This window comes from Nylanderia fulva, unplaced genomic scaffold (assembly GCF_048542155.1).
Source record: "Nylanderia fulva isolate GAGA-0341 unplaced genomic scaffold, ASM4854215v1 Scaffold41, whole genome shotgun sequence".
Taxonomy (NCBI): Eukaryota; Metazoa; Arthropoda; class Insecta; order Hymenoptera; family Formicidae; genus Nylanderia; species Nylanderia fulva.
In genome coordinates this window covers 195,151-339,329 of record NW_028190488.1, presented here as the reverse complement: position 1 = coordinate 339,329, position 144,179 = coordinate 195,151, and the positions used below count along the sequence as shown (strand labels likewise).

Below are 144,179 nucleotides of genomic sequence, written 5' to 3'. Positions count from 1 at the left end.
TTCGTTTCTTTCTCGAGTGTGAAATTATTAAGGATGGCGCGTCCGACGCCAAGTTCTCGCCATTCCTTTTCTCATCATCGCGTCGTGTATTACCGCGAGTATTACCAAGTGGGAATACTTCGTGTTTCGTTGTTGTTATAATTTGCTTTTAGTTGCAACTGTCGCGTGTTTATCATACGTAACATTGCGCGTAAGACGGATCCTTTTTCGTGTTTACAAAAATCTCTCTTTTATTTTTTCGGAAAAAACATTTTATTTCTACAGTAATTTACGATAATATACGCGAGATTAGCCGGATAATTACTTCTAATTATCCCCAATTAATTAATGAAAAATTTAAAAATTCGAAAAAGAGAATACGATGTGTGTTTAATGAAATATTATAAAAGTATCGTGTAATTCATAGGTATAATATATCGTACGTCGAAACGTAAATAATGTATATATAAACTATTCCGAGTAAAAGATTAATTTATAGATTCATTCTAATTGATTCAATTTCATGTATGATTTTATTTCAGTATATATATATATGTATTTTTTTTTTTTAGTAAAGAGATTTATATAGCGTTTCTCATTAACAACGTCAGGCCAAGCATTTCATAGGATATCTTGACACCTGAACGGGTAGTTGAAAAAGAAACGAAAATGAATGAAGGAACGGAAAACCTGGAGTCGATGTCGCAGTGTCGCGAGCTGGGACTAACAAGAATCTCAAGTGGGAAAACTTCTTCGCGTTCATCGAGAAACGCCGGATATTATAGCAAGGATTAAAGAAGTCGCGCGTGGAAAGCGGGTGGGCACGGTAAATGTTTTAAAGTATGGATTACACCCGTTAGAAAACTGCGAGAGTTTTCAAACTCTCGCGTCTTATCGGAGCGAGATTTAAATAGTTGCATTCCCCGTCGAACTGACAAAAACTTTGCGTGATAATTCAGAGACCCATCCTATATAATTTATACAGTTTATTTATTTATCTACAAAAACGGAAATTGTATTATGAAATTGTTTGTAAAATACAAAATGTATCTGAAAAAGGTAGACAAAATTTATAAAATTTATTTTGATTAAATTGACTGTAAATTGGTCAAAGAGTAGCTCGTAAATTTTGTATCCGCCCCCTTCTCTCTTTATATATATATATATATATATATATATATATATATACAATACAATTTCGAATAATCATACTCAAATAAATTAAAATTTACATTTATATTTTGCCAACAGTTTTCAAATCAATCGTATATTTTGCGACTGAAAAATCAGCGATTTCGTAAATTGTGTTAATCTAGCCCAAATCAATTAATTTCGCGCGTGCACATGTATTATATTATTATATACGCACACGGTTCGTCGTTACATCTTCATGAATGTATACGTGTGTGTGAAATTCGCAAGGTTTACAAGTAGGAAAGATAGATTTGAGAATTGCGGACGGGAAGAGATGTGCGTAGCAAAGTCGGGGATGGATCTAAGGCTTGGCGTAAACACGCTACATCCAGCCATAAATACGCGGAACGAGGTGGCAAACGGTACAAGGGTCGTTCCTTCCTTTCCAGAGCGTGTTTCAGCGACAGCCTTAAATATCAAGCGCGCACACGTGTACGTGGTTTCAGCTAGCGGAGAGCATTCGTGAAATTAGGACGAAGGGTCGCGGCTGACGGAATTAAAATCACCCCGCTTATTATCCGGCGTGCGGCTTTCCGGCCGTTGTTGCGAGATCCACTGATATATACGATATAAAAGAAAGGAGGGAGGAACCTATTTGTTGTGTATGGGCACCTAATAATTTTAGAGGGGTTGCTGGCCTTGCGTGGTCTGTAAAAGTGAATGCCGCCAATTTGGTTCGCGTTTATTGTGGCGCGGCGGCATGCCATGTTTTGTTAAATATAATTTTTTACGAAGTAACATAGTTTTTCTATCGTAATTATACTTCTTTTACACGTCGACGTGTGAAAGACGAGGAAAAAGAGATAAAGGTATTAATTTAAATACAAATTAGAGTAAATATAGTTTAAAAAAATCGAAATATTTATTAAAAGTTTGGACTTGATTTGATTAATTGGAATAATTTCTTTTTATTTTAAAATCCGTAATTTATATCCGCGCATTTCTTTCATAGTGCATAGACAAGCGTGGTAACAAAATTCGGACGAAAGTAATGAGTCAAGCAGCAATTTATAATTTTGGATAACATTGAAACAAATATACACGTTGCATTATTTATGAATTCCCATTCGGTATGGGGGAGCACATACTCCAATTCTAGCAAATCGATGCGACTTATACGATGGAATCGCGTAAGAGTTCAATTCGTAAGATGACTTTCCGCAAGGGCAGAAAACTATCGCGGCATGGCCGAAAACAACATAGTACAATCCCTGGTCATCGAATCCAACTTCTTCGGGGAAGAGGAAGGAGTATCGGTTTTCCCCTCAAATCACATTCTGCCTAGGTCAGCCGTGTTCCTGATTCCTCTCGCTTTTTCTCGCAGCATAACTTTCCACCTTTGGAAAACATCCCCTATGTAAGAATCGATATGTTCGTGATGGAGAACTACGAAGAGAGAGTTTTGGTGTGTGCGTTAAAAGTAGCAGCGTTCCCTCGGCGATGCTTCTCAAGCGCCGGAAACATCCCTTATCCTCGAGACGGTGCTGGGAGATCTTTCCTGCCGTTCGACTGCACCCTCGACTTCCATCTCTACTCCTTTAACTCTGTTTCTGTCTCTCTCTCTCTCTACCCTTTCTTCATCGGGGTTTTCCCCCGTCTCTCGCAAGGAGGAAGACCGAGTAGATCGTCTCCGAGAGACGACCTACACGTCCCGTGACGTGCACGTGGAGACGTGCTTTGCAGGATGCTCGAAGGTTGGCCCAGGGTAGAAAGTGTGGGCGGCGGAGAGCGAAGGCGGTGGGGAGGGCGAGGATGAGGGAAAACGACGTCGGTGGTACGACGTCGTAGCGGAGCCGGGCGAGGATGTTTGTTCGGGACGATAGTGTAAGACGGTGACGTGCACATCCCCTGCCAGCCAGCCTGCCAGTCTGCCAGGCAGAGGAGAGTCTGCTCGCTTCTGCCTTCGCTACCACTGGAAATGGGGTGGTTTCAACCCTTAGGTCGGGAGCTTCAGTGTGAGTGTGCTTGCAGGGGATCGGGGAATGAGAAGGGTGAGAAGAGGGTGGTTTGAGGTGGCGAGGCCGAGAAGGAACGATGGTACGAGGACGACGGTGGGTGGGCGGAAAGGGCGGACTGCGGTGAGAGAGGGTGGGTAACGAATAGAACGAGGGGGAGAAAGAGAGTAACGGACTCACTCGCCACCCTGTACGCCACGTAGTAGTAGCCAGGGGCCGAGGAGACTTTCGAGGTCGCTCGGCAGGGCCGCCTTAATTATCCTTCGAGCTCGCTGAAAACTTTCCCGCGTCCACCCCTGGTCGTTGAAAGACTTCTTCTTCGGGGTCGCTTCGTCGTTCTTACGTCCCGTTGGCTTTGTTACCGCAAAAAGGTGTAGCGATCTCATCGTCGAGTTTGCCGATCGATGACGAGAAAGACGACCGCTTCGGTTCAAACGCGGGTAATGTCGCCGCCGTCCTTATGCTCGTAGAATTATTTTGCGGTGAACGTCGGTCTCGATAATGGACGGTGATTATGCGCCCGGATACGAGGATGGAGATTAATGCAGCGGGCCGCTTAGGCGAGACGCTCCGCCGGTTGGCCTATTGTCGTAGTTTGCCTAAAATAGATAGGAACGAACCACTCCCGCGCGAATACCACCGCCGCATTGTAGAGATAATGTTACATTGCGACGATAGAATTAACTTTGCACGCGTTTGCATTGTGTGTTTACGGGGAAAGACGTGCAAATTCCAAGCAAATTAGTTTCGAAGATCAAACAATGTAACTATTAGTTTATGCGTGTCGACACATTTCTTCGACGAGACCGCATGTTTTTCAATTTTTCGAGTTACGTGAATAATGGTTAAAGTAATTTTTCAATTTTTCAATATTTTAACGATTCTCATCTCTTTCGCACAAATTTACAAACCTGATAAATGTAATAAAATATCTATTATCGCGATAACGTTGAGCGCGCGAAGGACAGTAATTGGTAACAGCAACAAGATCGATTCCTAATTTTCATTTCCGAGCTTTAACTAGCTCGAAGCTCGAATAAAACAGTGCAAAGCGATCCGGAGAACTAAACGATAAAGAAAAGAGAAACGAACGAAGAACAAGTCTCGGTGTCGCAGCGCAATATTTCACTGCGCGTTAACGAGGGCATGCCGAAGAAACGTCCATCCCGAGAGAAACGTAAGAGACCACCCTCGATGGCGTTGGTGTTACGTTTCTACGGTCGCAAAATTATTAATATCTCAAGTAATTGCCCCGGTAGTTCTATTCACGTTATTCCTTCCTCCTCTCACCGGGTTCTCAAAGATTCCTGGAATTTTCAGGAAAGGACGCTTAACCTTCGGGACTTTGGTAGAAAAGTTGCGCCAACCCCTCATTGCCGCTCGCTGCAGAAGGAGCGTGGGCAGGATGAAGGAAACTGAGAGAGGTGGGGTGGGGGAGGGGAGGGATACCGGAGATGGTAGCGCTGTTGGAAGCGTACAACCTTCCTTGGATTTTGGAATTTTACAGCGACGTCGTGCGTCCCTGAAGCCAAGCGAGAGAGCGTTGGAAGGTACGATGTTGGCGACGAGGGCGGTAGGATGGGATTGCGCTCGTAAGGCTGGAATGAAAGAAGGAGGGAGAGAGAGTGAAAGGGAGGGCGAGAGGGAGAAAGAGGCAAACCGAGCTTTCGAGGGAGCGAGCGAGAAGGCGGACCGGAGTTCTGGCGATGCTCTCTACGTTGGAGGGTGAGTTACCGAGGACTCGGGGACCCAACCCTCTTTTCTGGACTCACACCCTCGCTCATCTTTCGCTTGCCCCCGACCACCTGCAACCCACCCTGCAACCTCCCCCGCGTACACCCTCGTCGTACCTACTGCCGCCTTTCCTGCCTTCTACGGCACTCCAACTCCTTCTCCAACCCATCCCCAACGGCAGACACGGCACATTGCCCGGAGTGTTGCGTTGTTGCCTCGTCGGGCGTCCTCCTGCCTCTCCTCCCTCTCGCCCTTTCTGTCCGTCCTCCACGTTCAATTTTGTATAACTATCCGGCGTACATTACGAAAGTTGCCGCGAAACTTTTCCCTCCCCCGCGCGAGACCGCCCCTTTCAGCCCCCTGCTGGCCAACTCAGAGCCGGTTCGATTAACTCTCTTTCTCTCTTCGCGCGCGCGAATGCGATTCATCGGAGTTGTTTTTCGTCCTTGTCGTTTCGACACCGGTATGCCAGGCTCTTCAAGAGTATAGCGTTTTCGCATCGAGCACCGCGCGTCATCATGCACTTTTATTAACTTTCGAATACATATGTAAATCTACGATGAATCTAAAAAAAGTTTATTTACAAAAAAAAAAAAAAAATAATTTATCAGAAAGAAGATGCTGTGGAATAAAATGTGTGCATGTGGGTATGCGCGTGTTCGTATTTATGTTCGTGCGTATACACACGGAGAAAATTTTACAGTACAAATTACATGAAATATTCCCTTTTACAACATTTATTGTAAAGCTCGAATATAACGACATTAATAAAATATTTATTACTATAAAAATTATAAATGATGTATTTGTCGTATTGTTTGTTAATGATTATGCATTTGTTTGTTCTCCAAATATTTGAATACTCAATACTCCTTTGAAAAATATAATACGTATATATAATATTATTGAATAAAAATATCTCGTGATTTTTCTTATATGTTATTAATATACTTCATGATTGTGAAAAATATAATTTTTACTCAAATATTTTCTCGTGTATACGAATAATTCTAATCCTATTAAAAAAAAATAGTTTTCAATTTTTAAAGAATTCAAAATATGATTTTCAAATCTTGGGCAATAAATTTTGAGGTGTGTCATTATTCATGTCAGAATCTGAAGTATCTTTCAGGTACGAGATATCGTACCAAGGTTGAGTAAATTATCCAGCTTGCGTATGCGATATCTTGTATGTATTATCTAAATTACGCATCTGATGTGTCGGGTATACTAACTGCATTAGGTTGCTTGATATCTGAGTCACCTGATGTGCTTTGCTGTTCAACCTATGTCAAGTCGTTTATAGCAAAATCTGACCTGCCGAACATCAGCGAATTATGTGATATTGTCATTTATGCATCTGTCACATTGATGCCATTACGCACGCGTCGTGAATATCTCTCAATTTCTCTTATGAATTATCTATTTAGCAATTAAAGCCTACAAATCAAGATAGAATCTTGAGATAAATTAGAAATATTCACAGAGAATTAAAAGAAATACTTTTTATTTCGAATACCTTTCTTTGCGTTATATCTAGTGAAAACTTAATCAACTAATTATTGTAATAAACCAATTTAAATTAATTTCCTAAATTTATAAATTTTTAAGAAGATTAAGAATAAATGTGATGAATATATTATCATTTATGCAATTGATTTAATAAAATAAGTTGCGCGTTGAAAAATCAGATCCATATAAATTATATTAAAGAAAGTTGGGCAAGACATTAAAATCCAATCAATTTCACTTATCGACTTGATTATTCTCCGAGGGACTGAAACGAAACCGCGAGACTTTACCGAGTACGTGACGCTCCTATGTCCATCCCACGCGTTCCAAGAATGCACCGATGTACTGTACGCCCGAGAATTCATCCGCAAAAAATTCTCAGCTGCATCATTTCTCTCTCTCTCTCTCTCTCTCTCTCTCTCTCTCTCTCTTTCTTTCTTTTTCTCCTCCTCTTTCCTGATAGAGTATATATGTACATATAAGCGTACTATATAAACCGTGCGCGGCTACATACACCAAGAGGGGTTGCCTCGGTGGTGTGCACGGCCGATCATCGTTGCAAGTTCGCGCGATGATGCACGCGAGGGTATAGTCCAACTCCACCGTAATCCCCTTTCAATCTAGCGAGAAAGCGAGAGGAGAAAGGGGTAGAGGGAAGAAGAGGGAGGGAGAGAGAGAGAACGCTACCTTTGGAGGGTAGCGCCTCCGCCCTTCGTAACAGGCCTCGTATCCGTGACAAACCCTTTCCCTCGCGGACGCATGTCAACCTTATGCACGCGCGCGCACAGGCGCACTGTGCGCTTGTATGCGTGCTACTCGAGCGTCCGTTCGACTAAATGCACCCTAGCAAGCCGCAGAGCAGCACCAGCACTACCAGCAGCAGCAGCAGCAGCAGCAGCAACGGTACTAACGGGGTAGCAATAGCAACAGCAGCAACGGCAGCATGAGTTTCCTCGCAGTAGTAGTAGTAGTAGTAGTGGCAGCGGAGGGTCTCCTCTGACAGCAAATCGATTGAACGGTATAATTTATACCACCCCCTGGCTCGTTTCCCTTTGGGTGCCCACCTACGTGTGGCATACACACACCCCTCCCTCCCTCCCTTCCTCCGCCTGTCCCCCATCGTCCTCGCTTCTGGGGGTGCCTGACGTATATACCCTCCACCCTCGCGAAATCATCCCGTCGCCGCGGACTCCCCACGAATAGTCATCATCATTCCGCCTCATCAGTCGACGAGCGAGTGGGCGACAGCGGCGGATAACCACCGAATATGTGTCACTGTGTGCACGTGGCCGCACGTGGGAGGCTACCTGGTAAGTGTTTACCTTGTCCGTGACTGTGTCGCGCGACTGATGTCGAACGAGCTCGCTCTCTATCTTTACGTGTCCGCATATGAGTCCACGCGGACAGGGTGTGTGTACACGAGGGTACACACGTGTGTCTGCTAGGTGAACTGCGGCGGTTAGAACCGCGCCGTGGATGTGGCACCGGCCGTCACACTTGGCCAACGGCACGAACTGAATCCGGCTTCGCTACAGAGATAGGGTGCGTGCGTGTGTATACGTGTGCGTGCGCGCGTGCGTGCACACACGTACGCGCAAGGCCGCCTACTTGGCCGCCGGAACTGTTGATTGCGGTCGGCCGCGAATACGAGGAAAAGCGCACCCACTCTCTAGCCCAACCACCCCATCCGCGACCAAGTCCACCCTTCCCGCGCGAATTCACGCGCGCGAAAATGCGCCCCCTCCTCCGACCCTTCGGCCCGATTTAAAGTGACTTTCGAACGCGGTACCTATTTTCGAGAGTTGAGATAGATTTGCGCGGTAGTTGAATAATGTATATTACATTTGCTAATGAATGAAATAAACGCATAACAATGTTGATAAATATCTTTTAGAGACACATTAATTTTCTCGGAATAGAAAAACATATTAATTTGTATAGGCGTTTACATTATATGGAATATATATCTTTTAAGTTATAATTAATATGTTATAATTAAATGTTATTTATATATATATTTTCTCGTAAATTACAGTTCAAAGGATTATAGTCGTATCGCTATTTTTCGAATACTGCGTATTAAGTTTAGCTAAAAAGTGCGCTATTTAAAATTATTGCAAGGATTAGCATTTGCAACACATTTACATTAGCATTTATATTACGTCGCGGATGATATTATAGCTTTTAGTTTTCGATGACATAGCCTTGGAAAAAATTCTAGATAGCTCGGAATACTGTATATCTGAAAAAATAATACATGTCGTATACACTGTACGTATTAAATGTGTTGAAATGTTCTTAATTAAATAAATTTAAGTAGATATCATTTTAGTACATTTTACTAACATATTTTTGTTGCAGATGATTTCACGCCGCATTACTTGTAATGCAATCCTTAATGTGTCCATCTGCACACACGAATGAAGCAATTCATAACGATGAGATGCTGACATAACAATACTCGTACAAGTTTTATTAATTAACAAAAATTCGGGACCTCTGTCAGATGTTTTTTAAATATTTTAGCGCAAGTTTCTTATCGCGACACTAACACGCAGTGTATAATATGTTAAAACATAGGAAGTGGGTCACGAGGAATCGATATACCATATGAACGAAATAATTTAGATTTCTAATTTTACCATATGTATGCCTAACGTTTATTCGTGTCACTTTTGTGACTTTTATTTTTGATTAATTCTTGAAATTATTCTATTGAAATTCATATTAATAATCGTATTAATAATATTTTGCTGAACAACAAGTAAAACACATGCTCAGATATGTAACGTAGAAAGTTGTTCTTTCGAAAAATAAGCTTCACCGTGATCTTAGCTTTGCTGGTTGAAAAATGAATTTTTTTGTTCTGAAAATCCGCTGCTTGATTATCTCGCGAATGAACGATAATGTGACTATTGCACGTTCTAGATTTATTTTCACATATATCCAGATTAGTCGGTCGCACGTTCGTCCGCGGCTTCATTGTTTGTAATGCCCGGAGCAATGCGTTATCACGCGCCGGCGCTTGACATAGAATCAACCTGGAAAAAGCTGCCGCAACAAAATTGCGCAATGTCGATACCTCGCTTGTATTTTATTACCCGGACTACGCCGCGTCGATGTGTGATGATGGCTTGACGCATCGGCCGATAATCGATGGCAACCAGAAAAAAAGATGTCCAACAAGAATCAACGGTAAACGACTCTCGCGCCGTGTTTACATGCGAATTTTTTTTTTTAATTTTTGTTCGGGAAATTTTTTATTCGCGTATATACGCGCGCATCAGTCAGCCTGGTAGGAAAATATTACAATGACTCGTTAACAGTGCAAAATTCTCATGACACGCCCCGTTGATGCACGACGGCTCGTTACAGCGAGAACACCAGGCTGACCTGAAATATTTTGATGACGCTCGATAATAGTGTCTCACAGCCAGAAGCTCGTCCATCGATCTAGTTATCGCATGCACGTGTAATTTAAAAACTGCAGGCGACCGGTTTAATGGTTTTTAATGATGGAACTGCGACATCGCGCGGCGCAATGGATTTCCTGCTGTCAAATCGATCGCGGAACAAGAAAATACAATTAATAAAAGCGGACTGTGTATAACGATCATTAAATGCGTCGCAAATATTCCGGGAATGATGGATTTCCAAATTTTGTGGATTTGCAGTATATATGTAATGTATATGTATATATATATATATATATATCAATTGCTATTTCGCGATTTGCGCAAATATATGTAAAACAGTTCATATCTTCCATTTCTGTAATAATGGTATCAAAGTTGATGGGGGAGATGAGCGGACGGAAATTCATGAATTGAATTTAAAAACAAGACAATATTTATCGGCGACTGCGATGCGTCACGATTGCATATTGCAAGCATAAACAATCCGACCGCATCACGTGATGCGTTTCGACGATTCGCAGTCGGTTTCAGGAATTTTGGTTCGTAATGGAACTATAGGATCATCGGCGCCCGTGACGTCAGCGCGAAACCGTCGGGAGCCCTTTTTGCGAAATCGAACCAGCAGTTCGCCCCAGTTGGTCCCGTACACCCGGTACGCCCGATGAACGTGGATAGATTTGCAGGCGCGCGAGTCGGTGTAATTCAGATCATTTCTGTGAGTGTGCGCGACATGCACACGTGCATGTGCACGATACGCATATGTGCATGTGCGCGCGAGGCGCGCGCCGCAATATCAGAACCAAAAGATAGATTCGCCCCGCGAACAGCCGCTTAAAATAGCTCCCAACATGAACAAAGTCTTGTACGAGAAAAATAGAAATGACCTTACAGCGTGTTTTTCATCGCGTCTAATTATTTGCGGAATAAAATGCAAAGACGTGCTCTGTGTGTCATTATTTATTTAGAATCTCTCTCTCTCTCTCTCTCTCTATATATATATATATATATATGTATGTATGTATCTAAATATATAATATATATTTCGATACGCACGTGTTTTGAAATTAGGAAACATTATTTTATTTTAATTTTAACTCTTAGGAACAATTTTTATTCTATGATTGTTCTCGTTAATCAATCATTTTATCCCACCACTTCTGGAAATCCATCGACATTTAGCCAACTACGACAGACCCGATTACAGATTCATTCGACTCGGCTGATACAATTGGCACGGAGATCGTGGTCTTTATCGACCCTTCTGTCGCCTGAACATTGCAGTGAGGATGCCACGATTAAAACGGAAATTTATCGCCCATTAATAATTAAAGGATAGCGAAGGGAAGAAGAGGTTGCCTCAGCGCCTTCGATGTATGCGATATGTATAAATTTGTGTGCGTACAACACACTTATACAGGCCGTCGTAACAATCTAACAGTCGTAACTCTGCTTTCATCACCTCGTTTTATAACGTCGGCACCGTTATCATAAAGTGACAGTAAAATCTCGCGCGCGTAGCTATGTGCGCCATTCTTTCTGATGCAATTTATTATATTCATACTTCGATACTTTTCGTCTGCTTTAAACGGCAAATAAATCTTACGTGCAACTTGTTAAATGCATATACGCTTTGATTGAATCGAGAAGGTTTATGCTATGAATGCATTCAAAAAAATACAATGACAATTTTTTAAATAATAAGAGAAGAATTTTCATTTAAAAATTATGCAGTTTTTGTATATATCCTTTTTTCGAAATCATATTTGTGAGTAAAACAATCCGAACAATTTTTTTTGTATTACATTTGTTTTCAAAGGTGAAATAATATTCATCCAAAGAATATATATTGCGTTTCTATTTAAGTCCTCCGGTACGAATACGTGACAAAATTTGCAACATCGGAGATAATCTTTAGAAGTACAATAACGTCACAGAATTATGATTAGGGTTTAAAGGGCGCTTGTAACGGCAGACGCAGTACATTGCGCGACTTTCCCTACCATTTTGATTCCATCGTCAGCTAATAATCTCTTCCACGTTCAGCCACCGTGGGGTGCCAGGTGAAACTGGAGGGTGTGGGAAGCGCACCGTAATTATGAATATAAATCGGCGAATGATGGCGGGTGGTGGTTTGGGTGGAGGACAGGACGACGATCAGGGTGGGAATGGGCGGCGAACGAAAGGGCGGAATGGAAGTGGTGGTCCTGAAGAGCGACGGGGGTGGAGGATGAAAATGACGCCGGGAATCCGGCGTTTGCCGTCTTTTAATTTTAATTAAAGGAAGGTTGGGACGCGCGAACCTGGCGGGGCTTCGCCAATGGTAGGTAGTGGCTCGCGGTGGAAAAACAGATGTCTGCCATTAAGGTAAAGGGGTGACTATTGGGGCTTTCGTGCTTCTCCGCCGTTGGCCGCGTTACATTTTTTTTTATCTTTCACTCTTTTTATAATCCTTTCCTACCAATAATTAGTGCCACATTTTTTATTGTTACTAAGAGATCAATATGCTTTACGTTAAAGAATTTTTTATGAAAATTAAAATAGGATCGGGAAAACTTTAAATTCAACACTGAATATTAGTTTGAAAATTAAATTGGAAAATACGTGTGATATAATTTAAATTAATTTAAAATTAATTTTTAAATCTTGGAAATTTAAAGTTTCTAGTTTCTTTTAATTTTAAATATAATTTTCAATTATTTTATCAAATTTTTATTATTTTCATACACACACACACATCAAATCTTTGCAATATAAAAATCGAATCCAAATTTGTTAAAGAGTATACGGTTGAAATGTAATATATACGATGGCCGTAGGTAGTCCTATATAGCGATCTCCGTTGGGAGTAGTACGTGTCGCATGATCCTGTTCGCATCCGTTAGCGTGGGTGAACGTTTAATAATACAGCGAATTTATCGCGTGCGCGCGTCTGTGCTCCGATATTTTTAAATCGAACAGGATGCCGCTTCTCACTTTCCACGCGTGCTGCGTGGAAATTCAATTGACCGGCGCTCTAGTTTTTTTCTTTTTTCCTTTTATTTTTTTTCATTCCCACTTCGCGGGAAATTGTTCGAATCGAGAGATAAATTTCTAGCGGCACAATAGCTACCGGCAGCCTCTCGACATTAAGCCTCATTCACAACGGCCATTATCACTAACGTGATTGCAGCGTTGTACGCTGTGTAGAATGCAATGCGTTTGTAGCCGATGGCCATTGCCACCCCTCGGAGGAAGGACTCGTTCGCATCTCTCCCTAGTAACGCACCCTTCGTTGGATAGGTCGATACAAGTACAAGAGCGCGAAAGTTCACAGTACTCGTGTAATGAAAGCGAAATGTTTCATACAAACAAACTCGATTCTTAATACTAATTAGTATGTGATATAAAAGCAGGAAAAAGCGCAGAAAATTTGAAAGCTTTGAAAATATATTTAGAAAAAATTAATTATCTACATACATCACGTTTTCCGCTGTAAAAGATTATTTTTGTTTTTTCAAAGAGCGAAAGGAGAGAAAGAAAGAGAAAAAAAAATAAAGTTGGATAAGACTATGCGCAACGATAGAATACAGCAATCTTGGAAGATTTTAAACGTTCAACGAAGTATAGAAATGGTATATCAGATTTGGGATGTCGTAAAATGTATATACACACTCGCGCGCAACTTGTCGAGTGTCTATGATTCGAAATGCGATAGCAGCAAAGATAGATCGAATATTCAAAAATGCATCGCGCAACGCCCACTCTTATTCTCCACTCTCGTAAAACCGCAAAGTATTCTGCGCTATAAATCCCTCCGAAGTACAGCCCGCCTTCGCGCGTCGACGTAGTCAATTTCATTCTGTTATTCCTCTTCCGGCATTCCTCTTCACAGAGAGACATTCCGGCGTACACATGAAAGATACGTAATGATTTTTTTTTTCGAAACTGTACACTCTCTTTAGCACTTCATTTTCTACTTGTAAGTATAATAAATATGCGTAGAATACACAATATACTTTCTGCGTTATTTTTAATCAAAGAAATATAGATTGAGAAATAATTTTTGAACGGAGATTTAAAAGTAAAAAAATTTGTGAAATTTTTACTAACTTATCAATTACAACAATTATTTTCTTGTTATTAATGGCTTGTCGTTATTGTACCAATTAGTATAATTAACATCCAAAAAAAAAAAGAATATCGCTTAATATAAAGAAGTGTTGTAATGCGACGATACCGATTGTCGGAAATATTTATCGATCGCCAGCGGTTTTACTCGTATATTTTCAAAGCACGGCATTTCTATCTTTGACTATCCTTATCGGCGAGTTCTTCCTTTTAAAAAAAGAAGCCGAACGCGGGCGTCGTCGTCCTTTGACATTCCGCCGTTGTTGCTTGCCGGTGGAGTTTCGCTTAACGATCCGGCCGAACACCACCACGAAGGGTGAATCTAGCGCGTCAAGCTTCCGGCTGAAGAAGGAAGAGAGAGAGAGAGAGCCTTCTCTGTCTCGCGCGATTCTCGAAGGAGCGAGGACGAGAAGAAGCAAGGAAGCGAGGAAGTAAGGAAGAGTTAGCACACGTCGCAGGAAGGGCGAGATGGAGTTCCGCGTCTCACTCACTCACCCCCTCCCCCTCTTTTCCTCCCCCATCATCATCGCGGGGAGCGTTTAATCCGTAACTTTGGCGCTCGCGTCCCCCGAGGGAACGTTCTCTTTGGTTTTCCGCGCGCAACAATAAGTTTTCCCCCGATGCAGGCCTGTCAACGACGCACAATTGGCGGCGGCGGCGGCGGCAGCGGTGGCGGCGACGGGAATCGGGGGGTGGTTCGCTCGGCTCCGGTTGCACCCGCCACCCCTTGCGCCCCCTTCCGCCTCTTCGTCATGCCGCACTATCCGACCACCCAACCCATCCTCTTCGGATGGGACTCATCCCATTCTCTGTACGCCCGTGATTGCACGGCCCGGGGGCGATATTGGGGTGCGTATGGATCGGCGAGGGGATGCACCACTCGCTCTCTCTCTCTCTCTCCATCTATCCCTTTCCTCCCCCCTTCTCGTACCTACCGCTCTATCGTTCGTACGTGCGCATCCCGTCTGTTTCTGCCTTTCCCGTTCCATCGGCTCAAGCTCTTCATCGCCCACGTTCTCTCTCTCTCTCTCTCTCTCGCTCTTTCTCTTCTCCATCACCCACTCTCCCCTGATCCTTCGTTCCGAGTATGGAGAGATTAGAGGCGCACGCTTTATGTGAACCAGGGTGACCTGAGAAACTCCGATGTTGAGGAATTACCGATATCGGATATGCGAGCGAGCGCGTATACACTAGTATCCAGAATGCATCTCGGGATCTGTGCGTTTGCACGAGGGATAATTCGATGGTGGTGTAAAAAAAGATCCGACACTTTCGAGAAATAAATATAGAATGTGGCGAAACTACTGGAGCGTTTTTTTTTTTTTTTTTTTTTTTTTAATGAATCGATCATAAATTCTTTAGACAATTTAATATTGAATAGTTTCAAGAAAGGAAGCTTTTTTCAAGGAAATTCATCTTTTATACAACAACTTGCGAATTTTTAACGCTACTTTATACTGGTTATAGAATTTCCAATGATTTGCGATATTCTCTTTTTTCTTTTTTTTTTTTTTTAAATATTTATATTTCATTTTTTTTTGAAAAATATAACTGCGTCCCACGCATCGAGCATCAGGGATTCACATTTTTTTCGGAAGCGAAAATATGTGGCGGCACGTATCAGTTTGTAAATTCGTGCCGGCCGTTTTAGGGTACACACAATGGGCGAGGCCAAAAACGCAACTTGCTGCGGCGAAATGAAATATATGATGTTCAAAATTGAAGCGCGTAATTTGCGCGGCCGGGCGCGGTGTGTATTTTTATTTTCTCTGTGGCGAAATTACAATTTTACCGTGCACGCGATTTATTCCCCGCGGTGCGCCGCGCCCATCGGAACCGCTGTAAATGATTTTCCGCAGTCATCGTTTTTGTGCGCCCGCGCCCGCGCCCCTCCACCCCTCCAGCCCGGGTAAAGTCATTGATATTTAGACAACGCGGTTAATCATCGAATTCGGACGGACCAATCCAGTTACCATCCAATAGTGGCGCGGATTGAAACGCATTCGACCGACTGTGTTCCCGGGCGAAATGCGCGGGGGTAGGAGGCTAAACGAAAAACGGGGGTTGTGTATCTCGCCCGGGAACCCTTCTCGACTTTTACCCGTAATCCCCTCGCACGCAAGCCCGACTACTGCGCAGCCGGAAACGAGGGAACCGACCAAGGACGATTAGATCTTTCTCCGGCGATGACGGATGCATCCTCGGAATTGCTGATATTGGATACTTGTGGACTCGTCAACGTCATCTCGAGACAAGAGCGAAACGAAATATCCTATACACCCAAGATCCGCATCTTTGAGATGGACGTTTGGGAAGGGATTAACGAAGCTTTGAAAATGATATCGGCTCGTGTCAAAAAATAAGGGAAAAAAGTTAGAACATAATTATGTTTTGTTAAAGAATATTATAGAGTTATATTTTCGCTGCTGTGTTTTCACGTTTTTATGACAAATTCTGTATCAGGGCGTTTAATTTTGAGCGAAATTGTCGATTGTTTTATTATTTATAAATCGCTGAATAATATATTATATTGTATTAAACGAGATAATAGTAATTGAATGTATGTATATTCACAGCGAGTACACAACCGTTTCATGTTATTGTATTTCTTTATCCCCTTTTTCTTCTTTTCAATCTCTTTGTGTTTATTTTAGATAGTCGTTGTTGAATAAAGATAAATTATATCAGACGGTAATCCGCCGTAAAATTCAAATCACTAAGGGCTAAGAATCTTCGCTGATCATTCGATGGGAAATGCGTGGGACTCCATATGATATCAGATAATTGCGACTACGGATGAATCAATATAGCTTTGAAATAAAATATTACATCAAAATGACATAGCTAGGATGTTATAAACATTTGCAATGTAACTTTCTCAAATTTTCATACTCGAAACAAAGAGAACTGTTCATTATATGTAAACAAGATAATTTTATTAGAATCAAGAAACTATAATCGTTATAAAGTAAATAATTGTCATATCAAATATATATATATATAAATTCGAAAAAATATATATGTGCGTATTTATAATCCAGTCAAAGACTAATATTTTGTTTAGATAATAGTGAGCGACTTTGCACAAATGAATTCGATGGTTCGACTCGAGGCAGCCGAAGCGTAATTAATAATTTCACAATGTGTCCTAAATTATAATTATACTCGTTGACTGTGAGTGTCCTGCCGTAAAAATCGCCGCAACGCGCAAGATCAAAGCGGTTTACGGTCGCAATAAGTGTCCCGCCATAACTAACGGTCGCGCCATTATATAACACATTATATAACAGCGACCACCAATCTTCTATGTACGCGAGCCTTCCTCATTATTCCCATACAGGATGCGCCGGACATTAGTAATATTGTACATCAGCAGGCTCTCCAACAGTAGGACGTACAATTTAGTCGTTTACCAGTGACAAAGGGTACCTTCGCTACGCATTCATGGTTACATTTACACCACGCATCGGTAGGTACAGGATCATTGCCCAACATAGGAAACTTGTGCTCGTGCACACATACACTCGTGCGCGCAAAAGCTCGTACACATCGGTATTCGTAAACTCGTGGTCCGTTTCCATCCTCTGACCCAACCACCTACCCCCCTCAAACCGTCAGCCCCTAACCGTCCGCACTTTGTGCGGCGTCCAAGGGGTGAGAAAGAGGCCAGGGGTGTGTAGGGGCAGACAACCCTCCTAACTCTCTGGCCCCCGGGGGTGAACGTGGGCTGGCTCGCTACGAGTAAATGGGGCTACGGGAGAGTGGGTGGATAGGGTGAGTCGGGTGGAAGCAGGAGGACTAGGGATATTACGAACAGGACGCCCGAGATATCCGACCCTCTCCGCCGCTCTCTCTCTCTCTCTCTCTCCCCTCGAACGACCATCTCGAGGGGCTCGACTACTATTCGGGGGAGGAAAGGCGCCCGAGAGGCGGCTAAGGGTAGCGACAGATATAACCGTAACGCACACACACGCGTTCAAGAAGCAGAATTCTGAGTGGAATTTCGTGCGAGCCGAATAGACGGCGATCTCTGCCGAGACGTCGCTGTTGGTTGAAAAGAGAGAAGGGCGAGGCACGCGGAGGTTCTGTAAAGGCGCGAAGGGTGCGCGAGCGAGACGGAGAGATTAGCTTCCTTGGTTATTAATAAACGCTTCGCGCGGACCTTGATAGCGCGCGTAATGGAACGAGAGTAGTTTACCCTTATTACCTCCCACACCGCTTTTTGACTACCACACCGGCCCACTTCCTATCCCTTTGGCCTACCCAAACTGACACCTACGCCGCCAAGAAGCTTACCGTTTTCCACTACATCCTCCTCTTCCTTCTCTCTCCTCTCGTAACGGTCGGAGTTATTTACTTTTCCATCACGCGGATGAGGTAACCCATCCTGTTTCGCCGGCCATCCGTCCTATTGTCGAACTACGGTAATCCGAGAATTCGTGTGAGATCGAATTGACGGCTCGCAAACGTCCGCTTCAAGTGCTTGCGATAGACACGAGGAACTGTGCGAAGTACACGACAAGTCCTGTGACCATGAAGAAGGATGTGTATACAAAATTGTATGTAGTACCATTTCGACAAAGTCGAAACAACGTCATTTGTTATTTTATTATCAAGTACTCGAGAAATTGAAAGACAATTACACATTATTTTAATTAGATCATAATAAAATATTAAGATCTTTTTATAAAAATTATTGCTTAACGTAATTTAAAAATACATATATTCGCTTCTTATTAAAGCTATATCTACGAAGAAAACAATTTGTAGTATTTGTTCAATATATGTGCAATTTGTAAAATAGCATAACGCTGGGTTTTGTATTCTTTACACGAGCATTAGCAATGTTTTTTACTTGGGATGTACATTTCCCTTTATAACGAAAGCTTCACGCTTGTTATTACACAGGGTTCTAATTGGCCGCTACTAGTATTACGACTTATATACACTTTCCTCGGCCAGTAGTAGCAAGTCAGGACGATGCGGTGTTTCGAAACTCTGTTGGTGCTCTTTGTCATCCAAACACCCCGTCGTTATGGTCCTACACCCCAGCTAACCCCCTTCGAGGTTCGTTATGGTTTTAGTTTGAGATGAGATGTTCTCATAGTCCTTCTACTTCTCCGCTGGTTTCTCTGAGAAATATCTACGTCGCTGGTTAAAACGATCTATACAAAGTTCGCCTTCAAAATCATATTGATTATTGCAATATAAAAAAATTATGCATTGCTTTTTGATATATGATACTAAGTAAGTTTAAATTATATTCAGAATAATCGAAATTCTTATTCTTGCTCCCAAGCTTATTATCGATTTTTAATATAATATTACACATTGTGAAACATGATAAATTTATATTTTTTTCATATTTTAATCACAAATATCTATATTATAGTTTTCTTCGTCTTTTGTATATACATGAGATGCGAATAATAGAATCATTTATCATAATAAATTCAATACGTTGTTATTAATTTCCTAATTAAAAGCACAGACAAAATTTTTGCCGTATAATTGCTTTGTTTTGCATTTCTCTCTTGCTCGTTTTGCAAGAGTCTTGCCGTACTAAAGTCGGTCCTAATCGGTTCTTAACATTTCAGTTTGACGTTAATTACTGGAAGGAAGAAGGGAAAGGGGATGATGCGAAAGTAAGGCGATTAAAAAATTGATAGTGGCGATCCGTGCGAATTTCCACCGCAAACGTCAGCGATCTAATTAAGCATTTCTTTCTTCAACTTACATACGATGTATTCGTGATCCTTCGAATCGACCCTGCATGACGATAATCGATTCCCACGCCTAAGGAAACGTCGGAATGATAAGTGTGCGATTCGAGAAAAATGGCGCATTGTTACCGCCAACGGCGATTGGTGTCCTTATTAATTTCGACACTTTCGGTGTCTATCGCCCCATCTCTCTTTACTCTTCCCGTTCAATTCCCCAGGCGTTTCGTTTCTCTCGTTATCGACGGCGGCTTCGGTTCGCCCATCTCCGTGCTGTTCCATCTTCATCCTCCTGCCCGCTCTTTGTACGGCCCCGGCGTGGACGAAGAAAAGAGCCGTAAGAGTCTAAGAGAGCGAGACGTCGCGAAAATACATCGGTGTTGTATATCTTCCTTGACCGTCCGGGGCATAACTCCGGGGATGAATCAGTGCTTCTTGGACCGCACCGTACCCACACCCTCGTAGACTGTCTTCCTACCTCCGTAGCTGCTTCTCTCTCTCTCTCTCTCTCTTCTCTTCTTCTCCTTTCTCTCCTCTCTCCCTCCACTCCACCCCCGTTGTCGGTTCGCCCGCCTTGGAACCATCAGGGTAGAAGAGCGGAGAGTAACCCTCTTGCCTGAACCTTCATCAACGGATCTACCAACCCCACCTTTATCAAGAGCCCCCAGTGCTACGAAACCCCTTCACCCGCTACCCCGCGAGCGTCCCTCATCTCATCCGCAGCCGTTCGTCCCTTTTCCACTCCGCCCGCTCTTTCTCCCCCGGCCATCTTCTCGGCTCTACCCTCGTAGTCTCTTTTGGTCCTTCCAGTTCCCTCGTCGTTCTGTCCGCCCCTCCGTCAACCTTCCCGCCCCCGCGTGCACCATCCGTTCCGCCCCACGGATCGTAGATTAACGGAACCCTTGCCGTCGCCGGGAGAAGGAAGCTGGGTCGACTCTCACCTAGTGCAAAGGTGTCATCGAGATGGCGAGATATAGCACGTATCGTGATAAAAGTAGGACGAATTTCCGATTATTTTCGCCCGAGCGCGATCGAACCGCAAAAGTTCTTCATTAATCCTTGCCGCTCTATCAAGATTTTTTATAACTTTTAATTAAACATTACGAGAGAGAGGGGGAAGGGGGGGGGGGTAGAATTCTAACATAGAGTAATTTAATTACTTTCAATAGTAGAATCAGGCTATTTCCAACAACTGGTTAATCGCTATACGAGTAAAGTAGCCATGTTAAATGCCCGACTTAATTAAATTTAAACGTTAAAATTCCATTCGCGATGTAATCATTAAATTTACGGAATAATAAAATATTGGATTTACTGTTTTTGCGATGGATATATATATTTCATATATATATATATGTATATACATGCGACTGCACGCCGCCTGTTGTAATCGATTATTCTGCACAATGCCGCGTTGCAGCGTCGTATCCGAATTCACATGAAATTACATCTCTCGGCCTCGGCATTACATTTAAATTAAACTTTAATCGTCCTCTTCTTGCAAAACGTAAGAAATTTCGGATTTATCGTATCGCGTCCTCACTCGCGTCGCACGAGATGTAAATGCAAAGTTTGAAAACGGACGACGCTGTGCGGTCCGTTACTCATACAATAACGATATTGGTAATTAGTTACGTTTTACATAGAATGTGTGCGGTCTCGCGTGGGGAGGGAAGGGGGTGAGTAGGGGGTAGAGAAAGCGCTGTATCGGTTTATCGTATGTATGGGAATGCAAGAGGGAGAGAGAGAGAGAGAGAGAGAGCGGGATGGGGATCGCGGGAGCAAAGGGAATTTCCAGCAGACCGCCGGATCGATTGGCTCGAAATTGGAAAAGAATATTAGGTTTCTGATTGAAACGACTCTTCCGAAAATTTCGCCATCCCCGGACGTCCGCCGCTGCGCTTTTGTTCCCCCGTAAGCGCGAAGAGGGTGTCCCATCGTCGGCGATAGCCGACCCCCGGATACCAACCCGATCCCGCGATTGTTTTAACGCTCCATTGAGAGCCGATTAATTACCACCCGGGTGGACCTTTAAATATTTACGAAAGTATCCGGCCGGAACGGCCGGCTTGGCACGATACACGCTCGACGACCGTCAATATTTGCGGGACCTGTATTGACGGTCGCGCCGGTGAAATATGAATGGTCGAAATTTTAAATAACATTGTGCAGTATCTGCGGCCGCGCTCACGCATGCACGCGCGCGTGCACGCATCTATGCATCCGCGGATCTATGCATGTACGTACGTACATACACACACGTGCGCGCGCGCGCGCGTGTTACGTATACAGAGAGGCCAGGGAGAAGAATCGCGCGACGCGGCACGACTCGCGCGAATATTTCCAAATAAATCCGCGCAACGACATGGCCCGGCCGGGCCGCGAATATTTAATGTTTGCGCGGACGAAAAATTCGAGGGTTGCGTTACGGGCCGAGTTGCAGCGAGCGAGAGCTACCGCAATGCGTTACAGGCTCCGAGAGATCCCGGTGATTGCGATCAAGGGGATAAATCGCTCGAAACTCGCTAGAATCCGCTTGATTTTATCCGAAAGATTACTTATTACGAAATATCAATTCGCTCGTAAATTCGCTTGTTAACATAAAAAAAAAAAAAGAAAAGCAGAAGATGCTTCGAGTATTTTTTTCAACAAGTTGTCGGTGTAAGTACAACGAGATAGAAAGTTATTTCCGACACGAAAGTTATTTCAGTCTCGAAAAATTCCTGCATAATTCATTCAGGGTATGAAATCGATATAATTACAGTGATTTCATTCTTCGATGATGGAATGCATTTCACTAATCGTTGCATTTCTATAGCAATGTTATTCTAGCCGTAATGTTAGAATCTAAATTCTAATTCTGAAATTTATATTTTAGAATTTGACAAGAATATATTAAAATACACACTTCTACAAAAGACATTCTGTACGCGTTACGAAAATATTATATCTATTTTAATTTCTAAATGCTAATTTAATCGCCGTATTCTATATTCCGTTACATTTATCAATTGTCATTAAGTAATCATCATCGTTACGTTATCAATCGACTTGGCTATTTTATTTATATCGCTCATGAACCGACTATCATTTTTCTCCGATGTCTTATAAATCTAAGATGAAGCAAAATCGTTCATTAATAAGTATCATGATACGCGTGACGGATTACGTTTGGCGAACGACGAACGATACGGACCAAGCTATGTGGTACCGGGTTGTATCGGCTGTTCAACCAGCCGTGACCATATCTCAAAGTCCCTTTAGGGCGACCCATGTCTCGGACAGAGCGAACGGGGGCCGATGAATCGCTACCTGTGATTATCGGCGCATAGCCGTGTTCCCGTGTAGCCGAGGCCCAATTCCGCACAAGTCCACAATCAGCCGAGGCCGGCGATACGCAACCCCGCGTGTGTATGCTCGCGTTTGAATCTGTCGTCTACGACGACAACGATGATGATTCCTGTACATAAGATACATGCAAAGACCAAGATGCGTAACACACGCAAGTATTCGTGCTACTCGCCGTGTGACGAAGCTATTATATAATTAATCGCACGTGTGTGTGTGTGTGTGTGTATATGTTTATATATATATATATATATATATATATATGTAAATGGACGTACATGTGTGAGAATGTGGTTTGTCGTAGCCGCGTGAACACGCGTATACGTACGTGTGGATGCGAGTGCGTCCGTATCTAGCGCGGTGCCCACTGGCGTAGGTTGCGTCCATTTTGATACCATACCTCGGTCTATGTACCAGATGTATGTAAACGAGGTACATGGGGCACATAGAGAGCGTATATACGAGCGAGCGCGGCTACGTACGTACAGATAGGGTCGACCGGTAGAGTGGTTAGAGGGTTCGGCGGGACGGAGAGATCGACGAGAGAGAGAGAGAGAGAGAGAGAGAGAGAGAGGGCGAGAGAGGGTGGCGTAGGTCGGAGGTGGGTCGAGAGGGTAAAATAGAGAGGGGAAGGTAGTGAACGCAAGGGTGGATAGAGGTGTGGTTGCTTTAGAGGTGCGTTGAACCCAACCAACGCAGGTAGGTTGACATCAACGTGCCTTGTTCCATTGAAACGTGCGAAATCCATGCGGAATCCACCCCTTCTCCACTCCCTTCTCCCTCGCCTCTCGGTCGTGTCACTCGCATCCTCTTTCCCTTCCCCGGTTCTGTCCCCTGCTACCGGTGGGTGGGGTGCTCCGGGGGAGGGTGGAGGAGGGGTGGAGTGATGGTGGCTGGATTTCCACGATGCGAGGCTGATTTCATAGTGGAGAGGAATACCCAGTGCACGTATCGCGCGATTCTCCGTTTCTCTCTTTCTCATTCTCCCTCTTTCTCCCTTCCCTCTGTAATTCGCCTCTCTGAATCAGGCGGCGGAGTCTTGATGAAAAAAGGTCGGTCATGTGCGGTAGATATAAAATCGACAAGACCGGGCCGGGGCAGCATTGCCACGGATAGCACATAGAATGACTTTCCTCTATAGAGAGATTGGCTGGCGCGCCACGAGTAAAATTTCCGTCGTACTCCACACCGTACCGTTACCATACGATGCGAATCCATTAGGCTGCTTTCCGCAAAAGGTGCTGATAACTATTTATGTCCGTCGCGTGTACGGCTTATACGCCGTCCTTGCCTTCGCGCGGTTATTCGGCGCCCATGTGCGCGCTTTGTCGCTTGTAGCTTTTTGCGGTAACAATCCCTGCGATCCGGGACCAGAAATGTTTTGCCATGCTCTCGCTTTACCTCGTTCCATGTTATGTAATAGTAAAAAAAAAAAAAAAAGAATTTTCAAAAAAGCTCCAAATCGTCTACTTTCTTTCGGCCATTTACGTAGAAAAATTTCGTAAACGTATATTTGGAATAGTTCTGAATCCTGAATAATTAAGATATTCTCGTAGATGCGACAGTACAATTAACCTAAGGGAAAACTTAATTACGCACGACTGTAATATAGTGTTGTTTCGTGTTTGTAGGTAGAGATTGAATATAAAGGATATGCGTTTTCTCCTACTTGTATACCGATAAACGTTTCATAGCCCATTTTTCTTTCGTCGATAACTATTTTCATTTGTCGATAGATTATATCGATTTAATTATACAATTTTATTCAAGCGCAACTTTTTTATTAATTTTTATTTTAATATTAAATCAGTAGGTATATTATTATTCTTTGTGCGGTCTTTCGAAGAAAACTTACAAGTTTTATCTTAGACGTTGCATATATCGATCACTATCAAAAATCAACGATCAATATCTTCAAGGTTATTCCACAAAAATGGGGATCCTGAAAACTTAACTCGTAAGTTCAACGTGTTTTATATTATACCGGTATCAATAGTCGATTCGCGTACCACTCACGTGTGTCCGATTTTTCCCCCGACGCACGTGAAACGCGCAACCTCGAGACGCGCAAAACTTTTTCTCCTTTTTTTTTTTTTTAGTTTCCCTCCTACGCGTCACGTGTATCACAAGGGAGAGGAGGGGGAGGCGAATTCGGGTCATCTCATCCCAGTATTTGAATTTACAGGATGTAAAATTTCATTGAATCGCTATTGACGCGAAAAGGTGGAGAAATTGACTCGCTTCCCCACAATTTTTGCATGCTTATCGGCGTGTATTTTTTTTATCGTTTTTTCGTTCGCGGCAATTTTTGCGCATTTCGAACGCACCCCGCGGGCATCGGACGGAATTTGCAGGATGCAGGACGCGGTTGGGTCCGGCGCGTCGCGACGAAAGACGGAAAATGTTGGCTCATTTTCCCATAATTTTCCGCGCTCGCTCGTCGGTGCGCGTTTGCCCGTTGGTTCCGCATTCGCATCGGAGTGCGTAATTCAGCTGTACCTAACGCTGGTTAAGGGTGGCTCCGGGCGGTCGGTCGGTGGGTGGGTGGCGATGGGTTGGTTGCGCGAGAGAGAGAGAGAGAGAGAGTGTGGGCAGGGGTGGACAGGCGTTGGGGTGGCCGACGGGCTGGCTGGTTGCTAGTGCGGGGGTGGACGGGTGGGTGGATAGAGATCCGGGGGGACGGTCGCGGGGGTCGGAGGGAAGAGGTGGCTCGGTTGTTTGTGTGTCAGCCGCGTTGGGACCCTCTGCCCATCCACTCTCCCCCTCCCCCATTCCTCGCTACCTCGGCCACCGCACCCGCTCGACCCGCGCGCTCTTCTCGTTCAACTACCCCCCGCAGAACGCTCCGCACAGGGACGACGTCTGCGGATGTGTTCGCAGAGTTTGCTCTATATGTGTATGTATGTTTATATATATATATGTGTGTGTGTGTGTGTGTGTGAGTACGCGTGTGAGCGCTCGCGCGCTCTTATATACGTCGCGCCTATGTGTTACACCTTACAAACATCACCTCCATGTACTCGGGGGCTACTCTATGTGCCGGATATGTAGCTAATACATAGAGAATATTGTACCTCTCTCCCCCGCTTTCTCTCTCTCTCTGTTCTCTCAACCGCTCGCTCACGGTCCCCTCTGACACACGCACGACGAGGGTCGGTGCGATTTCGCACGCGTGTGTATGCGCGTGGGTGTATACGTGCATACTTGGTGAGACGGGGTAAGGTAGAGAAAGGGGGAGAGAGAGAAAGAGAAAGGACGGTATAAACTCTCTCTCGCTCTCCCTATCTCTATCTTACACGGTCTCTGCGGGGGTGACTCGCAAGGTGGGGCTTCGGGGGGTGGTGGGGAAAGGTAGGTAGGGACATATATACGGAATACCCGCTTTACGGAGACAGGTATTCTCGGAGACATGCACATGGTATCGGGTACCAGTTGCATAAGTATGTGTGAAACAGAGAGAGAGAGAGAGCAGTCTCAGGGGGTGATACAAAGGGGGTGGTGACTAGTCGCGCATATGTTCGCCTGACCGCTTTGGCCAAACGCGTTTCTACGCACGTAGGTTTTAGAGGATAATTGAGAACGCGAGACGTACACACGCGACGATCGATGCGTTCTGCGTTAAATGTCAGCTTAATCTTGGGATTAATTACTTAACTCGCTTGTTGATGAAAAATTCAGCCTCTAAAGGAATAATATTGGTGAAAAAAATATTTGGCGCCACGTCGTATAATAATTATATATAGTATTTAACGAGATGAATCGCAACAACTGTTAATACTCTTTCGTTTGAATATTTAATTTTAAATACTCTACATTTATTAATTTTAGATACTAAAAAGTTGATATTTACTTCTGATTGTGAAATTTGTTTCATATTTGTTTCGCTATAAAATTGCCCTGCGTTATCTATATTACATTCTATTATATGGTAGACTCTATGTGTCATTTAAATTCATGCATTTTTCATAAATTAATATATTCACGCATAGAAAATTTCTATTTCTGTTACGAGAGAGGAAAAAGTAAATTCCTAATTTATCTTGTTTTTATAAGAAAGTACAGATAACACGCTTGGTCGGCTGCTACACAGGCTTTAGGATGGTCGAGAACGTCAGGTGTATATCGACGCATCGATCGCGTGTATCCTAAGCTAAGCACGTGTTTAACGTTACAGCCAGTTGGATTAATTGTTTATTAATTGATCACTAATACCTTTCACGCAACGGTAATATCGGAAGATCGTTGGAATACTGCAAGCTCTTCTGCATGGAATTAACAAACTGAAATTCGAAGCGATACCGTACGAACGAAACGCGAATTCTATCGGATAATTTAAAAATATCGCCCGATTGTGCGCGAATTAATTGTTTCAGTGACAAAGGGATACAAAACAAAATGTCGGCTTATTAATGAATCGCTCGAATACGCGAACAAAGAGCGGAAGGAAATAAATGGACTAATCATTCGAGTGCGCGATTATGTAAAGAATTGCATTTCTACGTTGTACGGTACATTCATTACGTATGCATGTAGGAAATAAGTCACGGAAACGATAATCGTGAACCGCGAGAAGTCCAATACGAAACACGAAATCAAAGTGTCGATATCTTGAAAAGAGAACAATCAATTCTGTTCTGTGAGTTAGTTGGAGAAAAGGCAAATATATGCTTTACACGTATGCAAACACATATAACGTTTCATATTTCCTTTCTTTATTTTAATTATAGAACCTGTAAGAATTTTAAGAAATTGAACAATTTTATTACACAGAAAGAAGAAAGTTATTCTCTTTGATTTTAAATATCATATCGTAATACATCCGTGTTTCGTATACGTTGTTCTCGGAAGCTTAAGTTTTTTTAAAATTATTAGACTTTACGATTCGATTAATTAAGATTATAATTAATTAATTAATTAACGAATTAATTAATAACGTGTAATTGGGCTTATATCGTCAGAGACGCGTGTAAGGCTGAACCCGCGAATGCAATTACCTCGCGAACGAAACGCGGACACAACAAACGACGAAAGAGGCACTAACCATCGAAATAAACGCCACTTGGGAGCGGCGGGTGAGTTATACGCTGTGTAACGTTGTGTCTGCATACGGTCGGACTTGTTTCTCGGCTAGGGGACACACGGTAAGAGGAAAGAGGAGCAACAGCGCGCGACACGAGACCGTTACGGAGGATGTACTCGCTAAAATATTCGCGGACTGAGTTGCTGTGTTTGCGGTGGACGAATATTCACCCACGTATATACGTTCGTTGGTTATTACGAAGACGATAATCAGCGGAAAAGTGAAAACGTACCGTGAAGCACCGGTACGTGATATATCGCGTAGTATTTTTAATTATTTTTATCAGCTGTGTATTGTATTACGTATCGTACGAGGAGAGTAAGAGCCGAGACGTCAACGGCAGAAGGAAGGTCGAGAAACGAGGAACGAAAAGGAGACAGGACGGCGGAAAGGAGGCAAACGGGGGAGGGGGAGTGGAATGGGGAATGTGAAGCGGGCGGAAGGTGGGTGCGCGGAGAGCGAAGCAAGACACTCTTCCCTCTGAAAGGTGGAAGGCATTTCAGCCCGAGAGCACGTTGGCTCAGCTGTGTTTTCTGTTCGGGGGTGGTTGCGGCGTAGCAGGCAGGGCTGGTGCGCGCCAAGAGGATGGGTTGAAAGGGGGGTACAGAGTGTGGGTGGTTGGTAGTAGCGTAGTCGGGAGAGAGTGTGGGTGGTTGAGTTAGGTGGATGGCTGGCAGGCAGGCAGGCAGGCAAGCAGGCAGGCAGGCAGGCAGGCAGGCTGGCAGGCAGGCAGGCAGGCAAGCACGCAAGGGTACGTCGAGCTACTGCTAGAGGGTGGCGGGTAGATGGGTGGCTAGAGAGCGAGTGGGTGAGGGAGCGGTAAAGGGGCGGAGGGAGGGAGAGAGAGAGAGTCGGGTGAGGGTGGCGGGTTGCTGGGCTGCTTTGAACTAAGCCGGGCTGGAGGTGGAGTACACTCGGTGGTTGGCGAAGGGCAAAGGGGATAGGAGAGGCTGGATGGTTGGCTGGCACGGGGGCAGAAGGGCGGCCGGGGGGTTGGAGGCAGGGGGGAGTAGGGGGGAAGGGTGAGTAGGGTGGTTGAACATCGGGGTCCGCTCGTGGTGTGGGACGGCAAAGGTAGGGTGGATATAGGGTGGTAGTCCTGGACACCGCAGCCAACCTAACTACAACGTGGCTACTATCCACTGTTCTAAATAATTCCATGGTACGATTGCTGAGGGCTTCGGTTGCCTCCACCTGCTTGGTAAATCCGAAATCCACATACTCGCGCGACGGTTCAAGGGAACGGCAAAGAGGGAAAAATAAAAAAAATAAAAAAAAAGACGATGAAGAAAATATGACGCGAGCGCGGTGAAACTTCGGCGATGACGGAGCTACGCCTGAACCGGTTTTTAACTATTGGGATCTACGGAGTTCGTGCGGATTACTTGATACAGAAGAGATGAAGGGGGTTGGCGGCACCGCGGCGGCGTGAGAAGGTGTACTTTGCATCAGCGGGCGCGTGAGAAGAATGATGAGGGAGCTTATGCGAGGCTTAATCTTTTTAATGTCGAAACTTGAAGGCTTGTCGTTGAATGTCCCGAAATTGTTAAAGCAATTTGATCCTAAAACTTTACACTGACACATAAAAATTTATCACAAATAAAACCCTTGTTCTATTTTCAAAATCACATATATATATGTATGTGTTTTTTATTTAAAATTTTTATTATAATAATTGTTTAATTTAATTAAATCAATGTAAAATCTGAAAAATAACGTTAATTTGTTAAGTTCACGTATGTAAAATGAAATATGATTCTAGGTATAATTGATAATAAAATAATATCTATGATCAAAGATTTCGTCATCCGCGAATGTGTCGTGTTAATCATTACGATAAAGAACGACTATGAAAATAACAGTGCCAGCCACATGCGGAAAAGTCAATATCCTCGTTGCGAAAATCCTTGAAGCACCTATTGACCTGCGACGCGCGCGGAAAGTCCTTTGAGTGCGGCGCGAAAGAAAAATCCGACTGTGTCTATATAGAGGAGACGCGCGGGTGTATCTCCGCGTAATAAACGAATCGTAGAGGACTATTATGCGCGTACACAAAGCCGCCGGTGGTGCACTCGTACGTGCACAAAGAATGGAACAAACGATTTCGCCAACTTTACACGGCCGTACACGTACGAATACTTCGTCATGCGCCAATGTGTGTGCGAGTGCGAAGTTACTGCAGCGGCAGGAATGGCTGGGTAACGTATGTAACATTCGCAAGTGGTTCGCGTATATCTGTATGTGTGTGTGTGTGTGTGTGCGTCCCTTATACCAATGAAAGGTATGTATGCTGCAGACAGCCTTGGTCCAGAGGATATTTCGCAGAAGGGTCGTCGTCGGTCCAGGTCGAATCCTGAGGGTTGCTCGTTCTCTCAACCCTCCGGATCTCTTAACTCCCTTCCTCTCTCCTTCTCCTCTTCCCTCCCCCTCCCGCCCTTACCCGTTGGGGTCGAAGGCGAAAGCTTCTCCTTTGCTCCACCTTCGCAGGGAACGACCCTGCAACTCGAATGAGACCCTCCCTGTTCCCGTTTATCCTGGTTCCCGTCTCAGGCGAGAGGTAAGATCCTATTCCAAACGCGTACAAGAGAGGAGCTCGGCGGAGGAGCTCCGCGTTGCCCGGGAAGAGCCCTCGAAAATAAGATGTTCTAATTTACTATAGAAGCGTTATTTAAGAAAAAAAACATTCTCAAAAACAATTTTAATATAATAAACCAATATTCAGATTAATAGAAAATGTATAGAGACGATATACATTTTTAATTTAATTAGTGACAAAATATTTGAATAAATATTTCTAGATTGTAAATAATTATCGGATTAAAAATGTTTGGATCAGCTGATATCGATATCTGTAAAGTTTTCATATATCTTTCGACATAAAATTGTATAAATCCCAAATTGTTTTTCAATATATATTTCTAAACGTAGCTAACAATATAGTTATATATTAAGGATTTTATTATTTTGAAAACTACAATTTTATCCAACTATTGCAGAAATAGATCGCCATGCTTGCAGTCTATACGTCAATCGCAACGCCACCGATTGAACCAGGATACGCCAGGACGAAGGTAGACGAACTAGGACGGGCTCCGGAAATTTAATGATATCTTCCCGAAAGGTTCGTAGCCATCGCTATCTTCGTGTAGCCCGGGTATCTTCCGCCGACAATTTCTTCTCGCAAAGCTCTCCCTTTACCGTCAGTTTCTACCGGAGACGGAAAGTACCTATCTTCAAGTCTGCAAGTCCAAATACTCACTCACTAACTATTCTACGACGCCTACCAATCTTATATGTTACTGTCGACATGTGTGCATCTGTGTGTGGGTGTGTATTTATGTGTACCTCGGTGTCGAGTGCTTCTACTTATAAGAGCGCATGGTAGTCGCAGATAGTTCTAACTCTCTATTAGAATCTCATGCCTCCAGCATTTCTTTGTATACAAAGTGCTTTTACTTCGACAAAAGGTGAAGCGCACGATTTATATTTTTCTATTCACTGGAATATGTAATTTTTGAATATCGTTTTTCCATCGCATAAACGTTTTCCTCACTTAACGCAATAATTTCAAAAGACAATTTTTAAAAATCACTATTTTACATATTGCAAATATATTGCGGATCCAAATATTTCGAATGTTTGATGTTTTTTTTTTTTTTTTTTTTTTCAATCACAAATTGAGGATTTGAAATTCTATTCTCCATCATAAGATAGTACATAGTCGTAACTTTCTTTGTGAACTTTGAAATTTTCATATGTGACTTTCATCTCTCTAAAAAAAGGGAAAAAAATGATTATCCAGAAGTCCTTTCTTCTCATTTCTGTACTTATTATTTAGATAACGAGTAGGTTGCACCGTCGAGCGTTTGCTTCAACAAAACGCCTCGCCGCTCTGGCTTTTTATTAATTTCTTCATTATTAAGCACTCGAAGGCATACATCGTGCTACGAAGGGCCGTGTTATTATGACCGCGCTGTCACACCCACGTATGGCGTGCGCTGCACACATTAGCCGGCTCTTTCTCTTCCCCTCTTTCACTTACGAAAGGACACGTATATTGCCGCGCACGCTTCGCGTATACACACGTGAAATACCTTCGCATTGCCGCGCCGCTCTCCGGTCGGATTAAAAAGGGCGCGCGCTTTGTCAGAGCGCGAATTGGGTCATCGCAATTCAACTTTTCGATCTTAATCGGATTGCTGGCGCGAACGAGAATGGACCCACTGGGAGAGCTCGCGGTGGCTAATATGTTCACGTGACGCGAAATAAAATTATAATTAATATAACCGTGTATCCGTTGCCATGAAATCGATATATCGATGTCCTTCTGCGCCGCGGCCTCGACATAGCGGAGGGGTAACGAGCGCGATTTTGAAATCGTTTTCGCACGGTATCTCTATAAACGCGACAGATCGAAATCGTGAATGATGAAATAAAAATTTCAATCGAATACTGTAATTGTATCACTAGAAAAATGAAGAAACACCGCGCACAACTGACACGAATAGTTTTTCTTTCATCGAATTTTTAGTTAAACGGATTTTATTTATTTCGGCCATTTTAAAGTGAACGATGCGATAGCACTTCTTGTCAATAGCGCCGAAACTGACGTGGGAAAATTGTGTAATGCTTGGAGAACGGAAGAGGAACCGGCGCGGCGCGACCTCCACGTCACCGCTGATCTTCTGGTGACGGTGACACGTTGTTCTTCGAGCGTACCTTTAACATCCGAAATACAATAGTGATGGTAGGCGATGCATATGCATCCAGGTTCCGCTTTAACCATTGCATACGACTAGCAAAGTTCGCGTTGTCGTCGCGGCGCCGACAAAGCGAACAAACCCGTCCGGAAAATATGAGCACCGCTGGATTCGCCATGCTGGCTACCATAGCTGGTGGTTGGTGGAGTTCGGGACGGAGCTGTTTCCGGTACTGGAGGGCAGAGAGCAGATATCTATATACTATATAGATATCTATATATACTATATATATATATATATATATATATAAAGGTACCCACACACATACATTCTATAGCTGTATGCCTTCGTTGCCCCGTTTAGCTCACCTCAAACACCCCCGTATCCATCCCTCGTACCATCCCTATGCTGCGGGAGTGCGGGTTGGAGAACCCAAAGAGAGAGAGAGAAAGAGAGATAGATAGATAACGGGAATGAGAGAGAGAGAGAGGCAAAATGGCCGCTTCCAACCTGACGGTGGTTCAAGGTATCATGGATCTGCCATCTCTATCTCTCTCTCATTCTCTCTCTTATTTACCCGCGAGCCAACTTCCGCCTAAGGTATCTTCAAGGACATTGATTCGTGCGATGAGACCGGATAACCGGAGAGTGTGGTCGACAGCATCGAGAACTCGGTTATACCGTATAGTCGATATACGTAGCTCGATCTTTAAGAATCCGCAACTTCCGATGAGAAATTTCCACTCAGTGTGGATAAGATATTAATCTTAAGAAGGTTGAAAGGCATTATAACTTTAGGACAGTGTCTTGTTTTGGAGATAATAAATTAAAAGCATACAAAATAGAACCTTTAATAAATTGAAAACATAATACATAATTCTCATATGTTACTTTCCAAACTGACTGTATATAAATATAAATGACATTATATATATAATTTTATAAATATGTCGGCTGTAGGAGCCTAACGCGATGTTTTATGCGACGGTTATTGCAAAAATTAATTTTTTCGCTAATCAGGAATAGTATCTATGGTTTAGATCTCTAATTCCTGTGTTCCCCTTTATATATATATATATATATATATATTTAATTAAAATATTTAATATATTTAATATTTATAAAATGCAATTATTGATTATTTGTATATTTAATATACTCTAATTCAGATGTGTGATGATTTTATTAGTAATACGTATTTTTTATATCTGTCTATCTATTTCATTGAAAAACTCTTTAATTATGTGTCACTATTCATTCTTCAATGAAACCATTTTTATTTATTTATTATATTATATACATAAATTTCCTTAACAAACATTTTATATGACATTAGCCATGTTTGCAAAAAGAATACTTTTTATTATCCTTTACAATAGAGTCATGTATCATTAATTTTTAAATAAAATTTTCGCGTAACAATATTCTTTCATTCTCTTTAAATCCGTAAGAGGGTCAGTAACGCAAAGGGATCTGGAATTGATATGGGGTTGAAGGAACGATAGGATTCGCGATATGTATGTTTCGGTTCTCCTCTCTAATTTCCATAAGGACCGACTGGCGCTATCTGATGAATGGCGACCGCGCGCTTCGTGGTAATTAGGTATTCGGCGGTATCGAGAGAGATCCTATCGGCGAGGGTTCGAGCACACTCTCTCCCTCTCTCAATCTGTCTCTCTCTCTCTTTCTCTCCCTCTCTCGATGCTGCAAAACAATTATGAATCCGGCACGGGGATGGGCGGTCCACCCACCCTCCTAGCTTTCTCTCCCGTCACCTCCATCCTCCACCTCTACTAGGTAGCGTGGAGATGTTAAATAACCAATAATTGAGCGGCGCTCATAAAATCTTCATTACACGCCGACGCTCTAATAAAATCGTCCACGCACTAATTTCCCGGCCCTTATCTCGATTTACCCCATTTTCGCTCAAGGAGCATCTCTCTTTCTCTCTTTCCCTCCCTTCCTCCCCACTTCTCTCTCTCTCTCTCTCTCTCGTACTTACTCTGGTTGCAGCAACGCTTTACAAGCCGGCAGCGCGGCAGTCAGGCATACGGAAGAACGGGATGGAAAGAGGGTTGGTAGGCTGAAGAGCGCCACGGGGTGGCATCGCTGAACGAGACAATCATGTTATCGTATTATTTATCCACAGCATCGTGAGTTGATATACATGTTATCGCGTGATTTTTTTATGACGAAGACCGCGGTTGAAGTGGCGGGCATACGGCTAACGCGCCGGTGAATAATCGCATCGCCGACCCTTCATTGATCCCCGTGAATTAAAAGTGCCGTATATTTATTTCCTCTTTTTATGTGTATAACGGGGAAAAGAAAGAAAAAGCGAGTTTGATTGCGAATCAGTCCAAAAAATATATAACGCGTTCTCGCGATTGCGCTTTTAATATTTAGCAAGTTTTAATCTTATATATGTATACAAGACAGATGATCATTTTACGAATGACGAGACGTTCTTTCGTTGAATCTCTTCTCGAAATTCGGGCGCATAGAAAACTAGATGAAACGCGTTTCCTTAGACCGAGAACATCACTTTTGCGCGTTCTAGCTCTTTTCTTTTCTTTTCAGACCGGCTTTTCCGGCGCCGGTAATTGGACGCGGCTAAAGCTCCACCGCCGTTTCCGAGTTACAGTGATCTGTACGGACGCTCCTCGACTCTGGTCCGCATACTCGACTCGTTAGCCGAGCTACCTGCTAGTTAAATAATTAACATTTTGGTTAGAGTGTACTCTCCCTCTCCCTTTGTTCCCATCCCCTCCCCCCTCCCTTCCTGCATGCGACCTTTGTCTGCGCTTTCTCTCTCTCTCTCTCTCTCTCTGCTTCCTCGTTCTATCTCGTCGGCGCGTTTCTCTGCTTGCAGGCATATAGGTACGCTAAGTTCGCCGATGTGCGGCCCCGTAACACGAGCCCCAGTTAGTCCACCGCGCTGTCCACTGCACCTCGCTTTAAACCCACCCTTCCCTTCCCGTGCGGCCATCTTTCCCTATCCACCCTCTCTCTCTGTCTCTCTCTCTCTCTCTCTCTGTCTCTCTTTCCCTCTGCGCCCTAGCACGTTGCACTCGGAGGCTTCGAACGCTACAGTCCGCACCCTCCACAGCGTGCATATTGCACGGTGCACTGTAACTATGCCCGCAGTCCTGAAATATACAGCCCACTAGAAACGCGTACCGCGTGCGTGTGTCGAGCGCGGGTGTATGAGTGTGCATCTGTCTATGTATGCACGGATACGTATATATAGGTACACGAAGCGAACGCGCACACATACACCGCGCGCGATAGAAGAGCGAACGGGAAAGGAAGATAAAGAGACAAAGAGAGAAAGCGGGGAAAGCGAACGAGAGAGTCAGAGGATGTGAGATGGAGGAAGGGAAGGAAGGGGTTGGTTCCCTATAGTTACCCCTCTTTCGCTCGTCACCACGTTGAAAGGTATACACAAGAATAGGAGACGCGCGAGTACGCTATTGCGCACTCATACACGCGCTCGTGTTCTCGCGCGCATACGCGGAACGCACGTGCGATAGCGCGCACGAGGATGTATCTAGGCACCGCCACATATGGCCGCTGTATCGCGTTAATGTACGTAGTAATGCATTATTAAATAATGTCCGCGCGCGCCGCCGAGCGAAGAACATTCACCTCGCTTCTCGCGGCCATCAGAGTCTAGACCGTGCGAGCGAATGAACAGTCGAGCGATCGAACAGCGGCTTTCGATCCGCGACTGTGCAACTGCTAGCCGAATTCAGGGTTCGCGTCGTTCCATCGCAGAACGATCGATTTTTCCGTCTATCTTGTCTATTATTGCTCCGCAACATCGTAACCGAGATCCGAGTCGCGAGGAATAATTGCCGATTACGGTTGATTCATTTATGAATGAAAGAGTCTTTAAATTTTCAGAAGGGATGATACGAATAAGTAATATCGAGCGAATTCATTTCTTTATAATACGTGTCAAATGAATTTTTTTTTAGAGAAGCTAGGTTTTCAAGTCTGCTAAAGTTTTAAATTTTAGAAAAACTTTATAGTCACAATCTATAATATTTCATTGAATAGTAGGTATATCGTATTTACGTATGTAACATTTTAATGGTGTAAATGGAATATACTTTGATAAGTCTTTTATATTTTGCGAAAGCGGTAACAATATCAGTTTTTGAACAATGAATTTTAATGAAAAGATTTTTCGAAATCAAACTTGAATTGTTTTTAAATCCAAAATATTATATTTAGATTACATAAAATACTTGTCTCGTTTTGGAATCGATACGATATTTTTTTAAAAAATGCATTGATTATCGCGTATAAATGTCGCATAATAAGTCATGATTTATCGACATATTAATTGTTTCTGCAATGTTTCACGCATTCAAAGAGCTGCTATTTGTCAAACCATCTCGATTCCACTTAGATCGCAATATCGAGCATTAAAAGCGATTGTCAGTTGATGTGGCGGATCAGGTAAATCTCTATCAGCTGGAAACCTTTCCGGCGAGATCTTCCCGCTTGTCGTCGTCTCTGTCGTCCGAGTGTGTCCATCGCGGCTCGAGTGGCCGAACTCGGTGGTAGTTCGAGGCTGATTTAATCTTCAAACAATCCGAATCACGACGAGGTTTCGGGTCCATCGGTTTGTTTGTCCAGCCACGGTTGTTTGCACCCTTCGCTACCTCTCCCCCGTCCGTCCTCTCCCGGCAACTATATAGCACACTCGCTCCTACGTTCGCCACTCTTCTTCCTCCCTTGTCGTTTCTCCTTCGCCCTACCAGGCACATGCCTACAGCAACTTAGGAGTCGCCAGTGAGTCTGGACCCTAACAAGAAACTTACCCTTCCGCCCAAACGCCTCTCCGTTCCGACGTTGTTCCACCGTTGAGAGAAAGAGGTTTGATCGTAACAGCGTATGGAGAATGCGGGAAGAGAGAATACGCAGGGATGGAAGCCGGGATGCGAGTTTCAGTCTACGAAGGGTGGAGATCGGAATTGTGGGGGACTTGTGTGTGTGAAGTTGGCGTATCATTTTGCGGAAACTCATTATATTTTGAGAGTTCTGACTTCCTTTTTAATAGTTCTAGAGTTCCTGATAGGTAAAACACATAGTTCTGCTCGTTAAAGCCAAAAAATTGCTTAGTGCAAAGTGAGACGCCAACTTCACGCAGCGTCTCACTTTGTCCTACGACATTTTCCGTATCAGAAATGATCAGAAATGAAAAGATCTATAGTTCTACATGAGTTCTAAGAAGAGTTCTACCTTCTAAAAGCAGAAAATATTAATTAAACCAAAATTAAGATAATCGGATACCTGTATCTATAGATGTCGAAGGGAGACGCCAGTCAATTTTTAACAGTTCTGCTTATTATAAAGTAGTTCTCGTATAGTTCTGGGTATGTACGATGAATTTCCAAAGAGTTCTGATAATTAAAACTCTTACAAATTATTTTAATTAATTATTTCACCCGAAAAACGTCTATTTTCGACTGTAAAGGTGAGACGCCAGTCGATTTTCGAGAGTTCTGTTTTTTCTAAAACAGTTCTCGTATAGTATTTGTCATGTACAATGAGTTTCCAAAGAGTTCTGATAATTAAAACACTTACAAATTATTTTAATTAATTATTTTACCCGAAAAACGTCTAATTTCGACTATAAAGGTGAGACGCCAGTTGATTTTCGACAGTTCTGATTATTATAAAGTAGTTCTCGTATAGTATTTGTCATGTACAATGAGTTTCCAAAGAGTTCTGATAATTAAACTCTTACAAATTATTTTAATTAATTATTTTACCCGAAAAACGCCTATTTTTCACTCTAAAGGTGAGACGCCAGTCGATTTTCGAGAGTTCTGTTTTTTCTAAAACAGTTCTCGTATAGTATTAGACATGTACAATGAGTTTCCAAAGAGTTCTGATAATTAAAACTCTTACAAATTATTTTAATTAATTATTTTACCCGAAAAACGCCTATTTTCGACACTAAAGGTGAGACGCCAGTCGATTTTTGAGAGTTCTGTTTTTTCTAAAACAGTTCTCGTATAGTATTAGACATGTACAATGAGTTTCCAAAGAGTTCTGATAATTAAAACTCTTACAAATTATTTTAATTAATTATTTTACCCGAAAAACGCCTATTTTCCACTCTAAAGGTGAGACGCCAGTCGATTTTCGAGAGTTCTGTTTTTTCTAAAACAGTTCTTGTATAGTATTAGACATGTATATTGAGTTTCCAAAGAGTTCTGATAATTAAAACACTTACAAATTATTTAAATTAATTATTTTACCCGAAAAACGTCTAATTTTCGACTCTAAAGGTGAGACGCCAGTCGATTTTCGAGAGTTCTGTTTTTCTAAAACAGTTCTCGTATAGTATTTGTCATGTACAATGAGTTTCCAAAGAGTTCTGATAATTGAAACTCTTACAAATTATTTTAATTAATTATTTTACCCGAAAAACGCCTATTTTCGACACTAAAGGTGAGACGCCAGTCGATTTTCGAGAGTTCTGTTTTTTCTAAAACAGTTCTCGTATAGTATTAGACATGTACAATGAGTTTCCAAAGAGTTCTGATAATTAAAACTCTTACAAATTATTTTAATTAATTATTTTACCCGAAAAACGCCTATTTTCGACACTAAAGGTGAGACGCCAGTCGATTTTCGAGAGTTCTGTTTTTTCTAAAACAGTTCTCGTATAGTATTAGACATGTACAATGAGTTTCCAAAGAGTTCTGATAATTAAAACTCTTACAAATTATTTTAATTAATTATTTTACCCGAAAAACGTCTAATTTCGACTGTAAAGGTGAGACGCCAGTTGATTTTCGACAGTTCTGATTATTATAAAGTAGTTCTCGTATAGTATTTGTCATGTACAATGAGTTTCCAAAGAGTTCTGATAATTGAAACTCTTACAAATTATTTTAATTAATTATTTTACCCGAAAAACGCCTATTTTCGACACTAAAGGTGAGACGCCAGTCGATTTTCGAGAGTTCTGTTTTTTCTAAAACAGTTCTCGTATAGTATTAGACATGTACAATGAGTTTCCAAAGAGTTCTGATAATTAAAACTCTTACAAATTATTTTAATTAATTATTTTACCCGAAAAACGCCTATTTTCGACATTAAAGGTGAGACGCCAGTCGATTTTCGAGAGTTCTGTTTTTTCTAAAACAGTTCTCGTATAGTATTTGTCATGTACAATGAGTTTCCAAAGAGTTCTGATAATTGAAACTCTTACAAATTATTTTAATTAATTATTTTACCCGAAAAACGCCTATTTTCCACTCTAAAGGTGAGACGCCAGTCGATTTTCGAGAGTTCTGTTTTTTCTAAAACAGTTCTCGTATAGTATTTGTCATGTACAATGAGTTTCCAAAGAGTTCTGATAATTTAAAACTCTTACAAATTATTTTAATTAATTATTTTACCCGAAAAACGCCTATTTTCCACTCTAAAGGTGAGACGCCAGTCGATTTTCGAGAGTTTTTTTTTTCTAAAACTGTTCTCGTATAGTATTTTTCATGTACAATGAGTTTCCAAAGAGTTCTGATAATTAAAACTCTTACAAATTATTTAATTAATTATTTCACCCGAAAAACGCCTATTTTCCACTCTAAAGGTGAGACGCCAGTCGATTTTCGAGAGTTCTGTTTTTTTCTAAAACAGTTCTCGTATAGTATTTGTCATGTACAATGAGTTTCCAAAGAGTTCTGATAATTGAAACTCTTACAAATTATTTTAATTAATTATTTTACCCGAAAAACGCCTATTTTCCACTCTAAAGGTGAGACGCCAGTCGATTTTCGAGAGTTCTGTTTTTTCTAAAACAGTTCTCGTATAGTATTAGACATGTACAATGAGTTTCCAAAGAGTTCTGATAATTAAAACTCTTACAAATTATTTTAATTAATTATTTTACCCGAAAAACGCCTATTTTCGACATTAAAGGTGAGACGCCAGTCGATTTTCGAGAGTTCTGTTTTTTCTAAAACAGTTCTCGTATAGTATTTGTCATGTACAATGAGTTTCCAAAGAGTTCTGATAATTGAAACTCTTACAAATTATTTTAATTAATTATTTTACCCGAAAAACGCCTATTTTCCACTCTAAAGGTGAGACGCCAGTCGATTTTCGAGAGTTCTGTTTTTTCTAAAACAGTTCTCGTATAGTATTTGTCATGTACAATGAGTTTCCAAAGAGTTCTGATAATTAAAACTCTTACAAATTATTTTAATTAATTATTTTACCCGAAAAACGCCTATTTTCGACACTAAAGGTCTAATTAAAATAATTAATTAAAATAATTTGTAAGAGTTTTAATTATCAGAACTCTTTGGAAACTCAATATACATGACAAATACTATACGAGAACTGTTTTAGAAAAAACAGGACTCTCGAAAATCGACTGGCGTCTCACCTTTAGAGTGGGAAATAGGCGTTTTTCGGGTAAAATAATTAATTAAAATAATTTGTAAGAGTTTCAATTATCAGAACTCTTTGGAAACTCATTGTACATAACAAATACTATACGAGAACTGTTTTAGAAAAAACAGAACTCTCGAAAATCGATTGGCGTCTCACCTTTAGAGTGGAAAATAGGCGTTTTCGGGTGAAATAATTAATTAAATAATTTGTAAGAGTTTTAATTATCAGAACCCTTTGGAAACTCATTGTACATGAAAAATACTATACGGGAACAGTTTTAAAAAAAAAAAACTCTCGAAAATCGACTGGCGTCTCACCTTTAGAGTGGAAAATAGGCGTTTTTCGGGTAAAATAATTAATTAAAATAATTTGTAAGAGTTTAAATTATCAGAACTCTTTGGAAACTCATTGTACATGACAAATACTATACGAGAACTGTTTTAGAAAAAACAGAACTCTCGAAAATCGACTGGCGTCTCACCTTTAGAGTGGAAAATAGGCGTTTTTCGGGTAAAATAATTAATTAAAATAATTTGTAAGAGTTTTAATTATCAGAACTCTTTGGAAACTCATTGTACATGTCTAATACTATACGAGAACTGTTTTAGAAAAAACAGAACTCTCGAAAATCGACTGGCGTCTCACCTTTAGAGTGAAAAATAGGCGTTTTTCGGGTAAAATAATTAATTAAAATAATTTGTAAGAGTTTTAATTATCAGAACTCTTTGGAAACTCATTGTACATGACAAATACTATACGAGAACTACTTTATAATAATCAGAACTGTCGAAAATCAACTGGCGTCTCACCTTTATAGTCGAAATTAGACGTTTTTCGGGTAAAATAATTAATTAAAATAATTTGTAAGTGTTTTAATTATCAGAACTCTTTGGAAACTCAATATACATGTCTAATACTATACGAGAACTGTTTTAGAAAAAACAGAACTCTCGAAAATCGACTGGCGTCTCACCTTTAGTGTCGAAAATAGACGTTTTTCGGGTGAAATAATTAATTAAAATAATTTGTAAGAGTTTTAATTATCAGAACTCTTTGGAAATTCATCGTACATACCCAGAACTATACGAGAACTACTTTATAATAAGCAGAACTGTTAAAAATTGACTGGCGTCTCCCTTCGACATCTATAGATACAGGTATCCGATTATCTTAATTTTGGTTTAATTAATATTTTCTGCTTTTAGAAGGTAGAACTCTTCTTAGAACTCATGTAGAACTATAGATCTTTTCATTTCTGATCATTTCTGATACGGAAAATGTCGTAGGACAAAGTGAGACGCTGCGTGAAGTTGGCGTCTCACTTTGCACTAAGCAATTTTTTGGCTTTAACGAGCAGAACTATGTGTTTTACCTATCAGGAACTCTAGAACTATTAAAAAGGAAGTCAGAACTCTCAAAATATAATGAGTTTCCGCAAAATGATACGCCAACTTCACACACACGGGGGACTTGGTGGTGTCCAGGGTGGCAGGCTACGATGGTATTACCTAAGGGTCTGCTGTGGAAGGAAGGCGGAGGAAAATAGGAGCGAGAGAGAGTGACGGAGATGGAGCGAAGGTAGGAGAGGTCAACAAAAAGAGACGCCGGCAGAAAGAGAGAAAGAGAGCGAGGGAGAAGGAACGGTCAAGTTGAAAAGAGAGGTTCTTTGCAAAAAGACACTAGAGGACAAAAGGGTATAAGACCGACCGGACAGACGACTCGGGTTCTAAACGAACAAAGGAAATGTTTAATCCCAACGTGTTACCTCGAAGAAACCACTGCGCGGTCATCTAGCATTGTACTTGGTTGATCCTATTGTCCTTGCTTCTTACATTCTGGAAATTAGTCATGTAGTATGAAGAGCTAGCCGAGTTCGGGGACGAGGATACTATTTGAAAAAGTCGAGCGCGCTAAAATAAAACTACGAAATTTTATATATATGTATATATATATATATATGTCTCTGCCTGCGCGCTTGATATACTCTCTCTATACGTTTATAAAATTAATCGTAAGAACAAATCAACGAATGAATGATTACACGTTATACGGTTGTCGAATATTTTTCGTTACGGAAAATCGTCCGGAATATGCGTAACGCCCGAGTGCGCAATTAGTCCAAATAAAATTTGAGATAAAATATGTGCTCTTTTTACTAAACGAATTAATTAATAAATAGTAAAAAGTCGACTTTTTTACGTAATATTTGTTTATAAATTTTTAAATCACACACATTTCGCTTTTTGCACCTTGTTAAATACTTTTTTTTTTTTAATTTCGGAAGATACATATAATAAAAAATTATATGCGAGTTATGGAACTAAAGGAATTTTCCGTTACACTTAAAATGCACCTTATTGTGAAATGTTTAATGGATTGAATAGATAAACTTAAAAATCTCAATTGTAATTCTTTTTTGTATCTTTAATGGTGTGCAATCTCTTTGTATTCTTTTAAAACCCTAATGGTCTCGAGGGAATCACGAGTCAGAGATTACAGAATTCTCGAAACCGAAAAATATTTGTGATCAAACGTAAAAAAAACTACTAATCCAGAGATCGGATCTTGTTTCTCAAGTCAATTTCGAGGTGTTCAACGTTTTATCATATGGTTCAAGCTAATATTAATACACAAAGAATATAATATTTATTTTATTATTATCATCAGATATTTTCACCCGTCTTCTCTATTTCATTCGTCTTTGTTTCCGAACGTTCACAAATTTATTTTTAGGATTACGTATATTCTTAGTTTCGTCGCGCTGATTTCTGCATAATGTTGCCGCTTTTAGCGATAAATATATTGGATGATTACTCGGATATTTTATACAATTCCATAATTCCATTTTGCCGACGTCACTTTACCTTCGGTTAATCAAGGCTTCTTATATAAAAGCGTCATAAAATTTTATTGATTCTCAGAGTGGCGACAAAAATCATGGCCAAACTCTCTCTCTCCGAAAGATAACTGTCTACCTTCATCCGACGACGGTGTGACACTCCCCTTCGTCGTCGTTCCTACCCTTTCGTGGAAGATTTTTTGCTTCGGGCGATTCGGAGAGGTGGTCAGAGAGAAAAGGGAAGAGGGTGGAGGGAAAGGAGGAAAGAGGAGAGAACCCAACCTAAGAGACTTGATCCGGGAAGAGAGCGCGGTAAAGGCTAGTGGAGAGAATAAGGGCGGCTTGGGGAGCCAGTGGGGTGGCAGGAGATGAAATGGGAGTAAAGATACGAAAGGAGGACTCAGCTAGGATCCACGGGGACCACCTAAGGTATAAAGGACGACGTTCGGTCTTTCCGCCCCTATATTTGTCCCCTCCGCGCGTCCCCCCTGCCCCTTGTGCCGACCTACACACACACACACACAAGAGTGAGAGTCCAACATACATGTGTACCTCGCTCTTGAGTCTATATAAAATCCACGCGCTATATAGGGATAAACGTATATATACAGGTGCACAAACGCGTGTATGTATATGTACGTGTATTGCAAACGCGTATATTGCATTGTATTAAATCCGTTAACGTACAGCGGCTTATCTCTACGTGAGATAGAAAATTTTCCGCAAAGGGCCCTCGTGAAATTTTCCATTTCCCCTACATGTAACGCGAGTTCAAAAAACCTTATATTTTAACTGTGCTTTCTATTTCTTTTGTCGCTTTTAGACGACATCCTAATTACGACTGCTTCTTTATCTCGCGCTTAAATTGCTGTTAGTACGTGCGTGATTCTACACACAACGCACGATATAATAAAACGCTATGATAAATCAAGTGACAGTTCCAGCTCCGGCGGTGTCACTGTTTCGTTAGAACTTGGCGAGAGAATCGTACGGGTCGTGTAAAAAGGTCGACTGGGTGGTTGTGAGCCGGCAGAGGGAAAAGGCCGAGGAGAGAAAGGAAAAGGGAAGAGAAGAAGGAGAAGAAGAAGCAGAAGAAAAGGCTGAGAGTATTGGCAAGAGCCAAGGAACGCGAGGGGAGAACTATACCGAGAACATATCCCTGCTTGAGAAGTTCTCCACGCCACTTTCCGCCTCTATTGTGATTTATGCGCGCGATGAGGGTGGTTATATCACGGGTTTTAGACTCCGGCGATCCTTCTCCTCCCCAGGAGGAGGTCTGGGGATGGACCGCGGGCGAGATCGTCCTCAACGAGATCACAAAAGGATTCCCCGAATCGGCGGTCCATACCAAGCAGGACGAAAAGACTTCGCGACGAGGAATGCTCGCTCCACTTTTCGACTTTTGCGCGTCAAAACGCTCCGCTGCTTGGCCGAACTCTCGTAATATCTTGCTCCTCATCTGTCAGCTATAATTCAATTTCGTGACGGTCTGTCGTCTCTCGCGAGGACGACGACGACGACGGCGACGACGACAAACGCTGTTTTTTCCTCTCTATCTCTCTCCCGACGAAAATCGTTATTCGCGGCGGAGCGGCAAATGCATTCGGTCTCATATTAAATAGAAGAATAATTTAATTTCATCCGGTACCGCGAATTCGCGCGCTAGATTGACGGTGGATTGATTTACGTTAAGTGCGGCGTGCAACTTTAAAGCGCGCCCCCATTTGCCCTGCCGCGGCAGCAGCAGAGTATATAAAGGGGTCTAAATTCGGTCGATCTGTTTTCGGTGGTATTTTTCACGTCGCCGCCGGACGCACGCGATGAATATATCACTTAAGTGGAGAGGGCGAAACAAATATCCGGTCTCTCTCTTTCTCTCTTTCTCTCCTGTCAAAAGTTATATTTACTAGAACACACCGGGAGCGATAGAATGATTAAAGTAATAGATATACGCAAACGCGTCAAAGATTTTCCCGTTTTTCGCACATTCGTCAAATATATATTCGATATAATTCTATTTCTATTTATTATAGCGGATAACTATATTGATTCGGAATTTGGATACGATCACGTGACAAGATGCAGGTTATTATCGTAAACAATACACAGAGATACATTTTAAACGTACTATTGAACGTATGCGGTATCTCATTATTGAAATTACGTTAATTTTAACTGTTACTTTGATAATTGGAAAATCAACCCTACGGCTATAAAATCGATTCGGAATCGTAAAAAATCATATCTGTCGATATCGGTAGTAAATTTCAATCCATTAATCAGATGCATAGCTTTAACATTCTATTTTCATGGCAATCGGCGTTAACACGGTTCATATTCAAATCCGTTTCAATCGATCGGGCTCTATTTCGGGGCCGCATCGCAAGATTGACCTCACTCTATAGTTAGCCTCCGGTTACCGAGGTGAGGATACGATTACCGGAGGTTTCTGTTTGCAAAATGTGTAGCCGTAAGCGCGTAACTCTGTTTGTTTAATTAAATTCACGCAAATGCCGCGGGCCGTAACTAGCGATCTATAAAATAAAAGGCAGCGCGCAGCAACATCATCGGTCGCAACTTTGCTATCCTTTGCGCGGCCATTCGATGCTGGATAATAAAACGCACAGGATCTCGAATGAAAGAAGAGGAAGATATGATTAACTACCGAGTGTGTCATTAAATTCTACTGATTTTATAGGCGAGTCCTTTGAAGTGCTCAAGCACACTTTTGTTGTTTCAAATAATATTACAACGTACACGCAGAAAAGAATGACGAATGATACTGTTTCTAAAATATTCCAGCGCATTGTCAAGTTTTCGATTTTCGATTGTTCTTGTTCTTCGATATAATAGACCTCCTCTAGCGCAAATAAAACCCCACGTCTCTTAAATCTTTCTACCGATTGTCACCAAATCATTCCCAGGCTTGAAAGCTAAATGGGAAACATACGTACCTATTTGCTCGCTCAATGAACAACTTTTCTCCGTCGAATGTCCGCCACTCACAAGAACATTAGAAAGCGGGAACTATTTTTCAAATAGAAATCCGTACGCATAAAATCCTCTCACGCCGATTCCTCTTTTCCATGAGTTTTTGTGTCCATTATTATTTACGAGTCCTAGGTATACCTGTATGATTAGCTCGTCTAAGCGTAAGATGGACTCGGCAAAGGACACGCTACGCCCAGGGCGAACGAACCTCGGACAAATGTGAAAGGAACGGGAGGATAGAGACGAGGGGAGGCGGGCGCTTTGAAATGACCGCCGAAAGTCACAACTCGAAGCGTTCTCTCGCGGGGGTGGGTGGTCGTGGGGACGTTCCATGCAGTCGCGAGCGGTGTGGGAAGGTAGAGGTGGACGAAAGCCCTCGCAGAGAAATTAATATCGCCCAGCGGCGACGTTCACCTCTTCACACACATCCATTCACACGCATACATACGTACATTTATGTAAGCGCACGACACGTGTACATGTACCGTTACCATATACCGGCCAGTGCGCGCACATACGTACATAGCGACGACGATACATACAACGCTTCGCGGATACGTTCCTCTCTCGGCCGTGTCCTTCTACCTCCTCCGCACCGACGTGCCCTCTCACCGCTCCCTCGATTCAACCCCAAAGGACTCCCTTACTCTCCGACATAGGGTATGGAGCGAAGAGAGGCGGCGGGGAGAGGGAATGGAAGGGCATGAGGCGGGCGAACTGGATGGTTAAAGCGAGGGCGTGGGGGGAGGGGCAGGGAGACTGAAGGGTGGCGAGGGAGTGTGAGTTGAGGTAGCAGAGAGAAGTTGGGTTTCATCTCGGGGGCTAGAGGGATGGAGAGTGCGGCAGGATAGAGGGTGAGACTCCGTAATATAGGATGGCTTGTGTGCGCTGGAACGAATCTCACAGAGCTTCCCATCTCCCTCCAATTCTCCTCTGTTGCCGCTCCCTCTTTACCTCCCTGTGGCTCCCTACGAGGCTCTCTTTTACTCTCTCTCTCTCTCTCTCTCTCTCTCTCTCTCTCTCTCTCTCTCTCCCATCTACCGTTCCACCTTTCGCCTGCTTTCTCTCTCTCTCAACCCTCTTTCTCGTTCTCCCCCGACACGTACACGTAGAGCCGCGCGCACTATACACACGTGCACACGTGCTCACGTACATACGGCTCCAAGGTTTTTGCTCGTAGCGGCCAATACTCTCCGACAACGAGGACGACCCCTTCTCGTCCAGGATGGAAAGAGAACCGGGGTAGGTGGTGCGGATAGCGGAGGAGATACGATTTTACCCAGCTGCTGTGGCCGAGACATTTTTTTCCCTATCTAGGGATAACCTCGAAACTAGAGTAGTCCTGCCTGGTCCTGAGAGCACCGAAGGAAAGAGACTCGAATAGAACGAGAGTCCCTCCTTCTCCTCTCTTCTCACCCACTCTCTATCCTTTTTTGCTGAAAGCCGAAGGATCCTCCCGGCTCTTACGTGACTTTTCCCTGTGGAAAATAACGCGGTGCCGTTTTCTTCCCTCGTCGCTTTCTACGTCGACGATAAAATATAACCGACTGGTAAAAATCCACTCGTACGTAACGAATCTAGAGAGAGAGAGAGAGAGAAAGAGAAATATCCGGAACAATAAATAATTTCGATATATACCTTGCGCGCGATGTATCGAGACGATCGAAAGATAGCCGACAAAGGATATCATCCAAAGTATCAAAAAATTGAACTTTCCTAGTCCGAGAGCCGTTTTGTTCCCGACAGATCTTTCCAACTTGCAACCCCTTCTTAGAAATCATTTTACGACGATACTTTGTGGTTTCGCCGGTGCCTGCTCGGCGCGCAATAAAAAAGAATACCCTGTGGCTCCGTGACTGGATTATCGTCGAGGGCTGCTAACGGGAAAAATTGGAGAGAACGAAACGAGCAAGGATAAGTCGCGGGTTAAAGCACCCTCACGGAGGAACTGCATAAGGTTTATTGCTACAAATCGTGACCTCGTCTCGTTTTAGAAGAAAAAAAACGATCGTCTTTGATTGTAATTCGTGTGGACGTATCTATATATAACAAACCAAGTTCTTTCAATGAGATTTTATTTTTAAATATAATTATATGTTAAAATCCGACACATATACAAATGTAAAAAACGTTACGTTGCGAACGCGATTAAATAATTGGAGTAATTTATTCAAATAGTAAATTTTTCATCCATCTATCCTTAATTAGTTCCCTCTCTAAATTAACATGTTCATTTACGAAAGCATGCATAACGAACGAAGCTTTTCACCGTTAGTCGCGAATATCGTCTTACCTGAGCGCAAGCGATAGCTCCCCTGCCTTTCGCTTCCATCTTACGCACTTTGTTTCATCCGCGCGCGATGGCGAGAAAGCGCGGAACGTTAACGGACGCGCGGTAATGCATTATGCTACATTCGTGTAATAAGGTATGATAACGTAACTTACATTAACGTACGTCGCTCGCACTAACGATAATTGAGGCGTCGAGAACGCGAGAGCGAGATTTTTCTCTTAGCCTCTGTACAACATACATAGCAAGTATAAAATTAAATCTGATAGTGAGGTACGTTGCGATATATAATACGGTCTCTCTAAGTGAAATCCTGATTTAATTTCCATATTCCAGTATAGGAACTTATTCGTCTTTGAGATACTCCCGCCGACGTAACAACGTGATCTATCAATTTTCAACATTATATACGTATTCTATCATTTTCTCCAGATTTAATATCGTCAATTAATAAGAACGAATATGTATGTAATATTCTTATCGCCACGCACAGACATTGATCAATTAGACTTTAAATAATTTTTTTCAGGAATTTTTTCCTCGTCAAAATAAATAATATCTTTTCTCTATCTTTATATCAGCCTTTGGACAGATGGGACCTTTTTTTTCAACAGGAAGTTAGTTAAGATATCTCGCTATCTTGGTTCTTCTGTAGCAGACACTATCGAACACCCTGTAGCGAGGTATCGAATCTCACGGAAGGACATTGTATATGCTTATCTAAGAACGCAACAGCAATCGTGTCGGTCATTTGGGAAACAGCATTATCAAAAATCGAAACTACTCAAATATATGCATAAAGCCGAAAATTATCTATGACAAATACTTGATGCATAAAACAACACGACGTTGACAGATTCATATTATCGCGTTCAAAAACAATGCAGGCACTTCAATAACGATACAGTTTCTCTATTATCATGGAAAAGTTAATCAATTTTTGAAATGACTTGAAATTAAAAATCAATAATCGTGCAAAAATCGTGACGAATGAACAACGAGAAGAAATATATCGCGCTATCTATTAGGATAGAGAGAGAGCGCCGTCGAGATGAAGATAATTAACAATTAGCACGGTAGCGGAAATATATCAGTGTTGCGAAAATTTCCGCGCGTCTCTGTCGCGACGGTATTTTGCCGCGGCGAAACTTCCGCCTCTCCATTTTCGCCGCCAAACGCACAATTACGAGAACCGCGCGCGTTTGAGCAACATCGTAACGAGACCCGGCATAAATTCTACCGCACGGACGGGCGTTTTCGCGAAGTTGCGCGCCGCGATGTTGCTCTCTCGCTACGCGCCGCGGTGGCAGTGGGTTTCCAGCGGAACTGGAAACGCGATGCATTATAAAACAGCATCGACGAGAACTCTTTGCTTTCGCGGCGAGATCCCGCGGTAACTGCCACTGCTGCCGCTCGCAATAAACGCGTGATAATCGTATATACGAAATGTTTCCATGCAGATGTTTCCATGTCATGATTTTAGTTGTGCGATTTTAATTTACAGACTCTTCGACGACAAACACAAATGCCGAGATATTTCATATATATATAAATCGATATTTTGAAAACTAAATCTGATTAAAATATTTTCTGCATCATAGAGAGATTATCAAGAAGCAAATGGAAAATTAATTTTGAGAATGTTTAAATTATATAACTTCTTTGAGCATTAGCAAAGATAATTTCAAAAGGATGAAGAGAAGAACACCAACATGGCAAAGGTGTAACGGCAGGACACATAAATTATTGCGACTATTTTAAGATTTCGGAGGGGGCGAAAGTTTATGCGGTAGTTAGAGAAGCGAGTGCCGCAAAACGCGTCCGACGGTCATCCCCTTTATTCTCGTTCGTCTCTCGTTTTTTCTCGTTCTCTCTTTTTATTTCATTCCACCCTCGCTCCGTTCCCTCCATTCCCGCACCCCTCCTGCATGCGTATAAACCCGAGCGGGCGCATAAATTGTCGTCGTTACGCGCGCGCCACGCTCTCTTAAACTCTGGTTTACCAACGAATGCATGGGAAGAATGTTGGTCAATGAGTCCAGCGGTGTTAGTCCTTCCCGTGACCCGTGACAAAAAAATCCTGTATTCCGATCCTTGATAAAAAGAACGAGATTTAAAATCAATCGATCATTTCACGATACATTGATCAGAAAATTTGTATTAAATATTACGTGTCGTCAAAATTTAAGATTTGAATTATTGACCGTTCTAGTGACAATAGATACTTTGTAATTCAAGAATAATTCGCTGGTGAGAATTATTGCGATTGTCACGACACAGTTTGATATATGTATATGACAAACTAAACCATACGGACGATAAATCGATAACCCAGAGTTGTCGGAGACTTTTCTCGCGCCTAAATACAAACGAGTCACGATTCTACGCGCGAGAAGTGGGCTTTTTCCGTGGCCGTCCTCGCGCCACGGATTTCACGCTAATAGTCACGTATCCGATTAACCGATTCGCTAATTAAACCTTTAGCGGTACCGTCGGCCAGCCGCAGCGCTCGAAGATACGCACGCCTCCAGCTCCCATACGTGGGTATATATATATATATATATATATATATATATATATACACGGTATGTATGGGGAGAGGAGGAAACGGAGGGGGATCAACGGATATCCAGGCTGAGAGGGGGATTGGGATGATGAAGAGGCAAGGTCGTAATTCATCAATATCCTAGAAAATGTCTAAATATTGGCGCCATTTATTTATTGTGCATTATATATACAAACGTGTGCATGTATGCTTTCTAATTACGTGAATAAATATTATTTTTGAAAATAGTTGAATTTTTTTGATACGTATTTTTTTTTTACATGTAAGTATTTATTTTATATTAAGAAAGTTGGAAAGCTAATCGATGATTCTGTGATACATTGATGAGAAAATTTGTACAATTTTACTTAAATCCTAGGTGAGGGAAGGAAGAGGAGAGTTTCTTCGAGCTTCACAGATATTCATATATAAACGGAGAGATACTTGATTTTTTAATATAACAATCGCCTACGTTTTAGCAAAATATATAATTTTATATAAGGTTTATTTTTATTTGTATTTTACCTTGATTTTCGGATGAATAAATACATTTTCTCTCTATAGATCTGTAATCGATGACCGAGAGAAACGAACGCAGAGAGAAATGATGATGAAACAAGGGAGAATATCGAGATGAATATGTATATAGGTATCGAGCCCCTGTCTGTGGTTGTGTATGTGGTGGTATCGGCACGGGTCGTGATGTCGCGCATGTGTGCGTCCGCGAGGCCACGTGTCCGTGACGGGAAGCCGGCTGAGGTGGTCTGCGGTTATTTCGGTGATTGGTTTTATCGCGTTGGCAACGGTACGCGAGCTGCTCCTGCACGCGCGACTCTCCTCTTTCTCCTTCTTTCTCTCTATTCCCTCTTCCTCTCCCCGCGGATCGCACGTGTGCGTGAACGTGCATACGAATTTGCCAGATATTAGCCGACAGGCTGTCCTTCCAAGCTATGAAATTCACCAAATTGGAACATATTTATCCTCCCTGAATTGTTAATGGAGAACGTCCTATACTATAAGATCAAAGTTGAGGAGGAAATGAAGGATATTCGCATGATTTAAGAATAATCTAATCTATTTTTATTCCAAGTACTCGAGAAAAAATTAATCTTAAAGTTGAGGAAACTTAATTTTCTCAAAATTCCTTCTTCTTAATTTTCTCAAAAATTTCTACGAGAGACTTTATTTCCCGCAAAGTTCTTAAAAAGTAGGTTAAACATTTTGCTAAAAACCCTTCTCAATTGGTACCGCTTGGTTTAGAAAGTCCATCGGCATATCTTACAGCTGTTATCCTAGATACATTCTTAATTAAAGAGGACGCGCCATGTTGCGTGAGGTGGCATTTGCATCGCTGAGAAAATTTTTGTTAGTTGGTATCTACGATTGGATCTAAATGAAGATGAAGAAAGTATGTTGATAGGTTTATTAATTCTTAAGAAGTCTTGGACAAAAATTCAGGAGCTAAAAGGATATCGGCAAAGAACAATTTAATCTAAGACACAATTATCATAGACAATTTTCTTAATTTATAGAATAATTTGTAAATTAATATAATCTGGATCATTCTCGACACCTTGGAGGTGAACGTTATCGGATCCTGGCATCTTTCATCGAAAGACGCATCAAATTATCACGAGTATTATCTCTTTGAAGGATTAATGAACGGAACATTAAAGGGATTTCGCGGACGTTCGAAACACCCTGTATATGTGCGTTTACGACGATCCCGGTAACCCAGGATGCACCACACTGTGCGTATATACGAGTTCCATGTACAGGATCATACCTGGTCGGCGTGTACACGTGTGTTGGGGGATCATACGTGAATGTACGTGTGGCACGATGCACTCCTTTCCCCTCTTTAATGCAAAGGACTCGGTCGAGTAGGTAGATCCTGAAGTGGGTGGCACCCACCTCGTCAATGTACAATTATACGTACAATTATACGCGGTGTTCCGGGAGGAAACAATCATAATAAATAGGTTCTAGAAATCGGAGCAAAAAATGTGAATATCGCAAGATTGACATGTTATTTAATATCCGCAATATATATATATATATATATATATATATATAATGTCAAGATGCTTATAGCATACTGATACGAAAGATACGATTTTTACTATTTCACGAAATAAACAAGTTTTTTCCACACACACAAAAAAGAGAATTGTCCCAGCTATAACATGATTCCAGTTTCGCAGTTTGTCGATTCTGAAATTATTTGCCCGCCATTTCGAAATGGCATTAGTGTTTCCTGCGCGGCGGAACATTTCGATCGGGAGCATCGCAGCGACGTGAATTATAGAAGGTTCCTATAGATTTTCTAGGGAACGGCTGAGTGACGTAAGTTCGATGTCCTGGGTTGGTCCGTTTGCGAAAAGGGTCGATCTATTCGTGCGACTGACGCTCGGTGCGCCGGCTATTTCGATATTACTGCGGGTTATGAGCTCGCGGAAAAGCGAAGAATAATTTCAGTTTCTATTTACGCGCTTTTAGAAAGAATCTTCAATTATTTGTGAAAACCATCATCGACGTTTAACTTTTGAGCATCGATTGATGAATTAACGCGAGTATCGAGTTACAAGAGATACGAATAAATGAGCAGAATTTAAATGATTCTCAAAGTATAATATTATACAGGGTTTGTCCGGAAAGTAATGCGTCGCATTTTTTTAAAAAAGAATTTATTGATCGCATAGGTAAAACAACTTAAAATTGTTCGAAGTATGACCCTTCTGCGTCAATACATTTTTGCCAACGCGATTTCCATGCGTCATAAGATTTCTGGAACTCCTTGACTGGGATGCTGTTCAGGGAGGCCGTCGAAGTAGCTTGTACGTTGTCAACCGACTCGAGCTGTTGTCCTTTGAGCTCCCTTTTCAGCCGAGGAAATAAAAAAAAGTCCGCCGGGGCCAAGTCGGGACTGTAGGGCGGCTGCGGCACCGTTGCCACACCGATCCGGGTCAGGTAGGCCGTAATAACAAAGGCGGTGTGAGCCGGCGCGTTGTCGTGATGGAGTTTCCATGAAGCGCGGATCTCCTTTCGGACGCGGGCGATCCTGTGATTCAGTCTTAATAATTCCGACATTAAGCGAACATTCATTCGACGGTCTGAATTCAATAATTGGCGCACACGAGTCACATTGTCGTCCGTTCGCGATGTTGACGGGCGTCCTGCGCGGGCCTCGTCGGCGACCTCCTTCCGACCTTCTCTAAACATCTTGTGCCATCTGTTTGACTGCGATTTGGAAAGGCAATCGTCCCCGAAAACTTTCTTGAGCATTTCAAAAGTTTCCAGCGGCGTCTTGTCCAGCTTCACGCAAAACTTTATCGCATAGCGTTGCTCTATCGTTCTCTCCATCACAAGTTCGACGCGACCACTAAGCAGAGGTTCACAGAATAAGCCGTCCTAACCCTCCAAGCGCATGGAAACAATTGAGCGACCTACCGTTGGAAAGCTAAGGGTACCCCCCTTCCTCCCCAACCGGTCCCATCGCTCTGCGATGTATAGTCGCGTCACAAAAAAATGCGACGCATTACTTTCCGGACAAACCCTGTATAATTGTCCGACAGATATAAAATAACAAATTGTTACTTGAGAAACTTGTTAAGTACGCTTAATATTCAAATAGATGCATTAAAACCTGAATCAGAAATCGAAATAATTTTGATTCGTTAATAAGTAATTCTGTTTCTCTTGAAAATAGCGCAAGCTTACACATTTGCATGTGCAAACCAGAAATGAAATAAGGAAAAATTGGAATGTGATTAAGAAAAATGAAAGAGAAAGAGAGAAAGAAATAAAATACATTCTAATATATAATCGTATAATAAAAAAAAAATGTATATATATATATATATATTGCACTCATATGAAGCATTAACGAGCCGCCTTGATCACGCTTTTAGCGATATACAGCGCGCAGAGCGTACGATGCTCGTGTAACACATTCTGCTGTCGTGCTTTGACTATCCAAATTACGAGATATTAATTATAGAGGTAACGCGACGGACAACGCCGGAGTCACGCAGCCCGGGAGCGAACGCGATATCGCAAAACCCGCGTAAATAATTCATGTCGGCGCGATCGAACCGAACGCGAAACCGATCACCCGCACCCCTTGCCTCCCCCTTTTCCGACCCGTCATTGGCCACGTCGCGTAATACAACAGGCATCGCAATGATCGTAGCGCCTAGCCCGCGGAATCACCGGATCCAGATCTATCCGGTTCTCATGAATAGCGGGTGTACGCGCGCCCGCTGATTCGCCCACCGCCTAATTGAGAACAACGGGAATAACGAGCGTGCTGTTATTTGTACGCGTCGTCGTCAGTGCGCGAAACCATCGCATCGTGGATGGATGCGCGCCTTTGAAAACCAGGGGAAAGGAGCACTAATTTCATTTTTCCAACATTCGCGAATCCGGAGCCCTAATTCATTCGAGAATAGCTTCGATCGAATCGTATTTTAATTACGGTGTCTAATAAATTTTGAACGATTCTTCATCTCATTTCTCTGTAGCATTAGAAAGTAGGAAAATTACGAATTATTTTGTGATTTTCCCGAATTTCATCCGCGATATTTCTCTCTGCATATGCAATTTCACAGCGCGTTTATCGTATATATCTCGTATGATAATAATTTCAGAGAGTTTTCAGATTTACATTCTATATATGTATAAGCGGTAAAATTATCGCGCGATAGGCAGATTCGCGGACCAACGCGACAAAACTGCATCTCTCCAAACGGAGTAATGAATCCGACGATGCATCAAATTGCCCCTTACGTCAAATCCCCCGTTAGATCGGATACTCGCTCACCAACTCCGACGAAAGTTCGCACCTCCTCGGGGATGCTTTCGCGAGGAGTTTCGCCGTTTACCCGAGGACTTTGTGACATGCGCGTCTCATCCGCTCGTTAGTTAGGTATCTCGGCCAATCGTACGCTGGATATTAATTAGGCGAGAGCTATAACAGAAATCGACTGATCCTTTGGAAGTCCCTAGAACGCTATTTTAGAAAATGACCACTTTTCGATCGCGTATATGTGCGACTATTTAAGGGTGTTTCGAATTTTGTGCACGCAAATATAATCTCTCAAAATTAATTTCCGTAATTTCACGTAGAGAATAAAAGAGGTAAAATACATACAAGACTTGGTGGTGACGCAACTTTTGTAAACAAATGTTTTGGCGTCAATACAAAGTCTGGGAAAAAGTGGAAAAAAATTGAGTCGCGAGCAGGAGCGAAATCCGATATTTATCTTTTATATTTGTGAACCTTTTGTACTCGCCAGTCATTAATTAACTCTCGCATAACCGTGCCATGCATTATTAGCCGTCATTTTGCGCCGCACATGCTTTCGCATATTAATGCGCGGTGCAATGATCGCTACGCGAGTACGCTATTGAACAGTGTTTTGAAAATCATTCTTTCTCCTCCTTCCTCGCATACAATACATATATGAATATTGTCAAAAAGGGTTTTGTGTGCGCTCGATATTTCGTTCGCCTGAATTCGTGAAATGAAATCGGATGGAAAATAGCGGAAATAGAGACCGATTTCTTCGAACAAATTAAAAAAAATGCAATCTTGAAAATGTCTTTCGCGCGTAATCTTACTATATTTAATTCAGCAAAGACCATCGAGAAGCTTGTATCTCGAACGAGTGTAATAGCACCTAGAGATGATATCACGGGAGTGCGTCGCCACTATGTTCCGGTACTATTAAAAGGAGTCTCCCACCACCCTGGCAAGAGGTATAACCAGGACGACGATGGCAACGTAAACGATGACGACGAGGAAGAAAGCGGCGAGATAAGTACGAGCCAGAGTTACGTCTTTACACGCGCGATGGGGACAGAGTGGCCGCACGGTGTGAACCATCCTCGCGTATTAGCGCTGGGGAATGCATTAGAAGAGGCGTAGGAGGTGAAGGGGAGGCGAGAAGAGAGAACATCGCACCGCGTCTCATCGCACAGCGCGCCGAGGAGGCGGCAACGTGGCCACCATGTGTGATGGCAGAGAGAGAGAGAGCTGAAGTTTCTTTCTCGGTTCTTGCGACGGGTATAGTGCACACATTCATGTATCCCGCGGTCGATGTACATCGTGGTACATAAGGGCCAGGGGAATGCGCGCCGGCGTCTTCTCTCCTTCACTGGAAACCTTGCACCTGGAAAACTTGGCCGCGACAATGGTTCTCCTCCGGTCGCGACCGGAGCTAATGCACAGTCATGCGCGTTCCGTCTTTCACGTCGACAAATTTTCACGGAATGTAATAGGGGAAAAAGATGTTTTTTTTTTTTTTTTTTTAGACAAAACGATTCCTATTCAAACAATTGATTAATTCATCAGTTCTACCGAGAATAATCAACTTTTTTCTCAAGTATTCTTTTACAGAGATCGATAATTCAAGTATTCGAGATCTTACTCCCTTTCAATACAGCGGTAATCTTCTGATAATAGAATAATATTAATTAAAGAAACAAAAGGGTGTTTTTGTCGTAACATATATCTATAATGATTAAAAAATCTCAAGTTGTGGGTAAACTTCGGAACACGATATTTGTACAGAGAAAAAAATATATATATCATAATATCCTATATATTTATAGATTCGATAATTAAAATACATCTGTGATCGAGAGAATAACAAAACATGAAATATTATTTCCGTGACCTTTTTCACAGGATGCAGTGTCTAAGAAACTTCGATATACGTATATTAGATATTTTTTGTCGCCAATTAGCACTGAATCGGAGCACAGAAATCGATAATTCAGTAGGACACTTTTCGGGAAGGTCTACCTGATACTATCGATTAATCGCCGTGTGATATTCGCCATCTACAACCTAGTACAGCTTACTGACAATAAACGGTATATGGTCGACAAATTTATTCTACACAGGAGTATCATTAAGCGAACGTAAGACAAAATATGAACGTGACTACGAAAATATTTGAAGAAGCATCTCGTTGCTGATATTTTTTTCTCGCGCGTAACTGGATTAGCTCAATCTGCAGGCCGATACGCGTCCTCATCTCCTCGTAACCGTACGGTTCGTAACCGTACGGTACCGTAATGGGATTATCTGATTATATCCTGCGCGCGTCTTAATGGTACACCTTGGCGCGTAATATATTTAGTCGGCGTTATACGTACCGGTATATCCCGTTACAAATATTATCGACGAGAGCGGGAATCGATGCAAAGCGAGGCAGGCAGCGGCTCGACTATGCGTTTTGGAAATCGGATCGCATTAAACCGTCGTTTATAGCGACGTTGCATAGCGCGATTCGTCGGCGGCTTCGTAAAAGCAGCCAATTATTCACCGTCAAATCCGAGGAACGCACGGTGCGAGTAAGCCACGTGGAATTCGGCCGACGAATCTGCATTACCTGTCCGCAGACAGGTGTTGTGCAAACACGTGTAATTAAATGGACATTATTTTGCACAATGATTATATACACGTGACATTTTTAGAAGGCGTATTATTATTATTGTTGTAAAAATGTATAAAAAATAAAGGCATATAAAAATAAGATAAAATAAATAATGTAGTAAAAAAAGAGCGAAATCGAAAGAAGAGACGGTGACGTTAACTTGATTAAAACTCGTCGTTGCTCGGCAGTAAGCGCGAAAGGAAATTAAAAGAAATTCGAGGGAATTCTTTTCGGTGTATAACACACAGGGATGACTTTTCCAATTTTGCGAAAAACACGGAACAGCCGTGGAGTCATCTGTGTTCGACGACGGTTGAGAATCACTAGCTCTCGGATAAGAGCAAGAAGCAACTTTCAGGTACACGTTGAAGCGAGACGGAGCGATAGACTCGGGACGACTCGCGAGAGAGAGAGAGAGAGAGAGACAGAAGGGGACGAAGTGGAAGAAGAGAGAAGCGAAGGGGAGGAAAAGGGACGAGGAAAGGTTAAGGGAGAGGTAGAGGAATGATGGGAAGAGGGTAAAAGGAGACGAAGGGAGAAACCCCCCGTTGCGCGCCCATATACTGGACTTGGGTTTTTTGTAAGGGTGTGCGGGTACGCAGGACGGATGTGGGGGGGGGGGAAGGTGGGGGCGGTAGGGTACGAACGGGCGAGGGCGACTGCCGACGGTGAGAGGAACGAGGGGGAAGAGGAAAGGAGAAAAACCGGCAGGGGCTGCTGCTCTAGGGAATGAGAAACATAGAACGGAGAGCGAGAGAGACGGAGGGTTAGGGTAAAGGTAGCGAAGGCGGTGTGGGAGGTCGAGGAAAGCGCGGGGACAGCAGGAAGGGGGAGAGGTAGAAAGGGTCTTGCCACGAGGAAGAGAGAGGGTGAGCTCGACTAGAGAGATCCATAGGGGTGCCACGGCAAAGGGTAGGGGAACTACCGCCCGAGGCTTCAGAAACCAAGGGTGTCTAATGCCGAAGTGGACTTTGTTCGCTCGCTGAGATGACGCACTCGGTGCATGTGTGCATACATATGCATGTGTACGTATGCAGGTAAAGAGAAAACTCGCTTATATATACGCACATGCATATACACACGGCTGTTGCGTAGGTTGTGTTAAATAAAGTAGTATGACGTTGAATAAGACACATTTCAACATTTGATTATAAATAAAAATGTATAAAAATAAACCGTTGCGGTAAAGTTAATCGTTTAATTGGTAATCGTACCGATAATATATTATCGTGATTGCCGCGCTAACGGAGAAAGAGACGAACGTAACTTGCTGCGTTAAGAAAAGTTTTCGTAATAAATTAAGTTAGCAGCCCGCCACTTCTCTCTCTCTCTCTCGTTTCATGCAGGAGCCCACGCGATATCCTTCGATAGACTGATAAAGACGTTTACAAAAGCGATAATGAGGGTAATAATGATAACGAAGCGATTATGTGTATCTCCCTAAGGTAAGACACGGATCATCTCGCGTCGGATTGAATCGGAAAAATCGCACTTTCCCCAGAAAGTTTGAAACTTTTTTACGCTCCTTGTGTCCCGAAGTTTTCTTACTCCCGTCGAAGCAAACTGTTGCTTAGATCGTTATCGCGTAAACGCCGCGTGATAAGGTGGGAGGCGAATGTTCGTCCCATCGACGTGAAGGAATTAGAAATAATCTCTTTAGGATCTACCGGAGGGAAAAAACTCTCGGGCTTTTTCTTCCTACGCTTTCGACTTTTCAATCGACGAGCCGACTTTCATCGTCGACGACACAGCGCGAAAACGTAGGCGTGCGCGAGCGTTTATTCGCATCCGTTCATTTATTTATCCGTGTGCACTGGGTATTGTTGAAAACATTATTAATCTGAACGCAAGTTCGCGCTTTATCGCGACTGGAATTTCCTTCGTTTCTCAAAGTATAGAGAAAGAGAGCGAGAGAATAGAAGCTTGTGCGGAAGACATCGTAAATAAAGTACGTGGCCCGGCCAATAAAAAGATCGCCTTTTTGAAGGAAGTCGAGCGGACAGGTGGAGAGCCCCGAGGACGTTTGTGCGCGGAGTATAACCATCGTAAAGTCTAGAGAAAAAGCATTTTACGATAACTCGCCCACTTTTCTTAAGACTATCCCTCGCAGGACGAGGTCGTATCTATGTTATCGTTTGTTCTCATAGATAATTCCGATGACTACTCGGACGAAATTATATCTCTCGACTGCTGCCCCAACCTTAGTTTAAAATCTAATATTTTTTAAATATCTATATATATAATAGTTTTAATCGATTAATTTTTTACATTATACATTGCGCTCCATATTAATTTTTGCCGATGTAACCGCATCGCGTGGATATAATTTATTTTTCCGCTTGGAATATTTCCGGAAAGGTTGAAAAGGATTCAATCGTTCAAAGTATCAAGATTGGCAGAAATAGCCGCGATTTTACGTTTCTATTTATTAGAAAGAGCGAATTTTCTGTAGCTCTTTGTACGTACTTGACCCGATAAAACCGGTGCACATACGATTGATTGACTGCGGTCGCATTCTAAATTTACGGTAAAGGAAAATCGTCATCCGGTTGAAGAATTACCAAAGTCTTTCAAGTATTCTTTCACGCGTCACCACCCGTAGATCGTTTCGTTTATTCACGAAGAATGTTTCGAGACATACATTTGTGCTATAACGATATTCACTGAAAATGAGAGTACAAATTTCATTCCGTACAAATATCTCATTTTTTTCGACAAATAATTATTTCTCTACTTTTTCAATTGCAATTTTATTTTAAATAAAATTCTAAAAAACTCTGGAAATAATTATACAGTTTGAGAAGTTTAATTCCAATTTAAGAAGTTTAAAAATTTTTCGAGAGCACATTCAACTCTGTGATTTTTTTTTTGAATTTTGAAAACGGTTAATTTCACAAGATAGATAATTCTATGTTCGTCGTTTCCCCGAACAGATTTTTCAATGATTCATCGTGTGAATTGTACCGGGCCACAAATTGTAATTACGTAAAAACGACAACGAACATTTATCTGACAATCGCTCCGCCTCGATATTATAATTATTGGACTTTACACATTCGCCAGCACAGTAAACAAGGTATTAATCCGTAACACGATGACCGGTAAATAACATGGCGAACTTAAACGAGGAAATATTCTTCAAAAATAAAAGTAAAAACTCAAGAAGAGTAATATGTATATCTGAAAATCGATCTCACCGATAAATATTCAACCCGGCAAAATATCGCCGCGAAATTATCAACCAATGTCCACCGTTTACTTACAATCTACGTACGACGCGGAGATCGCTTTAAAAATGAAATAATTAAACAACAAGCTCATGATTTTAACCGCTGGAATTACTCGGATCGCGTGCAAAAGGATAAATGTATGACGCACTGTTATTTAGATCGTAGATCGTCGACACCGGTATTAACCCAGACCGGTGGTACGACGACGAGCTAATAATACGGAAGGCTTAAACGAAGAGAGAGAGAGAGAGAGCTCCCCCTAAAAATGCATACATCGGGCAAGCAAACCCGTCGCCCAGGTCGCAGGCAGACGCAAGCAAGCAAGCAAGCTCTTGTCGGAGGTGCCTTACGTCTCTCGAGGCTTTGCCGCGACGGCGGCGTTACGTATATCGCACGATAGTAGCACACTAGCGTGACAGGTATGGTGCAAAGGACAGAGTCCGGAGGAGAAGACGATGAGAGACGACCGAGACGGACGGAGAAAAAGAAAGAGAGAGAGAGAGAGCGCAACGTACTCGCGCGGACAAAGACCGGCTTGCGAGGGAAAGAGATAGAGAGCGCGGATACCGTACGTCCACGTAGCAATGTACACCGGAGGAGCAAAGCGGTGGGCGCGCATACCCTTCTAAGCACAAGCCTAACACACACCCGTGGAAGCCCCTTCGGCCGATGAGTGCTGGCGCCCCTCTCCGCCCGGAAAGGTCCCTGCCGCTCGTACCCTCACCCTCCGACAGCGGCCCCTTACGCCCCTTTCAATCCCTTGCCCTCCCGCCCCGCTTTTCCCCCTCGAGTTACTCGTCCAACAGCCCCCTCGATGTTCTGACGGTGACAGACCCTACCTTACCGCCGCCGCACCGAACCGAGTGGGGAGGGTCGAGGGGGGAACCGACGAGGGCGCCGGGACGAGCGAAGCAAACGCGTGAAAGAGCGAGAGGGGGATGAGGGAGCGAGGGGGGTTGACGCGCTCGAAGAGGGCCGCTGGGGAGTGAGAGAGCGATGCGGGTCGTCCAAGGACTGGGGCGAAGGGGTTCCGCGGGAGAGAGGGAGGAACCGACGGAAGGGGGATGAGTTGACGGCGAGTGAGAGAGAGAGAGAGAGTGAGTGGGGTATGGGTGAAGCGCGGTAGTGGTATGAGGCTCTCTACCGTGGGGTGAGGACACCGGAGAAGAGAGAGGGGAGGGGAGGGGAGGGAAAAGGGGGGCATGTTGAGGCGTGGAAGCGGCGGCGCAGCGGCGCGAGGAGAAGAGGAGGTCGTCGCCGCGTCGCCAGCCGCCAGTTCGCCGTGAGCGTTCGTAATGCGAGGACGTTCCGTGATCGCTTCAGCGAGCGCACTCACCTATCGCTTTAAACGACACACGTAGGCGATAATCGCGCGAACGCTCCATTTTTCTGATCGACGATTCTCCGGAAAACCCGGGGGCCCGACGCCAACAGAGCGCCAAGGTTGAGAAAAGGTTCACCTTTTCGCTCGTCCAGCCTGACGTCAGGTCTGACTTCTAAACACGAGGATCGTCACAGCCTCTCGCGCTCGAAGAACGACTCGATGAAAACAAACTTTGTTCGAACGATTCGAATCAGCTGATCGCGATACCGTTTCATCGGTTTAATGGACTTGGAGCTGCCTTGCGAGGCTGCGTCGTGACGAGAGAGAGAGAGAGAGAGAGAAACAATAATACAGCTGAGAGTGCGAGGCATCGCGAGTGAAAGAAAACAGACTTTTCTCGGTTTAAAGTGTCGGGGGACATTCTTTCGATAGCGCGCGTTTTAATTTTGCGCGGGCGCCGACACCTGCGACAACTAACTGCGCGCGGGGGGTTTTATCGCGGAACTTTCGTGGCGCCGCCGTGTGCGCGGGGTGAGAGAGCTCGAAGTTTGCGAGCGCAAGGTGGGACGGAGTGCAACCGTGCGCGCGCGCGCGTGTGTGTGTGCGCGGGATAAAGAAAGAGGGACGAGAGAGTGGGACAGAAACGAAACACGATACTCCGAGAAAGTTTACTCGCGACGTGCCGGTCGCACTGGAGAACACCTCATTCTCTATATGCGGGAGTAGGATCGTACCACGCGCCAGAGGAAGCTGTCAGGCGGAAGTGAAGAAAGGAGACAGAAGAGGAAACAACGGTAGGGACGAGAAAGAGAAGAGTGCATTCGTCGTCGCTCTCTCTCTCTCTCTCTCTCGCTGCTTTCCCTCCATCCCTTCCCGCCTTTATGCTCCTCGTGATTGTCGCCGTGCCTTCGCTTATGGCTTGTCAGTAGGAGAGAAAAACAGACGGAAGAGCGAAGGATAGAGAGACGGGAGAACAGAGGCGGACAGCCCGATAGAGACCGGCGAGGCAGAGATATTTCTCACTAAGGGGGAACGGAGAGGGCATCCCGGCAAACTGAATATGTCCGCCAAGCGAAAGTCCACTGCCATCATGCAGCACCACAAGGTGAGTCCGCGATACATACACACACACACACACACACACATAAATAAATAAACACACGCGCGTACATTCAGACGTACATGCATATCGCCACGTGATATACCGTGGTATTTTTTTCAACGAGGCAGGTCTGCCGATGAGTTAGATCTCGGGAAATGCTTTTCCGGGGTTTATCGATATGGAAACGTGAGTAAGTTCTTTACGAGAACATTAAGCGGGAGATTTATTTTAATTTCACGTTAACCTTCACGATGCTTAATTTATTTTCCTCTAACGCGTTCCTTTCCCTTCACAATGAATCCCCCATGATGCGTGACGAATGATGAATTTTTCCAGCGAAAAGCTGAACAAGCTCGGAAACAACCGCGCGTTCCGTTAACGGAACTCGTTACTGCGCGAGCGAAACCTAATTTTTTTCAGAGCGCGAGAAGATAAACTGCGGAAAAGTTTTAATTGAAAGAGTTGTGTAAATCCCGTGCGGCGGCGACGACATGATGAGATGCGGTGAAGTGCGCCGAGTTAAAAAAATTGTTCTCGTGCCGTTTCTATTCCGCGCAGATAGCACCGCACGCCAAATTACTCGAAATGCGTCGTGCAACACGCTTGTGTTATTTCCCTTCGATTTTTATACCAACTCGCTCATCCAATTGTAATATTACGCGCATACAGAAGTTCTTCCTTCTCTCTTTCCCTTTCGCGCGATAAAAGAAATGATTTTTCCTAACGCAAAGAATGCGGTCCGTAATAATAAATTATTCTTTTATAAAGCTATTATTTCTGCGTTCTATGACTAAGTCACCATTTTTGATTAATAAAAAATCTCGGAATTCCTTTTATTTTATTTAAAAAATCGTCAAACTATCTGTTATTACAGATTAGATAAAAGCGAGTGATTCTGAAAAATCTTATATAAGAGTAATTAAATTTAACAGCGGTAAAATATCAAAATTATTGTAGAACGCGTGATGAATTTGTCTTCCAATCTACTAGTTTAATTTTTAATTAATGTTTTTCTTAATGTTATTCGCACACTTTTATAAATATAATAACATAATTACGCACATATCGATAATACTGTTACACATTAATATGCGCGCTTGACATGCACGTGGAGAGGTCAGCGATCGTCTCTTTAAGTTTGCGCGTTCGTGTATATCATAAGTAAATAATTTCCACTTCTTCGGAATATATCATCGAGAGTATCGACGGACGATCATCGCGTGAACCTCGATGACACACGTCCGGCGCGAATCGCGCAATTCGATGACGAACTCAGTCGGATCGCACTTATCTCGCGACTTTTTTCTCCTCGGTCGTAGCAACCAAGAGATTAGAGCCACGTATCTAAATGAAAGATAATTCCCGGATGGTATTTTCGCGGCGAGAGATGTGTGCTCTCGATTCGCGCACGTGCCTGCCTTATTGCCTATGATTATTTATAGAATGCCTTATTTTCATCTTGTTTCAAAATTATATTAATCTAAGATCAAAATAATCTAAGATAATATTTCGACAAATGTATATTGCAAAAAACAAATTATTAGCAACCAAACAGAGTAATTTTGAATTATGGAATAATATATAATAGACTGAGAATTTCTTCTATCAATTTGATGTTTCTCTCGGAAATATCTTTTTGTAAGGAAACTTTGACACAAGCATAAAGAAGTAAATTTTTAAACAAATATACCAACAGCCAAAGTGAGCCAACAATGCAAAGTGCTAAATAAAATCCGAAACACGTCATCCTTCTGCTCGCCGTTAATCTTGGTTCGTATCGCGAACGTGATTAAAAAACTGCGCGTTTATCGGCCGATAAAAGTAAAATCGGCGCAAAAAGGGATCGAAGCGTCCGTAACTAAAACGAATTACAACCGCAGTACGCCTCTTAACAATTTTTCCGAATATCCGTCTATGCGATTTTCAGAGTGATAATATAACAGCCGTCGAAACGCGGTCCCAGGACGAGCGGGTCCGATAAAAATGCGAGCGCATATCGAACACGCCTCGTTAATTTATCGATCGACGTGCTTGGCGCAGTGTAAATTGCTCCCGATGACACCGTCCGAATTATATTCCTTTTTCATGTCGTCACTCATATCTCTGTTTCGATTCCCATCGCGAATATTTATGTTAAATATGCGCTTATCCATTTTTTTCGCGTTTATATTTATGCCAAGTTCTATTTTATCCGACATTTGCGAAATGTGTAAAAGAATTCTCGATTTCTCATTTCGCGACGAATTAAATCGAATTTTTTCATCGATAAATGTTAACCCGTTGAAAGTAGAACGTTTTTTTTTTTTTTTTTTTTTTTTTTTTTTTAGAATTGTATTATTATTATAAACGTTATAATGTATCTTTATATTGTGTCAATATAATATTCATGGACGACCACGTGAATAGAGACTTAAATCTGCTCCGAGAATATCGGAGCGCTACACGTTCCTATCACGTGTCTGGAGCCGTGTTGGGCAAATCACAACATCAGGAATGTGACAAATTGTATCCTTTCCAGTATCGAAAAATAAAAGTTACCCTCCACGCTCCTGGACGCACGCCGCGTGTATCGTTTCGGTTAAACTTCAAGGATAACGACGAGAGAGGGATGATGAATGAGCGGAGGCGGGCGCGGAAAAACAGCTTACTAGCGGCATTATGCCAGAGAGTGAAAGTAAAGTGTAAATACTAACGGTTGTATGCCACCTCCGACGAGATAGATCGATCGGATCAGAATCGAACCGCGAAAGTCGAGTCGAAGTTGAGGCAGGTTCGGGAAGCCTGCACACGCGTCCTTCTTCTCATTCTCTCTCTCTCTCTCTCTCTCTCTCTCTCTCTCTCTCTCTCTCTCGCTTTGTTTCACTCCGTTCGTCCTCCTCGTCTCTCTTCGTCCTTCCCCTTCTTCTTTCATTGCGGCTGTCCCGCTTCTACCGAGGTCTCCCTCTCGCACAGATCCCCTCTCTCTTTCTCACCAATCTCTCTTGTGCCTCTCCTTTTCACCATCATGTGCCTGCCTACGCGGCTCTCGTTCTTTCGCGGTCCAACAGGTTATATTTTTCCACAGCAGCATCTCTTCCTCCCCTTTCTCTCTTATCCCTCGTCGTTCACTTTTTTTTTCCTCCTCTGCCTTTCGGTCTCTACCTTCCCCTCAGGCCGTCGTACGCATCCGTCCTTTTTCTATTCTGGCACATGTTTCCGTTTCGTCGTCGTCGTTAACGATGACAACGACGGTCTCCCGTCGCTGCATTCGCATGACGGTGAAACTTTTTTTTCTTTCAAGTCGATCTATCCGTAAATTTGATCCCTTAGCCGTATCCAAATATTTTTCAAAGGTCTTTATATGATGTTCGTAAAAGAAAGGAGCGAATTAATTTTTTTGTAAATATTCGTTAATCTTTATACTTGTGTTAAATTATTTCCATTATTGAAATAAGACAATACACAAAGTATATTAAATATAATTGGAAATTAGAAGCGAACAATGTTATCTCTGTTATAAACCGCGAACTTTGAGTGACCACGAGTGATTTCAATGAATAGCCTGGTATTTTTCGGGGATAATTTTTCGAAAGATTCGATAATAACCCCGGAACTTACTCCTCAACCGATAGAGGAGCCTCAGCGAGCGAGAATAGTTAACGCCGTAAATTAAAGCTGGCGTTACTTGTATTTATTTTTCATTCTATTAAATTGCGACAAATGATTTAAGCGGCATAGGAACCGCCTACACATACACACACATGCGAGCAAACACGACTTACCGAGCAAAAGTAAATATTGTATCGCAAAAGTGCCAGAGGGAGGAGAAGGGGGAGGGGATATTAATTCGTTAAAAGCATTCCAGTGACAAGTATATTTTCGCATTTTTTTTTCTTTTTTTAATCAGTATAAGTGCATATCCCTTCGTCCCTCGCGCGCTAATCTAGCTCGACCATATCCACGTTCGCGGCCGTTAGTGCATGAAACACCGCACGAGCCGCACCGCAATAATCATGTTATAATTCGCGTCGAATAACGGCTATTCAATTAAACGCTTCTTGGACCAGCGATGTATATTATCGGATGAAATCGAAGATCTCCCTCTCTCTCTCTCTCTCCCGCCCCACCGCACCGACCAATCGTCATTACTCACATATCGTTATATTCACGCTGCGCTTGTCATGTATGACGCTCAAACGTTAATCAATTCGCTTTTTTTGGCGAAATAGCTGAAAAATTGGCCGTCCAAATAACCGATCATATATTTACGCATCTCTATAGATAGAGGCGATAAATATTTTTTGTCCCGACAACTTGCATAAATAAAAAAGGGGACGAAATTATGCTGTTTATATAAAATCGTGTATCCGAGATTGGAAATTCGCAAGTTCACGAGAAATGAATATATCAATTCGATTCATGTACGTCCATTTCTCTGCGAAAATATAGACAAGTATGCGACTGTACGATATTATACAGATATACGATGCAAGTATAGATTTGAGAGAGACGATCGTATACATATATACGCTTTCAAATTCACTCTTTCACGACGGAAGGCACGTGTAATCATGGGAGCGAACGCTAATGGGGCGTGCGATTCTCTCGTTAAGAGACAAAATTACGGAGCTCGCCGGGGCCAGTAAAGGCCCGAGGGCCCGACGACGTACGTAAGGGCCTTTCGTGCGTAACGGTAATCTTATCGATCGAAAGAGCCCCTTGGATATCGATATTTATGTTCGATACGTATTGGTTTCTATTTCAACCATTTTTTTTTTCATTTGAATTTTTTCTCTAACTTTCTTTTTAAATTGAATCAATGTTTTTTAGTAACAAAGATTTCGATATTTAATCAGCAAATGTGTCAAGTGGAATAATTACAATATCTATGTGCATCTCTAAGAAATTTTCTTTTCATAGCGTTTTGATATCTTACGATAAGTCAGAAAATTGAGTTTGATAATGTTTTGGGGAAATTAATATCGCCATTGTTTAACGTCATCGACGAATAATGACACTACGGAATACAAATTGTGTTTTCATATAACGCACAATTATATCGCAATTACGCAGCGTTATAATAAATCGTCATCAAAATCGGAGGTAATTACCAATTACGAAGGTCGTTCAGCGTTTTGCGTTCTGCGGCTCGACGTATATATCCGACATCCCTACTCTTTTCGCAATTAATTGAAGCGTATATTGATGCGATCAGGTAAAAGGCAGTAGCAATATGTTTATCAGAAGTCCGTTTATCTTATAGATAATGTTTGCACCAATACTTTCAAACTGTAATGATTGATTGCTTAATTTTGATCAATTAAATTGTTCCTTTGCTTTTAAGTAGAATTATAATTTGAAAAAAAAGAAACATACATATCACGCGTGTGTTAAAGTAATCGGTCATGTTATCGGTAATGATTTCACATTTGTGAATAAAGTTTTAATTAAAAAATTCTCTTTTAAACATCTATATTAATGTTATTAATTTTTCTGTATATATTGTATATATAATTTGTATTTTTTTTTTTTTTTTTTTTTACAAAAAGGAGAGTCTTTCTCTTTTCATTTTTGCTCTGAGGTAATTGCTACGCCTTTGTAAACTAAGAGAGAACTAAAAATATAGAAATCTGACTTTCTTCTGGTTAATCACAGCAGCATCGTTATAGCGCGTTCGCGACGCGGAAGGCAGAATGGCGCCGCGCTTTTTGCATCGAGAACATGTCCTCGTTATAACTATCTCAGTAGGAACGTAGTCTCAGTGCGGACACCTCGATCGGAATTGGAAAGAAGCGGGTGGCGAGAAAGACAGGCTTTGTGGAGAGAGTTGGCGGATGAAGGGAGGAAAGGAAAAGGGTCAGAGAAAGGTTCGTTGAAGGGTGCGAGACGAACCCTCGTATTCCCACCGAACTGAAGGGCCAGTATGGATTTCTCATAAGATCAGGTATGCTGGTGCCTGGAACCACGACAATAAGGGTGCGCCCATTCGGTATACTAAGCTGGTAAGGCAGTAAGAGATAGGGGGACAGGAAAGAGACAAAAAAAGAAAAGAGACCGAATGTGTGTTATGATGAAGGAGAGAAAAAGGGAACGGACTGAGACGGCAAAAATACAAGAAAAGGAAAAGAAAAAATGTAGAAGCACTTGGCTTCTCTTTCCTCCTTTCCAGCTACCCCACGATAGGTCTGCCTCACCCCGTTTTAAGACCGTCTGCCTGCCGCCGGTGTACAGCGCATTCCAAATATATCTGACCTGGGGTCTCTCAAATCCGCTGCGCCACGTTTCATGCACGTTTTTCGAAATTCCCGTTTTACGGGTATGAGATTTTCCATTCGTGTGTGTGCACGCAGAGGAGTGGCTTTATATGGAAACTAAAGAATCTGGGAGAGAGAAAAGTATAAATGACTTCGGAAAGAGGCTCCTTTTGTTATTTCATAATTTCCGGTCTAAATCGGTTGTACGATGTTTACGAGTGTCTAAGATTTTGTTTTTTCGAAGAACTTTCTTCCTCTTTATTTTTTTAAAATAATATCGCATAGAATAAAAAAAAAGGATGCGTTTTACAATTTTTTTGCTCATAATGCTCTTGATAAACTATGAAAAGGTACCATACTGTGCTTTTCTGTACGTACCAGAACATCGAACGGATTATCGCCTTCACCTTTGCCTTTTGCAGGCGGGAGACATTACCCCGAAAATGGTGCACGGTATGTTCCAAAAGTGCATTCCGCCGTAAATGCACTCGGCTCGGAACCACGCCCCCACGTCCTTCCTCTCCCATGGCCACGGAGATTTCTCTCTGCTCACGTCCAGGGATCGCCTACCCTAGCACCCGCCGTGCTTTCTTTGTACGGTTATTTTTATCTTTTCCTTCGTGAAGCCAAGAGAGAACAGTCCGATATTACCGACCCCGAAACGATGTGGCGCAGCAAGAGAGAGATAGAAAGAACAGTGCAACGGAAAATATTTATGGGCAAATGGTCGATAAAATTACGGCGAATTTACACACCCGATAGTTGGCTTTCGCTAAACTTTAATTCTTTTTTTTTTTTCAACCGGAAAGTTTTATTATACTTTACGGATACTTCTAAAAGGACTCCGAGAGAGAAGCTCATTATATCGAGGATTATAGACTTAAGATGTGAGACTTGGACTCTGTATTCTAATTACTGATGACTCCAGTTAAAGTGGGACGCGTATTCCTCGATGTCGATGTTTCGCAGAAATTATGAAATTCATTAATCTTTTATTGAATACTCTAGTCTTTGTCTGTTAATTTTTTTATCCATTTACTTTTGATTCTTATCACTCGTATCATGTATCTATTTTCACACGTTTCTCTCCCTCTTTATATTTTCTTAAAAATTATTCCTGTGTTGTTCAACGTCGAGTATTTATTTTCTCAAAATGTAATTTGTAACTTAATTATCAAAATTGTATTCAAGTAGATAGAATTAGATACAAAATCAAATGTAATGTTAAAGAAATCATTAGAAATTGATCGAAAAAGCTTAAAAATGAAATTCGTATAGATAAAAAAATAGTAGGTTGACTATAGGCACCGCGTTGAATCGCGGAAAGAGTCGCGCAATCAACGCGGCAAAGTCTTCGGATTGTTCTCTCGTTCGCTCGCTATACGCTCTCGCTTCCCAGTCGAGCGTCCAAGCAAGCAAGCAACCAACCGACCGACCGACCAACCAACCGGGAATCACGTACTGCGACACGAATCGGAGGAAATGGAATTTCCTTCCAAGTCGTCGGCAGGCCGGGCAGCCTGATGATGGGCTTATCGACGTCGCCGGCCTGGCCGTTCGTCAACCGCTTTACACGGACACGAGCGCTCATACTCACGCACGTATGCACGCGCTGTGTTAGGCGGTAGGCGTGTGTTGATAGCGCGAGGTGATGTTTGTTGCCAGCCGCCGGGTGATTCAGGGAGCCATCCGTGTCAAGGTACACCGCATCGTCCGCGACGTCCATATGCAACGTTCTGTATTCTTTTTTACAACCATCACGTGCACACGGACCGTATTGTATGAGAAGAAGCGTACACGAACACGCAGAACGCGAATATACGCACGCGTATGATTGTTGGAGAGACGAGAAACGCAAAGAGAGAGAAAAAGAAAGAAATGAGTAAGAGAGGAGCGCGAATGATAGCCGGAGAGAGGGGACGATAAAAAAGGAAAAGAAGCCGTGGATGCGCTCGTGTGCTTTTTATCGTTGCGGTGCTCTCCCGGCGAAACGAATGTCGGTGCGTACGTACGGACACGCGCATGTGTGCGTATCGTGTGCACGCAAATGTATGCGCGGCGAACACTACCTCCGTTATGCGTGCGATTACGTACTTTCGCGATTTCGCTTAACCCGCAAACGACTTCTGTGCGGGGCGATTTGAATCCGGTATATATCGCAGTCTCGCGCGCGAGCGCTTAATAACGCGCCGCTCTACGATCCCTATCCGGTCCGCTTTCGGTTGCGTATCGATCTAACGCGATTTGCCGCGACGCAAAACGTATATATGGTATGTCTGCTGGGCTTTTCACCGATGGCTTTGTCAATTATTCGCGGACTCGCGATACTCTTCACACGTTTCAAATAAACGTCATGTCGGAGAGGATACAAAATTTGAAAAATAGTCTAAATGTATTGCAAGATAAATATCCTAAGTAGCACATTGTTAATTTCACAAATATTTTCTATACATATAGTATCTCATGTTTTGTAACCGCGTCGAATCCCAATAAGAAATATTTCGATAAGAATGTTTATCAACTCATATTCTTGAAGTATTTCTAAAACATTCTGTCTTCTAATCTGGAATCTTTATTTTGTTAAAGAAGCTTAAAAAAAAAGAAGGAATTTTCTATTAAATATTATAATTTTTACACTTTTTATTTCATATTTTTAAATAATAATAAAAATCTTTGTATTTTTTTGTAGATTAGTATAGATATATATATAAAAGAATTATAATTTGAGCAGTGCTGAAAAGTAATTTAAAGTTTTTCTAAATATTAGAAGGAAAAAATTTACATCGTGTCGAAAAATACTAGGAATATAAGTCAAAATCTTAATTTCCTTTATTTTTCTGAAATATACCCTTCTGAGAAACACAACAAATATTTCTAAAGATGTGACCCTTAGTTCATCGTTTAATATTTTCCGTTTAGAAACGAACTCCTCTTCTCTTTCTTCCTCCCGACCCCCGACCATGCTGACAATGAGTGTCAACTGAGTCGTAGTTTATCTATACCTATAAGGATTTTTTCATGAAAAGAACGAATAGGTCTCGATACATCCTTTTTTGGATTTCTTCTAAAATAACGACTAAAGAATCCACATCTATATATAGGAATCCTATTGTCTACGAACCCAAAACCAACCAATGACCAGCTTCGAGTTTTCTACCTGACGTCAAACGAGAGAGAGACTCGTCAAACGATGGAAACGTTCAGTCGAGTCGTGGCGCTTAGTCGATGAAGAAGCAGTATCTAACAGAGTATAGTGAAACTATTTGCATTTCGAGAGAAATACGTGATAATATTTACATACAGAATGATAGATACAGAATAAGTTCGTGTGAGTTCGCGTGAGTTCTTTTGGTGCGTGCTGTGATATGAAAGAAGAATTACGACTCTGCTGACATTTATTCTATTTTGCTGATCGAAGGGATTATTACATTACATTATGAGTAAAATAACATCTACAAGATATTCCGAAACATGGAAACTAGTAAGTGTAATATAATTGGATTTTTCGAACATTTCATATAAATATATAAAATGCTGTAATATTTCTGATGCAATAGAATGCTCCATCATACAAAGTTATACCGTCTCGATTTTTCAGTGAGTGTGAAAACTTGTAAGAAAATTATTGGTTCTTTAATTCGAATAATTTTCAATAATCATCGATGATTTATCGTTAGTGATTTTCTGATCTGTGAGTAGAAGGACGAGTTTGAAAAAAAATAACACGAATCTGTCCTTATACGAATGCGAATGAAATGTTTAAACATTCCGTGCTGCGTCGCGCAAAAAACGAGGCATCTAATCTTAACTCGAGATTATCTCGGCAGAACAGACGCGATCTTATAAATTTCATGCTTTCTCAGTCTTCTCGGCATCGCTTCTTCCCGCTGCGCTGCCAATCAAGCGCGTTCGTAGATCGCGCGCGACGTGAAAGTTTTACTCGTGATTACCCTCCCCGAAGTCAATTAACAGCGAGTGAATTCGTTTATCGTCGGGTAATCCGCGGTCCCGGACCTGGGCCAAGCGAAGGGCTCTTGGATGTGCGAGCGTAAACGTGCGCGCGCGCGCGCGCGCAAGCTGGAAGTTAATTCCGACTAATCGACGTAGGTTCGTACTTCGTCACTAAGGGTGGAGAAGCTGAGATCCAAAGATAGGCACGAAGTCAGGGATCTCTGGCATCTCTTTACCCTCCCGCGTCTATCTCTTCCTCCTTCTCGTCGTTTCCTCCGCACTTGCTTTTCTCCGACTTCGGTCCGACTCTCGTCGTAATTAAATTTGTCCCTGAAAATACCCAGAACCCCAGTCGACCGATTATCCCCGAAAATTGACGATCGTCTGAATCGAGACCGGATGCGACGCTCCGCTGGTAATTATACCTAACCTCGTGGATTTTCATTATTCATATACGTAGGTACATTGGTGAGTCTCGAGGTTGCTCCCGTCTTCTCGGGATGTAGCGAGCTAGTCTGAAGTAACTGAGACGATCCAGAGAGCAAATTAGCCGTCTGAAAGGGTCTTGAGCCCTCGAATTTCAAACCTACCTCAAGCTCCACGTAATTGACAAGAAATATGAGATATTGACATATCTACTGTTTCAAAATTTTCATATGTAAATATTGGCGTAGAGTTAGATAGATAATAAGATAAAAGTATCTCGTATCGCTAACTTTCCCGATAATCGATAACCGAAGTCGAAGTGATCGAGTTGCGCGAGAAGCGATCGTGGTCACGCGATAAAACGCCGCATGATTAATTTATGAGGCGAGAAACGGGGAAGATACGGCATGGAGATATGTCGAGTTTTTGAGCGACTTTAAAGCGCGAGAGACAAAGTTTCTTTTTCTCGCCGCCGCGCCGAGACGCTTCGATAAGAAAAATCGATGCGCGACGAGTTAAACGCCGCGACGCATAATGACCGCACTTTACGCGACATTTCGTATGACAGTCGTCGTGAACGCGCGAAAGAGAGGCAAGAACGGCAAGTCGGCCAGTTTGCAACTTGCCACCCGGTACTAATGCCCAGACATATACATATACATATATGTATATTATATATATATATATATATATGTGTGTGTGTGTGTGCGTGTGCGTGTGCGGATATGTACTCGTGCGTGCATATATGCGCATATACCTGTCCGATTCCGAACAAGGGAGCGCACATAGAGGGTTGGCGGTGGCAGGCTACATTGGGGGTTGCGGTGTCAATAATACATCGCGCTCTTCGTATATAGGTGACTCGCCAGCGCTGCACCGACAAACGCTTGAGCCCGAACAAGGAAGCTAATTAAATAAACATTACGCATTTCCATCGAGGATATGATGCCTGCGAAGCTATTTAAGATATGCATCATCAAGTTTATTAAAATTTCGTAAAAAATTGTTACACATCTCTTTCCTGATATTATTGAAATTACGTAACAATTAATAATGAATTCTTTGAAAGCTAGAAATAAAATTACATAATTATTCTCCGAATATATATCTTTAGAGTTCGACGTCAAGTTTCTTCTTCCCCTTCGCGAATTCGGCAGAAATTTTCCCGTTTGTAGCCATCGCGTCGCGTCTTCTCCGCGTGATTACCTCGCGCTTTGGTCGAGTTTACGGTCTCCACCCTCCCATCTCCCGCCACATCACACACGTGCGCTCAATGTATGTCCGTTCAGACCTCCGCGCGGTACATATATTAGCACGTACCGTTCCATATATGCGTGCACGATACCTACGATCGTACACAGGCATGCGCAGGCCTCGTGTGTGTGATATATGCCTTGGCTGTACGTGGCGCTTGAGTGGAGTTGTGTGGTGGACGGGTGGGTGGCTTGTGCAGGCGGGGGTAGACGATAGTTTATTCAGTGGATTATTGACGGGTGGTGTGTTCGGGTTCTCTCTCTCTCTCTCTCTCTCTCTCTCCCTCCCTCTCGCTTTTTCTCTTTCACATACAGACACATATGCACACCATACTCTGTCTCTGCCTCTCTCTCTACGTAGTTACGTACGGCACACTCAAAATAGCCCCCGGTCAACCCCTGGCGATGGCATTTCAAAATATCGACCTTTTTGAATTTATTCGCGTAACTCGATACCATATATGCGCACACAACGATACACGTGACTCGCAGAAACCGACTCCGATCGCGCTAATGATGCCACGGGCATCGGGTGTTCCCTTTCTCATTTGTAATCGAACGTTGGCATGTCAACGTTCTACATTGGCATTCGGGAAATGAAGAGGGTTGGTTTGTGTCCCAGGAATCCCTATCTACCGAAGCTTTCGCAAACATATCATCATTACAAAATGTGCTTGCACGACGATTAAAGTGCGGATCACTCTTCCACATCATAATGCGACTCGGTTATTCGATAACTTCAAAAGTCAACAAAGTATAGCGACTATTTGATGTAATCGAGTGTTTTTTAAAAATTAAAAAAAATCGCGCGGGGTATCGCGAGAGATAGAGAAAAACGGGATAATTAATTTCAAATCATCCGTCGACCGCGTTATGGAAGCAGAGTGGCGAGTCTCTAGTTGCGGATACCTACTGGCCTCTCTTTCCTCCTGCCGTCTCACGTATACGTACGAAATGCACGCGTGCACGTGTTTACTTGTGCATTTGCGTGATATCTCGCATTATCAAGGTGAGTCGACCGTCGGGACGAAAGGGGAGAAAGAGAGGGAATATAGCGCGCTTTTTTTTTTTTTTTTCATCCGGCCGTCAAACGCATACATACAAACGCGCATATACACGCATACACACATACCTATTGTAAACATGTACGAGGAGTAACCGCGTCACGATATACGCGCATACACGCGCTATCCAGACCGGGGACCTAAATACACATGAGAATTTACACTCGCGCGCGTTGTCGAGTTGATAGAGATGGGTCCGCGTAATTGCCGGCAGCCAGGCGCGGTGTTAGCGACCACTTCCGGTTCACGTATCCGCTCCTGCAAACACCTTCCTTTCGCTCAAAGTGCATCCGAAGCGAATGCGGCATCATAAAAAATGTGCAAAACCATTCGGTGCGCGTGCGGCCGGATCTTTCTCTCCAAGGAGAATTTTCTATCATCGCCTTACCAGTAACGTTTCGCGTATCTCGTAATTATTTGTTAAATATAAATAAAATCAACGCGCGCACTTGTTGTTTCATACTAATGAGATTTGACAAGCTCCGCAATAATTAATATCGTATTATAGTTTCAAATTATAATTGTACAACTTTTAATTACTTCACGCGATTGATGAATCATTTCATCGTCGATTTCCGATAATGGTCGCTCTCGATCGCGAATCTTCGCGTATACAACTTCCGGTATTTCGCACTTGAGTTACATGTCACGCCGCGAAAAGTTGCGGAGGATCTGCGTATATGCTGTATCTGCTGTGTTTGAATATTTGCACGTGCACGTACACCCTGTGCGCGCGCGAGACCACGTGCGGAGAAACGTGGAAGAGAGCTAACTACATAGAGTGGCGAGGTCTCGCGCGAATCGATGGCTAATAGCCTTCCCGCTGTAATTAATGCAACAAGTTGATACCTAACACTTATCTACGGTACGGTACGCTGCCGCGCGGCTTTAACGGTTAACCCACGACGAGTTTCCGAACGAGTATAACGTGTGTATATATAGTTCACGGTACACAATGACACGGGAGTAAAGGGCGGCGCAACCCCTCGCGCCACGAGCGATTTATCAAATTGTTTTATCTTCCCCTACTAGGTGAGCTGTCTCTCTTCTGGTGGATGGCGCGGCGGATAGGACGTCACTGCCAATAGAGAGGATAGAAAAACGGGAATAGAGGGATGAGAGTGAGAGAGATGGAGAAGGGCGGAAGGGGGTGTGGGGGAGAAAGCGGAAGGTGTTCGCGGAAGTACGCGGAAAACGAATATGTTTTTTGCAAACTCAATAAAAACGGGTGCGCTCTATCTCTGTCCCGTTTTTTTTCACCTCTCTCGTGATTTTTTCCCCAACTGCGCACAGAATTGGAAAATATTCGCTACGGTATTTCGACACGAGCTTTCCCCTCGCAGCATAGTTATGGCTGCGCGCTTTAATTGATATTACATATCGCGCGCGTCGAAATTTACCGGCGATAACTGCCTGTTCATTCGACATATGTACGTCCGACTGCATACTGACGGGCGCACGCCAAAATTGTGTAAAACGAAAAAAAAAAAAAAAAAAAAAAAAATCGTCAGTGAAAAAGAAGCTTACAAGCTTGTCGTTTTTCGACTGAAATGTCTTAAGAAATCCTTGCAAAGATCGATTAATTGTACTTGTATTCGCAAGATGTTACACGTAATAATAGTATCTAGAAAACATCAATGTGAATCAATTCCTGTCATCTTAAGAGCTGCCAATAGATCTTGATAATAATTGTAATTGATTTGATAACATCGGTTCTTATCATTTCTTTGATATGCATCAGTCGAAGATTCGAAAGGAAAAATCAATGTTTCATTGAAATTAATTTCATTTCCTATTAGGCTGAAGAATCTAATTCGTTTATAACATTTGATACAGTCTAATATATATTAAAATATTAATAATATATGTACTAGAATATTTAGAATAATTCTTGCTATCAATTTTTAAAGTGCTTTTAGTGCTGGAACATATCGTAATGTTTCTAAAAGATTAAATAGTTTTGCTTCACTGAAATACAAGTTTATATATAATTAGAGATATTATTGCAAATTAATCTATTAAATTTTGAGACCAATTTGACAGTTTGTGCGGCTTTTCAAATATTATCTTCTTAAAAGCTCGATATATATATTTATATACATTCCCTATTCATCATTCATACTAAAAGTTCAGCTAATTCTTAGCATAATATCTTAATGAGAGTTTAATGAAAATACTAGAATAATTTTGAAAATGTCCATTTAAAGTCGAAATTTATTTCGCACGGCGCCTATTTAAAGATAGTGTCCTCTTGAAAGCGCGCCAGGAGATTAAATATGCGGCCAAAGTTCCCGGGGAAGTCCGCGTTGCAGCCCTTTCATTGCACCGTGCCGCGGTAAAGAGGATTTCGAAACACCTATAGACCGGGGGCTAACGTCGGATTTGGCAGGCCTCGCCGCCACCGCCACCGCCCTTATCTAAGGGACGCGGGAATAAAAGCGCCGATTCAACCCCGCCGTAACCTCAAAACTCGGAACACACAATTAGCCAGTCGGTATACACCCACGGATGCCGCGGCCAATTCTTAAGACCTTCCGTCGAGCATTAAATGCAAGCCCCCATTTTCGCGGTGGTCTGAAAGAAACGAGGGAGAAGACCGAGAGGGAGGGAAAGGGATGAAAGGAGCGCGGGAAGACTGGTCGGTTTCAACCACCCCAAATGGGACTTTGCGCAAACTTTCTGGCAGGGACTCTCCTTCACTCGCTCCCCTCTTTTGCACATACGAATACACCTGCAACTGCGTCCGAGCCGGCAGTTATATTGGGTGGGGAGATCTCGCGGAGGGTTGGGAAAATAGCAGCGAGGGAAAAGTAACGAGGGGTGGGTCACCGTATAATTACCGTTAATTGAATTCTTAGTAGCGCTCGCCCAATCTAGATGTGTAACGGAGATCTGCGAGTTTTCACGTTATTAAAGGGCGTATATATATGTGTATGTGTGTTTGCATTATCGTTTAGCTATTTCTTCGGAATTTTATATTTATAATTTGAAGGTTTCAAAAGTTATATAGAAAATAAAAATTATTAATAAACAATTACTGTGTGAATAAACTATTAAATAAAATAAAAAAATTAATTGTCCAAAAATTCGTATAAGGACTTTATTAAATTATGACAAAATTTCGCGGCACATTTGTATATATTTAAAGATAAATTTTAAATCGAAACAAACTGTACTTTGCCAAGGTGCGAGAAAGATGTTTCGGCGGGCGTGTCTCTTCGAACGAATTCGTTTTTTCTCACTTGTGTTTCACCCGTATTTGCATGCACGTGTATAAACTGTACATTCAGTTGCGTGTTGGGTTGGGCCGCCGGTATTGTTCGCACTTAAGTAATGGTTATTCATCGCGAGTAATTCGTAGGGAGAGAGAGAACGTGTACGCGTTTGTATGTATGGATCTATAATTTGTAACACAGCGATTGAGGGGGTTGCGAGCATTATCGAGTTTATCGTTCGTTCTTAATGATCGAAAACTGAAGCCACTGGGTCACCGAATTGCCTGTTGGTAATCTTCAGCAAATGACACGAATAAGAATCGTGACAGAGTGAATTTAATTCAATTCACATAGTAGTACAATTGTGTAATCCGTTGAAACATTTAGTTTATCGCATTTTACAATTTCTGTAAAGTTTTAAAATATAACTGCGATACAAAAAAAAGGAAATAAAGAAAAATGTACTGGTAGAGGTATAATACTCGGATATTACTCATCTTTTACAACGACGTGAAAGCAAGAATGATAGCACTCTTGGAAATTCGATATTAAAGCCCATAAGTCATTTCGCATGAGACTTTTATAATTGTTACAAATTATAGTGAGTGCAACTCTTAAAGAGTATCCGCAAACAATATTTAAAAAATTTTAATTACTTATATAATAATACCAATCTCTCCGTGAAACTTTTAAAAATTCTGTCCAATGACACATAGATTCACAGTGATCAAAATTCGATATTAAAACCAGAAATTCGATGTTAATAAAGTCAAGAATTTATTGTTGAACATATATGTATATAGAATAAATGTTTTGCTGCATGCTCATTTTCATGGAAGGTATTACTTTATACGAGTGATGCGTACAGAGAGAGCTTTTTGTTATTTCCAGGAAACAGAGGTTAAATCATTGAAATCTAGTACGCGCGCGCGGAAACTTATTAATATAAATTGTAAAATACTATATATCCATCCCTTTTTGTACGCGGGGAAAATTAATATTATTAGCGAATCGTTCTGCGCAAACCGAGATACAACAAAAGACCGCGCGAGGAGAAAGAATTTTGGAAATAATTTTCCACAGATCTATCAGAGCACCGCCGTGCATGCGCGCACAGAGAACTTTTCGCTTTTCGAATTCTTGCTTCGGTGCAGCGGAGCAATCTCATCGAGAGTCGGTTTACGATGCGGTGCCCGCGGCTCCGATCTCTTTCTCGGCGACGCGACGCAGCATGCATTTCGTTTCGCGAATGTCAGAGGTAACGTTCCTGGAAGTCGGTCTTCTCTCGCAGGAAGCTCGCGAGACGATGCGCGACACGACGGCGACCATGGAAATAAGGTCGGGGTGAAAAGCAGCGAGGATGGTTGCGTGGTTCTTTGAGGAAATGAGAGATGAGAAACGAAATGACGGGCGCGAGCGAGAAAAATAAGAGGAGAGTTGCACCCTCTTGCCGTTTGATCGCGCGCAATGTGTATGACGACACTGTTTAAAGAGCGGAAAAAAGATAAAGCTCCGCACGCGTATATATAAAGAGTAAAGCGTGCAATAGCGAAATCAGAAATCACAATCGAACATTAATATCGAGTTTTTTTACATTGCATAAACGATGATACTTTAAAAATTGATGAAAATAAAATCTCTATTTTATTTACAAAAAACACATATATTTTCCGCGTGAACTGTGTTTTTAAATTAGAGGGTAGAATTTAAAATATTTCGCATTGATTCTTTGTTATTTTTTAAAACAAATTTGTGGTTTTAAATTTCGGGAAATGTTTTACCGATTTGAAATTTCGCGTAAATTCTGACGAAAAGAACGGAGGGAGAAGTATCTGTACTCTGTTATAGTCTGTGTCAGTCTCGGGAGAAACGAGACCTTTCGTGCCACCCTTCTCCGTTATTTTCGTGAAGGAATCCTGTCGATCTTACCGTTATCGGAGATAAACTTAGAGGCAAACTGTTTGAACTCGATCTCACGATAAAACCACCGTATCTAATCGCCAAACGATTCTACCCTTTTACTCTATCTAATCGATCTAATCGATCGTAAAAAAACATCGATAAAAGTTTGCATAAACTTTTTGTTACACCATTTTGTTACTCGAAAGAGTTATACAATTACACGTTGAAAAGAATTTTACGACTGTCGTTATATGTGTGATCAATTAATTTGTATTGTAGTACACATATGATTTTTTTCTTTTTTCAGGTGAGTTCGAGATGCAAATTCAGGTCGGAACCGTATCCGATAAATCCGGTTTATCGTATGCGTTCTTGTTCGTATGATATAATTAAACAGGTAATTATGACTAATTTATCTAATTTTATAAAAGAAAACGATTTAATTGAACATATTTCAACGTGCGATGCGTCAACTTTAATAATCTCTGCGCGATCGATATATGTATATCACGAGCTGGATTTCCCGATGACTTCCTCTCTTCGGCGAATCTCCTCGTGTATCCGTCGAATTTTTCTTTCGTCGTAGTATGGTAGCAGTGAAGTCATTTAGAAGGCTCGATCGAGAGCGCGGCAAAATTGAAAATTGCCATAATGCTGCGGTAGTTATGATAATGCTCCGTAATATCGGTGTGCACGGTCATAGGGCGTGATTTGAAAGGGGATTTTTATGCTCAATTTTACATATCCACGTAAGTCTCGCACGAAGTATCGGTCAGGTACTCAATTATCCAGGAGAGAGGAAGAGAGAGAGAGAGAGAGGGAGTAGCACACAATAATTCGCCCATCGTAACTCATTCCCCGCTTTAATGATCGATTGCCATAATCATTAGCGCTCCTAATCACTCGATCAAAATTTGGGATCGATTTATCACCGGCATTAATTATTCGGAGAATAATCACACGCTCTTTTCGTCGCTTCCACAATCTAATCCGAATCTCTAGATTCATTTCGCAAAACGAAACGCGATTCTAGAACGCGATCGTGATTACAAAATCACAATCAAATGGCGCCCGAAGGTCATAACTGTTCGAGAAACTACGCCCCTCTTCCTTTCCCGCGTCCCGCATTTCAGTAAAATCATCAACATCTCTGTAGCCCCGCAGGTTTAATCTGGCAGCGGCGATTAATTATGCCGTGCGAACTGCGATCCTAGTGTCTTACTAGCGCGAGTGCATCAATCACGTTCCCGTGGTGCCGTTATTACGGGGCGAGCCGGAGATAACTTATCACGCCTAATATCATCGATCTAGAGACGCACCCGTGCCGTTTTGCATTTCGATTATATGTACTACGCGCACGCCGCCGCCGGGATACTCCAACCCTACGGTAAACATCGGACGTTGATGCATGCTGTTACATTTGAGATGCGCCGGACGAGAGACGCGTACACAGTTGCGACTAATTGAAATCTACGATTGTGAACTTCGGCGTCGTTTAAACGAGATATATGTATAGGTGCGAAGCGACACGAAGAAACGATGCATTAACCTTCCGACGTATATATGTACATTATAATTTAACACGATTCCGCGCATTTAGTGCATGATACATATTTACATTTCTCCAATTAAATTGGAAAAAGAAATAAATTTGTATAATCGATCGCGAATATAGACAAATCAATAGTTGACAATTAATCAATGTGTGCACACGTGTAATTATGATAAGGAAATAATATACGGTATATCGAGAAGAGACGGACTCTAAAATGCCCAAAGGGTTCACTAGCAATCCATCGCGTGATCGCTAATTCCTAATCGTGCGTGTTTTGTCCGACTATACCTGGTATTGATTTATAGAGGAAATGGCACTACTTCAGCCGCAATTTGGAACATCCGCTAGTCATCCCGATTTCCGCCTGGATTTCCTCCTTGCATTCTGCTAATCATTATGGCTGTCACGGGATTCTAAAGGGTCTGCGTTAGCAATGCTATCAACTATTGGCCGATATCAGCGCGATTAACTCTAATCATAATTTAAACGAGTCGCAGTTTCTATTTATATCGTAGTACTCGCTATACGATATACACAACATTGTTATAAGATTAGATTTATTCTGATATTTTCATAAAACATCAATTATGGATATTCTCGGTAAGAATCTCTCGCGCTTAAATAATTAAACTAAAATAAAATCGAACTCTCGTAAAATCTAAAATTAATTTAATCTTTATTTGAATTAAATTAGAAGACGCAACAATTTTTTGTTTCTTACAAACAATTTATAATTAAATAATCGATCGCGAATACAACTCCAAAAAGTTTAGAATCGATTACGATTATATCGTTGTCCACATAAAATGTCACAAAAAGTTCTCAAGAGTCAGGTATAGATTGGTTAGGGAATATATATATCTCTCTCTTTCTTTTTTCGTTGCGCATCTATCTATACATATATACAACTAAAATGGTAGAGCGTCATCATTCAGCGTTTATGTCCCGGCTGGATTGCTTGTTAGATGATTGGGCTCTTTAAGCACGTACTAACTTAACATCATGCGCGGTGCACCGAGCATTTATCGAACACCGGGTACGTGAACTTGGGGGAATTAAACGCAGGCCGAGCGTGATTTACGAGCGGGGAACTCGCAAGGAAAGTGAAAGTATTTTTGCAAATGCTGATATTTTTATCTACGGAAAATTTAATATTAGAGGCAAAAATGCGCAAAAAAATATTTTTTAAATATACGTGTCCTTCACAAAACATCAGAGACAGATAGATCGATGGCGAATTCTTCCAATTTTGCATTCAGATTTCGCATCATAATTAAGTGGAATAATTTGAATTAGATAGGGATATGCAAAAAAATTTTAATGACGTAAGGTTATGGCATTTACAAGAGTATAATTAAGACGTATTCGTTATGTAATTCTTCACCCGCGGTTTTTCATATGCAGTTCCAGAGGTACGTCACTCCGCACGTAGGAAATTACCTGACCACAAAAATCAACTTATTGACCGCATCCAGTTCTTTAGACGCGAGTCCCCTTACATAAGGCCGTCTGTATTCGATTTTAACGGATGATGATACACTTCTTGCCGCGCACTCGAATTTCTCGACGTCACTCCGACGAAATGCGAGCTCTTGCGAAACATTCGATCGTATAAATCATATATCGAAAATGCGTTTTAGCGCGTGTCCCGTTTAATCTTGTAAGTGCCTCGCCTCGTTGATTTTCGAAAAGTCTGTAGAAATGTTTCTTCCTTTTTTTTTTCGAGCAGCTTTAGCTCGGTCGAGATACAACATTCTACGCGAGAGATCGATACATAACGCAAGACCCCGAAGCCAAACCGTACGACGTCGTGTGGCATAAAAGACAAGGTTAGCCTTGCAAGCGTATATGCATCGGCGCATATATATATATATATATATATATATATATATATATACGTGCACGAGCATCACGTACCTACACATCGATCTCCAACAGACAGTCAAACGTGTATTGCACATATGGCATCGATATTACTTCACTTCACAGGGAATCCGCGTTATCGCGCGTTATATACACACAATCGGGGTAGGAGGTATCTCTCAAGTGCGAGATACGCATTAAGGTATCTCCGCTAACGGGTTCTCACGTCGGAACGCGATGCAACGTATGCACGGATGCACGTAGGTAGATGCGTCCGTTTGCGTGCATATACGAGTGTGTATGTATATATGCGTGCGTGCACACGCACACACACGGACGATGATCGTACGAAAACTACGAACTACCGACAGACGCTCTACACCATCGTCAGCAACGCCCACTCTCCTAAAGTTGCCAAGACCTCTGACAATGAGTCTCAACGCGACAGCGGCTCTCATTCGATGGTAGCTGAACGGTAACAAAGCGAATCTTGGCGAAAATCGATGATCCGAGAACGGAAGTGACTCCGAACACTGTGGAAATGAGGTCGGATGCCGGTCTCTTCGGAAGCGCGAACAAAAACCGCTTTCCTACACCGTCTCCCAATCTGCTCGATGCATCTACTCTGACTTAGAACCCTTATTCTGCGACATTTGTACGGCAATTTCCAAATATCGCGCAGATTTTGTACAAAAAATTCGATAGTACATTATCTCGCTTTTTTTTTTTTTTTTTTGCGAAAGGTATACATGTAGTTCTTTTCATCTCTTTCACGTCTTTAAAATTCTTTCAAATATTCGCCATATAAATATAATTTATATATAGCAATTTAGCAAAGCTTCTCGAATTTAGCGTATGCAATTCTCTGAAAGACGATCGGGAAATCTAATAAAACTCGAGCGCGATATACATCAATAACGAGCGCGCCATTGCGCGAAAGAAAGTGTTGGTCGGGTGCAGTTTTATGTAGCCTCCTCGGCTCAGCTATGACTTCTTGCGATATTGCGCGCTGTATGCTCGCAAAGGTTGGCACACGCGTCGCTTCTCGATGCTAAGGGCTATTTTCATGACAAGGGTTGGGGCGCGACACCAGAAACATCGTACCCTTTCGGACCATATTACGGCGCATAGCCTGTGTACCCTATATTACGCTTAATCGCCTCCATTATTTACGGGGGCTGCAGAATGCAGCCGAGGCGCCGCGTCTCTCTCGCTCCCTCTCTCTCTCCCTCTATGATGTGATCTCCGTTCAGAATCTTTCTCCGTGTTCGCCAGTTATACAGTTTTTGCGTTCAACCATTCCAAGGAAAATTAAATTGGTGCCAGCAAACTGTTCGAACGTTTATGTAACAAGATATCCGCGTATTTATACATTTATAAAAAGCGTGTCTGATTTGTTTCTATCAATTATTGGTAAAATCCGTTGATGAAATCGAATGCTATGCCATTAATTCCGAAATGCATTCTTCGAAACCGCAAAATTCATATCTATATATTAGGAAATTTAGACTTCAAATATATATATATATATATATATATATAGATAATTTTTTTCAATTATGTTCACAAACATTATTTGATTTTAAGCATAACAAATAATAATCAAGTGATTTAGTATAACAAAGAGAGGTAGAGTGTTAAACGTTAGATAAGTATTGTCATATAATATTCTACATTATATATATTACACGAACTTGGTTCCACTGTTCTTTTCGAGAAACAAAAATCGGTAAAGAGGAAGTCACTCGGAGAGCCGTATCTCTCTCGGCTCGTCGAGAGACCGCAATGTTCTATTTTGGGGGCGGTTTCGGGCGCCACGTGAGAGACGCGACGCGGAGGGAACGTCTCCCCTAAAAAGTCAATTATTTAGCCAGTCGCGCGCATACGAATCGACGCGGGAGATCTTTTTAGCGATGACCGAGGTGCACGGGCGCGACTTTCACACGTGGGCTCCCGCGGGAGCGAATGCGCAATGCTCGCGATCTAATTATATCTCACTTTGTTTGAGTACAACGCACCTTTCGACACGCACCCGCTGTGTTCGCGTCTCTCTCCCTCCGTCGTGCGCTACCTTCTCTCCGCGAGTTTCGTTGCTGCCCTTCTCTAAACCTCGACGATTGGACGTATGCCAAATCGAACACGATCGCTCGTTAAATCGAGTCGCGAATCGCGTAAATTTCCTGTTCCGCCGAGCGCTCGTAGGCGATGATCTCGAACTTGTCTCTCTTTACTAAGAAATATTATTGTAAACGGAAGATCCCGGAATCAAGGTCTTTTTCTTTTCACTACATATATGTATTGTATATACGGAGCGAGTGTACAAGATATAGATATACAGAGTGCTTCGAGGAGTTATCCGTCCATTCTGTTCTAACTTTAGAATGTACACAAATAAATATTTTTTTTTCTTTCCGCACTTTCCAAGACGCTTTCACTCGAAGAAAGATTTTGTCGTAAAAGACACGAGCGTCTGTTGGGCGTTGTTATATTTTGCCGAAATTTTGCTTCTCGCACGAGAAACTTAAAAGACTGTGTTGCTTCACGCGCTTATATAATACATAATCATTCCAATGAAAAATGTTTCCAATGTTTCTCAAAAAATTCGAGTTATTAAAAAAATATAATTGATATCAAAATCATCCTATTTCGGGGCTAATGTATTAGAAACGTTTTGATCATTCTTTTCTCAGATCTAAACCGAGATCTTAAACTCGACAATCCAAGCTAATCGAAGACCTCAAGTTCTTCCGAATGCCTTGTCAAGAACCATTATTTTCCTTCGCTATCAGCGAAAAAGGAACTTTATAAAATCTCCCGTTCGACCTGCTTTCACCTCCTTCGTCTTCTCCTTCCACCCTGTGAAACTCGAACGACCATGCATCGTGCATCCTCGTGACTCGTCTTTCGTTTCGAAAATCCCGGGTGACCTACTACCCCGCTGACTCGCTTTACTACCCCGGCGGGACGGCGTGATAGCGTGCAATGAAAAAAAAAAAAAAAAAAAAAAAAAAAAAAAAAAGAAGAATAACACGGCGGGATATATGAGATAGCGTCGTGTTGGTGTAGGAGGAAGAGGAGGCTGACGGGAAAAGGGTTGGAGGAATGGAGCGACCGAATCGTTTAACGAGTCCATCGCACGAACGCGACGCGAAATGAGCAGCTAATCGATAGTAGTTCATTGAGTTTCGGCCGCCGCGTACGTCGATTCCCCTCGCTCGGTCTTCACCCCCATGCGTCATCCCTCTCGGTCTGCCACCCCCTTCGCGCACCCTGCAATTTATCGTACGCATCGCGGCTAGCGATGGCGTCGATGCCGCATATCCGGAGGACAGCTATACACTTTGTTTGATACTTGATTTGGCAAAAGCGTGAAACCTAGCGAAACTCGGAAATTTTAACGAAGTAATGTGATTTAAAGAGTTAAACTTTCTTCAACTTTAACTTATAAACCCACTGATTTACTCGCGCGCGCATTCTTCCACTCGACTTTACTAATTTATTCTTTGTGTCAAGTCTCCTCCTTCCTTTCTAGAAAGCAATTATTCTTATATGCCCATTTACTATAGTTTTATTGGATTGCAAGTTCTAAAAGTCGATCCGCATACTTTTCGTTATGCTTGAAGCACTGCATCGATATTTTTTGATTGATAAACTGTATTTCTTACTATATAATTTCTGAAAGAATTTCCAAGAAAAAATTATTTCATGCCCAATCATTTTATAACTTTTCCGGAACACGAGTTCTCAACTGTAAATCGCTTTCACATTGTTCATTATCTCTACATAAGTAGAATGAGATATACCTAATACGTCGTATTAATAATAAAATTGAGTTGCATGAATTAAAGTGAACATTAAAGAGATTTCATTCGAGGTCAATTAATTTTCAAACTTTTTCCCCTACACTTTTATACAACATATTGTTCATAGACGTCATTTTTTTTTTTTTTTTTTTTTAAACCGATGCCTTTTGAATAAATTATCCGATTCGCTAAAAAAAAGTTTGACGTCGTGCACGTGCGATCGAAAGCTATCACTGAACCGGCGGTGTCGCGCCACCCCTTTTCTCTGGCCTTTTTCTCTGTCTGATCCGGCGCGCGAATCACCACCCTCCTCCTGCGTCCCTACCCTGCCGATCTGTACGCTGTGTCAATCGTCTCTCTTTCACCCCTACTTTTTGTCTGCGCGATATTCTCGCCGGCGACGCGAAAGGGGGACGCCGCGTGTTGCACGCCGACGCATCGGCATACAACAGCGGCGGTGGCGGCGGCGACGGCGGCGAGACGCGAGGGAGGAAAAGGTCACGTGGGTTATCTGGCCGTTCCGTGCGAGAGCGTATGCCCGTCTTACGTAGCGCGCGTCAGTCGACACGGCGACTCCGATGAGTCCGCGGTGGTTTAAATATAAACGCCGACACTCGTCCGTACCACCGTTGTCGTCGTCGTCGTCGTCGTCGTCGTTCTCGTCCTCGTCTCTGCCGCCCGCCACCGCGATTCCTTTCCGGCACACCTCGGGTACCGGATGCGGGTCACGCATCGGTGAGTTTCTTCACTGAGGGGGTCCGCATCGAAGCCAGCCGCGGTCTTTATTTTTACACCCGGGGAAATTAATAGAGCAACGAAAGCGCGCGTACGCTATCGGAATAATCACGGAGGTCTCGGTTTTTATCGCGATCGAAATTTCTTGATAACTCACTGTCGGATTTGTCAATGGGATCTCGCTCGTCCCTCGCAGCTTCCGTTGAAAAAATGCATAGTCATTCGTAAAATGAAATTAATATTGAGATATGTATTTACTTGGAATTTTTGTAAATTATTCAAATTTGTTTTCGCGCCGAAACGATTGATCCAAATAAATATCTCTCCTTTGTAAATTCTAAAAGAAAGAAAGCAGCCCGCAAGATTGACTCTGCGAGGGTGGTCGCGTTGGTAATTTCAGTATAACTCATATTACTTATTGTACGTAGAGATCGTATATGTATCCGGCTGGGAGCGTGGGTGTGGACGCTGTACGCGTTGCCATTTCCACGGTTTTATCGCTTCCATGCGTTTTGTTCAATGTCGATTTATGTCGTCTCGGCGTCACGCGTTTCTGTCGTGCAAGCCACCACAATATAATTCGAAAGCTTCCTCCCTTTCTCTCTTTCTCTGCGAGCGCGAGGCGGCATTAAAAGTTTCTTGGTCCGCAGGAAGTCGCACACCCGGTAACGACGACCTTGAATATTCTCCCGCGCGTGCGCGCGCGTGCGTATACGCCTGGAGATGGTTCGTTAAACCAGGAATGTGTAGGACTTCGTTACGGAGTTCCGCTTTCATTACGAACCGCTTGAATCGCGTCAATGACTTAAAGCCGAAGAGCGGAGACGCGCCAAGGAACTCCGACGAAAGAACTTTCGTCCGCTACTTTCTTATTCGATATTCAGCCTCGTTGATAACTCCGCCTTGTGCTAATTCCACGCAGGTGTTCTTGGGATCTAAATACGCGACGCGACATAAATATATACTATATAGTCGCCGAATATATATATATTCCGCTTTCACGACGTTTCGCATTAATAGCAGAGAAAAAATTTGCAAATCTTTGATGATATTGCAAAAGTTGTGGGGATATATTATTTTAACAGGATTTAATAATTATTTGCAATTGAAAATTGAAAACAAATATAGCAAAATAAAAATAACTTATCTCTTTCTTTCTGCATCAAAGGAATAAAAAAAAAACGATTTAAAATTCAATGTAGATTAAGCTTTGACAAATCAATTTCAGCTATATATATATATTTATCTTTATTCATTTTTGCGGAGAAAACTGCGCGTAAACTGATATAATATACCATCCAAGAAATCGCGTTCCCTGCATATATTTTCGAGATTCACAAAGCCAACTCGCACGTGTAACTACAATCGACTTCAATATACTTTCTTTCCCGTCTCGCGTTTCCATCTCCATCCCTTTCCGCGCGTTTCATTTCTTCTTTTTTCGACGGCCGGCATGTGCGCATCACCTCGCTTCGTCTTTTTGGCCACGATAACCGCCAGCAGTTTTGAACGGCTCCATTCCCATCCAGCATACCCATCACCGGAAGATAAACTCCTATAAAATCTCACTCTGCCGCGCCGGTTTAAAGCACCCCTCTCCCTCTCTTTCCACCCATCCACCCATCGTTGCACTGTCTGCAGATCGCGCTGTCAATATTATCCGCTCTATTCGAATCCCTTTTTAGACCCGAGTTGGAATTTTGTCTTTGTTCTGTTTTGCTCAATTTTCGCCAACATTTTAGAGCGAAAAAAAATAAAAAACTCGAAAACGTAAAGGAACACAAAAACATCGGAAATACGCGCATGAAAAATAGCGGAAAAATAGCGAGTGAAGACGAAGAGATGGGCGAGGCTGCAAAAAAGCGAGACAGATGAAAGCCGACGAAAGAGAAGTACGCGCGAGATGTAGAGCAAACATATCTCAGACGCTGACGCTTCTAAACCAGTAAAAGTTTAAGCCTCTGTCATAACTCGCAACCTGTTATGTTTCCACGACACTGATCATTTCCCATAAACTGCCCTGTGATCTCACCGTTTATACGAGTTATTTCACGGCGCGGCTGTGACACAAGTCTTCTCATTGAGATATTGTAATGATCGCTGATAAAGCATCCCCCGAGTTCTCTACTTAACGCGTTCGCCGCTCTGAGATATCCTTTGTTTTGTTCATTAACGCATTACGAGTTATCTACAAAGTGCATCGACGTGGTTTAATATCTCGGAGAAAAAATGAAGCGTAATTGACGTGTGATATTTTTAAGTTGAAATAATTTAATCATAATTTTTTTCCTTGGGCAACAGTTCTTAATCGACGTAATGTGCAAAAAAATATGTATGCATGTATGTAAACGCATTCTGAAACATATGTTATATAATATAAATTATAATTAAATATACAATTAAATTATATTCAATTTAGTGTTGGATATCGCATTCTGAAATTACACCTTCAATTAGTGATATACGACTAAAGTAGCCTTTCGAAAATCCTATGTGCCAATTCTCAATAGATTATATTATATCGGGATTGAAGAGCTTTAATCTTTATGAGATAATCTTTATAATGTTCAAGCGCTAACTACTCTCGATGCGATTACATCTATAACTGTACTAGGAGTTGGTATATTTCAAAATCCTGCTACATACATCTGGTTTCTAACGAGCAGCCAGGACTGCGATGTACTCACAGAGGAAGTTTCGTTCGGTATATATCGGTAAGATCGAAAGTTCGACGCGGGCCGACTCGTTGAGAGCAATTGGACGCCCGCATGGACGCCAAACGCATTAGTCGCTTGATTGGTATTCCAAAGATCGTCGGTGTGGGAGAGTCGAGGTAGTTTCGTGCTTCCTCTCTCTCTCTCTCTCTTTAGAAGCATAGGATCTTCATCATGGTGCCTGTTACGAATAAGCTCTTAATTCCTTGTAGGGTTCTTGACTCCCACTTCTATCGTCTCTCTGACTCTGTCCTGACCTCCCCCTCCCCTCCCTCTTTCCTCTCTGCCATCACAGGACTCTTCCTCTCCGGTATCTTCTCCCTTTCTCAATCCTCGAGTCTCTTCCCGCTGCCCACTCTCCGACTTCTACCGCTTCTTCCAATGTACACCCACCCTCTTCCTTCCTCCCTCGTCGCCGACCTCTCTCTGCAACACGCGTCTCGCCTCGTGTCCGCGACCCACCCGCTCTCAACGACCGCCACCCCACCCTCTCGACGTCACTTTCTTGGGTTCTCTCACTCTCCTCGTGCTCTTCTCTCCTGTTTTGCTCTTATACAAAAGCCGACGTGGGCTGTATGCTCGTACAGATGTACCTAGCGTTGGACTCGAGTCTACGGAAAGCCGGAGTAAGGAAAACTTCATGCGGGATGATAACTCGTGCTTACGTGCACTCCCTTAAATGGTCCTCGCATATACGCGAACTCGGCGAGCGAGTTATCTCGTCGATTGCATCACGTAAGCGATAGTACCGCGGAAAAAGAGCTCGTAAAAGCGATGCAGTCTCTCGATTTCCGAGAAAACTCCGCTTTTGTAAGACTAGCGTAAATACCTAAAGGAAGAATCTAAAATTATTAGAAAAGTTTTCTTCTTTTTTCGTTCGCCAAATCGTATTCCCAAATTATTCAACACAAAGCTGTATAAAATATCAAACAGCAATGCAAAATAAATGATTTTTCGCTTCGCAAATCCCGCTTTAATTATTCGATTTATCGCGGTTCATGCTTTCGTTCATTTATTTATTATTTATTATTCGTCGAAGCCGGTTCCAGTTTCTGTTCGGTCTTTTGCTCGTGTTCACGCGAGTCGTTCGCTGCGGTTGCTCGGTCGGATACCGAGTCCTCCCAACAGAGCGAATAAGTAAAGCGAAGCGGAGAAGCGTGTATCGACCTCGAGCCGTAGGTGTGGGTTCGACCCGAGAGCGGTCGGTCTGCTCACGCTTGGCAGCCTGGCGACTACGAGCCGTCTCTCTCTCTCAGGCGAGCCCTCGAAAAAATTCCCAATGCCAGGGGAAATGGGGGCAGGAGTGGCCCTGGAGGGAGGAGGAAGTATAGCCGGGCTAGAAAAGGCCTGGGGGACGACGAGGGGACAAAAGGAAAAGACTCTCTCTCTCTCTCTCTCTTTTTCTCTACCACTGTCGTGTTGCCACTCTTCTTCGTCTTCGTCTTTTTCTCTTTGTCCCTATCTCCGTTGCTCCTCTCTCTCTCTCTCTCTATCGCTTGCTTTCTCCTTTTAACCAGCCTCCGGTCGTATTCCATTTAGCAGGGGCGCCGTTGGAGCCGACGAAGCATCATAGAATACCTTACAGCGAAGCAAGAGCGTAGCCGCCAGTGCTACGGAAGAAATAAAAAGGAATCCTCTTCTCCTCGCAGCATGCCAAAATAAAACGGCACTCTAGCTGCCTGCATCTCTCTCTATCTCCTTCTTTCTCTCTTTCCTTCCGTCGTCATCGTGCTCCTTCTGGCCGTCCCGTTTGGTCTGTGACCGGAGAAAGAAAGAGAAAGAGACAGACAGAGAGAGAGAAAAAGAGAAAGAGTAAGAAAGGGGATAAGAGAAAGAGAACGGTCAGATGGGGGTAAAGAAGGGGTGGGGTGGGTGGGGTGTCGAGGGGGGAGGGAGAGAGGCAGAGAAAAGAAACGGGCTCTTTATTGGTCTCTGGGAAACCGATCCCCCTCAAGGGCAATTAGCGAAATACAAAACGGAGGTAGCTCTCTCGGTTTATGGATTGGACGGTGAGAGGCGATTGAGCCCCCTCCTTTCGGCCATATAGATCGCGCTCCGCAATGTTCGGTCGAGTGAAAAGTGTCATGGATAGCTCAATCTCACGGATTAATATCGGTCAATAACAAGCGTCGCGCTAATGCGAATAGCGCCTGCGCTATTCAATCTAATTAGCGCGTAGTAAAACGGTAGGCAACTCTCTCTATATATGCGGGAGAGTACGACAGGTGATTAGAAATTATGTCGGCGTGAATTATGAGCGAGAAGCGGCGTGTTTGTATATGTTTAGATTCGATATCGCGCTTATTACACCGCGCTGAGAGTGAGAAACGCAGCGAATATGTAGTATGTACGTGACTTCAGCGTAAGAATGCGGATTTTTTTTTAACAAGGTCAAAAGCAGACGATAGCAGGAGAACGAGATTCACGCTCGATTCGATTTCTTTCTTTTTTTTTTTTTTCTTTTCGAGGCCCCTTTTCAAGATATTTTTCACCGTCGCCTCTTCCTCGCCTCGCCCTGTCATTCGGACAATCAGCTCAAGGACAGTCACCTTCCGCCGAGAAATGTTACTGGAGCGTGTGTCACGGTTGGAAAATGCATTTGTCCTTTACTTACGCGACCGACAATCTATTGCCTGACTCGTACCGGTTCTTTTTTGCTTTGAAAATTCACACTACGGCAGTAAGAAAGCAGAGAAATATTTCGCGCGTATATTTCTTTATCGTGTATAAAAATAAGAATTCTTAAACCTTCTTACTTTAAACAATCTATAATTTGCGACAGAAATGCAAGACAAAAATCTAATTTATATAATCTTATATATTCTATTTCGAAAATTTTAATAAATATGAAAACTATAAATTAAAAGATTTTGAATTACATTTCAATTGCAATAATTTTCAGATCGAAATAGATTGCACAAATAAATATTCGTGGATATTAATTTATGTTAAATGTACTTTTTAGAGGCATTTTCAAAATATTGTATTATATTGGCAATTTAAAAGTTTTAATAATTTGAAGAATCTATAATTACACAATATATCGCATATCTTTTAGGTAGAAAGCTATTGATAATTTAACAAAATTTCTCGCGTTTTAATTAAAACCCAGCTCTTGCCATCGATTTTATTCCTGCCTCGAATAGCAGAAATTGAACTTTATCCTACGGATCCTATTTCGAGCGAGTAATTGTCTTAAAACGGATGGGATATATTCCTGGAACGAGTGTCAACGTTTTTCTTTGTGAAATTGTCTATTTTTCCTATGCGGGAGAGATTAATCCCGTACATCACTTCGACTTATACTTATAGCGTTTTCGATTGGGGTGCACTGGCTGCACTGAATGTCAGGCGCGTGTTCGATTGGTAGTGCCAATGCGCACTTGGCTAGTGTTGCGTGTTCGTTTGAACGCACAACACTCGCATAGTGCGCACTAAGTGGCACGAGATATTTTGACGGTGCCAGTTCAGTGCACTGGATGCATGCAAGCAGTAGGGCATTCTTTTGAACGAAAATTCGACATAATGAGCAATTCGGATTTGGCTCTCTTTAATATTTTGGAGACATTTTTGGAATCTTCTTCTAGTTCAAGCGAGCAAGAAGAAATAATTACAACTCTTCGAACTAAGGAATAATTCCAAAAACTGTAAATTATGTAGAATGTGTGAAAAAAATGGATAATGACACCGTAAGTGTTATATCTTTTTATATAAACATCGAACCTATACCCTTTTTTAAAATATAATTAATGTACTTAATGTAATAGCATTTTTATACTGGATAATAATAATTTTTATATTTGTCATACGTGATATTCTTGATCATCTTCTATATTTAATTACATATAATAAAAATCATTACTTAACTGAACACAAGATGTCGAGGTTACTTTTTCGTTCTTCCCGGAATCTAGTCAACTCAAGTGGCACTGAAAATTTCGGCGTGTTCTTTTTCACCTGCACTATTCAGTGCAACCCATGGAACTTGTCCAGTGTTCGTGTGAACTGAGTGCGCACTGGTGCGCACTAACTTTTTCCCAATCGAAAACGCTATTAGATCGCCGTCGACTATCTCGGGAATATTGCTCGAAGATTACGTCTTCGTTTCAACCATAATTGAGAAAGCCCTGATTTCGTCATCGGCAACAGACATTTTATCAGTTCGTTTCCATAACAGTTCAGCAGCTCGAATGTTTTTTTATTATTGTCAAAACTACCGCGCGTGTTAGCATTCATATACATACTCCCTCATCTTTATGGAATATTATTCGACCTAAACCGTATTGTTGTGCAAACTTGTTCCGCACAAAGACATAGATCGTACCCGCAGATCTTCCACCAATTCTAAGCGATTCTCGTGGAGCGTTCGCTGGAAACCGCGTGAGAGGAAAGATTGATGTCGATAGCCTCCTCTGATTAAACCTTCGGCGCCTGTATTCCCCCTTTTGCTCGTTCTCCGCCCGTATATCCTCTACCTTTTGCCTCATCCTTGTGGCGCACCCTAGGCTTTCCCCCTAGTCCCCTTCTCTTTTCTCCCGAGCCTCTCGTCGAGGCGAGATAGCTCCTCGTGGCGTGTACGCGTCATCGCCAAGTATAATATTCCCTTGGCAGACCAGCAGGCCTGGATCTCGCATGTGAGTTCAGCTCGAGACCTGGAGGGGCCCCCGCGTGTCCACGCATACATGCACGCACACGCTCGGCCTCTAGATAGAGCGTGCGTTTCAACGGCGGAGGTGCTTGAGGCAGGCGAACAGGCAGGGGCAGGGGCGTTATTGAAACACTGGCTGGTTGCTTGGAGCACGTGGGACGTTTCCAGCGGATCGTCGCCGATAATTGTGGGCGATCGCGCGATGCATCGAACGGCTTTCGAGCGTTGCGGAGTCATGCCACCCGGAAGCGGCCGCAGCTAATGATCTTCGCATATTAATAGGCAGGCGTGATATCGAGATGAGACAACTGCCTGGATTAGTTCATGGACCTATAACGCGGACAGGGAGAGAGAGAGAGAGAGAGAAGAGGGACGAGATATTGTCCGGATTAATTATCGGGCCTTTGTCAGCGGAAATAAAGTGTGACGGAAAGAGATGATTGGTGAAGGGAGGAAGGAAATGCGCGATAAATTCCATCGTCTCTGCCTATATATCCTTTATATATCGTTATATATATATATATATATATATATATATATCGAGATTTAACAAGTGCCTATGTAATTGTGCGTAAACTTTTCATCCGGATCTTTGCATTTTAAAATCAATCAAAATTAGTGGAGTATCTCGATGCGTCAGCTGCGAGTCCCGTGAATCTGAAAACTTGTGGAAAGATTCCGATTGCGCAATCCTGAAATCAACAGTCTCGTAACATGGAAGAGGAGCGGCAGCGAGAAAGACAGAGAGAATGTGTACATATATACTGGGTTTTTTTTCCGCATACGGTTTTTCCCGCGCGCACACACGCGCACGCACACATATGCGGTGTGTGCCGCGACTGAAAGCAGGAAAACGACGACAAGCAAAATACGAAGAGTGCACGTTTCCTGCTCGCGGGGCGAGACGCGACTAAAGGAAAGAACGAATCGAAGCGGCACGCTACGCGGGAGAGCCAAATAGAGCAGGGCGCGTGCTCGAAACCGTTCGCGCCTCGCTCTATCCTCTTCTTTTCCCTCCTCCAGCTGCACCACGCGCCCTTCGCTCATCCCGTTCTCCATCCCGCGCGTTCGCATGTATCGCGACCGATACGCTTCTTCTTCTCTTTTAGCTTTTGGTCTCGCCGTCAGGTGATATTGAATGCCGCGTCAACGGGACGCGCTCGATCCGTTATGAATTTCGCGATGCTTAACGCATTCATCCGCGTATGAATCTTCTTCTCAGTCGCCGCGAGACGGATCGCTTTTAATAAAGGAGAGAGAGACTTGCAATTTTTTTTATTCTTCAAAACCGCACGTTTCTTGCGTGATCGTTATACGTTCCTTGTACGGGATGAGAGCTTCTGCTCCCGGTTACGCGACGAGAAGACGTTCTCTTAATATCACCGAACTAACGCGACTCTTTATCATAAATTCCGATAAACTGTACAAAGCAAGAGAGCTCGCAATTTTGTTCTATTAATCATCTCGATAACTCTAGCCTTCTTTGCTTTGGATTTATTATCATCTTCTACGTCTTAAATCTGAAATAATCGATCATAGAGAGGAAACCTGTTACCCGCAAACGAGTTGCAGTTTTCACGTTTAGTGCTCGGCGAGGACCCGACTCTTCTTCGTTAATGCACACGGCGGGGATCTTTTCGTCGTCGTCGTCGTCGTCGTCGTTGGATTTTTCCCCTCGGTGGAAGGCAGCGCAGAAGCGATACACACACGTGTGTGCGTGTATATACCGCTCGACGACGCACACGCACATTGTACGCCTCGGGAGTAATGGATGTATTACACGGCCGAGGATTCAGAGAAACACGAACACGTACGGGGCAACACGTATGAGAGGGACGGACAGACGAATGGGAGACTGTTACACCCAATTGTCCCTCGTTGCGCAGGGGTCAAGTAAGGTAGCCAACCGGCCACGCCGGATACCGTGGTCGTTCGTGGCTCTGACAATGTTACTCCCGATCGTACTGCATTCTAATCTCTCAACTTTACAATTTCCCGCACATTATCGCGAGAGCGGGATCTACGAAAAAGCCTTTTACGATATACCTACTCTCGCTCGAATTTACATGTAAAATTTTTTTTTTTCTCGTCTCAATTGAATCTTAAAACGGTTCCACACGAAAGATAGAAATTCAATGCTGATATTTGCAATTGAAAGGAAAAAAAAAACATAACGATAGTCCAGAGACACAATAAATTACATAATGTAATATCTTCATATTTCAGTCACTTTGTGTAAATTGAAAAGAAGATTGCGATTTTTGTCACCTAAACAAAAATGATTACCGTTTCTGTACACGATCGCGGAAAATCAACTTCCTACGTCTATCACTGATTCATGTTCGCGCTTTTACGACGTCGTCTTTGGATGGCGAAGCGCAACGAAGGCTTGGCAAAGTGCGCCGTCTTTCCTGTCGACGCCATTGGGTTCGTCCGCCGCCACCGCCGTCGTCGTCGCCATCGTCGTCTTTTTATTTCTTCTCCTTTTTTTTTGGGACGCACACGTGTGAGGTTATCCCGCCGACGGTGACCCTGTCGTCCTCCTACCGTCGCCTCCTACTCCGCATTTGCTTTCCTAGATCAGAAATCTCCTCTCCAACGGAGAGATCTCCCCCTGACGCAACCTGGACGCGCCGCTTTGGAAGCGTATGCCAATGACGTCACGCGTTGTTCCTCTTCTCTTCTCTTCTCTTCTCTCCTCTCCTCTCCTCTCGTCTCGTCTCGTCTCGTCTCGGCCGACCTATATATCGGCGAGCGATTCGTCGAGTTTGCTCTCGAGTATATCGCACGATCACGCGTATATACTCCTCTTGGAGGGCGAACGCGCGAAAAGTCCAAGCGAGGAATCTGTCCCCTCCTCGATACGCATCTCTCTCGATGCGATCTTTCGACAAACATGACTCGTTCTCGCAACCTCCTCCTCCTTCTCTCTCTCCCATGGTTACCGCAAGGACAATCATCTTGCTCTTCGCAGGCGATGATGAATCTCGAAGCGCGAAGTCGACGTTTGCGCGCTTCTTGCAAACGCGTCAACTGTGACGACTGAATTTTGCCGTCCCGAGAGAAATCAGCGATTGTCTCTCCGTGAGAGATCCGCTACTTCGGTCCTGATGATGGCCGCGGCGAGGGCGTTTCACAACGGTAGCAGGAATTCGATTATAGAATCCCTGGGAAAGACGGACACACAACGAAAGAACGAGGTGGCGTTAAACGGTAAAAGTACAACAGGGAGGAAAATAAAAGCGTTTCGAACGAGGGCGTATAGCATCGGTAATTGCCGGCGGCCTTGAGACCCGTTCACCGTAGGAGCCTACGTGTATTTATGCGACGCCAGATTTGGTAGGCAAATGAGCCGAAATTGAGAGTCGCCCGGTACACGCCGAATCGCTTCTCGACGTTAGCGAGAAAGAGAGAGAGAAACAGAGAGGGAAGAGAGAAGACAGACGGTCGAATCGCGACGGCCGGTAGGTGTTTTGCCCCGGTTAAAACATATAGCGGAGAAATCACCGGTAGGCCACAATCATTTCCCCATTATCCAAAGAGCTACCCAGAAGAGGCAACTAAATCGACCACTCGAGCGAGCGTTCTCCGCGAGCAATCATCCTAACGGGCCCAATTCGGTCCTCCTTTTACGTCGCGACCGGTGCGGTCGTCCCGTGTTCCGGGTCCCCGACGAGTTTGACCTCTCCTTTATTTCTTATTGCGTTGTTTCATCGCTTTAAATGTGTTCGCTCGATTCATCTCGATTAAATCATATAGATTACGCGTTTCTAAAAAAAAAGTGTTTCACGAAAGATACTTCGCAAGAGAATTTTTGTTTCCTTCTTCTGCGTAAGCCTGAAGAATTTCCCTGCGTATATACAACAAATAAATATTTTATACTAATCACCTATTTAATAATTCTAATGGCTGTAATACTTCCGGGGAAACTGGAATCCACATATTAGAATAAGAGTTAATAACTATGTCCTTTTGCAATTTTATTTTATATTAACGGTTCTTTCATTGGGAACAAGATTACTGCTCATTCCTGTCACGTTATACATATATATATATATATATAAGAATATCTCATTTTGATAACTAATATTGAATAAAAAAATAATAATTTTCTTGAATTAAGCTTCTTTATCGCACTATGACGTCGAATTATTCCAGAAACATTGCAAAGAAAAGCAGAGTCGGAAAAGCTACACCGTCTTTTAACTGGTTTGAAGAGGTTCTTGTTCGTTAGAGAGTCGCTCGCGGAGCTTCGACGGACAATTCAGCATCTTCGCTCGCCTCGAAAGACCAAAGACAATCATCTCGAACGATCTCGCGGCGGTGTCCGGCCGCTGATTGGTCGTACACCGGCTACTGGACCCGGTTGACCCCTAACCCCGGCAACTCGCTCGCCTTTATCGTCTGGAATTGTTGTGTTGGTGGCCAAGAGTTGATACACAGCGCGCGCGAAGCTCCCGCCCGCGGAGAGATAGAGAAGACCTCCATCTCGTGTTGTACACGCGCGCGTAACCGTGTACTACACGCATCTTGCGGCACGACGCGGCGGCTGTAACGGTGGGAGCGGAATTCTGTGCTGAGCGACAAACAATTGCCGCCAAGTGGCTTAATTGCAGCCAACTAAACAAATGTTCCAACCGTATATCCATCCAGCCCGCGCGCAGCTTCTCTCTTCCCTTTCAACTCCCTCTCTATAGATCTGATTCCGTATATACGTCTCTCTTGTTGATGACGAGAGACGGGAGTAGAGAAGAATCTCCGCGAGTTAAGAATGTTCTCCGCGTTTTCTTCTTCTTCTTCTTATCCCCCGACTCTATTGTACGTTCCCACGTACGAATGCGTGCGCACGAATCGAGCGGCGCATTCGTAGCGCGGTAACGCTCGTTGCGTTATAGCGAGACGTGACCCCGGCAACGAACGACGCAACAGAATTCTCATCTCCGTGATCATCGTCCGGGATCTCTCGAACGAGATAGCCGGAGCGGAATCGTTAGCTCGACGCTTCCAGGAGATCTTAAACGGCGCGCGGCTGCTCTTAGCTTACGTTTTAACTCCGCTCTCTCTCTCTCTCTCTCTCTCTCTCTCTCTCTCTCTCTCTCTCTCTCATCCTCTCTGCCTCTCTGTCTCTTCGTTCTCTCGTACTTTATGTCTGGAAGACGCCGGGATCGTTTCTCATTCGTCGTAGGTGTATACGGCCGGCCGGTCGTGCGCACAGTGAGATTCCCATTTATCAGGGTACATCCGCCGGAAGTGGGGCGGCCCCCGTGCGTAGGTGAGAAGGAGAGAGAGAGAGAGAGAGAGAAAGAGCGTGGTAGCCCGGTATAGAAGTGGGAAGACCGGGAGTATTAATAAACTAATACCTGCGACACCGACACATCGGGGTCCTTGGGCGTAGCGAATCAAATTAGCGTGATGCGTTCGGATCTTGATATTACAAAAATAATCTCTATATATTTATGCATGACAATTTCGCAATTTCACGAAATTGTCGTTGATCATTTCTTTTGAGAAATTATTCGTTTCAATCATTTTACATCTTCAGCTTGTTCTCACGAGTTTTTATTATTAAATTTGTCAAATATTTTTTATAAGTGCGAGAGTAAGAAAGAGAGGGTTAATTTAATGCTGAAAAATGTTAATATTCCATGTATATAGGACTGTATCCATCTCACTCGTGTCCTCGTCGTAAATTAAACGCAATAATTCGCAGATATCCTGACGCATAGGATAACTTCGTAACGATCGTATTGATGGTATCAATTACAAGAATACCGCTGCGGAGAGCTCGGATCCGCTCGTCGCCGATCGACTCTTTCTCAGAAGGTAACCTGCCGCGATTATCTTTAATGATAGACACCTTGACGGTGTGCCCGGTCGAGCGAGATCGAAATAAACTCCGGTATAAGCGGCTCGCTTGATCGCGAGACTACTCTTCCAATCGCAGATACGAGAATATTAGATAATCCGAATTTATCAGAAAGAGGGAGGGGGAACGGCTTCTTTGTCGGGACTTTGTTGCGACTGAAATTTTATTCCTCCGTTCTTTTATTTTGTCATTTTATTTTGAAATTATATATTTTTATTTGTACTTCTTTCTAAATACCGTCTTTGAATATTTAACTTGTGTTTTTTCCTACGATGCATGAGTCGACTCATTTCTTAGATCACAAAGGTGGCTCATTATAATCGATAGATACGTATAGATACTTCCGCGACCGATTCTATGAAAATCGGGTTATATTAAATTCTTAATGAAAGATTCTTAAAATAACCTTCCGCGGATGCAGCTTGAAGTCAACGGTGTATTTAGAAAGGAAAGAAAGAGCGAGTGAGATTATATATATATACTCGGCCAATAAATTCCACCGATTATTAAACACAGATTCTGTGCTTTTATCTAATACCGATGAACTTTTTGAATACGTCGATCTGTATCGGCCGATTGAAAAATACAAATGATGTCAAAAGCAAACAAGGATAAAAATTCTATAATCCAAAGCAATTTTTTGTTGAAATTATTCATTAATAGTTTTTCAATATATTATTTTAATTATTACTTATGTACTTATGTATTCAAACAACATACAATTATATATATATATAAAATAAAATATAGCTATTTATATTATTGAGAATAAATTGGCTGAATTCGAAATGAAATAAATTAAATATAGAGAAAAGTCGCTGGTTTATACATGTAACTGCCGATTCTAAATTTGATACATTACTGATACGTATAAACGGGATATCTATCTTTCGATATAGATAAAAACAATGCGCAAAAAATCCGCCACATTTCGAGACATACTTACATTTTCTTCATATCCCATAGCAAACAAAAAAACTGTGCAAAATCGTAAAACGTGTTGTAAAATATATTTCATTATCGTAGAAATATCTAGGTACTCTTTACACCTACTTTACGAGAATTCTTCTCCTCATAGAAAATACAACCATATTCGTTTTTTCTTTTTTTTTTTTTAAACGCGACATTTCGTCGCGATTGGATCTCCTCGTCGCTCTCGCGATTTCCACGTTCGTCCGCGCGTCGGAATTTCTCGGTTACATCATCAGGAGTTTTTGCAGCGCTGCGCACACATTAATACGCACAGACACACACACACACGTATGCGCACACTCTCTCGTTCGCTCGTGCATCGTTTATACACGCCGCCTATGTCCTACAAGCCTGCTGGACAAAGTTGCGGCCGGTATCAATTGGCCGTGCTCTCCGCGTTGTATACCGGTCGACCTTCTGGAGTTGCAACACGAGACCTGACACAGATAGGAGAGGCTGTGCCGCTGCAGAAACGCGCAGCGCGAACCAGTCGGCCCAGGCATCGCGCACAGGCTACGTTAGTGCATGCCTTGCGAAACTGTCGGCCGGCCGTTCGTTCGTTTCAACTGGGGAAAAACCCGTTAATTTCGTCGGCATAAAATCAATCAAAGCGAGATAGAATCGCGCCGCTGAAGCCTGCCTCTCGTGCCTGCGACTCGATGCGAGGATCGATTAGAGCGTGATGCGATATCGCGGAACGCGGAGAACGCTTCGCGCTGCTCTTTTCGATGAAAAACGACCTGACCATATAGAGGGATCCTCCATTCGACACAAGCCTCGGCCTTATTCCCTCCTTTCCCCCCAAACGTCCCTGACCGCTCGATCTCGGCCAGTAGCATAAAAAAAAGAAACGCTTTTTTCTTGGATGAACGCTTTATAGATGTCCGTTTCCGCGTGTCACGAATGTAATGTATCGGTTATGTTGTAAGAAATTTCATTGGATTATACAATAAGATTACATTAGCATAGTTATCGAAAAATGACCTCAATATTATGTATGTGTTGCTACGATGAGGAATTAGAACTCGACATGCATAATAATTAATAATTTTTTAATAAACGTAAAAAAATCAATTGCATTGTATTAATATGAGGCGGTACTTAAATCGGATGGATCGATCAGATCGTATCTAGAAAGGATTGAGAGCCGATGCTTGCTCGCGCTACTGATTCGAGATTCTTGACGCGCGTTACCTTCGCGCGTGCAGCATCGAGGCGTAAGCAATTTGCGTTTCGACGAATCGCGCATCGCCGCCAGCTCTTGATCTAGGACAATAAAGTCCACGGTCTTCCTGTAGGCGTATGGTAACGCGAACACAGCCTTCGATAGCTTCTTCTCAACCGTATATATGCTTTGTGCCGCGATACAATGTAGTATGAATGAAAGAATTTGTACTTTACTTTTTTGTCATTTTTTCCCTTGGATATACATATTAGAATATGTCACGTGCATATACATATAAGTATAATATTGTTAACATTAACAGAAAATTAAAAAATTCTGAATAATTTTGTAAAAAATAATTTTAATAAAAAATTGCTTTAATTTATAATCACGAGAAAATTAAATTAAATAGTTATATCTATACTTTTGTAAAAGAAGATAATTATATTGCTTATTAATTATATATATCATTAAAGAAATAATTATAGATTCAAATATAACGCATCTACATTATATTTGAACTAGAATAAAGGATGAAATTACTTAAACATTTTTTCATGTTAATATATTTAAAGGACACCTCCTTACCAAAAATGGCATGGACGGTGCATAGTAAGATTGAATAAGGTCGCGAGCATCTGTCCCTGAGTAACGATGTGGTTAAGTCGCGGCTACGTTTGCGCGGTATTATCATAACCGGCAGTTACGGAAAATGAGTTTCGCGAACTTCTAAACGCGTTGGAAGAATTTTGTCCTATTCGTCCGTATCACGCGAAACCGTTCGACTATCTACGACTCAAGCAGGAAACGACGCAGAACCTAACGGATTTGTATCTCTGTTGCAGGAAAATATCTCGACCCCGGAGCCAGCCGACATATCAGAGGACGATCACTATCCAAACAGTGAGTAGAGAGAATCTTTCATTATCTATATCTCTCCCGTAGCGTAAATCTTGTCATATCTGATTTGGTATCGGAAGGGATCGGTCGTCCCTTCGAAACCCCTTTTATCAGGCTAAAAGATTATAAGATCCCGAAACAAGATTCAAAAGCGTATATATATGTACCTGCTGTGTGTGCACGCGTGCAAAGTCTCATTCGTCTAACACGTCACGTCACTTCGTCGACTCGATTCGGTTCTCGAGTGTTCTTTTCTGCTTCCGAGAGACACGTCCGCGCTTTTTTCCGTTTCTTTTCCCCGCGAGGTCAGGTTGTACACCGTTTCGGAAATCTTGACCCGAATTCTATGATAGCGCCGCACGGGCTTCTAAATTATTAAATCGCGTCTCGCACGAACGATTTAGACATCGTTCCGCTCTCTTCCTTTGTCTCTTTCTGCGTGTGGGTTTGTTTGCCGATTAATAAATCTCTACTCTCGTCGCCGAAGCGCTCGTCCGCCGCGTGTCATCGCTAATTCCACCAGGACGAACAAACGGAACCGCGCGATATGCTAGAAAATCTGCGGATTGTCCCTTTGAACTTCCCTGGTACACCGATTACGTGCGGTTGCGCGCAGGAAACGCGAACATCGTTGTTATAGTCGTCCCCGCGGAATTTACGCGAATTAATAGTAAGCTCGTCCGTACACTTTGTCCATCGTTGCGTTGCTGTTGCGCATTATTATAATAAGCTGAATTAGTCATTGATAGATTGAGCCTAGTCTCGCAATGTGTTCTAATGATAATCCCAAATCGACATACATATATAAATTTCATAATATGAAAGACGGACGAAGTTGGCAGTGTTTTGATAGATCATTTAAGACATGAAATTTAATATATATATGATTTTGTAATGAAAATATATCTTGAAAAGAAAATATGAAGTACATTTTTATTAAATGTTGCAATATAAATTTCTCGTCAAATTGAAAACAATAAATTATTTAAGATTATTCAAAATCGAATATCTAATATTATTTAAATTTAATTTTTCAGTAAATCTTACATAATACTTTAGCTAATAAAAGAATGTTTTGTCGAATGTCTGTTATTTGGCATAGCGCTTCTCTTACGATTGTAATAAAAATACTGGTTGTCTTCGAAAAGAAACGTGTATGAAATTATATTATAGATGTATTGTGATAAAAAAGGAATATATCAATGACATCGTGAGAAAGAATACGGAAAACTACATGCGCATGTTACGTATTTACATTGACACCGATTCGAACGAACTTGCTTGCATCAAAATTTTTTGTTTTACGTGTCGACGAACCTCTTTGAGAAAGGTTTGAAAATCGACTAAAAACTACCTGCTGGTGAGAGGTCAAAGATCTTCAATCATACAAGGCAATGAAATTATCATCGCGAAAAAAAATTGTGAGACGATAATAGCATCTAATTTATCATTGAAATACAAAAATTAAAAATATTTTTTTCAGTGACTTTCGGATCAATATAATATAATTTTTTCTATCGAATAAATTTTTTTCTGATTAGAATATTACTGCATTTGAATTCTTTCGTGTTAGGTAATTCTTCCTCCGATCCGTAAAAATACTTCGATTGTCTCTAATTTTGTCTTTAATAATTCTCAAGAATCGCGCTTTTAAAACAACGTATAGATAAATAATTAAACTTGTTGATTTGTTTTAAATTGCATATAAACAAAAAAAGGATATCTTATTTACCAGATAATAACTAGCAGTTTCACCAGTTTCAGATGTATCGGAATCAAATTTCAAAAATCAATACGTATGATATTGCCGGAAAACATATTTACAACGTGCATTACTCATCGCTCATCGCGCGCGAATATACATGCGTGGCTTTCATTGTATCGGTGACGATTTCGAAAGCTATCGTCATCCGGAATTTTATTTTTTGTTGTCGCTGCGTGTTATTATTTGTTTGCCGTTTCGCTCGATGAGATGCAATCCGCGTGCAAGCGGGAAGTACGCGAAAAGGCACATGTTACATTGTTCGCTCTAGGACACGAGTTCACCGATGCCTCGCAACGACGAGTCATTGCGTGTACGACGTTAAAATTGGCTCGTAGATCTCGCCTAGCTTCCCGGTAGATATCTCGCGAAGCGAATCGACGGAACGTCGTTAATCGCGCCGTCGAATTCTACCGCGACTCCGATCAATAAGTGTACAAACGATCTCCCTTCGCCGGCTCGATCCGAGGATAAATCATGATCCGCATACTTTGGTGGAGAGTTAATCGTAGATTCCATTCACCGCGCGGCCGCGGGTTGCCTGTATGAAGTTAGCCCCCCATTTTTCGAATTTTAAAATTTTAAAGGTTGTTCGAGGTTGTTCTAGACTTGTTCTAAATTGTTCCAAAAGATCAAATTTAAAAAATAAAAATTTTCGCGAAAAATGGAAAAAAAACGATTTTTTGACCTGGCCCCCCATTTTTCGAAAATCGAACTTTTAAAGGTTGTTCCATATTGTTCTAGTTGTTCTAAACATTGTTCCAAAGTGATAATTCCCTAAACAAAATATTTCACGAGATATAATAAAAAAATAGTTTCGTGCGCTAAAACAGTATTTTTACGTTTTCGGCTATAGTTATTATCTCTTAAACACCAAACTGTATATTTTAACTAAAAACGAACAGAACAACCTGGAACAACTCTCAATTTTGCTAGAACATAATTTTAAAGAGTACTTTACTCTTGGAAATAAACATATTTTTGTTGTTTTTTCGTGTTTTTCGACCGATAACGACGTGACAGCGGTCCCAAACTATACAACAATTACGTACTGCCATAGAACAACTTGGAACAACTCTCAGTTTTGCTAGAACATTATTTTAAAGGGTACTTTACTCTTGGAAATAAACACATTTTTTTTATTTTTTCATCTTTTTTGCCCGCTAAAGTCGCGATAGCGGTCCCAAACTATAGAACAATTACGTACTGGCATAGAACAACTTGGAACAACTCAATTTTGCTAGATCATAATTTTAAAGAGTACTTTACACTTGGAAATAAACACATTGTTTTTGTTTTTTCGTGTTTTTCGACCGATAACGTCGCGACAGCGGTCCCAAACTATAGAACAATTACATACTGGCATAGAACAACTTGGAACAACTCTCAGTTTTGCTAGAACATCATTTTAAAGGGTACTTTACTCTTGGAAATAAACACATTTTTTTTGTTTTTTCGTGTTTTTCGACCGATAACGTCGCGACAGCGGTCCCAAACTATAGAACAATTACGTACTGGCATAGAACAACTTGGAACAACTCTCAGTTTTGCTAGAACATCATTTTAAAGGGTACTTTACTCTTGGAAATGAACACATTTTTTTTGTTTTTTCATCTTTTTCGCCCGCTAAAGTCGCGACGGCGGTCGTAAACTATAGAACAATTACGTACTGGCATAGAACAACTTGGAACAACTCTCAGTTTTGCTAGAACATCATTTTAAAGGGTACTTTACTCTTGGAAATGAACACATTTTTCTTGTTTTTTCGTGTTTTTCGACCGATAACGTCGCGACAGCGGTCCCAAACTATAGAACAATTACATACTGGCATAGAACAACTTGGAACAACTCTCGTTTTTCCCGGAACAATCACCCAAAGGGAACTTTACTCTTGGTGTCAGAGTAAGATTTAACCTTCCTCCCTCTAGAAGACTTTTGTTGAGGTAGCCTCGAGAACCTGGCGATTGCACAATTGTAAATTTAGTGTTTTACTCTTTTTCGGGGTTCTTGATAATTGTGAATCCCCTTGCCTCTCACGATACTTATGTCTTATATCGTATTAGGTTGTGTCCGCAGTCCGAAGGTACTATGTATGATTGGTATCATACATATATGTATGATGGTATGGTAGGTACTATGTATGAGCGAGAGTTGTTCCAAGTTGTTCTATGCCAGTACGTAATTGTTCTATAGTTTGGGACCGCTATCGCGACTTTAGCGAGTAAAAAAGATGAAAAAACAAAAAAAAATGTGTTTATTTCCAAGAGTAAAGTACTCTTTAAAATAATGTTCCAGCAAAACTGAGAGTTGTTCCAAGTTGTTCTATGCCAGTACGTAATTGTTCTATAGTTTGGGACCGCTGTCGCGACGTTATCGGTCGAAAAACACAAAAAAACAAGAAAAATGTGTTTATTTCCAAGAGTAAAGTACTCTTTAAAATTATGTTCTAGCAAAATTGAGAGTTGTTCCAAGTTGTTCTATGCCAGTACGTAATTGTTCTATAGTTTGGGACCGCTATCGCGACTTTAGCGGGCAAAAAAGATGAAAAAACAAAAAAAATGTGTTTATTTCCAAGAGTAAAGTACCCTTTAAAATAATGTTCTAGCAAAACTGAGAGTTGTTCCAAGTTGTTCTATGCCAGTACGTAATTGTTCTATAGTTTGGGATCGCTGTCACGTCGTTATCGGTCGAAAAATACAAAAAACACGAAAAATGTGTTTATTTCCAAGAGTAAAGTACTCTTTAAAATTATGTTCTAGCAAAATTGAGAGTTGTTCCAGGTTGTTCTGTTCGTTTTTAGCTAAAATATACAGTTTGGTGTTTAAGAGATAATAACTATAGCCGAAAACGTAAAAATACTGTTTTAGCGCACGAAACTATTTTTTTATTATATCTCGTGAAATATTTTGTTTAGGGAATTATCACTTTGGAACAATGTTTAGAACAACTAGAACAATCTGGAACAACCTTTAAAAGTTCGATTTTCGAAAAATGGGGGGCCAGGTCAAAAAATCGTTTTTTTCCATTTTTCGCGAAAATTTTTATTTTTTAAATTTGATCTTTTGGAACAATTTAGAACAAGTCTAGAACAACCTGGAACAACCTTTAAAATTTTAAAATTCGAAAAATGGGGGGCTAACTTCATACAGGCCCGCGGGTTGGTGTTTTTGTCAGCAGGGTCTGTGTAAATTACCCGATCGATTAATAATCGTAACCAGCGTACAAGTTTGCCGCCAGCTGTGACGATTGAGCTACGCGGCCGGCCGATTTATCAGTTTCGGGTAATTAAACCTGTTGCGTTATTAAAGCAGCCGATTAAATCGAGTCGACGATGTTGTTGTTTTGTGAGTCTAATTTATTCGATGCTTTCCGCTCTCGGGCTGGAGTCGCTTCGCGAGAGAGCTCAGGTAGCTGATAAGTGATAATAGCCTCCGGCGCATGAGACTTGCCAGTGGATGACGAATGACGCGACGCGTTCGCGATATGACTATGCTCTCGTACGAGCAAGAACTTTTATTGGCGAGAAAGAGAGTGTGCACACGCGCGATTTTTCAGTTAATATTATACACATGATAATTTTTTTTAAACCTTGTTTAAAACCAATGGGTACTTTCAGTTTCGGCAGGTTCGCTTATGAAAGACCCGGATAAGCTGAAGCTGATGCTGCTCGCCTGGAATTATAATCTTCAGGCGCAGGCACAGGTCCAGGCGGCAAACGCCCTCTCGCCAAATAACTCTTCGACTACCACGGCCACCACCGTTGGCACACCTGTCACCAGCCAATCAGCCATTTCCACGGCAAACAACACCATTAACAACTCTACACTCACAGGTAATACCTTATTTCATCAAGCGAGATATACATATGATATCCTAAGTCACATGCGAATGTATTCGCAGATCGCAAATATAGGAACGAACAGTTTCAACATCCTAAATTGTTTCCTCCTTGATTCTAGGATATAAGATCTTGACGATTTCTAAATAACGATTATCCTACAATTATTTTTCCAATAGTAATATATTTATGATAATAGCATTTGAAATAGATTTCTCACACAAATATTTATTTTATTTTTATCTTAGCTTTTGCAAATTTTTATTATAAGATATACTCCAGGATTTAAAGTTGTTAACTGTGCGTTACCTAGTATATGTACGCGAACCCGTTGACGTTGTGGTGGCGCGATGTCGATCACGACTTTGTGGTTACGCGAATGCCACATAAGGGGAAAAAAAGGAATTCGCGCCTCACAAAATCGACAGGCGAGACGTTTAACGGAATCCATTACGGGACGTCTATACGTCTTTCTTTCTTTCTTTTCGATCGCGAAAGGACTCGACGAAGTTACGTACGCCGACGTCCCATTGATGTCGCCCTAGACTGACGAAATCCTACTTATGAAAAGAACCTTGCTCCGCCTGGCGTAAGCGCGCGGCCGGGGGCTTTAATGCTCAAGTTTTGCGTCCTTCTCGCGCGGCTCGGCTCGGCTCGACTCGGCTTGGCGCAACGCGGTGCGGCGCGGCGGAGTGAATTGCAGGTTTCGCGGGGCCAAGGTGTACCGGCCATTTAGCTCGTAAAGTTTTGTCGTCGCGCGCGACGTGACTAATGGATCGCCGGCCTAGAACGTACCCCGTGGCGTAGAAAGAGAAATTCGACGCGCGTCTCATCTGTATATGTATACATATATATATATATATATTGTGTGTGTGAGTGTATACACGCAAACCACCTCCTCCGTCGCTATACACCCACGCGCGTTCCAGCGAAATCTACGTCAGGGTGAATCACGGGGGTGAAGTACGCCGTGAATCCTCCTTCTTCCCCCGTTGGCGATGAATCAGTGCGGGCGGAAAGCCGTGTACCAGATGAGGAATGCAACCGATACCTTCGGGTATATCGATACCACTGGGAGTCTGCGGTACGCGCAGCTATATTTCATCCTCGTTCATTAATCCTTACGTAATCGTCGTCCGTGTGGCGGAAATTCGCATGCTTTCTCGCAAACGAATTGTAATCTTTATCTGAACGTCCTTCGAATTCGATTTAAAAAAAAAATAATTTTTTTTATTCTTGACCTCTTTAATTCGTCCTTTTTATTAATTTGTCGGAATTTTAAAAGACTGAGATTTTTTAATTATTAGATATATTTTTAATTATCTCTGTGTTGTATGCATCTGTGTGTTTATCTCAAGGAGGAGGAGAAAAAGTATATTCGAGACGTACTTTGATACCTCGCACTCGAGTGAACTGGTTGAATAAAGAAGCGAGTCATGTGAATGGGAGCGACGGATGTAACGTGGTAATTGTGTCGGCCGATGGACATTGAAAGTTGAATATTGAAAATTGCAGAGTGCGCGCGAAAAGTCCATTAGTTGCACTATTACGGTATCGCAAGTGGATTTCTTAAAATGATTTTGGATTATAGTCGAATACGGCGCATTGTTAATGCTTTTTTGGGTTACCTATTTTTTTTTCATGTAAGAGACAACGTAATCTTGTTCCAATATGTAAAATTATATATAATATATGAGAATTATATATACAAATGAAAATATTGTATACATTCTATATAATTTCCATAACGTATAATTAAAAATTACTTAAAATTTTCACGCGAAGCTGAAATTATATTTTGATAATACTTGATTTTTTTATTAAAACTTTATAATTTCATTAAATTAACATTATTTATATATAAGATAAAATTTTCAAAATTCTGGAAAGTTTGATATTAAAAATATCTCGTGAATTGCAAATAGATAGAAAATATGACTCAATTATCCTCATAATATCATCATTTTCTTCCGCTAATTTAGCTTTGTTGTACTCTAAACATCTTTAACCGCGAAAAGACATACGCGTTAATTGCTGCACACGTTCTTAACGTCACGATAATCGTGTAACGTTTTCCAAGGCACCGAGCGTTTCCGCACGGTACTGCGCGTTCCTTGAGACCCGTCTGTTGTTCAGTTAGACCAGGTTGCGGAAGGATAATTCATCGTACCCCCCCGTCTCGGTACGCCTCTTCTATACCTATACTCCCTGCCAGCTATTTGAAACTGGTTTCGAAGCGGGCTTCTATATCTCGGACGTAGTCATTGCGTAATGAACCAGCCATCGGCTGAAGAGACCCCAGTGTATGTATGTGTATATGCGTGTGTATTATATATATATATATATATATATATATATATATATACACATATATATAATATACATGCACATATGTATATAAATACATATGTACTTATAGATATTCATATATAACACGTATATGCGGATACACACCGAAGAACGGATAGTCCTCTTCTCGTTTCGTCCCTCCCTTCCCCCCCCCCTCCCACGTGATGATGGGCGCAGATTCCTCACATCTCACGCAGGACTTCTCTCATCGGACCCTGCTTCGTAGACTCGCGTTTCGCAAATCGATTTCTCGCTAGAGCCACTACTTCTGCCGCGCGATCTCGGGAAAAGCGACAAAGATCGTCTGATGCGAGTCCGAGTTCGCGATTTAATCCGAATTGCGATCTTTTAATATAGTCTTGCTCTCGCGCAATTTACATTTTCAGCCAAAAATTCACAGTCGTTCGTATATTCTCCCTCTCTCTCATAATTCTACATACAATCTATCTATCCCGACGAGTCAAAATTCTTAATATAATTTTAATTATATTTATATTAACGTACATATTTTTCAAATTGTATGTTATATAGAGACTCTCTTTTTTATATTTCAATAATATTAATTATAGCAAATAATTTTTTTCAAAGTAAACTGCAAAATGGCAATTTTATCCAAATAACTTTAGATTCAAGCTATACCAATCGATTTTTCGATAAAGCTTTGTCTACTTAGAAATCTTGATAAAAAAGACATAATGATTGCCGCGAGGACATCTTGGTTTCTCATCTTTTAATGCACTTCGTAGAGTCAGCGGTGTAATATTTATAATTTACAGCGGACGCGCGCGCAACTTTCCCGGGCGCATACGAGGCGCGATTATGTTTGCGATATGTCACAAAATCACAATATCTTAAGTACAACCGTTTCCGGATCTATATCATATATATATATATATATATATATATATATATATGTATATACATCAGAAGATAATCATATATATTTCTCATACACATTTACTCTTTAATGACTGCTTTTGCGGTAATAACGGATGTTTTATTTTAAATATCTAACTTTAAATTAGTAATGGTATTTAAAATACAGTCGCACAATCTATATAGATATATACATATAAATTATTGTCATCGCATTCATCGTCACAAAGAAAAGCGAATAAATGAATTAGTTCAAAAAATCCGATGAAAATTGTCAAAAAAATAAGAAGGTCAGATAGAAACTTTCGAATCAATTAAATTGAAATAAATGTGAAAAATATTCGCGCGGATCATCCGACTAAATTAAATGAGGAGAACCAAATTGACTGAATAAATGAATGAAACTCCAAAATGTATTATAGAAAGTCTGAAATTATGGTGTAAAAAGCGTAGTCAGAGTTAAAACTTCCGAATTCTCTCTCTCTCTCTCTCTTTCATATCGACGCGCACATACATGCCATCACGCGCGACGTCCTACTATGGTCAGTGACATTTATGAGGGACAAGATAATACGTCTTCGTCTATCGTCCTCGCAATTGCACGTTACCAAGCCAGCGTGGCTGGCATCCGAGCGGTAGACCGTAGAGTTTCATACCTGGCCCGTGGGTGTACGTAGCTTGTTTGCGAATTTTGTAACGCGCGAGGCTCATCGTGCAAGACAGCGGGCGGGGAGAGACTTGCCTAGAAAAGAAGAGGAAGTGCCTGTGGTACGGTCGTGGAGAGAGGCCGTGGTATTAGTTTCCTTTGCGGGAAACGCGCGCGCAAAGTCGAGGGAACGAGGAGGACGAAGTGGCGCCGGGTGGGGCGCCGCCGACTGATTTCAGGTTCAGGCCAAGAGGCGAGTTCAGGAACGGTGCTAGGCGGTGTGGGATTGGGATTGGTAACCGGCTTTCTAGCCTCGGCGTTTCGCTTATGTGCGTGCAGTTCCCTATCTTCTACGACTAGTCTCCGGCGGTACTCGACGTGTGTATACCGCCGCAGGCCCTCTCTTCGACGTGCAGCACAGTGCCGTACCCTCCTAGAGAGCGTGTTGTATGTACACGTGCACACGCACGCTTGTGCTTTTTTCCGTAAACCGCGCGCGTCCCGCATGCGTGTGCGTATGTGAGAATCCAAGTGCAGCAACCTCCAGAGGGCCGGCTGGAAAGTATGAGAGAGAAAGAGAGAGAGAGACGGAGAGATATAGAGGAGAAGGGATAGAAAACGCACGGTGTAGCATCGTCAGCACGCCTCCTGGACGAGGGTCCAGTTTCCTGGGTCGTCCGTTTGCGCGTTCAGTTACTGGTTCTACCGGAATCCTTCTAGAAAGATACGTTGGCGATCGCACCGAACGACTCGAGAAATCAGAATCGTGCACCTCGAGATAGCTGCGCCCAGATAGACTTGGCGCGTCTTCGCGCGGGAGAAGTTGAAGCACCCGGCGGAAAGTTGCCCCGCGACGATGTAAATGTTTCAAGACGTTGCCTTGCAACGCGTCCGCCTCGACGGCGAAGTGGCATCTTGGAGAAACTACGCTCGGAAGAATTCGATTCCAGAATGTAGATTATTTCGCGCACATCGCGCGAGAGAAGTAGATCGTGCGCTCGGATGAGATGAGTTAAATTATCAGCAAAACAAACGCATCACGATCGTATCGTCCCGAGGGATTCCTATTTTTTATCATCTTTCTAACGTGTCTCTAATATTCAATATATTTTTTCTAATATAAATACAAGATAAAATTGATATTAAAAAAATATTTTCTTTTCTTATATCCATCGTTCTATTGTCGTTCTAACTAAATTCTCTTTTTCGATATATTTGTATATCTTTGTATCGAAAATATAATTTGAGTAGCGTGTAGAAAATTAAGGCAACTTGTCCGCTTTGTATGGATGCGTCGTCATGTTTTCTATCGATCGTGCGAATGTAAAGCGGCAAACCGCAAGGCTGCCCCTTTTTTAATCGGAACCGAGGAGAGCCCCAGGTGGAAGAAGTCCGCGAGGCTCGTAGCCTCTTTACGATCCTCCTGCGGCACTCCCTGCCGACAATCCATACGCCTCTTCGTACATAGAGGCCTCTCTCTCGCCGGCCACGAGAGACCTCGTACCTGTCCCCGTCAACATCCTCTTCGTGAAAGCGCCTTTACCGTACGTTCTCTCCCGGGATCGTGACGGTAGAAGACCGCACCGCCTTTTAACACTTCGCACACGCTATCGGAGCTTATTACAGGTTTTGAGAACGGGTCGCCATTGTTATCTTCGTAGAGGAGAAACACGGTCTATATACAAGGGACGGGCGAATAACACGTCCAATTTTACTGTCATCGACACAATTGACACTAAATTTCAGTCTCTACCCTCCGGAAAAAAGATTCGACGCAGACTTGCCGGTTTCAAAAATTTAATCACGCGAAGAAATCGCGGTGAAATTTTTATTTCTAAAGGTTTTCTCAAGACTATCGATGCTTCGCATTTAAATCAATCATCTAATCGATTTGTACTTTAATTTACATAACGGAATGCGATGTGTATAAATATCAGTCAGAAAACATATGTAGTTATAACATTCTAACAGTTACCGCATATATGTATAAAATGCCAATACTATTATCGTAATTGAGACTATGATTCAAAATATAATATTTAATTACTGAGCGCGGTTACTTAATTTAAAGGCTGCGCACAGTTAATTAATCGATACTATCTGATTTTTGGCCATCTGTCAAAACTTTTCTATTTTCTTACCGACTTTATCATGTAATACTTATCGGACGTCTTATCCTAATATTATTGATGATCGAAAAATCGTCGAAAATTTCAGCTACTGATGGGAACAAGATTCTTTTAAATGATGATTAATTAACATGTATTATTATGTAATTAGTGTTTTTTTAATCCATCTTTTTTAATTAGACAATAATGAAACGCAAAAAACAAGAAAATTAACGATCTTATATCGAATTAATAATCATAATCAACCTGTAATATTCAATTGTTTGAAAGACACAGTAGTAATAAATAATCAATGCAATCATTTGATCTCTAAATTAATTCCTAGGAGAGAAACTAGAAAAATTTGGGTAATACAAGTGCTACACATGTTAATCGATCATTCCTAATCAATGTCGTCACGCTAGTTGAACGTATAGTGAGCTTATTATATTCACGGGATAAATACCACCCACGTCTCTCTCCTTCTCTCTCTTTCTCTCATTACTAGTATATATCTATCCGGCCGCACATGACTGGGTTTCTCGTCTGACGATAGCGTGGGAAGGAAAAAAAGTATTCCCTTCTTTTGTTTCATCTGCAACGTTCTCTATTCATAAATCGAAACAGCGCGCGGCAGCGATCTAATCATCGCGGCACGGCGGGCATTCAACGAGAACGTTATTATTTTCCCGGCGCTGCCCCGGTGGAAGATCCCTCTTTTACCAGATAATTACCGATCGCGAGCGTAAAGTGTTTCTATCGCCAAATTTGCATTATTAATTAGTAATAATTATTAAAAATATCATTGTTCATATTACAATCATTATTGATGCTAATAATACTAATAACGCCGAGAGATTTCAATAAATGACATTTAAATAATGATATAGATATTATCATTACCGTTATTAAAATGTTAATTATACCTACATTTATACGTACTCCGTTAAATAAAAAGTATAAAAATAACCCAGATTGCGGACACATGTGTTAAATCGTCACGTGACATTTGTTTTTGCAGATTCCCGAAACGGGTCATCCGAACTAGTAGATATGCCAGCGGGAACCGTCCCGAGTTTGGGCGCCGTGGCAGGCGTCGGCGGCGAGGACATGGCTAACTTCTGGGCATCTTACGCCATGAATTACAAGAAAACGCCGCCGCCAACGTCATCGGTGACGCCCTTGCGGTCCGATCGCGATCGAGAATCAAGTCCGCCCGGTGGCGAGGGTGCAGGAAGCGCCCACGATGAAACCAGCAGTAGCGGTAACAAGGAAGACGAGGACGATGATGATATGGATGTGGATGATGGATTAGACCCTAGACATCATGATCCGGAACGTCTCAAGGCGTTCAATGTAAGTATAAGGGTATAAATGGTGTGTACTTTTATTTATTTTTTTCTTTTACACGAATTATTTTATGAAATTTGCCCTCTTCAAAACCATTTATATTATTTTTAAATATTTATCGACTTCAAAAAATTTAATTCAAAATTTTTATCTTTGTTACCCTATATAATTTGCGTTGCAATTTCACGGTACAGTATATAAAATTATTGTACCTGAATTACGCGCTGTTGCATTCCTTACCGGTATGCAACTATCTTGGTAAGAAAAGTGTAGTTTATCCTTTGGATGGATTAGATCCTCGACAACGTAGCCCGGACCATCTCAAGGCATTTAATGTAAGTACAATTGTAACGCAGTCTTATTAATTTTTTTATTTTTTTATTTTATAAAATTTGCTCTTTTCAAGGTTATTTATATAAAATTTCTAAATATTTGTCGACTTCAAAAAAGTGAGTTAAAAATCCCTATCTTCGTTACCGTAAATAACGTGCATTGCAATTTCAGCGAACGGAATACGTAGGTATATATAAAACTAGTAACTAAATTACATGCAGTTGCATATCTAACCGGTCACTTTATACAACTATCGTTGCAAGAAAAGCGTCGTTTATTCCTCGGAAGGATCGCGCGAAAAGAAAAGAGAACGGCAACATGAACGGAGCATGAACGTACAAAATTAAGGCCGTCGTCATATTGGCGGCGCGTAGGGCTTTCCCGAAAAAGCCTAATTATCGTAAAGTTTTATGAGCGCGCGATCCGCCAGAGAGACGACTCACACACAGGGGAACATGCCGTTTCTCTCTCGGTTTTTCCTCGCCTTCGCTTCCTCGTTTCTCATATATCTCTTTTTTTTCGTCCGTTTTCCTCGTGAAAGCCAAGCGGTCGTAGTTTCGCGGTGGTTGCCGCTGGTGCGCCGGCCAGCTTCTTAATTAATTACAATTAGTTTAATAGAGTCCCGGTGTTGCGCGCCCCACTGCCGCTAAATTCTTAATTTCTTGAGCGGTTAGCGAGACTCCCGCGTACCAACTCCAGCTTAATTCACTCCACTAACGTTGCCGCTGTGTTCTGTTGCGCACGGCAGATGTTCGTGAGGCTGTTCGTCGACGAAAACCTCGACCGCATCGTGCCGATCTCGAAGCAGCCCAAGGAGAAGATACAGGCTATCATCGACAGTTGCACGAGACAATTCCCCGAGTTCGCCGAAAGGGCTAGGAAGAGGATCCGAACGTACTTGAAGAGCTGTCGAAGAAATAAACGCGGCAGAGAGGGACCTTGGGATACCGTAAGTTTTCCATTTATAATCTCTCGTAAAAAAGATATATAATAAATTAATCGTCTTCTAAAACTTTTCCATTTCGATATTTATATAAAATAAAATTGCTTTTAAATTGCTTTTTTCCCCCAAAATATTTCTCTTCAAATTTACGCTATTCGATTAAAGCCCTTACGTACTTGTTGAAATATTTGCGTCGAATTTTGTCCATAAAATTTCGAGCGTTTTCACGGCATGAGTCAAGCTGCGAGAATGTGTACGCGCATGAGTGTGACGTACGCATTTCTTTTTAGGCCAGACCCACGCCAGCACACTTGACCTCCGTGCAGGCCGAGCAGATTTTGGCAACCGCCTGTGAAAACGAGAGCGACAACGCGAAACGTATGAGAATCGGTCTAGAGCCCGTGTCGCAGCCTATGCCAACTCTTCCGGCCGCTACGGTGAGTAATAATCACACGCGAAGGGAGGGAGGATATACATTATCGCGACTCCGTGAACCCGACAATGTTGTCCCCCAGGCGAATAAGATATTTCGACATCGTTAACTCGGCTAGTAATTACGTGTCGCAACACATTCTCTAGTCTGCGGCGCGTGGACGACGATATATGTATAATAGGGACACCGAAATGCATCACCGATTATATTTAAGGCTCTTTCTCATCGGCCCGGTGCGAGAATTCACACGTGTCTTTACGGACGTTCTTCTACAACTCGTAACGCACGTGCGCGGCTGACTGTAATTAGATGCTACGCGTGCGCAACCTTCGGACGTTCTTGCCGGCGTTACAAAGAACGTGAGATTCATTAATCAACCGATTTTTAGACTCGCGCATGTATCCACGACGCGCTCGGTAAATATATCACAAACTAACGCGAGAAGTAATAACTTATCGCGATAGACAGATGCAAACGTGTGAATCATTTAGAGAAACAAATCAATTACTCGCTGTGATTAAAATTTAATTGTGTGGTATAAAAAATATTTAAACTACTTCAAGTATTTTTTTAATAAAAGCAATAGATAACATCTGATCACATATATATATATGTACCTATACATATGCATATATATCAAATATAAATAAACAAATAAGTAAATAAAATTGTAAACTATAAAAAAAGCATCATCTGCCTCATATTTTCGCTATTGCAGTTTTATCCACAAACGTGTACCAGCGATGCGTATCACGCAGTAGGCGCGTGTACAAATAACGTAACGCACACAGCACACACAGCGTGCTGGCATTTCGATCGATCCTCGTAGAAAGGGGCTACCTAATTGTCCCTTAACTCATTTATACATTCCGTTTCATGCATTCGAATTTCGTCATCGCGCGCGGAAAATCCCATCACTGTGAAAGTAAACACCTCAATAAGCTCGCTTTTTTAGCTCGTCATTTATCTACAGAGCATAGTTGGGTGCGTGTGTATTCGCTATTCTGGCCGACGTAGATATATAATAAAAATATCAAGAGAGTCTAAGAATATTGAATGAACGGGGTAACGTGAAAAATAAATATTACGAGAGGGACGGAAAAAAATTAACGTAAATAAAAGGGAAAATGAGGGGGCGAAAACGAGCGAAGAGGAGACGAGATTTTCGATCGCAGTCTCTCGCATGAAAATTCGACGAGCTCCTGCGCAACGCCCGACAGCGAGAGAGATATACGTGGACGGAGAGCTAGGATTGATATAGGTACCGCGAGAGAGGCCAGTGATAACCCGCGGGTCGCGCACCTCTCCCACTCTGATGCAATCCGCGCATATACAGAGGGCCGGCGACGGCGTAAGCAACCTCGGCCTCATAAAAATGGTCGCGCGTATGCGGAACGGAAGAAACTGAAAATATTCTTGGGAGAAACGCGGACTAGCGCGGCGCGACGCGACGAGAAAGGGAAGGGAAAAAAAGCCGTCGCGGACTTTTGCGCGTCGAAACCGGCGCGCGCTTTCACGCGACGAACAAGGAATATGCCGTCGATCGCACGACGTCCGTAAATTTCGCGGTATATTACGTCAGCTATTCGCCGGACCCAGAGATTTCGTGTTTCGAGGAGTCATCCGGAGCTGGTTCTTTCGGGTTTGAAATCGGATCGATCGCCTCTCTCGATCGATCGCCCGAAAAGCGTCGATCAATATCGCGAATCGTTCTTATTGACGTCACATCTAATTTACGCGGCGAGAATATATTAAACGATTCGGCGAAACAATTACGTCCGCGTTTCGCGGTCTACTTCAATATTGTTCCCCTTAGTTAGCAAAGTGTAATAAGATGGCGCGAAAAAAGCGAGAATAACGCAATAAACGATCTCATCGGTATCTTGCGTAGGTGCGAATGGTAGTCCGTGCCATCCAATTTCGTACGATACGTCGCGCGACTTGTAATCCTCTTTCCCCGGTTGACGAACACGTCGCACTCCCTCACTCTGTCCTCCCCCTTTGCGACACCATCATCTCTCGCACGCAATCGAGAAGCTGAAACGCGCACGCGGTTCCCCAACTTATCATCTACTTTGAAAATCCCCGAGAAGGAAATGGAGAAACAGAAAGAGAGAGAGAGGAAGATCCGATAACCTCTCCGGCGACCTAAACCTAACCCATTAAGGAGAAGACCTCTCCTCTTTCTCTCTCTCTCATATACATATGCCGGGGTTCGTGCGCGTCGGACGAAGCGGCTATCTTGCGCTTCGTGGCCACCTATATAATTGACGTCAACGTACACTGCTGGCCTTTCATAAAAACACCTCCCTGCATCCGTTCTACGCCGCTTGAAGATTTCATTCCTCCGTGCTCTCGTCCCGTCACTCGGACCCTCTTTCCCTCGCTTTCTCTTCTTCTTCGTCCTTCTCCTACTCTCTCTTCGCCAACCCCTCTGTATGCGTTTCATTCGATCTCCTCTCCTTCGTCAAGCAAGTCATCCGTTTCTGTGGTGGAAACGCACATTGCCACCTCTCGGCGTTCATCGCGCGGTTCTTTCTCTTCTGACGGCCCCTGCCTCTCTTTCTCCTCTCTCTCTCTCTCTTCCTCTTTCTTCTTGTTTCCACGAATTAATTTCCTCTCTCGTGAGCTTACTTACTCACACTTGGTCGTTTCGTCCCGACGCATCCGGACGTTCCCTTTTCTTGCTTCTGACATTTCTCCCTCGTGTCAACCCGTTTTTTTCCTCATCCTCCTCAATTCGTTTTGTTCCTTCCTCTTCTCTCGTCGGCCGGGAACGACGTTTTCTGAATCTCGCTCGAGTAAACGCGGACGTTATTGTTATCGTTCGTCGATACGTCGCCAGTAAGGGGCCGCAGGGTGGGGTACAAGCGCACAAGTTTAAGAAGACCGAGAGAAGAAGAAGCAGAAGAGGAAATCCAAGCGAACAAACTGCCGGCGCGCTTTGTTCCGCTCGATTGCTCATAGCGGTGAATACGATCGTGTTCGATGATCGAGATTGTGTCGATAACGAGAGCGGATAGACTATATAATCGGGGCTCAATTAGCTCGTGTCTCGGAACGATCCCCGGGGTTGATGATCGATAATTCGTAAGGCGATCGATAGTGTCCGTGCTGCTTCAGTGATTAGTCACGTGCTTGCGAGACATCGCTTCGTTTATTCTCGGCCAAATATGAGGAAAAAGAATCTACCGGTCGTTCACAAACTGGTTCGCGATCATGATCAAATTCAGCAGGTATTATAGCGGATGTCATAGATCGAGCTATTCTAAGCGTCATCGAACATAATTGCGACATTGAAGCAAAAAGAAGTTGCTTTTTATATCTTATAGGTTCATAAATCTTAAATTCTTTTTTTATTATGTCTATAAGTTATTTATAAGCATCGTATCGGTGTTAGAAGAGCGGAGTGTATAATCAAACCTAATTGAATTAATCTGAAAAATACGTAGGATTGCACCATTTAACCACGGTATTAAAAGATTACGATAGCTTATAGTCGCACTAATAATAAATATATTTTCGATCGGTGTTAGCAAAGTTTAAAGTTAAATCAAGAACAAAAATAATCATTTGTTTGGATATAGAATCTTGCGAATTCAAAATCAATAATCTTAAGCATTCAGTACAAAACTATAATTTTCAAATATGTCAAGACTAAAGTTTCGAGGAAAGATCGATTTTTAAAAAGAGAATTTATAAGTTGAAAAAAAAAAATATATATATATATATATATATATATATATATATATATATGTGTGTGTGTGTGTGTGTATGTATGTTTGCGTACATATAAATTATTTTTAAAAATACACACACGTACATACATATATATTTCACATATGCATAAATTAAATTAGAAAAGATATGATAGTATATAAGATTATAATGACATGTTTTATTGCAATAATGTGTTAATATTTGTTTATTATAGCAAACGGACGTTCGATCAAGTTTGGACCATTTCTCGAGCACGCCGATTAAATCACTTCCGGGTAAAAGGGAGGATACCCCTCCGACATCGCTAACGTCCCTGGCACCTTTAACCAGTTTGGCGAACTTACCGAACAGCACCCTTTCCTCTACGCCGCTGTCGCTCGCATCAGCGTCAAAGTTGCTCACGCCAACGGACAACAAGAGTCTCATGAGGTCAGTACGATGAACTAGTTACGAGGCAAGGCGAATGAAATCCGTGTTTTCTTACTAGCGGCGTAGTAGAATCGAACTCTTATCTATTTTTTTTTTAATTGGCTTGCCTACCAGCATCAAGGCCGATTCGATATAAAGCGCAAAAATAAACGTTTCTCTCGAGTCAAAAATTCTATTCGCGTCAATTTATATTATTGAACCTCGTTAAAAAAAAAAAAATAAGAATAAAAATGAAAGAAGACTATCGTTCTTTCGCTCAGCTTGATTACGATTAGCTCTCTTACTCTCTGAATTACCGTAACCGATTATCGCAATCGGACGCTAAGATTTCCGTCGCCGAGTTCTAGATAAGACTTCGCCTTCGGTCAAAGATCATGGCACAAAAATTCACCGGACGCCTCGTTAAATGGGTGCACGTCCTTAACGGGACGTGAAGCGCTAATCAGCGGCGGCCTTTATCGCTAACGCGCATCTCATTCTCATTACGTTTTTCAGCCAGGCGACGATAGTCAGTTCGTCGACGGTGAATGGTGTCGCCAGTGGCGGTGCACCGACAGCGATGTACAGACCTAACTTCAGCCAGGCGTTCCAACGTGCCGGGCCTACAACGGTACCGCCGACCGGTACCCTCTCATCTGGACTGTACCCGACCCAAAGTTTCTCGGGCCTACTGAGCAACGGTACACAAAGTAATTCGGTTATTGGTGTCTTTAAAAAAAATGCTTTTGCACGCTGTTTATTAACATCCTTAGAAGTTTGCACGCTTTTGCAAGCTGTTATTTTGAGCTGTCTCTTTCCTCGGTTTAATGTCGATAAATATGAGTTTTTATATTTAGATATTAAATTTTTGAAGTTCTTCTTTCATACTTAATCGAAAATTAATTACATAGATTTAATTAAAAAATAATTCTTCGCTCGTCATCTTTGATTTTTGAGATAGTGTTTACTATAATAATATAAGAGTTTTAACAAGGCTCTGTAATATAAATATAAATTTAACGTATAAGACGGGCAACAAGAGCCAAATCGCGGATGACAATGCGTTATCCTAACGAAACTAAATAATTTTTCGTTAGAAATTAAATACCGGTGCACAAGGTCTCGGGTTCGATTCCCGATTCAGTGATTTTCGGATCTATATTTTTCTCTTGCATTCATTTATTTATTTTCCGTAGGGGGGTTAAAGGGGTATTGAAATTAAATCTCAAAATATGAGATTATTTCATATTTAAAATCTTGGCCGTGTCCAAGTAAAAAATTTGGTGCCTTGTGCACCGGTATTTATTTCTAACGAAAAATTATTTAGTTTCGTTAGGATAACGCATTGTCATCCGCGATTTGGCTCTTGTTGGTGTGTGTGAAGTTGGCGTATCATTTTGCGGAAACTCATTATATTTTGAGAGTTCTGACTTCCTTTTTAATAGTTCTAGAGTTCCTGATAGGTAAAACACATAGTTCTGCTCGTTAAAGCCAAAAAATTGCTTAGTGCAAAGTGAGACGCCAACTTCACGCAGCGTCTCACTTTGTCCTACGACATTTTCCGTATCAGAAATGATCAGAAATGAAAAGATCTATAGTTCTACATGAGTTCTAAGAAGAGTTCTACCTTCTAAAAGCAGAAAATATTAATTAAACCAAAATTAAGATGATCGGATATCTGTATCTATAGATGTCGAAGGGAGACGCCAGTCAATTTTTAACAGTTCTGCTTATTATAAAGTAGTTCTCGTATAGTTCTGGGTATGTACGATGAATTTCCAAAGAGTTCTGATAATTAAAACTCTTACAAATTATTTTAATTAATTATTTCACCCGAAAAACGTCTATTTTCGACTGTAAAGGTGAGACGCCAGTCGATTTTCGAGAGTTCTGTTTTTTCTAAAACAGTTCTCGTATAGTATTTGTCATGTACAATGAGTTTCCAAAGAGTTCTGATAATTGAAACTCTTACAAATTATTTTAATTAATTATTTTACCCGAAAAACGCCTATTTTCGACACTAAAGGTGAGACGCCAGTCGATTTTCGAGAGTTCTGTTTTTTCTAAAACAGTTCTCGTATAGTATTAGACATGTACAATGAGTTTCCAAAGAGTTCTGATAATTAAAACTCTTACAAATTATTTTAATTAATTATTTTACCCGAAAAACGCCTATTTTCGACATTAAAGGTGAGACGCCAGTCGATTTTCGAGAGTTCTGTTTTTTCTAAAACAGTTCTCGTATAGTATTTGTCATGTACAATGAGTTTCCAAAGAGTTCTGATAATTAAAACTCTTACAAATTATTTTAATTAATTATTTTACCCGAAAAACGCCTATTTTTCACTCTAAAGGTGAGACGCCAGTCGATTTTCGAGAGTTCTGTTTTTTCTAAAACAGTTCTCGTATAGTATTTGTCATGTACAATGAGTTTCCAAAGAGTTCTGATAATTAAAACTCTTACAAATTATTTTAATTAATTATTTTAGCCGAAAAACGCCTATTTTCCACTCTAAAGGTGAGACGCCAGTCGATTTTCGAGAGTTCTGTTTTTTCTAAAACAGTTCTCGTATAGTATTTGTCATGTACAATGAGTTTCCAAAGAGTTCTGATAATTGAAACTCTTACAAATTATTTTAATTAATTATTTTACCCGAAAAACGCCTATTTTCCACTCTAAAGGTGAGACGCCAGTCGATTTTCGAGAGTTCTGTTTTTTCTAAAACAGTTCTCGTATAGTATTTGTCATGTACAATGAGTTTCCAAAGAGTTCTGATAATTGAAACTCTTACAAATTATTTTAATTAATTATTTTACCCAAAAAACGTCTAATTTCGACTGTAAAGGTGAGACGCGTCTCACCTTTAGAATCGAAAATAGGCGTTTTTCGAGTAAAATAATTAATTAAAATAATTTGTAAGAGTTTCAATTCTCAGAACTCTTTGGAAACTCATTGTACATGACAAATACTATACGAGAACTGTTTTAGAAAAAACAGAACTCTCGAAAATCGACTGGCGTCTCACCTTTAGTGTCGAAAATAGACGTTTTTCGGGTGAAATAATTAATTAAAATAATTTGTAAGAGTTTTAATTATCAGAACTCTTTGGAAACTCATTGTACATGACAAATACTATACGAGAACTACTTTATAATAATCAGAACTGTCGAAAATCAACTGGCGTCTCACCTTTACAGTCGAAATTAGACGTTTTTCGGGTAAAATAATTAATTAAAATAATTTGTAAGTGTTTTAATTATCAGAACTCTTTGGAAACTCAATATACATGTCTAATACTATACGAGAACTGTTTTAGAAAAAACAGAACTTTCGAAAATCGACAGGCGTCTCACCTTTAATGTCGAAAATAGACGTTTTTCGGGTAAAATAATTAATTAAAATAATTTGTAAGAGTTTCAATTATCAGAACTCTTTGGAAACTCATTGTACATGACAAATACTATACGAGAACTGTTTTAGAAAAAACAAAACTCTCGAAAATCGACTGGCGTCTCACCTTTAGAGTGGAAAATAGACGTTTTTCGGGTAAAATAATTAATTAAAATAATTTGTAAGAGTTTCAATTATCAGAACTCTTTGGAAACTCATTGTACATGACAAATACTATACGAGAACTACTTTATAATAATCAGAACTGTCGAAAATCGACTGGCGTCTCACCTTTAGAGTGGAAAATAGGCGTTTTTCGGGTAAAATAATTAATTAAAATAATTTGTAAGAGTTTTAATTATCAGAACTCTTTGGAAACTCATTGTACATGACAAATACTATACGAGAACTGCTTTAGAAAAAACAGAACTCTCGAAAATCGACTGGCGTCTCACCTTTAGAGTGAAAAATAGGCGTTTTTCGGGTAAAATAATTAATTAAAATAATTTGTAAGAGTTTTAATTATCAGAACTCTTTGGAAACTCATTGTACATGACAAATACTATACGAGAACTGTTTTAGAAAAAACAGAACTCTCGAAAATCAACTGGCGTCTCACCTTTACAGTCGAAATTAGACGTTTTTCGGGTAAAATAATTAATTAAAATAATTTGTAAGAGTTTCAATTATCAGAACTCTTTGGAAACTCATTGTACATGACAAATACTATACGAGAACTACTTTATAATAATCAGAACTGTCGAAAATCGACTGGCGTCTCATCTTTACAGTCGAAATTAGACGTTTTTCGGGTAAAATAATTAATTAAAATAATTTGTCTTTTAATTATCAGAACTCTTTGGAAACTCAATATACATGTCTAATACTATACGAGAACTGTTTTAGAAAAAACAGAACTCTCGAAAATCGACTGGCGTCTCACCTTTAGTGTCGAAAATAGACGTTTTTCGGGTAAAATAATTAATTAAAATAATTTGTAAGAGTTTCAATTATCAGAACTCTTTGGAAACTCATTGTACATGACAAATACTATACGAGAACTGCTTTAGAAAAAACAGAACTCTCGAAAATCGACTGGCGTCTCACCTTTAGAGTGAAAAATAGGCGTTTTTCGGGTAAAATAATTAATTAAAATAATTTGTAAGAGTTTTAATTATCAGAACTCTTTGGAAACTCAGTGTAAATGACAAATACTATACGAGAACTGTTTTAGAAAAAACAGAACTCTCGAAAATCGACTGGCGACTCACCTTTAGAGTCGAAAATAGGCGTTTTTCGGGTAAAATAATTAATTAAAATAATTTGTAAGAGTTTTAATTATCAGAACTCTTTGGAAACTCATTGTACATGTCTAATACTATACGAGAACTGTTTTAGAAAAAACAGAACTCTCGAAAATCGACTGGCGTCTCACCTTTAGTGTCGAAAATAGACGTTTTTCGGGTGAAATAATTAATTAAAATAATTTGTAAGAGTTTCAATTATCAGAACTCTTTGGAAACTCATTGTACATGACAAATACTATACGAGAACTACTTTATAATAATCAGAACTGTCGAAAATCAACTGGCGTCTCACCTTTACAGTCGAAATTAGACGTTTTTCGGGTAAAATAATTAATTAAAATAATTTGTAAGTGTTTTAATTATCAGAACTCTTTGGAAACTCAATATACATGTCTAATACTATACGAGAACTGTTTTAGAAAAAACAGAACTCTCGAAAATCGACTGGCGTCTCACCTTTAGTGTCGAAAATAGACGTTTTTCGGGTGAAATAATTAATTAAAATAATTTGTTAGAGTTTTAATTATCAGAACTCTTTGGAAATTCATCGTACATACCCAGAACTATACGAGAACTACTTTATAATAAGCAGAACTGTTAAAAATTGACTGGCGTCTCCCTTCGACATCTATAGATACAGATATCCGATCATCTTAATTTTGGTTTAATTAATATTTTCTGCTTTTAGAAGGTAGAACTCTTCTTAGAACTCATGTAGAACTATAGATCTTTTCATTTCTGATCATTTCTGATACGGAAAATGTCGTAGGACAAAGTGAGACGCTGCGTGAAGTTGGCGTCTCACTTTGCACTAAGCAATTTTTTGGCTTTAACGAGCAGAACTATGTGTTTTACCTATCAGGAACTCTAGAACTATTAAAAAGGAAGTCAGAACTCTCAAAATATAATGAGTTTCCGCAAAATGATACGCCAACTTCACACACACCTCTTGTTGCCCGTCTTATACGTTAAATTTATACTATAATAATGTTCAAAAATTCAATAAGAGATACGATTGAACATATATTTTTTAACATAGTATATGTATATGCATGCTTCGATGAATCACGATGTTTATATAATTTACGATCGATTTTTAAATCCGTTATCTTTGCAGGACCGACGGATCTTAGCATGAAGAACACGAAGCCACTGTTAAGTCACAAGTTGAACGCGACGGAAATGACCGCGGTGAGGCAACTAATAACTGGATATCGGGAATCCGCCGCCTTTTTGCTCAGATCTGCCGATGAATTGGAACAACTATTGCTCCAGCAACCATAGAGCTATCTTTATATGACCAGCGCTCAACCGCTTGGCTCATAATCACAATAATCGAGAAAGCGATGCGAGTATACCATACTATGAGCACTACGAGCTCTATTTGATCATCGAGAGTAACGTTGAAGTCAGCGTAGATTCATTGATAGTACTTCAAGGTCGTTTGTACTCTGTCGGCAATGTGACTTTCAATATAAATTTACCCTCTGCTGCAAAGGTCTCTGGACCACTTGCGCTAAAAGGATCGATTCAATCTGACAAGACGAGAGTGCAAAATCTTATTTACATGAGGAACTAATTCGAGAATAATGTATCAGAAATTAATCGGAGTTACTTCATAATAAACAGAAAAGATTTCTTTGACAAAAAGATAGAAATCGAGTTTGAGAAATGGCGACGCAAGGCTCATATTCCTCTCTAAATACATCCTGTTCGAATAGTTTCCTTAACTCTAGAATTAGAAATGTGTCGTGGCAACGCGCGTAATAAAATATTAATTTTTTATTCATTTTCTATTTTTCTTAAAAATAAAGTTCTCTCTAAAAAGAAGCGACGCTTATGCGAAACAGTCATAGTTTATTAAAAGTGGCAAATATAAAATTATATACACATACAATATGTATATGTATACTTATATTTTTGGTACTTTTAGAATCAAACTATGATAATTCGCATAAAGATTGCTCTTTTTCAACAGTGGAAATCTTTCATCGCAATTTCAATCTTGATTTTTGTTGTATATTTGCATTAAAAAAATCTTTTCATGTTTATTACGAAGTAACTCCAAAGAGTAAAAGAATGAAATAAATTTCTCTAACTCTATTGTATATGTACATATATAAAATAAAAAATAGAGTACTTATAAAAACTATTTTTTATTTTATATTTTATTTTATATATATATATATCATATATATAAAATAAAACGTATAATTTTTTCTAGGGAGAACTCTATTTTTCTCTCTGAGAAAAAAATAAAAGGACAAAAAAAAATGCATATTTCATTACGTGTGTCGCCACAACACATTTCTAATTTTAGACTTAGGGAAATTATTCGAACAGGGTGTACATAAAAAGGATGAAATATTTACTTAATTATTGATAAGCTTAAAGGATGACTGTAATGAATTAAGAGTAAGGAAGATATTGAGAAAGCTTGCGGATGACAAGCCATTTGAAAGCATGTACTATTTCCTAACAAAAATGGACGAAGCGTCCCAGAACATTTTCCTCTTTAAAGTCAGGTGACGTGCTTGCAGTTTTTCCTATTCAGATTCGTAAGCTTCGAAAAAGAGTTCGTGAGCTCTATAATTCTACTACAAGTATATTCACCGTTTCGATGATGGCTAATGAAAAAGCTGTCGCGTGTTCTTATAAGAAGCTAATTTCGCTAATCTATTTGTTATCGTTATGTACATATGACGTAAATTATATATGATACAAATAGTTACTCTCACGCGAAAGAACGTCGATACTCCTCAAGAGAGCGCGATTAATTCGCGCGAGTGAATTGCACTATTCACTTCGAAATTGGCGAGTACATAGAATTTTCAGAAATCGATTCAGAAAAAAATATAAAATGACGTGAGAGAAAGAGAGATATGTATTTTAAAGAGATTATCATAAATTTTCGCCATTTTTGAAGTAAATAGATCAAGAAGATTTTACGAGAGTCATAACATACGTGTACATACATAAAAAGAAATGCGTTCATGCATTGATACACGTGTATATAATAAGTAGATTACAAGACAAGATGAATTTTTTATTGGCGACGCGTCAGAGGCTTCGTCAAAGAAAATAAATTAGTTGATTAATTGATTAACGATAATTGTACAATGTGGTCGTAATATAGTCAGACCAGAGACGAAGGAGCGTAGTGATCGAGAATATAATTTCGGGACCATCTTGTCACGATCGGACAATACGTTATAATCGTATTCGTGGTCTCCGGACGCATCACTGTGTTACCAAAGAACATTATAATTATTATCGTTAACGTACCTATAATGTATCTGTAATGTAAGGCGTTCTTCTTCTTTCGTGTTCTTTTTTAAGCAATATTTTTTTTTAAAGAAAAGTATAAAAAATTATTTTCTTAGCTGACTAAAATAATTTGAAGATAAATGTGACATCCGTTTGTGGACGTGATAACTGTATATGTCATCTCTGATTATGAATTTATCTATTATTTTTCTTATTATCATTAACATTGTTACACTGCTATGATAATTATCGATATTATATTTTTATTATTATCGTCATTATACCGTCATCTAACATGATTATCATCATCACGATATTGATTGCAAATCTCAAAGAGCAAGAAGATAAAGCGAGATATTTCTACGGATATTTCGCTCTGTCTTTCAATAGTTTCAATGTCATTTTCCACAGAAAAATTTCCGCTTGTTAAGTCTACACTTTGTCATTGTTTTGTAAATAGTTTATATACATTGTCGGAGTACATATACAGATTATAGATATTAAGTTGTTTAAGAAACTAGGCGTAAGAAAAGAATATATATAAATATAAATATAAATATATATATTTATAAACATATGTATTTATATTTACATACATATATATATATATATATATGTAAATGTAAAATATCTTTATGCGAATGAGATTTTGCTAATTGCTATCACCGTTGAACTTCAAATGCATTCCAATGGGAGCAAAGCAAATAGAAAAGTATATGGAGAGAATACTGAAAAAAGATATGAAGTTAGACAGAGAAAGAGAGAGAATGTTATTAGAAAGAAAAAAACATGAGAAAGAGAGAGAGAGAGAGAGAGAGAGAGAGAGAGAGAGAGAAGTGAGGGAAATGTACGTGTATTTGTGTGAATGGCATATATGCACGATCGCTGAACGTGCGCTCATCGAAGGTTCTATAGGAATCACGACTTTAATTGAGAAAAAGCGAGAAAAAGTACTTCCTTTTTCCTTTTGCGTTTTGCGAGCAGATCACCACGGCGAAAAGCGCCCGCCGTCGCGCGATTAAACTCTAATAATAATGTTTGCGGCACATTTGATGAGAGACATAACCGAATAAAGCGTTTCAATTGGAATTAGTTTTTACTCTTCAATCACTTCAAACTCGAATGATACTTGCGATGACGATGCAAGCGCATCGCGTCGAATACAATTTTTCGTCCATATACCGTAGTAGTCGGACATCTCTCTAATCGACACAGTGCAATAGTCTATAGCGATACCGTGTATTAACAGTCGTCGTCACGATCATGCTTTTATCATGCACGACGTAAATAGTCTCACAGCTCAACCATCCCCTTCCTTTAACGCATTTCCGTATTTATCTTATTAATTTCAAGCAGGCATCATACTTCTTTACGAATATAAGCTATCAACAGTTCATATCTTACCGCTAGCATTGTACATTTATATGTAATCCACCTCTCAGACCTTTATAGCTACATAATCGCGAGGACCGAGCTCCGTTTTGCGAACTACATATTTCTCCCTTCCCCCGCAAATCCGACTAGCAATAATGTTCACTGCGCGCTCTGCTAATAATTGATACTTATATAATTATGCTTCGACGAATCTGTCATTCATAAAATTCGTAAAGCAATGAATTGAAAAGAATATTATATTGAATGTTATTCTCGACTGAAAAATGAGAATCGAATTTGATCATGTTCATCGATAACGTTGCTCGTTTTGGGGAAAATCCGGATCCACGACACATCCGAAATACGGAGTAAAAGGAAAAGGGAAAGACGAAGGAGATAGAAAAGGACATTATAGATACCGAAGAAACTTACTCTGTTCTTTTATCCTATGTTCGATAAAAAAAAAAGTGTCCGTCGTGTGTACCTTAATTCGCCTACGCGGAAGTGCAGTTCATATATAGTCGCGAATCGGTGTATATTGATTAAAGAAAAAAAATATGTATTTGTTCCTAAAGAAATGATAAGAGTAGTATAATATAATATAGGTACTATAAAAAAATATTAATATTAATAATACCGATAATTTGATGGTACTTTTCTTATAAGTAACATTATACATTATTACGATTATTGTAGAGTTGGTACGGTTCTTGAGGATGCCTTGCCTGTAAATGTAACTCACGTTAAATGAAAAAAAAATCTTATTACCTTGTAAATGTTTTACCAAATATAATCGATTATTCAACTTATACTTTGATCCTGGTTCTTTTAATTGTTCAGCGTTCCTATCTGCGTCAACGTTTCGACAAGATTTATGATTCGATATAAATTATTTTTCTTTCTTTTTCTTCTCTTTTTTTTTTTTTTGTCATCCGTTGGTCTTTTCGCTTGACTAACGTCGGCGAAAAAATCTCGTAAGGCCGCGGTCTGTACACGGTCATAAATATCTCGAACGCATGCATAATCGCGGCGCCTTTAAATGCGACGAGCAATCGACCCGATAATGTATTATGTGCATACGTTTGAACGAAATGGAAAGCAATGGAAAGTTGAATAAGTACCGGTGCGCCGCAAGATCACGATCTTGGCCGGATTGTGAAACTCTACCTACTCGCAACAATGTGGTAAAAGTTAAAGTTTATTATGCCCATTCATTTGCATTTTTCAGAAATTTTTATTGTTTATTTTATACGCACCAAATAAGAAATTTGCATCATATTGCCGATATTAATAATCTAATATTAATAATCTAAAACTTAATTATTAAATTTTATTGTCGAATATATATTTTTATTGCAATTTCTTCGTTTACGTAAAGAATATTACTGAAAAGTATAAGCAGTAAACAAAGTATATAATATCATTTAATTAAAATCGCTCAGCATATTTCAGCATATGGATCTGAGAAATGATATCAATCTGCGATATATAGTCTTATACAACACACAATGAAAAGTCAAACGAATAGTCGGCGCGATCTTTGATGCGAAAAGATTGCGAAATGGCAATTCCCTCAACAGAGCAACTTAAATCGCATTTGGCAGGCCGCATCGTTACGAATGTTTCGCTCCATTGATTCTTTGGCCAACAATTGTTCCTCTGATATTTTTAAATTCATTGACATTAAAATAAAAAATAAAATATTTGAAATAATCTCTATATAGAAGAATATAATAAAATAATAAACGCATTTTTTAAAATTATCGCGATGTTTCTAGCAATGATTAATAGTGTAAAATTTATTTAATCTAACATCTAATATTGGAATATGAAATTAATATAAATATATTTTTTGTTAATTTTTACTTCTTCAAAGACAATGACAAAATCTGTATAAAATGCATCGAGCACAGAAATTTATTGTTCACATTTGTGCGATTTCGATATGCGGTCTTGTGAGACATGTCGGATCGTGTAATGGACGAGTGTAATCATTTACCATCATTTTCGAAAAATAGCTTTTGACCAAGAGTTTATTCTAGCAGACGAGCGACGCAAAATCTCACGTAAAGTGCGTGCGTACACGCACAATCGATCCGTGTGTTTCGAGATATCAGAACGATGAGTTTCGCCTCTTCGTCAAGAATCGTAATGCCGTTTTCTGCGCCAAGTTTTACGGAGTAAATTTTATCGAGTATCGGTTACCAGCAATGCATCACGAACTTTAGAAGGTTTTTGCATTCAAATGTCTCGCGAGTTTCATGAGAATGTCGTATCTACTATAAACCAAATAGTTCGAGCATGCACGATTTTATGAAATCAAACACGCGAGCACGCTCGTTAGATTTTTTCACGTCAATCGATTTGTCCTAGTGATAATTTATTAAAAAAAAAATTAATAACACATCTTTTGCATGTCATAATGAATAATCAATCTTTCAATGCAAACTTTTTCTTTATAATAAAAAGATTTTAAATTTGCATGCTTGATTTGACCAAGGATAAAGATTAACTATGTAGAACAACGACCATGCTCTCTATTGACGACCTCATAACTACGCCCAAGTAGGACGGTCAGCTTGTAAGCAAGTGCAAGTTTGTATAATTAAACTGCTCGGGAATGTAGCCGCAACGAGAACAACACGTATTAAAATTCACACGTGACCGCGTCGCGGCGAGCAAACAAACATTCACACGCTACTCATGACACGTGTATTCAACCTGAAGAGGCGGCGGTCTGTCACGTAAGTGCACCGGGGTCAGTGTGTTTTCTACGACCGTCGAAAGCCGTGGATAAGGACATCCACGACTATAAATATATCTGTGTGTTCATCTCCCTTCTAGATGTAGAAACTTGTATTGCATGTATTGGTGTGCGTGCACGTGTGTACAGACCGACGAAATAATGTGTAACACACTTGCCCTCGGTTACATCGGGCAAGATGTACGCGATCGTAACAAATATCTTTGTAGAAATAATTTCTTTCTCACGCACCGATGAAACTAATGTGTCCGGCAGGATCAGCGAGATCATCTCTTTCGGAGGATGATCCTGGAGTAATATGTAATTTTTTATTCTATTAATTGATTCTCAAAGCGAAATGTGAAATAATAAGCGCAAAAAATCTTGTCGAGAGCAGCATAATTATATGTATAAGATTTTTACATATATTTTTATATTCACAATATTTTTTGCATATACAATATATAATATTCATTAGACTCAAAGACACATCGTTAATAATAATATGTCAAGATTTCACATATTCTTCACACATTTTTCTTTTATGTAATAACAATATTTTATTTTTATGTATAATTATATATTATTTTCACACCGAGTTAATTAAAAGATATCATTTTATATTAATATAACGTGTCTGTAAATAATCATTAAATTAACATTTATTATCAATCTCATTTTCATAACTTGTATATATATTATTTTAAATTATGATCGACGAGCTATATATATTGTTTATTGCGGAAATCGTAATAAGATCTCATTAGAAATGAGCAATAATTGTGCATTATACGCGATTAATTAATTAATTAATATTTATAACGAGATTCGCTTTCATGTCACACCAACGTAATAATAAGATCGATAATCGCGGAATAATTACCTGAGTATTTATTAACGAGTATATAGAAATATATACCAACAATAGATTACTGTAACATCAATAGTGCTTTTGTAAAATTAGCACTATATTTTTAAAATTTATATACATATATAATTAATAGAGCCATTACTTCTCTATCGTTATAATTCTATTAATTATATGAAAAATTTGAAAATAAAGTGTTAATTTCACAAAGATAACATCAATAATGTCATGTGTCATTTTAATAGAAAACCAAGAAGCGTAAAAGCTTTATCGTTGTCTCAGTTACATTGTTTCTAAATTTTTTAATTTATCGTGAGATAATTTTGTTCGTGAGATTTCTTGCGCAAATAAATCTACAGCACGGAATATCAACAATAATGAGACATTTCGAGGATATTTTAATATCTGATTTTTCATTGAATGTTGAGAGTTTGTTAAGGTATTTCTATGTACATCATGCAGAATATTTTCACATTTACGTCCCGCAATTCACTCCCAGGTGCTACTATAATAATATCACCACTTCCATTGCGCTTGGCGCAGCCGCGAGCGCGATTTCAGCCTTGTGTGATTCTAATGCGCTATGCGAGATTTTTACCTAAACAGCCACATTTTCCCGGAAAAATAGAAAATAGCGATCTCGAAGAATGTTAAACCTTTTTGTGAAGCATAGCGAAAGTAGTTATTCGTGATCTCTAAATTAGTTGTATGCGTATGTGTATATGTGTATTAAATGTGAAAAGAGAAAAAAGAGAAAGAAGAAGAAAAGAGGATAGAAAATTTCCTTTAATGAAAGTTTTAATAGCACTTTTTCAAATAAATAATTTTCCTTGCCGAATAATATATTTCAAAGAAAATCGAAAGTGTTCATATCAGAATCGGTTAAAACTAGCTAGGTAAGTAATGTCAAGAAAATTACGAAATTGGATAAAATAAAAACGAAGAAAATATCAGCGGGAGAGAGAAAATTAAAAAATGTCCAACATTCATCAATACGTTATCAATGACTTGAATCAAATTTGCCGAAGGCAATACATTTTAAAATGTCTCGCTATGAGGTTAGTTGATCGGCTACCGGTTAGTTGATCGGCCGACACCAATCACGATTAATTTTAACTGACAATCAACGTACGTATCGAACGTTTACCGAAAGACGAAACCGCTTATTAAATCTATCTTTAACGTCTGTACATTATTTGATAATTTGATGCCTCATAATTGTGCAAATTCTACCACAGGTAAAAATCGCTCAATCACCTTCGTGGGACCCCAAATCATTCAAAGAAGGATCACGTCAAGATCATCGTGCTGGGTAAGACGGTGATTATAAGGTACGAATTTGCACCGCGCGATAAGTTCGTGCTGCTGTTCAAGTGAGTACAACAAACTCGCTTTCGTTTAACAGCCGGATAAATTTCTCGACGCCGCATCTTCTCTTCCTCTCCTTTGCGAAGGTCGCGTAAATTATCTAAAATTATGTAATATAGCAACATCACGCAAATCCTGTTTTCGCTTCTAACTTTACGTCATCGTTCGAGGAATTCGTCTACTTCCTAACATCACTTTTATTATCAATCATAAAATCATTAAATTGTTTCAGGTTTTTTGAATTTGTTTTTACTAATAAATATTTTATATTATACAATTACGTAATAAATATCCAGCAAAATCTTAAGTGCTCGAAAAGAAAAATTAAAATATATTAAAACGAATACAAGCTCGATTTTACAACGCCTTATATTAGAACGCCTCGGTTGCAGATTTGATTGAACTGCGATAAATATAACGGACACGCCTGCGGCGTATGTTTTTTGTTATACTAATCAGAAGAAGCTGACGAATTTATTTGCTTAGTGCCGGCTAGGCAGCATGCGTAATATAAAGGCTATGGTAGCCGACTCATTAATCGTCCGTCATAGTCGTAATAAGCCCTTAAGCTTTCCGCGAGACCGCTACTTATGAGTAACTGCTATTCCGGAGGCATCATAAGCCTCGGGAATCTCGAATATCCTGCGAATTCCTGTGTCCTTGCGTAGAGGAACGCGCGCAAGGATGAAGTGTGCACGTGTCCCGCCGATAACTAATCGCGGTAATTAGTCCGCTTAATAAATAAAATCCGTAGGACGTGTTATGCCGGATTGCCGGGATTTAGTCGCACGATCGATCACGTGAGTATAAGGCCTTTAAGATCCTCTGCCAAGAGAGGTCACCGTGTGTACGATCGACTACGTAAAGGATTCTTCCTTATATTATTTTTTTTCTCGTGTGCGCATGAGGTTCTTGACCGCTGGACTTTGCCGAATTTTACGAGAAATTTTTGACAATCGATTAAAGACATACATAAGTTAGTAATAATTTTTTCACTAGTCATTTGAAATGTGTTAAAATAAATAAATAATTGAGACAAGTATATAATTGTACTTTTTTAACGAATTCTAATAAAAGAGATTTTGGGAGAGAAGATTAGATCATTCTCTTAATTAGATTTTAACATTGAGTACATTTCTGATATTTCTTCGATTTGCTGTTCTTGTTAAAATAATTAATTAAAATATAATGAAAGATAGTATTAATTTCCCAATACTTAAAACATTTCTATAGATACGCCGTATGGAAATAAATGATAATTAATACGCGAGATAGATAAATCTCATTGGGATATCCCGAAGCCGCAATTTTATTCCAGGCGTTAATTACAAATCAATCATGTGCGCGCGGCGGCGGAATTCTTTTCGAGCGAGATTATATTAACGCCCGGAATAATACAACGCACACCGGGAAGTATGCATGGCGCCGACAAATGAGATTAATGGCCGCCGAATACGGCGGGTTGTTGCACTCGCAATTAAAGTCCGTTAATAAAGCACCGGAGGCAAATCGTTTCGCGTTCAACGGAATGTGAAAGTAGATAAGTCGCGACGACTAGTCGTGTACCTTGTGCCGGTCTCGATGGCGCGCGGTGAACCTCATTATCGCACGTGCGAGAGGAGGGAGCAGAGGGAGTGTTTCAGACTTAATTGAGATTAGTTTCGTTAACGGATTACGACCAGACCAGTTCCAACGTCCCGCGTGCAAATGTCATTATCACGATCAACAATTCGCCGGGCGTACTCGCTATGCAGGCTAATTAAAATACGATCCTAAATCTGCAAGATTATAACTTTTTCATCTTCGTAATATCCATCTATAAATATGTCGATAAAATTAGCGTAGACGATAAGACCGGGCAATAACACGTTATGCGATATCATGTTATGCAAGCCTCGTTATTTTATGATTTAATTCAAAACTAATTAATTAATTATAACTCTTGTCACAACATAATTAGCTGATAATATTATTAAAGAAATATATAAATATATGTGTGTGTGTGTATCATATTGAAGAAACGATACTTCCTTGAATAATTTTTTTAAAACGCATTGCAGCTGATTGGAAACTCGCGGCCCACGCAACGACTGCTTAAGTTATTTATATCATCTTGTCGCGGAAAAATATTAAAATACTTTCTACCGTCGTAACGTAATCGTATATCAGAAAAGTGGATGTCGTATATTAGAAGCCGGCAAGAGCGGCGACGGCGTTTCTCGTGATGGCGTGACTCCGGCGCTATCGCATGGCAACCTTGCCGTGCATTATCGCCGATTAATAAGCCCTACGTTCTAAGAAAGCACCTCGGGGTTACGTACTTACTCGACATGTATCGTTCGTGGATTATCGCTACGAAGGAAAGGAAGGGAGATACTCCGGTCTTTAACATCTCTCGCGTGAGAGAGAACGGTTGATTGCGGAACTCTTGACGGAAATTTTGAGTTTCGGAAATCTCCCAGCTATACCTAATCTTAATCTGCCCCGGCCGGCAAATTTTCATTTCGTACTTCGCAAAGTTGCTTCGCGAGAAAACGCGATTTCGAAATCGACATCCTGCACAGATATCTACATGATTACGATGAGAACGAGTTACATATGAATAGAAAGTTTACATCGTAAATTCTACTATAAAAATATACGATTTCCGTGAATTTTTATTCGAATAAAATATAAATTACGTAAATAAACGAGAGATCCTAATAAATTTCAATCGGCAAAAAGATACGCGAATCTTCAACCGCAATAAAATCCCATCTCGGACTCGCGTGTATATATTTTTAACTCCTATTTCGTAAAAATCATAATTTACGTTCCGCAAAAAGCGACGGAGTTTAATGATCGAAGCAACGCCGGTCGCTTCCGTCGTCGTAAATTACGATGACCGATTCTCGAAGAGACCCTTAGCGCGCGCATCGTGCAAGTCCGACCTTCTCGCACGCTCCCTCATCGAGGACTCGGCGAAATAATCGACCACGTTCCTGCGTTCCATGTACGCCGGCGGTGGTGGTGATGGCAACTCCTTTGGGCGGGGTGAGTACACTGTACAGTTAGGATTTCGAAGAGGCGAAGAACATAATGAGAGAAACGTGCTGCCCTCTGACCCGCGAGGCGCATTGCGGCTCGACTGCACCCTTGCCCATATATTCGTATTCGAAAGACGAAATTCTCGTTACGTGCGATAACGAGAATAACTAGAGAGGCCTCTGTCTGATATGAAGCTAAAGTGTATCGAGATGACATGGGAATCCAAGTTTGGAGTTGATTAAACGAGAAACTCGCCACGGAGATATTATCTTTACCGTCATGCACGAGAGACCAGTTTTTCCGCAAGAAAATATCTTGCAGCGAAGAAGCAATTAATTTGTTTTTTATAGAAAAAATTACGTATGCTGAAATGTGAGGCAGAATTTATTTGCCATAAAACTGAATAATTAACATCATCTGTGAAGGATGATGAAAACAGTTTAGATATGGATTGAAAAGAAAACTAGTTTCCTTTTTTAGATTAAATAGAAAACTTAAGAAAGAATTTAAATGTATAAATAACCCAAGATCTTAGTTCTCTGAGATCTTATAAAGACTGGACTATAATTATATCTGCAATACCGATACTCGTGTCGATTAATTAATATTGGAGAGACTGGGGCAGGACCGGGGCGACCAGTCTCTCTCTCTCGAGAAGAACTTTGTCGTTAAAGAATTTCTCGACGTATCTTCTCCGGTCAGTTATCGTAAACGTAGTGAACTGGTATGATTTTTATTCAATACAATATCGAGTTATCTGCGCTCGTTATCGCCGAAGAATATTTATAGCAGTATGATATTCCTGGAAAGAGATATTCCCGGTGAATAAAAAATAGAATAAAAAATAAATTTATTAGTCAAAGATATT

The 144,179-nt window shown here is 41.3% G+C and overlaps 1 protein-coding gene across 3 annotated transcripts; it reads left to right on the top strand.

The window, feature by feature from the left end:
- The first annotated feature begins 63,795 nt into the window (after positions 1-63,795).
- Positions 63,796-136,114, top strand: LOC114930055 (uncharacterized). 3 transcript variants are annotated; one of them, XM_085486254.1, is made up of 10 exons: positions 63,796-64,938; positions 83,287-83,376; positions 107,146-107,203; positions 112,579-112,794; positions 119,801-120,135; positions 121,211-121,411; positions 121,696-121,842; positions 125,773-125,987; positions 126,483-126,667; positions 131,782-136,114. In XM_085486254.1, the coding sequence occupies exons 1-10, from the start codon at positions 64,894-64,896 to the stop codon at positions 131,946-131,948; spliced, it is 1,659 nt and encodes a 552-aa protein (XP_085342380.1). In that variant the 5' UTR covers positions 63,796-64,893; the 3' UTR covers positions 131,949-136,114. The 3 variants fall into 3 exon arrangements, with proteins under 3 accessions (XP_085342380.1, XP_085342379.1, XP_085342381.1); XM_085486253.1 differs by having other exon boundaries at positions 126,483-126,676; XM_085486255.1 differs by lacking the exon at positions 83,287-83,376 and having other exon boundaries at positions 126,483-126,676.
- Positions 136,115-144,179: the final 8,065 nt, after the last annotated feature.

Bases quoted from the DNA above. Each gene is read 5' to 3' on its own strand.
- LOC114930055 (XM_085486253.1), top strand. From the start codon at position 64,894: ATGTCCGCCAAGCGAAAGTCCACTGCCATCATGCAGCACCACAAG. The intron at 64,939-83,286 runs GTGAGTCCGCGA...TTCTTTTTTCAG, and splicing joins CCATCATGCAGCACCACAAG to GTGAGTTCGAGATGCAAATT. The intron at 121,412-121,695 runs GTAAGTTTTCCA...ATTTCTTTTTAG, and splicing joins GAGAGGGACCTTGGGATACC to GCCAGACCCACGCCAGCACA.